This window comes from Drosophila bipectinata, chromosome 3L (assembly GCF_030179905.1).
Source record: "Drosophila bipectinata strain 14024-0381.07 chromosome 3L, DbipHiC1v2, whole genome shotgun sequence".
NCBI lineage: Eukaryota > Metazoa > Arthropoda > Insecta > Diptera > Drosophilidae > Drosophila > Drosophila bipectinata.
This window is the reverse complement of record NC_091738.1, coordinates 20,337,881-20,475,589: the sequence shown is the minus strand read 5'-3', so window position 1 is coordinate 20,475,589 and position 137,709 is coordinate 20,337,881. Positions and strand designations below refer to the sequence as shown.

The 137,709-nt window shown below is 42.4% G+C and overlaps 17 protein-coding genes and 3 long non-coding RNA genes across 25 annotated transcripts; 10 read left to right on the top strand and 10 right to left on the bottom strand.

Moving 5' to 3' along the window:
• The first annotated feature begins 23,613 nt into the window (after positions 1 to 23,613).
• Positions 23,614 to 28,360, top strand: LOC138926404 (uncharacterized). Its single transcript, XR_011442914.1, has 3 exons — positions 23,614 to 23,730; positions 25,473 to 25,599; positions 27,929 to 28,360. It is a non-coding gene; the product is annotated as an uncharacterized lncRNA (long non-coding RNA).
• Positions 28,361 to 36,195: 7,835 nt separating this feature from the next.
• Prat2 (Phosphoribosylamidotransferase 2) lies at positions 36,196 to 39,717 on the bottom strand. Of its 2 annotated transcripts, XM_017239848.3 has the most exons (3): positions 39,465 to 39,717; positions 39,231 to 39,394; positions 36,196 to 37,743 (listed from the first exon to the last, which is right to left on the bottom strand). In XM_017239848.3, the coding sequence occupies exons 1-3, from the start codon at positions 39,505 to 39,507 to the stop codon at positions 36,316 to 36,318; spliced, it is 1,635 nt and encodes a 544-aa protein (XP_017095337.2). In that variant the 5' UTR covers positions 39,508 to 39,717; the 3' UTR covers positions 36,196 to 36,315. The 2 variants fall into 2 exon arrangements, with proteins under 2 accessions (XP_017095337.2, XP_017095338.1); XM_017239849.3 differs by lacking the exons at positions 39,231 to 39,394; positions 39,465 to 39,717 and adding an exon at positions 38,387 to 38,670.
• Positions 39,718 to 58,007: 18,290 nt separating this feature from the next.
• LOC108124253 (zinc carboxypeptidase) lies at positions 58,008 to 60,339 on the top strand. Its single transcript, XM_017239861.3, has 6 exons — positions 58,008 to 58,087; positions 58,170 to 58,347; positions 58,400 to 58,915; positions 59,485 to 59,578; positions 59,641 to 59,937; positions 59,993 to 60,339. Exons 1-6 carry the CDS (start codon positions 58,038 to 58,040, stop codon positions 60,184 to 60,186), a joined length of 1,329 nt encoding a protein of 442 aa, XP_017095350.3. The 5' UTR covers positions 58,008 to 58,037; the 3' UTR covers positions 60,187 to 60,339.
• A 154-nt stretch (positions 60,340 to 60,493) lies between these two features.
• Positions 60,494 to 62,158, top strand: LOC108124254 (zinc carboxypeptidase). The gene is made up of 5 exons (XM_017239862.3): positions 60,494 to 60,654; positions 60,707 to 61,222; positions 61,441 to 61,534; positions 61,602 to 61,898; positions 61,956 to 62,158. The coding sequence occupies exons 1-5, from the start codon at positions 60,505 to 60,507 to the stop codon at positions 62,147 to 62,149; spliced, it is 1,251 nt and encodes a 416-aa protein (XP_017095351.2). The 5' UTR covers positions 60,494 to 60,504; the 3' UTR covers positions 62,150 to 62,158.
• Positions 62,159 to 66,127: 3,969 nt separating this feature from the next.
• On the bottom strand, positions 66,128 to 67,314 carry LOC138926374 (uncharacterized). Its single transcript, XR_011442861.1, has 3 exons — positions 67,215 to 67,314; positions 66,413 to 67,148; positions 66,128 to 66,352 (listed from the first exon to the last, which is right to left on the bottom strand). It is a non-coding gene; the product is annotated as an uncharacterized lncRNA (long non-coding RNA).
• Positions 67,315 to 70,195: 2,881 nt separating this feature from the next.
• Positions 70,196 to 76,402, top strand: tow (target of wingless). 4 transcript variants are annotated; one of them, XM_070280024.1, is made up of 6 exons: positions 70,196 to 70,364; positions 71,701 to 71,997; positions 73,658 to 73,841; positions 73,894 to 73,951; positions 74,265 to 75,191; positions 75,259 to 76,402. In XM_070280024.1, exons 2-6 carry the CDS (start codon positions 71,919 to 71,921, stop codon positions 75,484 to 75,486), a joined length of 1,476 nt encoding a protein of 491 aa, XP_070136125.1. In that variant the 5' UTR covers positions 70,196 to 70,364; positions 71,701 to 71,918; the 3' UTR covers positions 75,487 to 76,402. The 4 variants fall into 4 exon arrangements, with proteins under 4 accessions (XP_070136125.1, XP_070136124.1, XP_070136123.1 ...); XM_070280023.1 differs by having other exon boundaries at positions 70,196 to 70,445; XM_070280022.1 differs by having other exon boundaries at positions 70,196 to 70,482.
• A 411-nt stretch (positions 76,403 to 76,813) lies between these two features.
• Positions 76,814 to 82,545, bottom strand: LOC108124219 (uncharacterized). 2 transcript variants are annotated; one of them, XM_017239805.3, is made up of 4 exons: positions 82,389 to 82,545; positions 80,756 to 82,134; positions 78,294 to 78,472; positions 76,814 to 78,229 (listed from the first exon to the last, which is right to left on the bottom strand). In XM_017239805.3, the coding sequence occupies exons 1-4, from the start codon at positions 82,394 to 82,396 to the stop codon at positions 77,363 to 77,365; spliced, it is 2,433 nt and encodes an 810-aa protein (XP_017095294.1). In that variant the 5' UTR covers positions 82,397 to 82,545; the 3' UTR covers positions 76,814 to 77,362. The 2 variants fall into 2 exon arrangements, with proteins under 2 accessions (XP_017095294.1, XP_070136370.1); XM_070280269.1 differs by lacking the exon at positions 82,389 to 82,545 and having other exon boundaries at positions 80,756 to 82,257.
• Positions 82,546 to 82,731: 186 nt separating this feature from the next.
• On the top strand, positions 82,732 to 84,240 carry LOC108124226 (transcription factor Adf-1). The gene is made up of 2 exons (XM_043212232.2): positions 82,732 to 83,171; positions 83,233 to 84,240. The coding sequence occupies exons 1-2, from the start codon at positions 83,009 to 83,011 to the stop codon at positions 83,727 to 83,729; spliced, it is 660 nt and encodes a 219-aa protein (XP_043068167.1). The 5' UTR covers positions 82,732 to 83,008; the 3' UTR covers positions 83,730 to 84,240.
• Positions 83,725 to 84,867, bottom strand: Uqcc1 (Ubiquinol-cytochrome c reductase complex assembly factor 1). Its single transcript, XM_017239813.3, has 4 exons — positions 84,713 to 84,867; positions 84,424 to 84,612; positions 84,113 to 84,364; positions 83,725 to 84,055 (listed from the first exon to the last, which is right to left on the bottom strand). The coding sequence occupies exons 1-4, from the start codon at positions 84,767 to 84,769 to the stop codon at positions 83,774 to 83,776; spliced, it is 780 nt and encodes a 259-aa protein (XP_017095302.1). The 5' UTR covers positions 84,770 to 84,867; the 3' UTR covers positions 83,725 to 83,773.
• Positions 84,868 to 84,912: 45 nt separating this feature from the next.
• On the top strand, positions 84,913 to 86,156 carry Surf1 (surfeit locus protein 1). The gene is made up of 4 exons (XM_017239811.3): positions 84,913 to 85,208; positions 85,274 to 85,395; positions 85,464 to 85,658; positions 85,715 to 86,156. Exons 1-4 carry the CDS (start codon positions 85,005 to 85,007, stop codon positions 86,097 to 86,099), a joined length of 906 nt encoding a protein of 301 aa, XP_017095300.2. The 5' UTR covers positions 84,913 to 85,004; the 3' UTR covers positions 86,100 to 86,156.
• On the bottom strand, positions 86,120 to 90,652 carry sgl (UDP-glucose 6-dehydrogenase sgl). Its single transcript, XM_017239810.3, has 3 exons — positions 90,282 to 90,652; positions 88,012 to 88,150; positions 86,120 to 87,804 (listed from the first exon to the last, which is right to left on the bottom strand). Exons 1-3 carry the CDS (start codon positions 90,429 to 90,431, stop codon positions 86,663 to 86,665), a joined length of 1,431 nt encoding a protein of 476 aa, XP_017095299.1. The 5' UTR covers positions 90,432 to 90,652; the 3' UTR covers positions 86,120 to 86,662.
• Positions 90,653 to 91,059: 407 nt separating this feature from the next.
• LOC108124208 (cilia- and flagella-associated protein 52) lies at positions 91,060 to 93,701 on the bottom strand. Its single transcript, XM_017239794.3, has 5 exons — positions 93,165 to 93,701; positions 92,403 to 93,107; positions 92,112 to 92,341; positions 91,838 to 92,054; positions 91,060 to 91,781 (listed from the first exon to the last, which is right to left on the bottom strand). The coding sequence occupies exons 1-5, from the start codon at positions 93,587 to 93,589 to the stop codon at positions 91,133 to 91,135; spliced, it is 2,226 nt and encodes a 741-aa protein (XP_017095283.2). The 5' UTR covers positions 93,590 to 93,701; the 3' UTR covers positions 91,060 to 91,132.
• Positions 93,702 to 94,179: 478 nt separating this feature from the next.
• Positions 94,180 to 96,282, top strand: LOC108124250 (putative serine protease F56F10.1). The gene is made up of 4 exons (XM_017239859.3): positions 94,180 to 95,140; positions 95,241 to 95,379; positions 95,461 to 95,932; positions 95,990 to 96,282. Exons 1-4 carry the CDS (start codon positions 94,353 to 94,355, stop codon positions 96,115 to 96,117), a joined length of 1,527 nt encoding a protein of 508 aa, XP_017095348.2. The 5' UTR covers positions 94,180 to 94,352; the 3' UTR covers positions 96,118 to 96,282.
• LOC108124252 (uncharacterized) lies at positions 96,184 to 97,116 on the bottom strand. Its single transcript, XM_017239860.3, has 2 exons — positions 96,980 to 97,116; positions 96,184 to 96,917 (listed from the first exon to the last, which is right to left on the bottom strand). Exons 1-2 carry the CDS (start codon positions 97,044 to 97,046, stop codon positions 96,274 to 96,276), a joined length of 711 nt encoding a protein of 236 aa, XP_017095349.2. The 5' UTR covers positions 97,047 to 97,116; the 3' UTR covers positions 96,184 to 96,273.
• Positions 97,117 to 97,595: 479 nt separating this feature from the next.
• On the bottom strand, positions 97,596 to 104,410 carry Galphai (G protein alpha i subunit). The gene is made up of 5 exons (XM_017239847.3): positions 103,898 to 104,410; positions 98,880 to 99,351; positions 98,720 to 98,814; positions 98,464 to 98,652; positions 97,596 to 98,405 (listed from the first exon to the last, which is right to left on the bottom strand). The coding sequence occupies exons 1-5, from the start codon at positions 104,016 to 104,018 to the stop codon at positions 98,215 to 98,217; spliced, it is 1,068 nt and encodes a 355-aa protein (XP_017095336.1). The 5' UTR covers positions 104,019 to 104,410; the 3' UTR covers positions 97,596 to 98,214.
• A 3,715-nt stretch (positions 104,411 to 108,125) lies between these two features.
• On the bottom strand, positions 108,126 to 108,828 carry LOC108124218 (uncharacterized). The gene is made up of 2 exons (XM_017239804.3): positions 108,512 to 108,828; positions 108,126 to 108,449 (listed from the first exon to the last, which is right to left on the bottom strand). Exon 1 carries the CDS (start codon positions 108,677 to 108,679, stop codon positions 108,512 to 108,514), a length of 168 nt encoding a protein of 55 aa, XP_017095293.2. The 5' UTR covers positions 108,680 to 108,828; the 3' UTR covers positions 108,126 to 108,449.
• Positions 108,697 to 109,466, bottom strand: LOC108124217 (uncharacterized). The gene is made up of 4 exons (XM_070280239.1): positions 109,179 to 109,466; positions 109,074 to 109,124; positions 108,947 to 109,003; positions 108,697 to 108,883 (listed from the first exon to the last, which is right to left on the bottom strand). Exons 1-4 carry the CDS (start codon positions 109,330 to 109,332, stop codon positions 108,849 to 108,851), a joined length of 297 nt encoding a protein of 98 aa, XP_070136340.1. The 5' UTR covers positions 109,333 to 109,466; the 3' UTR covers positions 108,697 to 108,848.
• Positions 109,467 to 116,540: 7,074 nt separating this feature from the next.
• bin (biniou) lies at positions 116,541 to 120,756 on the top strand. The gene is made up of 4 exons (XM_017239796.3): positions 116,541 to 117,708; positions 118,805 to 119,081; positions 119,144 to 119,549; positions 120,282 to 120,756. Exons 1-4 carry the CDS (start codon positions 116,681 to 116,683, stop codon positions 120,584 to 120,586), a joined length of 2,016 nt encoding a protein of 671 aa, XP_017095285.2. The 5' UTR covers positions 116,541 to 116,680; the 3' UTR covers positions 120,587 to 120,756.
• Positions 120,757 to 121,990: 1,234 nt separating this feature from the next.
• LOC108124216 (uncharacterized) lies at positions 121,991 to 123,486 on the top strand. The gene is made up of 3 exons (XR_011442857.1): positions 121,991 to 122,045; positions 122,114 to 122,540; positions 122,621 to 123,486. It is a non-coding gene; the product is annotated as an uncharacterized lncRNA (long non-coding RNA).
• An 11,193-nt stretch (positions 123,487 to 134,679) lies between these two features.
• On the top strand, positions 134,680 to 137,121 carry croc (forkhead box protein crocodile). Its single transcript, XM_017239795.3, has one exon. The coding sequence runs from the start codon at positions 135,006 to 135,008 to the stop codon at positions 136,527 to 136,529; it is 1,524 nt and encodes a 507-aa protein (XP_017095284.1). The 5' UTR covers positions 134,680 to 135,005; the 3' UTR covers positions 136,530 to 137,121.
• Positions 137,122 to 137,709: the final 588 nt, after the last annotated feature.

The following is a 137,709-nucleotide window of genomic DNA, read 5'->3' as shown; positions in this document are numbered from 1 at the left end:
CTGGAATCTTTTGCGACATGTTTCATAACTGTGGCAGCGGAGAAAGACTTTCATTTTTCGGGGGGAAGCACTATGGCAGTAGCAACACAGGCTGCCAGGGATGCAGCATTTTCTATAAGAATTTTGAGTAAAAAATATTAAAACATAACGATCCAAATGCCTTGTTTTTGTAGGGTTGAAGGGTTTTAGTTGATAACTTATATTTTATTTTTTAAGATCTAAGATCTCTAGCTTCAGGGCTAGGGTTAGAAAATGACTCGTATGACTCTCTTTCAAGTTGAACCCCCAAAACTAAACATCCTCTATCCCTGCCTAGTCCAAGACCCCTCGAAATCCATTCCATTTCCCATTCCCATGGTGGGGGCACACGGCATGCTTCGTTGGCCAGGCTAAGAGCTGGGTGGGGCAACAAGGGTATACTGTTGCCAATGGCGTTTATCAATTTGCCAGACTTCCGCTGAGCGAACGAGATGGAGCTAGGAACAGGCCAGGGCGACTTCGGACCAGGCTCGGACCAGGACAGAGCCCACCCACAAAGCAAAAAAGAAGAAAAAAATAATCAAAACACACGCTATTTATTTCCATTGAGCGCCGCCATGGCCCACTCATTAACACGTGTTTACGTAGCCAGTCCTTTCGATCGCAACTCCGACGCCAATAACAACCGATAACTGCCCGATCATGATCCCGCCGAGAGTCTCCAGCGTCCCCCAGGTTCATTCACCATTTAGACTTTGAGTATTATTATTTTCATTGTTAATATTTGTTACACGCCTTTTGTTCTCCTGGCATCTGCATCTCCATCTCAACATCCATCTCCGCATCCAACTCCAACTCCATCTCCATCTCCATTGCCATCTCCATATGCATCCACTCGTTGATTGCCAGCGACGACAACGAAGACAACGTCGAAGATAATGATGATGATGACTCAATGTACGGCTCCCGATCTCGATGGTCAGAGTGCTTATTTAGTGACTGGACGGGATCCGGGATCCCTAAGATGCGCGCCTCGAAACTCGAAACTCAGAACTCGAGACATGAGACACTTCTGGCTGCCGTTTTGGTTGTTTGGGCTGTTTGCTCAGCCACTACAGAACCGAAACCTGGAGCCACAGATTGGGGAATCGGGAATCAAGAATCGAGAGTGGAGAATCGAGAACCGAGAGACTGGGCCCTGAAGTGGCGCAGACAATTCCCGGCTCCACCAAACTCAAGTGCAGGAAGATGACCAAGTTAATTTCGACGACTATGGTTATGGTGCCTTCGGTTATCAATGGGTCTCTGCTCTTTTTTTTTGTTCGTTGAGACTCTAAAAGCAACTGGTATCTGGCAATGGACAACAGGCAACTGGCCACTGGCAACTGGTAGCCCAGTCTAATTGATATGGCTAAATGGCCATCCATGTTGCAGGTTGCAGGTTGCTGGCTGTCAGGTGCGGAGGAGGAGTGGGGAGAGACCTAGAGACATGTTTCATGTCGCCAGCGTGTACGTGGCAATGCGTAGAATTCCATATAAAATAATTAATGAATGTCACAGCAAAATGTTTTGAGCGAGTCTCGAGACTTTGGCCTCATCCTCGGCTGCTGCCATTGCCGGTGATAATGATGATGATGATAATGATGATGAGGCCAGACCAGCCCAGCAAAGGGCAGGCAGGCTTCTTCAGGAAGACTCCTCCAACTCCACCAGATCTTTCCACCTCATCCCGGCCATTCCAGTATCGTTTTGCCAGCATTGCGCGCATTTTTGGCGTCAATATTAAGTGAAACTGATGGATGCTCGAAGACCCTACAGGCCTCCTAAAAACACTGAAAGAAATTTTCAGATTAAATGGAAAATATTCTTTCCTTAAAGCGTATCTCTTCCCCTACTAAAATACATTAGTTGTTGGATAGAATATCCCATATAGCCTCATGGACTTATAAATAGCTTATATGGTCCTTTGTTCGCACTGTATCCCGTCTGGCAGTCATCCAGGTAGGGCCCATCTTAGTCTGCTGGCCCCTGCTACAATGCGAAAAAATAATTTTGAAGCACACTGTGGCATGCAGCAAATGACAGAGAATGAAATCGTGAAAATATTTGCGTGTGTGTCGTATGGTTACTGTGACACTTGCACACACAAAACCCGGACACGGCACTTGGACAGAGCCAGAGACACAGACGGAGCCGGAGATCTGGAGTTGGAGTCCGTCAGCCAGGTAACCCGGCCCAATCGAGTTGCCCTAAATGGATGCAAAAGAGGATGCTGCAACATCGAGAGCAGGACGCAAAAAAAAAGAAAATGCTCCACTCCGGCTGGATTGTCTGTCTGCGTTGTCTGCGTAGCAAATTTGTAAAATTAAACAGTCAACACAGAAAGAGGGAGGGACAATCAACTGAGGGCCAAAGACTGAGCCATACTTCAATTAAACCAACTTCATTAAATTTCAGCTAACAAAGGCGTTGGCTAAAAGGGTCTGGGTCGAGGATTGGGACTGGAATTGGGACTGGGGGGTTGGATTCTGGCAGAGCTCGTCATCGTCAAGGCTGTTGTTGCACGTATATGGCATAGACTGAGTTCGCTTAGATTGGAGCCAAGCAGAGTGCTTGGAAATTGTCAGTAAATTGGCTCAAACAACAGCAATAACAACAACTACAAACAACAGCAAGAACAGCAACAAAGATGCCATCAGCAACCTCAACTAGACGAAGAAAAGGGAAATTCTCGTAGCAACATTTTACTTCGATTTCTGGATGTTTTGTGTTTTGTCAGCAGAAATTTGCTTATGGGGGGATGGGGTGTTGGCAAAGGTGAACCAACAATGAGAACAACACCAGTCCATTTAGGTAAACGCATAGAATGAATGGTCTCTGGTTGAGGAAAGAAGTCTCTGATACAAAGGCATAGAATTAGGTAGATGAGTGTGGCAGAAATGGGAAGTAAATCGAATTAAGTAAGTACCTGTATTAAATTCGGAAAAAATACATTTGATACAGATGTAAATTATAAGTATCAGCAAGGAAAACCAATGAAACCAACCTTAAGAGTCAAACTACCAATCCAACTCCACTACACTTATACTCCGCGTAAGTTGTTCTCTAAAGAAATTAATTGTAGAACATTAATAAAACTATTTCTCCATTTCTTTAAAAACCATTTCAATTAGTTTAACCAAGAACAATATCGTGTCTTAGATGGCATTGGTAGATTTATTTTATGGACATTATGGACCGCACTGCCCCCAGGGTCAATAGTGCTCGGCAGACAATTTCAATTGCCCATCGAACTCCTCCGCCAAAAACCCGAAGCAAGCCCAACAAATTATCCCAGTTACTGCCCCATATCACTCACTTAACACCTAACAGCTTCCAGCTATCAAATATCGAATACCGACCAATCGAAGAGACAAATCACATAAACAGGAACGGGAACTGGGACGGGAAGCCAACCAAAAAGAACCAATTTCGGCAATCGCCGTCCAACGCTCCCCAAGCTCTGTGATTTCCGGGAAAAAAAGGAAACTTTTCCGGGCCAAATTATGCTGTTATCCTCATTAGGCCGACATAAGTGCAGCACAAATGCGCCACCCAAAGGAATTGGCAGAAAAGTATCGATAGGACAGTGAAAATTGTTTATAGAGCACGGAAGGCGAACAATGGTCAAGATATGGGGATGGGCGGGCTGGTTGGGGTCAGCTTGATGTTGTTTTTCTGGCCTTGTTTTTTGTGTTCTTAACGCCTAAAATATCAAGAGTGTCAACGTCCTTATGTGGGGGGCGTTGTGTCCTTCGAGGCAGGAGAAATGGGCAAACCTTCGACGCAGGAGGGAGAGTGCCCGCATACATATGTGCAGTGTCAGCATTTTGGGGATTCTTTGTGTGTGGCTTTGTTGACTCAAAGGAAATCACAGCCATGTTTTATTGGTTGCTGGTGCTTTTAGCTGTAATGCGTATTTGACAAATAAACAGTTGATTTGCCCGGGCCACGATAGCAATCGATAGAGCAGAAGTGGAGCCACCAAGTAGTTAAGTTGTTTGATGCTGGTAAACAAGTAATCGCCGGGAGCGCCCAGCAAATGGCAGACTAAGATCCGATAGCTCCTTATCCGGGGCTAAGCTCTTCACAATGAGCAAACAGGTCAAAGTTGAGTTGTCCATGCATAGTTTTCCCCCCGATTTCAGGGGCGTTTCAGTCCGGCATCTCGGGCATTTTAAATTTACAAATTCCAGGCGAGCACATAAAATCAACAGACAACACTCAGGAATGACAGGACCCAGGATCAGCAAGAAACTACTATATTATATACTTTTATGTGGGATTTCGGCACAGTACAAAAAGGTGTATTTAATAAAACATTCCTGTTAGTTTACTTAAGTTTTTAGATTTGTAGCTTGTATCGAATCTTCCATTAATACATAGGTCAGCCCTTCGTAACCTAATCATTTGCAGGTATGATCTTTGATTATTTGTATAATTTTGTTTCTTATCCTAATTATTTCCTGTGCAATATCAGGACATTCCCGCTCATGTTGGACTATATTCCCTAACCTATAACAAGCTAAAGTCATTCCGCTTCTTCTCCAAACAGGAACATTTTTTTTTTGACTCCGACTGGACCAAAAATCGATTGACTCGATGCCGAAAACTAGCTCTATTCTGTGGGCACCCACTTGGCCGCTCTGTTGACTGGACAGCCAGCCAGGACCAGGACATTAGCATGCAGGACACATCTCGGGGAACGCAGCAACTTATTGATTGACACAACTTCCAGTGCGCTGGCATTTCATTTCGGGGTCTTCACATTTTTTCGCAGAACGCCGGAAGCGATGTTTAAGGTTCTTTTTTTCTTTTTTTGTTTACTTCTCGGTTGTAGTTGCTGGAGTTTTTCAACAATTCGCTTTTCGGGGGTCCAGTGACCGAAAATCTTTTTTCGACTTTGGGTTGTCTGATTGCGGCTCCCAAAACACAGAAAACAAAATATAAAAACAATGAGGCTTCTTTCGGGGCCTGGCTGGTTGTGGCAGATTTAATGAGCATAACGGTAAAGGCTTTTGATGAAACAACACAAACTGAAAGTCTGCATTTAACAAGCAGTCGTAGATCTTATCCGTCCCGTCGTCATATTCGCGGCGACAGTTGAGCCTTTGCCGTCTTTTTGGAACCTCAGAACTTTTCAACTTTAGGCTTTGTGGTCCGCAGACGTCAGCGAAAAAGGTGCAGACCCGGCTCGTCTGGAAGATTGAGGATTGGGATGCCAAGACAGAGTCCTCCCATCTCCCTCCTGCCAGCTCCAAGCCTCAAGCATACATCCCGGCAGGCACATAAATCGTCAGCTGTCAAATGGCGAAAAATGTCTGATCGGGCAATTGGAATGGCGTGCCGGCCAGGATCGGAAGTGCGTAACAGCAGCGAATCCATTGAGCTCCTTATTTTGTCTCTTCAGATCGAGTAGAAGAGTTGGTAGGAGAGGAGAGGCGGTAGTCCAGAAGGGAGCTGCAGGCGAAGACACTTATCTTGGCCATATAATGCTTACACTTAGTCTTCGGTTGGCTCTTTTATTGGCAGCTCTAGGGATGGCAAAGTGAATGATACTTAATCTTAAATTAAGATATATATTAGCAATTAAGTATTTATTTCCCAAAAGACTAAAGACTTAACAAATTTTGAGATCTTAAGGAAATTGTATACTTCTAACCTTCAAAATATCGTAAAAAGTATGCATGATATGAATACTTGAATATAATGTCTTGTATTTTGAAATCGAAAGTTAAGTTTTTTTTTTTTAGGGAAATATACAGAAATTTAAACACAATAATTAGGGAATTTTCTGTATGATACATATTTAAAGGCATGTTTTATTTTTTTATATTTACCGTTTCTTTTAATTTCTTTTAATACTATTTATCCTTAAAATATATGGCTTAAAAAATATACGAATGTTCAATGTACTTTTTGAAAGATAAATATGTTGTGTTTTAGGAACTAACTGCTTAGCTTAAACCTTTAATTTCTATGTATAAATCGTGATTATTAGAAACTCTCCAACAAATAAAGAACTATCAGATAATGATCGTCGTGAGTAATTGAAATCACGATGCCATCCCCAAACTCGATTTAATGCTCCGGCACTTGGTGTCAAGACATGCGCCGCCGCTGGGAGTTACAGCGCGTGATTTAGTCGAATTCACGAACTTAATGAAGCCCTTTAAATCACGCAAACTTTTGCGCCACTTAGAATGCAGGCAAGAGCCTGGCCAAGAGCCCCGAGCCCCGAGCCCAGTGCCCCGACCACAACAGCGATTGAGCCACAACAACTAGTCAGAGTGGTAGGACTTAAGTAAGAGCAAGAGGCATGCGAGATCTCATTAACACCACGCGGGCATAATTAAAGCCGACGGACGGGCTCCCACAAAGCCCCAAAGCCACTGGCCCAATCGCGATTGCAGTTGCAGTTGCAGCAGCAGCTGAAGAAGGCGGCATGCAAAAGCCCAAAGCGTGCACAAGGCCCCAAAAGAGCCCCCAAATACCCACATAACCCCCAAGCCCAAGCCCGAACGAAATCGCCAAGGAGATGCAATCGAGCCAACGACCAACTTTTAGCCGGATAGCTGGCGCTAAGTGTTGGCCTGGCTTATAATGAGCAGGATATGCTCGACTCCCAATAGCAGCCCCTTGTTTTCCTGCAATCTTAATAGCTTATATCAATGTTTGTGGCTACTGCTGCTGCCAGTGGCTCATGGTTTTTGTTGCTGATGATGATCTTGGCCAAAAGGAGAACAATGAGCCACAAGAACTCAAAAATATCCACTGAAAACTTTTCAAACTCGGCATCGAGACCCGGCTTGCCGCATTTGTGGCTGACATTTCTTGACATACGCATTGATTGATCGATGACGGGAACGAAGACCTGAGAAGGAGGGGGATCCGAAGGGAGAAGTCCTCTTTCCAGTTGCCCTTTGTTTGTGGCACTTCCAAAGAATTCCACACTAGCGAAGAACTTTTCAAGTATTAATTTGGTTAAAGCTTTAAATATTTCCGATTCTGGGTAATAGTAAAGCCTCTATCCCAAGTCTCTAATGAAGAGGCAGCTATTCCTTTCAATTAAGGAAGCCACACTCCGCACCTCGAGTGGAATCCCTTTGAGAAATCGTCCCGATAAGACCGTCACATAAACAAGAAATCTGTAACCCCCCTGGAAAGGTTAGCCCCATTGCCCCAACTATTCGTGATAACCTGAACCCTGGAATGCTTAACCAAAGCCAACTACTCGTTGTATCAGTTGGCCATTAATTTCGATTACCACGTGGCAAGACACACGACCTGGCGGAAGTCCTGCTCATCGCCCGGGCAAGCCCCGAAGCCAGGATCCAGGAGTTGGCAGGACCGGCCTGCAGGACCCACTAATAAACGGACATTTGTAGCGCAATCAATTGTTTTCGGAATTGTTGTACACCATTATGCTCATTGTGCCGGGGCTGCTAAATGGTTATGGCCTGTCATAAGTTGGCCAAGGGTGGTGGTGTGGCCCGCACTCCCAACTCCCGGCAATTCCCAAATGAATATGCAAAAGCCAGGAGCCAGTAGCAGGAGCAGGAGCAGGAGCAGGATATCTCATGGCCGTTTCCGTTTGCACAATTATGTTTATTAAGAGAAAAGCAAGCCGAGGGAACAGAGTGGCAGAAGCCCAGAGCCCAGCAATCGTCAAAGATGATTTAGTTACTTCCGTTGGACCCGGGGAGGTTACAACTGAGAGGGCGGGAGGCGTGCCAGGAGCGTGGGCAGAGGCAATAAAAATATATTAGTGCAATTACAGCCAGCCATGGAGATACAGACGCACAGACACAGCGTCTAATTTAGGCGCCCTTCTGACTCTCAGACCTTGATAAGCCGAATTCGCAGGCAATGCTTAGCCAGCAGTGGGGGTGATCACAGTGGATATCCAGTAACCAGTAGTATTATTAAAACAATAATATATAGTATAGCTTACACACAGAAAATTACATTCTGCAGCTTAATAAATACAGCCATATAAATTAATAGCTAATTTAATTACATTTATGATTTGATGGGAAATCACGAATATTTATATGTTTGCTTGAATAAATTAAACTGGATCCTTAATTCTGCCAGTGCACTTGCCTTGGCTAAGGAGTATCACAATTACCATTTCTTTGTTAGCATGTTTCATTTGTTTTTAAGCATTTCAATTTCTCCAGGGGATTAGGCGTAGGCCCTCTGAACTCCCGCCTGGCCTATTGGCCTCTTGTCGATTTCTGCCCGGCTCGGGCTGATTAGGCCTGAAATTTGGCTGTCGATTTACGAGACGTGCTACTTACACTACTTACTTAGTTTAGTTTACAAGTTTTGGGAGCCATTGCCCCTCGACTCCTCGTCCTTATACCCATTCTCGTCCTCGTCTTCGACTTTTCCAAAAACAAACAAAAGGAGCTTAAGAACTGTGGAGAGATGCCTTTTGGGAGATAGACAGGCAGCCGTTCAATTTGCCTAAATTGGCTCGTGTTAATCAGAATCCGGTGGAAAGGACACCCAAGGCGGCAGGACCTTAAAGCGAGGCAGCGAGTTTTAAACTGCTTGGAGGCAGTGAGAACGGACGGGGCACGCAATAACCCCGTCGAACTGCAGACAATCAATCTTACTTTGCGCTTTAATTCAATTTCGATTGTGACATCTGCCTTTGGTCCTTACGCAGGCGGAAGCCGTAGCAGGAGCAGGAGCAGGAGCCGAAGCCGAGGCAAGGAGTGTCCTTGCAGCCTTGTGTGCTCTGCACTTTTGGCAATGCGCTCCGCTCAGGCGTGCCACTTGCAGGATTAACGACTGCGGCTGCAATCCGTTTGCCATGTCCTTTTGTCCCGCCCTCTCCCTGGCGTACTCTTTTGTTGACACTTAAAAAAAATTGTTATTTTGATTAACAATATTTTATAGGTCCGGAAATTTCTAAAGGTATTTATTTTGAATCTGTTGCACGCCCTTTTCTAAGAAATCCCCTAAGTAATTTTAATAAATACCCTTTAAAATATAATTTGTCTCAGTGCAGCCAACTTGCTCTTCTTTTCAGTGACACTTTTTTTGCGCTGTTTTGTCCTGGATATCCTCGGAGTCCTCGGTGTCATGCGTGAGGGCAGCGAATGCTACTCAATTTCGGCGTGGCGGCGCAAAGGCAGCAAAAAATTGACAGTCGCCCAAAGGATATTGTGACAGGCATGCTCGGCATTGCTCCGGTGACAGGCGCAGGACAAAAGGACGAAATGCCAAGCAGAAAAAGGGGTGGCCAGCGAAAGGATTTCAGCTCCTGCTGCTTGGGGGAGCTATGGGTGCTCAGTGTGGCAGTTATTAGAAAGTCCACTAAACGATTTTGCCAATCGAATTTCGCCAATCTCACAAGCTGCCAAACAGGACACAGCTAAACGGGATATGTGACCAGGACACTGTGTGGCTTGTGGTCCCAAAAAGGGGTTCACTTGACCGTAGACAAAGTTAATCGGAAGTTAATACGCTCTGACTTGCCAGATTTGTTTGTGCCGACTCACAATCGAAACTATTCCAGCTGGAATTTTCATTAAAATCAGCTCAATGACCGGGACACTTTCCGGGATCTGGGGGGATTCGTGTAGGTGGTTGGTGGAAATGTTTCCCGGTTTTCCGCTCCCTTGCCAAACTAATGAGAAATTCATAAGTTGTCCGCCAGTCACCCTAAGCGGAAGAGTCCTCCTCCCACCGAAAACACACACACTCTTTGTGATCGATCACAATTTCCGTGTACTTAATAAATAATTGCAAAATAATTATGCACGTTGAGGAGGCGACAAAGGATGGCCAAAAAAATATATATATTTTAGTCCAAGGCGAACTGGCACTAACATCTGTCACAAAAAAGTTGTACAGAAATAAAGGAAGAAGTTTGGGTTTACTATAGGTTATAGAGGGCGAGTTAATACGCTTATTTTTATGTGAAATAAGAGAGCTTCTTTAAAAAACAATAGACCTTATATTGATAATGGTATTCGACCGACTTATGTTTCTAACAAGTTTCTTGTATTATTGAAATAATATTATTAAAATAAATATAATATTCTCCCGAAATAGTAAAACTTTTTTAATGCCCTGTGATTACCACACTCGTCACTGACGCCAAACCCTAATTGCCTTTGAATAATCCCAAAGCATCTGGCCCCTGATTAGTGCCTCCCCTCGTAGTGAGCCATCAGTTTATTGTCATAGCTATCATACCCTGTGGGTAGGGCATAATGAGCCTGCTCCTGCCATTGCAATCCTCTCCACTCGAGCACACACACGGAAACTTGCACAAATTTATTTGATGGCCGGAGGCGAGAAACCCAATGAGACCCGGGAACCTGAGAACAAGCCCAGGATCAGAGGCAGGCACTCCTTGTAATTGCCACACACACACTGTCGAGTGGCAGTGGAAGTGTATAGCCTGCATCTTGGGACAATTGCTGCAGTAGTTTGACAAAATTACCAACACTTTTGGGTCTGGTTGTTGCCGAATTGGTGAATTGCCGAATTTCAATCGTCATCGAGAGCATCTGTGCGGGATTCTTGGCCCGCGGCTATTGGCAGCCAATGAGCCGTGTATCTCTCCTGTTGACAAAAGCCCTTGATGGATTCATATATCCTTGGCTAGTGGCCAGCATCTACGCAATTATGGCCATGAGTACGCCTCTGGATTCTCATTTTGATTCCGATTCCGATTCGGTTTCAGATTCTGGACCTGAATCTGATTCTGATTCCCATTCTGATTATGAGCAGGACCTGGTGGGGCTGGGGCCGGCCATCCACCAACCAGGATTGAATATTTATGAATGGCTATGGAAACAGGACACGAGCTGATTTTGGGGCTACAGCTGTCACTGGTTCGGTGTTCCTGATCAAACGGCAAGTGTAATCAGTCGTTTTCCTCCCGTATTTTTTTTTTTTCGTTGAGAATGGATGGCTGACAGCGGAACGTAGCTTTCCTCCACCGTGGCCCATTTTATTTTCTGCAAAATTCGATTGTCCCTGATCAAAGGCGAACGCACTTAAAAATGCTAAATTGAATTTGCCGCTACGACGCCTCCCACAAAACAGGGACTGTCCTGTCCAACAGCATGTCCTGTTTTTGGCCAGCTTTTACCATGAAATTTGTTGAAAATTTCCACGTCGGTTGCCAGTTTTTCCAGCTCCTCCTGATCCGGCTGTTGATACGGCTGCTTTTTGTGGCTGGTGTGAAAAACGCATTAAGACTCATTTGGGCGTCAAAATGTGCGAAAGATTTCCTGATATCGTGATATTTGCTAAATCCCGCAGGATTTTCAATTTGAAAATGAACAAAAAATATTTGAGAAGGGGTGGCAGTGTAAGAAAATGGGGCTTGAAATTTTTGAAAATACTTTTTCTAACTATTCTCAAAAATTTTTGATTTTAGACCTAATTTTGGTTACTAATTTCATAGAAATAAAAATAGTTTTTTTTTGAGACCCGGGAAGACTTCTGAGACTTTTGAGACTTCTTTTAATATTATACATGTATGTATATTTCATAAACACTGATCTATAACAAAAATTTAATTTATAAAAATATTTACGAGCTTTCCTGATAGTAAGCTTACCAGCAAAACAATATCAATATTTATTTAAATAATAAATTAACATAAATTGCGTAAAGTTATTTTAGTATTGTCTGCTAATTTAAGGTCTGTCTGCTAAATATTGTCTGCACATTTTAAAGAGTATTCTTTTAAATAGTTTCCGCAGTGTATTTGGAGAACTCTACTTTGACATACCGCTGACAAGGCTTGATACTCCAGTGCAGTCGCTGTTGTGCAATTTGTGCTTTTTTCGAAGGGCCGCCACACGAAACTGCGTAACTTATAGCCCCGGGTCAAATTACACACTCACACTTGTGTCGAGGGCCCATTAACAGGTACTTCAGAGCAGGGTCCTGCCGTAATGCAACCCCAGGACACACACACACACACGCACAAGCTCTAAAAAGCAAAACCCTTTGCCGGTCCATGAATGGCAAATACCAGCATTTGGCATGGAACATCTAGAAGATTTAACGCCGCCGTTTTCATTATTAATGATTAATGATAAGCACACCCAGTTTCCGGGGTTTCCCGAGCAACCCTTCTGCTGCCTGCCTCCTGCCTTCCTGGTGACCTGCACGCGCTGAAGCTTTTGGCAAACACTAAGCGCCGCTTTTCGCGCCTTTCCACGTGATTAAAGGCAAACGAGGTACAAGAAGGATACACACGCAGGACGCTATATGGCGACAGCATCCTCTCAAAGCTCACTGCAGCAGTCAGCAGCAAATATCGGCACTTTCACACGCAAATGTACTTCTGTCACAAAGGGGTTAAGCACCGTTCGCAAAAGGCGTTGCCCAAAATATTTTGCTTCGGTGGGTGGCTGGTGCGGCGGTTGGGTGGTAGGGTGGTGGGATGTTTGAGCGGCTCATCTATATTGTTAGATGAATCGAGTTTTGGGTGGTTGGTTGCCAACTGCTTTGTGCTTTGTGCGGTGCGTGTGTTTGGTCCGGTCTGGTTCATTAGAGCGCGATGATTGCCCTCATTTGGGTTAATCAAGTGTTGATATTAGTTTTATTGTATTACTGCAATTGAAAATGAAAGGAATCGGAAGTGTCGAATGGGTAACACCAGAGGAGAGGAAGGATAAAATCAGCAGCTTCTAAATGATAATATTTGTTCCTCTTGCATTGACTTGTTTGAGGAATGTTATTATTGTGTTAAAAGCTCTTTACAAAGTGCATAACATTTTATAGTTTGTTTACTTTAAATTTTTAGAATATATTGTTAATTTAAAATCCTCATTTTAGTTATCGCCATTATCCCCATAATTTAATAAACCTACTTTTTATTTTTAGAAGCAATGTTGAACTAATTTGGCATTTGCATAAATTAGTAAATTATGCTAAGTTTGTTGTTCATAGAGTGTCAAAATTTAATTAATATAAAAAACACATTGAAAAGCAGTGAAATGGAATGAAGCTGTCTATTTTTATATATTACTCAAATTGATATCTAAAGAAAATAGTTATTTTATTTAAACCTTAATTATGGTACTCATGATGCCATTACTACCAAGAAAGGTTTTTAGGATATAATTAAATTAGTTAACTTATTATAGATAATAAAATAAATAGTGAGTTAAAAAAGCCCTAATTAAATATTATAAAATTAAGAAAACAACTTAGGATACTTGACATCCATTTCTTAAGGAACTCTTCCCATCGAATCTCAGAAACCAGCCGTCAAAGAATCGCAATTTCTAGCTCTCGGTACCACTTACGCAGTATTTCATGCCATTAAGACCACCTTGGGCACCGCCCAACCCACGAACCCCTTCGGCCCTCGGCCCAGCCCCTTCTTTTGATCCTGGCACCCCTCGCAGCCGACACGCGCTCTCCTGCGCAACGCCAACTGATAAAAATTGATGCAAAATACGCAAAAAGTCGCGAAAATCCTCGTGGAAAAATTTCAAAATTTTCACAGCTGATTTCTCGCTATAGTGACAGATAGGTAGTGAGTGCGGCCTGGGTGGAGGATTCTGGCTGGTTGCCCCACGTTTTTGCATATGCCTTAAGCCTCCCGCTCCCCACCGCCCTCCGCCGTCTCTGTTACCCCCTCCATCGCCGTGTCCCGATCCAGGATCCCGAGTCCCCCCGGCACTCAATGTGCATGGCATTATGCTCTCCGCTTTGTTTCACTCCCCCCGCCCCCTCGCCGACATCTCTCCTTGTTTGTTTGCATTTGCGTATCATCGACGCATGTCGCGACGCCATCCTTGGTCCTCCGATGTCCTGGTTCTCACATTGTGGCCCGGGGTTCGGGGCTCAGGGTGCTCGGTACTGGGTACTGGGTCCATGGAATCGGGCTCAGGGACTGTCCATTGCGTCGCCCCTGGCTGGTTGTTCGTCGTTGCTCGCTGGATGGCTGGTTGCTGACAACAATAATTCAAGCGAATTGCGTGCTGGATGGAAAATGCCTTTAATCTGTTGGAGTTGCCAACTGTCACGAAGCGAAATGAAATGGAAATCACACGCACTAATGGCAGGGACTCTGTGGCAGTGGCGGAAGAAAGGGGATGGAGGGGGCCGTGTTGGTCTACTCCCCCTTCCCTGGATCACGCCTTCTTTCTGTATTTTCTAGCGGTGGTTCTATCTTTTGGGGTATTTCCTTTTTTACTCTCATAAATGGACCAGATACCAAAAAAAAAAACTAGGAAAAAATGTACAAAATTATTTTTGTATTTACTTTTAGAATAAAAAATAAATTTAAATTTTTTTAAGTGTGAGAACCATCAAACTCATAAAAACTTTTAGATATTGCTTAATTTAACAGAAGAAATAGGAAAAGGATTCAAGCAAAGGAGGAGTAATTCTGTTTACGAATTTGTTAACTTTCAGATGTTGAAAAAATATTTAAAAATACATTAAATAAACGTTATTTAAAATACATACTTAAATATAAAAAATTTAAATTAAAAAAATACATTTACAGATACAAACACCTTTATCTTTTAAAGATTAAGAATACAAAAATATTATGAATAAACTTCGGTAGACGATTAAATTCCTTTTTATTTATTTGATTTTAAAAGACATCTTATTAATACAGAATTCACAGCAAAAATACTTAAATACTTGCTTTTTTAAACCCTAAGCCCTACTTTAATAAACAAAATTGTATATATGTATTTATATATATTTTTTCGATCAAATATCCGTGTCGCAAAATCCGAAACCCTCCCTTTTTTGTTGGAATGACATCAACTTTCACGCAATGTCTAATTCGATTTGTTCTACGCCAACACTTTCATAATTCCGCTGTCTATTATGGATACTAGCTTTGCTGCTCGACCTCAGCTTCGTCCTTATCCTGGCCCTCATCCTGTCCTGTTCTCTGTCCTATCTGCCATCTTTTTACGCTGTTGGTAACCTCAAGCGCTGTGCCCGCCCTCCTTCCTCTGAAGCATCCGAGTGGGTTCCTTTTTTTCATACACCATACTATGTAGTACACTTGCCCTCGCCTGGGCTTTTGGCTTTATCAGTCGCAATCAATCTGGCCCGGGCCGTTCGTATCTCAACTTTTGCGTTTTTCAATCTGAGCATTTTTACTTACAGGGGCTAAGTAAGTTCCAGCGATGGTCGTCGTCCCTTCAGGTCCCAGTTCTCGCACTTCCCAGCTCGATGTCTCTGCGGCGTCGCTGTCACTTTCGCTGGCAACAAGCTTTAAAGGACTGCACTTGGAGAAAATTTTAAGATTCGGATATGGGTTAATATAACCGGCCCAAATAAAAATGATTTTATTGAATAAATTTTTACTACCGATGCTAATATTGTTCAAAGGATGTTACCAGTTTCTCCACAATACCTATCTTTATCATAAAATTTAAAAGTTCCTATACTTAATAAAATGTATTTAATCTGTATTTAAATTTGATGCACTTAAATTTAGAAACAGTATTACAAATGAATTACACATACTGTCGACTGCCTGTCAGCTTTTGTGATTTATTAATTATTTTTAATCGGGGATTAATTAATATGCTATTTTATTGTTCTCCCAAGTTATTTTTCTACAAACTGATCTTTTATATTTTATATTTTGTTTAAAAGTATTTCAGGAAAGGAACATACATTTTTACATTGAGGTCTCAAAACTGGTTACGCTTTCAAATAGTTATTTATTTTATTTCCTATTTTTTCTCCACAATTCTCTTTTCCTTTTTTGTATTTATACATCATATATCCATTTCAATATTAAAGTGATATCCCTAATAAAATCCCAATAAAATAAGTTCTCTCTCTGTAACCAGATCTGAAAATAGTAAAGAACTGTGAGCTGTGAAGAGCAGAACCCCAGAACTGGCCCAGCGGGAGGGCTTTTTTTCCTGATGTCACAAAAGGATTCACTTGATATTCATCAACATCAGTGTCTGTCAAACAGTCAGTCAGAGAGCAGTCATTCAATACCCACCAAAACCGAACCCAAACCCAAACCCAATTCCAAGTCGGGGCCAAAACCCTGCCAAACTTGAATCCGTAGTCCAAACTACAACGTCCGTTACATACCGAAGTGTGCATGTCAAGTTTGGCTGTAGGCTGTGGCTTTTACTGCATGGCATGGAGGGGAGGAGGGGGAGTGGGTGGATCTACCCTACCCCTGGGTTGCGACTTTGTAAGTGGCATGGCTGTGTGGGTGGGTGGCGGCTTGCAATTTGATGCAACAAGAGAATATAGAGGAACGGAACAGAAGAATTATACGAGTACGTATGCATAATGCCATTGGCGTTGGCGATACTAATCTGATTAGTGTCAGAACGGAAAAAAGAGAAAACTTGCAGGCGAAACAGGCATTGACAGGCTTAGGCTAGTCGGATATATATTTATGAGCGATAGAGTTGCTCTCGGAGCTGTCACTGAATGGTGCATAAATTTGTAGAGCTACTACGTACTGCGAGGGTGTACTTGAACTCTATATAATGGATTACAGTTTCTATCAAAATAAATATACCGAAAACTCAATAAATTAAAATTAATATCAATTTCAAATTAAATAACAATCACCAGAACTAAGCTGACCTCCACCTGCATAATAACCCCATGCTGCGTTCAATTAAAAGGCATTCAAATCGAGGATAAGTTCCACCTTTGCGAAATGACTCCCTCACCTCTTGTTGTAGTAATACCCCCGCTGAGCTGCGACACCCCTGCGGCAAGCGTCTGGCCAACTCCCACAACTCATTTCGCTTTGAGCGCCGTTTTAATTTAAAGGTATTTAAGGCGATCCATCATACGTATCAGCGAGAGACAAGCAGGGAGTTCGCCTGCAACCTGATATGAGTGCGGCAATCTGTTGTGCAATCGCACAATCCTCGCCCATCCCACCATACCACCCACCACCCACTAGCACCCCCACCTATCCGGCCCATCACCCCGTGGCGCATTATATTGGCCTGTCACAAGGGAGCAATTCGACGGCTCTGATGCTGCTGCCTTCGCTGCAGTTTTATTCGAATGCCGGTTCCCATTCCGATTTTCCGATGCCCGGACTGAAGCCGAAAAAGAAGCCGAGGCGGACGCATTAGTGGCGGGTCGGTTGCGTTTGACTTCCAACACTTCTGGGCAATTGTCTCGCCGCCGACGGAGAATAGGAAGTGGAACAGGAACAGAAGGCGGAACAAACGCCGGAACATAAAAATGACAGAAGAGGAAAAAGGGATGCTCAAAAGCGCCGGCTATGCCAAGGGGTGGGAGAGTTAGACACTGTGAAAAATACTAGTTAGTACATGAAATATAATAGATATTAATAAAAATATTTCAATAAGTAGCATAGAAAAAATATAGGAAAAAGGTTGAAATTGCTAATAATTCTTAGTAATAAATAAATCCATAGCTTACGAAACTACATATATGTAAGGTTTTTCACATCTTTAATCTGTTTTGTCCTAGATTTAGTATAAGTTATATTAAAGTTTAACCATTTCCTTAGGATATAATATTAAATAAATGGTTGAAATATTTTCAAATAAATATTTTTAGGTTCTATAGGAAAATACTTTATTGAAAAGCATGATATTTTAAGAAAATCTTTCTTTTCCTATTAAAATACATTTTATTAAGTAATATGGTACTAACAATTTATCTCAGTGCAGCGTTGACAAAAAGGCCTTTTCGTTTCATTTAGCAGCACTGGCAGCGAAAAAGTGCGAGCGGGATGTATGTATTTAGAGGAAAAGGACATGCCACCCCTCGCGCTCAGGCGAGCAGTCTCGTGTCGCCTTTTTCTCGCGGTCTTAAAACGATGATTAGGTTGTTATTTTAATTTGCCCATTGATATAGCCCTGTTCCGAGCCGCCAGCCACCGCCGCCTGACTTTGCCCTTTGTGGGGTGGCTGCTGGTGTTGTTGCCCTTGTCTCTGGTTAAGGATGAGGGTGCAGCGGCATTGTCAGCGTATTTAGCAGTCACGCCAAACGAAAACCCGAACCCAAACAGAACAGGATGGCCGGAGAGCACCCGGAGCTCAACTCGTCTCGGGCTCAACTACGCGTAACGTGTCCGCAATTTGTCATCGATTTTGTATTGCCGCATTTTAGGCGTATTTCTCTTTTTTTCTCTAAAGAGGGGGTGCCGTCTAAAGAGGGGTTGCAAATGTTTAAATTATACTAATTAATAAATTGACTTGGCAGTCAAATCATTTGGCACAAATGTTAAAATTATTTGAGCAAGAAACTTTCCGCCGGTCGACCTTGAAGAAGTCCTTTCGTGTGGTCCTGTTGTGCTGCTGAAGCAAAAGTTTTTCGGTTTATGGCACTTTCGTAATCAGCGTAGTTTATTTAAATTTATTTTAATGAGGCAACAACAGACAGCAGTGAATGGAGTCGTGGCTCAGGACTCCTTTCTGTGGGGGGGCTACGCACGCGGAAATTTCATGCCCGAACGAATTAAACGCACCAAAGACACGAAAGGGTTGCAAGGACACGTGAAAAGGATTCGCCCGCTACGGCAGGAGGAACAGCGGTGTTAATGCTCTCGCCGACAAGTGCCCCCAGGAGCCGAGAGTCCTGTGGCCATGGAATGTCTGCGCCGTGAAAAGGAGTAAATTAAATGATTAATACGCTTCGACTGTTGCCGGGACTGTTTAATTACCCCGGCTCCTTTACTTTTTGGCCACGGCATTCGTTACGGTTTTACGCTTATCAAGCACAACTGTCAGCGCCCACCGCTCATTAGAAGATGAGTTCTGGTCCTGGGCCAGGACCATTCAAAAATCAGCCTGGCTTATCTTGTCTCCTGGAGGAAATAGGCAAACAAAAAGCCATTTTTCCGACTGCAAATCAAGAGGGCGCCGACAAACCCCACAAAAACGAAAAATTCCCGTACACAGGAACCGGAAACCGGACCCAGCTGGCCAGCTAGAGTGGGGCTTTTTTGCGGATGACCAATGCAAACGTGGAGACAGCCAGCACAAAAGAGGATTCTGGGCGTAATTTAGTGGAACAAGTTGTTGCCATTGAAATAGCCAACAAAAAGGTGCCAAGTGTCACTGAGAAAGGAACTAGATCATTTCAAAAAGGATTAGGCAGGCTAAGGGATAAAAATATTTAATTTTTTACAGATTTTGTTAACTTTTTCACAGAATTTGAGGTTTTTAAAGAATAATTTAAGATACCATGTTAAAAAGTTTTATTTTAGTTATTTTAAAACGAACATATAATATTGTTAATGTAAAATTTAATATTCCTAATAAAGTGTGGGAATAAAATTGTTTTCTAAATCATACCAAAAATGGTGTGATACTAAAGAGGGATAGGGTTTTCGTTGATAAAATATTATTTTATTATTTAAATATTATTAAGAATATCTTTAGAATTAAGGAATCTTATTGAATAATAACGAGTCTTTATTTCATTTTTTTTTTTCTTTAGTTTTTTATGTATAATGATGTATGCCTTTCTAAATAAATATTAAACTTTCAATAAAATATAAAATGGAATCCTTTAAATGAACTAGTTTCCTTTTCAGTAAAATAAAGTCGGAACAAGCCAGGACATTGAAATCTCACCAGCACCGCAGCTTAAAACAGCATAAAAGGCGAAGCACGAGGCAGGGGCAGGCACGAGCAAAAACAAATACTAAAAATAAGCGAGCTCCACACTCTGTCCTCTCCGCCAGCCAATCCATATGTCTGCTTGTGTGTGTGTATAGGTCCTGGGAGTGGGCGGGCGTGTGTGTATTACAACACTGGCTGTCAATGGCGGATGCTGTCGACTGACGACTGCCGGCTACCAAATACCGAATACCGCTGATGATGACGAGAAGCAAGAAACAGGACCAAAACGAGGACGAGAACGAGAACGAGGACGAAAGCGATCCTCATTTGTATTCCAGACGCGTGTTGCAATGCGAGCGCAGTCCGGAATGCTAACGAAGCCCACACCCCCGCACCACCCCTCTCCCCCTGCCAGATGATGAAAGTGGGTGTAGCTCCATGTATGCAAGTGTATGGGTATGTGTGTATAGGTCGGATATATAGAGGACGTTGCTCGGCAAAGTTTTTGTTTTTGTATACAAAATTAAAGTCTTGGCTAAAAACAGCTTTAAGTGGCAGCTAGGGAAAAAGTTAAGAGTGCACTGAGAAAAACAATCTTTACTTTACGAATCTTAAAAATCTTAAAATTTAATATCCTTATACATACATTAAAAAAAAAAAAACGAATACCCACAGCATGTAATCATTTAACTTTCAATAAAATAAAGAGGGAATATTTTCAATTGTTTAGAAATATTTATCATAATATCTTGATAAAACCCAATTTTAAAATTGTAAAACTCTTTCCCTTATTGCCAAGAACTAAAGCTACGTTTTTTCACCCTGCATATTTTTTTGGGGCCAAAACAAAGGACCCTGGCAAAGAAAAGACACAAGAGCCCTGGCCCCCAAAGGACCTCCAGCTAATTGAAAACAGTTATGTGCGTCATATTTCTTGAAAACCAAAGCGCTCGTTGCCTGCTTTTGACAGCCAAAGACTTTCGCCAAGTTTCAGCGTTTTTTTTCTCCCTTTCTACCTATTTGGCTTCTTCTTTGTTTTGCTACTTTATGGCCAAGACGGCCATTTTGTGATGCCTCCACTTTGAGTCCTGGCAGAGCACTCTAGCCTCTATTGCGAGCCCGCGTTTAAAGTCTTCCGCGCGGAGTCTGCGCAGTCGGAGGGACTTTTATTAGCCTTATCGGGGCGAATGGATCTCCTGAAGCTCGCGCCAAAACAAAAATCAGCTGATTCACAAACACTCATACGCCGGAAGGACCCTTACACTCACACCAATACAAATATACATATACAGTATGTACATAAAGTGAGCAGCTCGTAACTCACATTCAAATGCAAAACTCGTGCGAAAATTTGTGCCACTCTCTGGCGCTGTCCTTGCTGCACATCCTTGCGGGGTGACGTCATCCTCCCCCCTCTCCCTCTATTCCTCCCCCCCGTATGCCCCCCGCACGGCAGTGTCAATGTCGATTTGTAATTCAAAATTTGTTTTCGAATAGATTTGCCACTTCGAGGGGGGCTAGGTGGCAAGTGAAGGGGTGCCGTTGCCGGAATTTCAAATTTGTTTATAACCCATCCCGCTCGTTCGGGCGGCGGATACTTGGTATGTTTATCTCCTTCTCGGGGCTTTCCATTTTTATGCAGCCACAGCAGCCGTAAAAATTCAACAGGGTGCTCCAAAAATAAAAAGAAATCGCTGCCAAACAAAAAAAAAAAACCCTCACACCCACCACCCACATGAGTGGAAGCTGAAACTGTATAGTGTATGTATTATATCCGAAGGAAGGGCAAGGTTACGCGACACGCGATGACGCTGCTCCTCCGACTCATAAACTAATTTATGATTATTACACGAGAGCTGATTTTTTATGCCCCCGACGCACAGTTGGCCCAGAAGAGTTGGCTCCGCCACTTTCCATTTCGCATCCCGCATCTCTCCGGGCGGGTCGACCGGGACCTGTATCCTGCGTTGAGGTAGATCACGAAAAAGTTTTTATTGCGGCACATTTTTCTTTCTTTTTTCGAGCCACTTTGTGCGCCTTCAACTCATTTGTTTTATTTTTCTTCTCACACACTCACTGGCATATACACACTCTCCTTGGCCTTTGTTTATTGTGCAATTTTATGAGCTGGATGCCATAATTTGTTGTTAATATCGGAACATCGGCGGAGGCTCGTCTGCTGTCGCCGGCGCTTCCGCTGGAGAGCTCATCAGTGATGCAGACGAGCATGTGACCCAGTGATACTGAAACTTTTTATGCATTTCGCCGAGCGGGCTTGTGGATGGAGGACATGCAGCCTTGTACTTGACCTTAGACATTTGCATGAAAAGCCGGAAGAACATAAGAAAAATAGGAGGAAACCTATTCAGAAAATAAAACTAATTAGGTCGGTATTGAATTAAAAATAAAAACTTGTTCTTTATGCTGCTGGCCAAAAAAAGAAAAGTAAATCAATGCAATCAGCGAACTTAACAAATTTTCCAACAAACCGCCGCACAACTTTTTCCCAACTATGGAGCGGCTGCTGCTCGCAGGACCTCATCGATCATAATTTCCAACTGGCTGTGATTTGTACCAAGTCCTTGAAGACGGAGAAGGATGAACAGACCCGGGCGCAGAGACAGAGAGAGCGTGAAAAAGGCGACAGCCGCGCCAGCAGCAAAGCGGAAAATGTTAAAATAACGCGCTAACTTGGTTACCAAGTTTGCGCATTTTTCACTCGGTTCGGTTCGCTTCGCCCTCCTCCTCGGCTCGGTTTAAGCTCCAGAGTGCCTGTGATTCGACTCGCATCTCATAGCCACACAGAGCTGGCCGGGGGGAGGGACAGTTTTCCTTGCCCGCCTTCTTTTTGTGCAATGTGGGCAAAAGTTTGCCGCTGCTGCCAGAGCGTTTATGCAAATTAGGTGCAAACGCATGCAGACAGACGGAGCGAAGGAGTGGGGGACTGGGGGAGACTGGGCGGAGACAGAGATAGACAAACGGGCAGACATTATCCTGGCATAACTTTCACTGCCGACAAGGTCTGGCAGAACTCTTTCGTTGTGATTTGTACCGCCAGAAGTGTAGAGATCAGAAAGCGGTGGGTAGATTCGTTCAGACCCTTTAAATGGGATCAACCGCTATCAAATTGTTGGCCATATCAAAGGAATCTATTACCCGTCCTCCATTATTTGTGAGTACTTCAAGCCAAGCCAACCACAAATCAGACGCCTAACTGTAGACGATTGTGGTTAAGACTAAAGTGCTTTCGAAAGATTAAAAATGTAGGTACTTTGAAAAGGTATACTACATAATATGTATACTATTTTAGCCATTTATAATAACCTTAAGAACTAATATTCTGGTAACAACTGTATTTTATATTCCGGTTTTTGTTTGGATGGGTCGATTGCATTGCACTCTCTCTATGTCGCATATCAATTCATCATAAAATGAGATTTATGACAAAAACAAAGGCCTTATCGCAGACAGTATTTATGTAGACAGGTTGCAACGCCCTCGTCAGCACCCCCTCCCTTATCACCCTTGCCCGTGGAGACGTCCTGACAGACAGGCACGCCATTCGCCCAAAATGACAAAACACACACATGCCGGTCGTGGCTCGTTCGATGGCTTTAAAACAGACATTAATCGATAAGAGCTTAAATTTTCAGCATACGCCCGGTGGGCCCGCACAAGCCTTAATTAACTAATAGAAGAAAAGGCAAATTATCAAAAGGAAACTAACTAAGGAGGGATATGGGGTAGGGGAGGCGAATACCTCTGCACCTCTATGGCGAACTAGCAATTATTTATTATTTCGGCGTTGCTTTTGTTTCCACCAAAAACGAACGTGCCCAGGGGCGGCGGAAAATTAGGGGGGAAGCAGTGGGGGGGAGGGCTACACAAACAAGAAAGAAAGGAAAAACTGAGGCGGCAAGTGGTAGGGAGGGGGGGGCGAACAATACGCATGCGTCCGATTTCCTGTTGCTGTGGCAACCCCCACATGGACACACACACTGTCGCACTTATACGGGGAGCACCCAACGCAATATTTGAATATTCACGCATACCATAAACTAAATACAGGAGGTCCTTGGGGCGCCCGGGGAAGGACGGTGGGGGGCCGGGCAAATACGCGCTCGGAGCTCCCTTTTCTGGCAGGACTTCGGTTTGTATTTGTTTGTTATTTGTCGCTATCCACCACAGTGTGTGCGTGTATCTCTGCGTGATTGTCTGTGTGTGCTCCTGTGCTTATGTCCTTTCAACCCCCGAGTCTGGGCTCCCCTTCAGCCCCCACCGCCCGCGTCTTATAAGTGTACCTTTATCTGAGTCCGGGTGAGGTGGCTCCGGCTCTGATGTTGCCATTTTGTGCCGGATTCCTTGGACATTGTCGCCAAATAGAAAAGGCCTGTGCGTGTGCAGGATACACAAATACATACACACTAAAACTAAATGGAAAAAATCTGTTTCCTTGAAATACTTTTAATACTTCTGCCTCGAAAAATTGTATGCTTTTCAAATTTCATTTTCAATTTCAATTCCCATTTCCAAATGCAGTTTTTATTAATTGCCTCTACACTGATTAGAGTATTTGATTTCTTGTTTTTGTCGCCCATCACTCTGGCTGCAAATCTATCCATTTTATTATTTTTTCCTTTTGTGAAGGGGCTCTCGCCACGCATTTTTATCGATTTGCGCAAAAAATGAATCACAAAACATGCAAATACAGTCGATAGATGGGCCACCGGGGAGATCGCCACAGAAGGGTTAGGATTGATGGCAGGACGACAGGACAGCAGCACGGCCCACACAGACAACCCACAGACGGACACGGATAGGCCGAAATGTGTGCAGATTTCTATCTGCATATGTATATTCATATCCAGTGTGTGTGTGCTGTGTGTTTTGTGCAAAATGTGTGATGTGCGGCAATGTTTAAAGAGACAGTGACGGTCGCACAAGGGGGATTTAAAAAATTACGGAGTGAAATATAATATTTTATTAATCCTTTGGGAACTAATAGTAACAAGGTTATGGATTAGGGAGGGAGTTAATTATCTTTCCACTTTTATATTCATAATTCATAATGAGGTGCTAGATGGATGTGTTTTATATTGACCAAAATTTACTAAATCTTAAATCAAGGATTAAGGTATTATTGTATAATAATATTATATTATATAATTATTGTATGATTTAAATATAATAAATTATATCGAAATACAAAAAAATAATAAATGTATGGTATAGTATTAAATGGGCTATTTTTACAAATATTTGCATATGTTTAAATTTTTATTTAAAAAAAATACAAATCCAATGCTTAATTTTTATTAAAAAAATTATCTTCGAACGGATTTGGAATTTAAAACGTAAACTAAATTGAATGTATATTAGGCAGGTTTTATGAAACAAAAAGTATCTACAATTTCAAACTAATTTCTGTCCAGTTAGGTGACGCACCACCCGGAAAGAGCGCGAGGAGTGTACTTTACAGAACACTATTAAGTCGAATTAACACACATTTACCTTATAGTATGGAGGAATTATTTAGGCATATAAATAAAAAATAATACTATTTAAATATATAGTATAAAAATCCTTTGAAAACCCTTTTTTTCCGAAGATATCTACGCCCCTGCTCTTGGCCAATCGCTTATAAACTCGCATATTTCAAGTGCCGGGCATACATAACCACATCAGCACACACGCAATCCATAACCGTTTGCCACCCTCGCCCCACGCCCTGCTACGAACGCCCCCCTATTGACAAAATTCCTCAAGCCCCCCACACGGCCCTTCGTGCTACCTTGTATTTCGTTATCAATAAAGCGAAATTTAGTTTTGATTTCGTGTTTGTTGTTGTTATTAAAATTCATTGAACCAATTTTAATATTTTATTTGTTGCAGCACGCACGCAGGACGCAGGACACAGGACGTAGGACACAGGAATTGCCGGCTGGTGAAAAGTGGGTGGCAGGATGTTTGGGAGGTGGAAGGACACCAACTAACGGCATGTGCAACCCTTTATGTGTGGGTAAGTATTTGCATGCGTATGTTCATTTATGTTTTCCCGTGTATGTGTGGCCTGTGTGTGTGGCTATTTCCGGTGGACGCCATTGTCGTTGCTTTTGTTGCTTCTCACTCTCTCGCTATGCGGATTTTTTTGTTCAGTGTATATGTATTTGGGTGTGTGTGTGTTGTTTCTTGTGGCCTTTGTTTTTGCCCAGTTTCGTTGTTGTTTTTGCGCATCGTAACCAAATTTGAATATTTTTTTGTGCCCTGCAAATGGATTTTTTTCCACAGATTTTCGATGCCTTTTTTCCCAGCTCTTTTCCTTCTTTATCTCTGTGTATGTGTGTGTGTATCGCTTTGTTCGCCCCGCTTATGATACCGTTATGATGTATTTTATTGCCACAGCAAAACCAAAGCAACACCACCCCCTCCCAGTCCGCATTTCCACGCCCCTCGAACGGAAACCGGCGACATTGTAAATTTTCTGTTGCCTTTTCCATTTTTTTTCTGTATTTTTTTTGGTGGCCCGCACTCTTTTTTTTCCTTTTCGGCTGGTGCCGGAGAGCCATTATAGAAATTCTGTTATTCCTATTCGGGTTTTGTATTTTTTCGAGGTCCAAGGTAGAGCCTTTTTTGTAATTTTTGTTGTCTTTGTGATTTGATTTAATGTTGATAACAATAACAGCAACAACAACAGAAACAGCAGGCAAACAAATACATGTATAAATAACCCCAAAACTTTAGGCAACAAAAAGGGGAAAAAATGAAGAAAAATAAAAAAGAGTGAACAAAAAAAAAAAAGAAAAATAGAAAAGACGGAAACGCAAAACTTTCTTTCCAGTTCATTGGGAAAAGTTGCGGGGCCAGAGAATGGAAGGGTTGACTTTTATAGTTCTGTCCTGATTCACTTTGATGGCCCTAATAACCGAATCTTAATGAGCATAACAAGTGGCTTGTCGGCAAGGATTAAGAACCACAAGGACACACTCCCACTGACGTTGGAGCTTGTGTATTTTTCCTAACATTTTTGCGTGCGCTGCGTGTTCGCGGGCCGAGTTGAACATTTTTATTATTTATTATTTGACATTCAAGAGCTCCTAGGTTTTCGTCGTAAACACGCAAATAGTTTGGTTTACAAAGGTAAACAAATCCCATGTCCTGGCTCTAATGAAAGGAAAGCTTTTTCACTGATTTTACCCTTTTTACCCATTCAAAACACTAATTAGATTTAGAATCCAAAAAATAAAGAAATCTTTAATTAAGAAGCAGAATACCAAAGAAATCTATAATTTTTAAACACTATTTGTAAGAAATAAAAAGGATATATGACTTTTTTAAAAAAAACTTTACATAAAACATCATAATTTAAGGCATTGAGCCTTAAAGTACCCACATCCTGCTGCAATGGAGAGGGAGTCTCATTTGTTTCAGTGTTTCGTGGGCTTATGTGTGTGTGTGTGCAACAAAGCAGTAGACAATGCGTAAGGATGCCCGAAAAGGATATGCGAGACTTGCACAGACAGCCCAGAGACAGACACCAACAACAACACACGCACACATACATTTAAAATTATGCAAATTTTATTACGCAAACTGCTGCGTCCGTCGCCGCCCCCACACCGCCCCCATCGCTATAACCGCCCACTCCTGCCTGCCTATCGTCCTTGCTGCAGGAAACTTGTCTTACACTCGCAGTCGGACGGCGCACAAAAAAGGACCTTACACCCGGAGTCAGAATGCAATAAGCAATTGCAGGACACAACAGCATGGCGGGGAGAAGGACGCACAGCCAGGATCAAGGCTTTTGGGTGAGGACGTAGTTGGGGGGGGAGGAGCGGGAGGACAACAAAGCCTGTACCCGTTTTTTCTTTGGCTTTAAATGAAGAGCAAAGCTTTCATTACGGGCAACAATGTTAAAATTATTGAGCACAAGCCAAGTAGAAGAAGAAGTGGAACAAGACGCTGGCCAAAGTGCGGACTTGCCCCCAATACAGAGAGAAAAACCATATACAATATTAAGGAAATTTAATTTTAGTTCTTCATTAACTTCAACTTCATAAAAACTCGAAATTTGCTAGGGTATTGGTTCTACCACCTTGTATTAACTATTTTTAAAAGAAAGCGTAACCAAAAAGTATCTTCAGTTCCAGGGAATAGAAAATATGATTCAAAATCCTTTGCGTTCCTGATTTTTTTCTCTGTGTACCAAACCAGTGCACTTCTTGGTCAAAAGCAACGCAGTCAGCGTGAAAATCGTCAAGGCGGCTGGCCGTTCGTTCCGTTTAGTTTTCCCTCTCTACGCTGTTGTTGTTGTTGTTGGTTTACGTTTTTTATTGTTGGTCTTGTTGCAGTGAAAAATTACCAAGCGGAAATGCGCCTACAAGGCCGGAGTGCCCAAGGAGTTTTCCGATTTTCGCAGCAACGAAAGAGCGCAGCACACCAGCCGAAAAGCGAGTCCTGCGGAGCGGAGCTTCCGACAAACCAACCGACTAACCCAAAATTCAAAACGCCTGGCCAGCGTGCGCCACACGAGAAGAAATTGTGGAAGAAAGAGCCCGCAAGAGAGCCAAACGAGAAGCCGGTGGAGCCCTTGGTGGCGCCACCTATCGGCCGAAGGGGCATGATAGCAGCCATTTTGTTTAGTGCTGTCTTGCTTCCGCAGACACCACCTGTATAGCGTTGTCCCTCTCCTTCCAGTCACCTGATCACTGCGACTGCGCTGCGCTCTGGCAACGCCCACTGGACGGACGGCGGCGCAAAAGGGATGGCCATACTATACCTCGAGCCGGTGTTTCCAGTGGACTGGAAGCCCCAAGAGCACACAGTTCTGGACTCTCTCCCCTTTTCTCGCGGATGGATTTTCAACATTTTTGAAGCTTTTGTGGATGTGTTGGGGTTTTGCATTTAAAAGAAGCGCCAAATAAATATTCTAAAAGGAAATTTTAGGCACGGTTTTTAAAAAATTAGGACTATACTTTAAAATATTATGCCTTAAACGACAAATTTATTACGAGTTTTTGTAAAAAAGTTAGTTTTTGAAAACTTTCTGAAAAGAGCCATAATGTTCCTATAAATAAAATACAAACATAGTTATTATTTAGCAAAGGAATGTTAAAATCAATAAAATTTAAAGGGACATTACCTATTTTTATTAAATATTTTTTATTTAATATATATTCTAAAAGGAAATTTTAGGCATGGTTTTTGAAAAATTAGGACTCTAATTTAAAATATTATGCATTAAAAGACAAATTCATTAAGATTTTCTGTAAAAAGTTCGTTTTTGAATACTTTCTGAAAATAGTCAAAATGTTCCAATAAATAACATACATGTATGTATGTATACTTAGTTATTATTTAGCAAAGTAATGTTAAAATCAATCATGAAATATTATCAATATCATTAAAATCATTAAATATTATCTATTTATTATTTTAAGGTCATATATAAACCATAAAGTATCATTTATTTTCTTATCTACACCAGAAAAAATTTATTTTGAGGAAAGGGTTTTCTAGGAAATACGGGGTTTCCTGTATCTGTTTCCCTAAGGCAAATAATACCTCATAGCACCTAAAAATGGGTTAATCCGCAAGCATAACAAACTTTATCAAATTAGCATGTGTCTGATTTAATGAGCACTTTGCATGCCGTTGAAAAATTATCTAAGCATAACTCAGAAATATACGTACATACATTCATATGTATAAGTATGTAAGTATGTACCACCTATAGATGAATATTTAAAATCAGCTGGTTTGGGGCTCTTTACATCACAAACACTCAGGTGTCGATCGGTGGTACTCTCTCTTTGGTCTCTCCGGAGAACCGCTCGTCTTATGCAAATTGTTTCACTCTCGACCACTGCTTATTATTCATTATTTGTTTGTTTTAATTTAATACATTTTTGCGCGCAATGTTTATATGAAGAAGAAAAGGAAAGAGGCCGGGAAAATTACCATAAAAATGCATGGAGCGACTTTTACTTTCAAGGTGATCATGTCTGAGAAGAGGAAAGAAACAACACCTAAAAGAAACAGCCGCGTCATTCCTTAATTGTAATTACCAGAACCAGAAACAGGAGCAGCGATGGGACCTGAGCGGGGGAAAACGATGGCTAAGGATCCTAGGCAGGTGCAGTTCGTTTGCGGCCGTGTCCTTCGGCAGGGGCATATCAATAAACCACTTAGAGGGCGATCCTTATCTAGGGGATCCTACCCCTGCGATCCGTTACAATTTCAATTTCGCCGACTTGGACGTTACACGCTAATGAAACGCTGTGAACTTGACCGTGGCTATCTTGGGCCGGCGATCTAAGAGTCATTTCGTATCTCCCGCTCTAAGCATGGACACTCGTCCATTAATAAAAGTGCCCCCCGCGTGCCCTTTCCCCTTGCCCCCCTTAAAACGCTCCAGTAAACCTGCACACATTGCATTCGGGGGTTCACGCTCTCCGCTCCAAAGCGATCCGGTTATGATACGCTCCTCTGCATATCCCACTTGCAACCTGCAACTTGCAGCTCCCAGGCGATCTCGACTGGCTGCCACCTAACTGGCGACTTATTGTTCAGTGCAGCGTGCCGTGGATGCCACTCGAAATGGCCCGGACTGAAGAGCCAGGCCAAAAAGCGGCTAATGGACGGATAGAGTTGTGGGCGAGCGGAAAGAATACGAGGCTCGGCAGATAAGGAAAGTAATCCAATTAAAAGTGGGTGGGATTTGTGCCAACTAAGTGGCATGCAGGGTGCTTGACCTCAAACTATATTTTCTTTATTAATACCCAAATAGTTTTTGTAATTTAATTATGTAATGTTTATTATTTTATCATTTAAGATCATATACGAAAAAAATTGTTTAAAATAATCCAAGAAATAGGTTTTTGGCACACATTTTTCCAATGAAAACCCCTTTTTTCCTATCTCTACTCTCTGCGCCAAATTTTTCACTTCCCAAGCAAACACCTTTTGGAAGCAAAAGTCGCAGAATAGTCTTCATAAATTCAGAAAACAGCAGACAAAATCTCATTTTCTAAGAATTATTCACTCAAATCCATTACTCATTTCCCATCCGCAATCTGTCGCTCCGAGTGCAGCCAACTGCAAGACGTGACAGCCGGCTGCCAAAAAGCAGAAAACTCACAAAACTGAAAACAGTAGACTCCTCCGTAGTCGAATCGGAATCCCAATCCAAAACGCACCCACAACCGGGCGGGAATAATGTCGAGAGGCCCGAAAGATCCAACAGCCGAGTGATACCAGGCGGTTCACATTATAATAATCCACAAGACATGTGTGAATTCGCAGCCGTATCAGACCCTGGAGATCTCTTTCTCGGTTTCGGATCCCCATTTTCAGTTCCCCCGCCAAGACCCTGGGACTCCCGCAACAATCCCAATTCAAAGCTCCCTCACCAAGTTTTCCCACAGTCGATCAACATGAAATGAGATATATGATGAGATATTTGACAGTTACGTGATTTCTTTCTCGGTTCACATTTCGGTTTGGCATGTTTGGGGCGATGTTTGGAGCGATGTTGCTACCTTAGTTTCTGGCTTTTTATAATTCATAAGTCGGGGCTAGACTTACTCAGGGTCGCCAGGTGGCGCCACTCACGGCCTTAGTGAGGGCACAAACCCAAAACACAATAAAACGAAACGAGCTCCACTCGCCAAGGACATGCGTGAAAGGGAGTCCTTTCCGGCGGCAATCCGAAAAACATGGAAGCACTTGTGGAGTTTGCCGGAGTTTTTGGATTCAGTAAGCTTCGATGGTTTTCCGGGGGCGGAATAGCGAAGCGCTTGAAATAAGGGATGAAGGGATGTTGCCAAAATGTTCTTAAAAATAATATTTGAATCTAATATTTTTATTCAAATATTAAAGTAATACTAGTCAAATAGACATGCCTTAAAAAAATGAAATATTATTCGACTTTTTAATTTGTTTTGCAAATCTATAGGCATGGACTGTAAATCTTATGAAATATTTACATTTTATGTTAATATTTACATTTATAAGATCTTTATATTCTGAAATTACATTATAAAATATTCGATGAACTTTATCATTAACTTTATTATTATTTAATTGCCATTAATTAAAAGATTATTAATATTTTATGCATGTGTTTAATGGAGCATTTCATTTCGTTTGTTATCATTAATATATCCTATCCGTAAAGCAGTTTTACCACGATTATTAACTCTGCAATAAGTTTACATTAATTAATGAGCTGTAATTAAATTAACCACATCACTGATAAGCCTTTAGGCTATGGATTTAAATAAATTAATTAAAATAATAAATAATCCGTCAGCGAAGACCAACTTTACAACAAAAACAACAACAAAAGTAACCAACAAAAGCAACGGGAAATTGCAATTTACAACAGGCCACCAAAAACAACAACAACATTGAAAATACAAAAAAAAAAATGTGTGTAAAAAAATGGGAAAAAAATAAAACTGCACAAACAATTTTCAGTTGAGCGACCATGTAGAAATTTGCAATGGTGGCCAGACAACTGCGGATGTTGTTGTTTTTGTTGTTATTGTGGTTGTTGTGCTTTTCAGCACACAATGAACAAGAGCAACAACAACAAGAACAACAACTGTTGGCAACATAATGAACTTACACGCAATGGGAACCACAACAGATGCAGTTGCCCAGGTGCTACTGCCCCAACATATCAGTACTAACAACCACAACAAGGAAAAATGAACCAGTAATACAGAAAAAACAAATTAACTGCCTACACCCCAACAATCGTTAAAAAATCCATCCCAGCAATTGAAAATTCCATAAAGAGAGGGTAAACGGTTTTAATTTATTAATTAAGAACCTTGTGATTGCGGAATTGTTAGAGATATTAAATCATTTAAAGAGGGATTTTCAGTTATAAAGGCTCTTTTACCAAAAAGGTTCATATAATTTTTCAAATAATTCTTTTTTTTTATTGGTTTTTTTTTTTTAAATCTTAACCTATCCATCATGCTCTGCCGCTCCCCGTGACAATGATGGCCGGAAGTGCAGCCACCAAAATGGCGACTTCATTCTTACAATTACAATCTGACACACACACTCACACTCATAAACGCACTTGCTGTGAATTATTTTGTTGTTGCATGTCACTCAAATCAGAGATTTGGTTTGCCGCTTGCCTTAATTATCGTTATTATCTTTGCTGGCTCTTCAGAATTGGCCAATGCAGCGGGAAAATCGCCCCCAAGCACGCGATGTCAAATGTAGGCTCCCCTCCAGCCGCCATGGCCGCCACGCCCCCTTCCCCTCTTTGAGTTTCGAGGGAAATTGCATTCTTTGGTGCACAAAAACACACTTCATGCATATTTATTACCTCAACGCGCTTTTGTTGTATTTTCTGGTGTTATTGTTATTGTTACTGTTGTTGTTGTTGGTGTTGTGCACAATAACTAGCATTATATATATAATGCACTTAATTTCCTGCCTGTGTCCGCCCAGAAAGTACACCTCCCTCCGCCACACCGGCACACCGCAAAACCCGAAAATTGTTCAGCCAACGGGCATCCAGGGTCTATGAAGTTGGAGCTCTGCGTGCAAGTCACTAAAATTAAATTATTTTTAGTTCATAATTTTAAATTATAAAATTCAGCTTGTACATGAATTTAGTGGGTGGCGGCGTGGGTGGTACGGGGGACTTTCCACTTTTTCTGATGTTTTTGCTGAGTGAGCTGGGGCACGGAAAGTAAGCTTGGGATCGCCCTGGGGCATCGCCAGCTCGTTGTCAGCCTCGTTAGTGCTCCAAATGCAATTTGGAAATTTTAGAAAATATTTAGAAAATTAACGCAAAGTTGTGGAAATGTTGTTGAGTCTACCCAAGTCCCTGAAAGCGCCCGCAAAAATATTATGCTAATTCTCGAAAAATAGATGGCAGTGCGGCAAGCTGATTAGATTCCACTTTGGGAATAGAAAATTAGCTGGGGAAAAATGTTTTGACTTTAAAATGGCTCCGTTTTGGTTTTAACTAATACATTTTACCTTATTTTCTAGCCACTCTTAACTGGTCAAGGCATATCCTTTAAATCAAATTACCAGCTGAACATAAGGACATCTTGTTGGCCAGTTCAAGGGTTCAAGGAATGCAAATTTTACTGGCCAGGAGTTCTGGACCTTTCGGGTTGTCGGACACATGTCTTGAAACCAAAGACGGAAGTTTGATTTGCTAATGAACTGAAGAAAGGATATTCAGTCGAAAGGCCATCCTGATAGCCACCAGGACGAACAAAGTGTTCTATTGGCCAGAAAATTACATTTGATTCGTTGTCGTTCCTGCCATGGCATGTCTTGCATGCCAGGCACGTTTTGCGTGCCTATCAACCGCAGGGAAAAGTGAGGAAATTCGAAGGACATCCAGCCGACAAGGAGTCCTTTGTTTGCGTGTGGTTTCCCCATCCTCCCCATTCGAATACTTGTTGCATGTGCCAAGTGTCGGCCCAGGGGCATATGCCTGCGATGTTTAAATTAAATTTCTGTGGCGACAATTTAAATGAAGTGTTCGGATAATGGCTTCATAATCGAGATGAGCCACATCCAGCCACTTCTGGCCATTTCATTTGCATGCCAATGCCATAATTTTGGCTCATACATTCGCTCAGCTATTTGACTCAATAATAAGTCCGATTGTTTATACAGGGCGTCCGTCCCACACTCCCCATGAAAGCTTTTTATTAAATTGCAAAAGTGACTGCCAAATTTATTGCAAAAAATAATTTTTTTTGGCCAACCTTTGGGACCCACACCCCACAGGCTTAGAAACCTGCTGTCTGCTTTTGTTTTTTCCAAAATGGGAAACATTGTGAAAGTGCAAGGCAAAAAAAAAGGAACTCAAGGAAGAAATAACATGGGGAACTTAAGTAAACATTAATTTACATAACTTCTGTGCAAATGACGACGTTGGGGCGGGGGGACTGATGGGCGTTGGGCGAATGGGCGGTGGGCTGACGGAGGGGCGGGGCCAGTTGCCGTCATCATTGGGCACGAAAGCCGGATCCCAGGTCCGGACGTGGGCGTCAGCGCTCTTGTAGCCCGGCGTTATTAAAAAATTTAAAGCATGTTTTGCGGCGCAGCGGAGGAGGTTTTCCGGGGTCTTCGGGGCTCTTCCAGAGGGTGTATCTGGGGCCCGGCAATATGGCTTGGCTCTGCTTAGTTGTCACTGTCTGTGGCAGCGGTTGTTTGTGTTTGTGACCGACGTTGCACATAACCGTTCTCGTTCTCGCTCTATATATTTTATTTTTTTCGTGGGCGTCTTGGTCCTTCTTTGATATCCTTGTAGCGGCAAGCGGTGCTGGTGTGTTGGATAGAAGTGCCAGCGTCTGTTTTCAATGTTGCCAGAAGTCGTTTCTTTTATGTAGCCACTTGGTGATGCCTCAGATGGAGTGGCATAGGAGTTACTTCAAAGGCAAACGAGCTCAGCAGACACAAATATACTCTTTAATTTAATAAATAAATTAAAGGTGTTTTTCAAGTTTTTTAAAGAGTTTTTTTAATTAATTAGAAAGCCTTTGTCAAAATCTTTGTCAAATGGGGATCCCCCAAAAATATGGAAAGAATCTATAAATCATCTGTATGAGAAATTATCTTTTATCTTCTTACTGTAGAATAAAGGTTTTATAACACAGATTATGTAAAAATAACTAGAAAATTTCATAATAATCTTACTTCATTTTCTTTTATTTTTTTAATAACAAGTACATCGATTAGATGCAATAAGATGGTTATAATTTAAATCCTGTTTTAATTATCGTTTTTAATATAAAATTTTTATACGCAAATTTTCAAAATCCTAAAAAACTCAGACTAGACCCCGTATATCCTCTACAAGAATTAATCAAGCGAGTTACAATGACAGCGCATATTATTTTCTTCTCGCATGTCCTCAGCACACTTCCGTCCACCCTCTGCTGCTAACATCCCTCCCGAAATCCCCAAACCCAACCCAACACCCAATCCAACCCATTCCACCTCCTTTTGCGACTTTGCCAATGCCGCGCAGCTTAGCGAAATTGTTTGCGAAAATACAACACAATATTCAAGAATAATGATGACATTGTTGACTCCAGTACCCGGCGCGAGTCATAAAAAAAGGAAGAAAAAAAAGTTATATGCACGGGGCCAGAGGCGGAGAGCCCCCTGCATAACCGCAAGGACATCTTCCGCAGGATTAAACGCCCTAAACGCCCCGCTTTAGACACTGCAACGCCCCAATGGGGATAAGGGAGAAGGAACACAAGGATATGGGGGGCAGAACCCAGCCGGAAAGAGACAAGGCGAAAAAAGCAAACATGATTACCATATTGTATGATATGAGGCTATATCTGAGCTTGGCTATAACCGGAAGCCGCCGCCCCATGTCCTCCTCGGCAAACAGAGCTTGGAAATATAAATTGAAATGAATTGAAGTTATGGCATTAGACACTTTTGGAAATAATCAGACGTTGATGTGGTGCCCATTAGCATTTAGAGTATGTGTTCCTCTTTCATCACTCAAAGTCAGGAAGTGCCAGTCCTTGGGAAAGGAAATCCCCCAAAGAAAGATTTGATCTTTTATAAGAAAAATGTTCAGAAGAAATATTACTCAAAGAAGTAAGTAAACCATCAGATAATTCCCTTGCTGATCCATTTTTGTAGAAAATAATATATATTTTATGTACACACTTGAGTTTACAACTACGTTAAGACTACCAGAGAGTTGAAGCGTTAAAAGCTACCAGCTGAGCTCTTCCGGCAGTCCGCCAGGATACTCGCCCGTTAGGCAGGCTGTACAGTATCCGGCCTTCAGGGGATTCACGTGACTTTTGTTCATCTGGACGGCCTTCACCAGTCCCTCCACACTCAGGTAGGCCAGGCTATCGGCTCCCACATGGTCCGCCAGTTGATCGGCGTTCAGTTTGTTGGCTATGAGCTCTTCCCGGGTGGGAATGTTGATGCCCATGTAGCAGGGATACTGCAGGGGCGGACTGGCGATCCTGATGTGCACTTCGGTGGCGCCCGCATCCCGCAGGAGCTTGATGATCGGCCCAATGGTGTTGCCCCTCACGATGGAGTCATCCACCAGCACGATGCGTTTGCCTTCAACATTCTGGGCCAGGGCTCCAAACTTTTTGGCCACTCCGAGCTGCCTCAATCGGTTGGAGGGCTGGATGAATGTGCGGCCCACATAGCGATTCTTGCAGAGGACCTCCCCGAACGGCATGCCGGACTCTCGGGCGTAGCCATGGGCGGCTGCTGTTCCCGATTCGGGCACTGAGCTGACCAGATCCGCATCGAGGGGCGACTCCCTGGCCAACTGGCGACCGCATTGCAGGCGGGCGGAGTACACCATCTGACCCTCGAACATGGAATCGCTGCGGGCGAAATAAACGTACTCAAAGATACAGAACGCCATGCGCTTGTAGTCCGGTCGCTCCACAATGTCCACGGTTCTATAGCCATTCCTAGAGAGCTCTATAATCTCGCCCGGCTCCACCTCCCGGACGTATCGCGCTCCGATGGAGAGGAAGCCGCAACTCTCGCTGCTGACCACCCAACCTTCGGCCACCTGGTCCTCGATATTCGCATGTCCTGCATCCACAGGCACGATCTTTCCCAAGCACAGGGGCCGGTTGCCGTAGGAGTCCCTCACCGCGTAGATCTTGTCCTTGTGCATCACCACCAGGGAGTAGGAGAGCGGAGCCAGGGTCATAAAGTGGCGGATTCTGGCCGGCCAGTTGGGTCCGTCATGCTCGGACACATCCTCGGGGGCGCAGCAAAGGGACTGGGCGATCAGCTCGCTGTCACTGTGGGTGGACAGACCTACTCCTCGTTCCAGGACCTCTCTCCTCAGGGACTCGCAGTTTACCAGCTCCCCGTTATGGGCAATGGCGAGGGCTCCATGGGCCGTGTGCACCACAAAGGGCTGGCAGTTTACCACCTCAGAGGCTGCTGCTGTGGAGTACCGGGTGTGTCCAATGCCGAGGTTGCCCTTCAGCTTCCTAATGGCCTCGTCGTTGAACAGATTGTTGATCATTCCCATGCCCTTATGGACGCTGAAGTTCTTGGAGCACTTTCCCAGACTGGTGACTATTCCTGCGGACTCCTGGCCTCGATGCTGCAGGGCCACCAATCCCAAGCAGATCATTTGAGCAATGTCCAACTGTAAGGAAATAAATAAATAAAAATAATAATTGAAATTATATTTACTATATTATTTACATTATAAAATATTATAAATTTATTTACTATATTTTTTATTATTATGTTTTAATTATTCGTTCAGTTTTAGAAAAATTCTCCTATCTTTTAAATAATACGTTAAATTTCAAAAACCAAAATAAATTCTTTTATAATTTAAATAATTTGTCATTTAAATAGTATTAGGTACTTTATTACTGTGTTCGACAGTCCACGTAGGTGACGAACAGCATCCCTCAGTTTAATATTTATAATCTTCATTAACATCTCTGGGAGAAATCGTTCCAGTGCCACTCAGAACTGGCTCAGATTAATTTCAGATTCTTCAGATTAAATTTTCCCAAAATGTACTTTTTTTTCACTAATAATAAATAAGAAATTATTATTTCAAAGTAAAATTATGCTGGTATTTACAAGTTTTTAAACAATAAACAATAATGGAATATTAAGCGTCTCAAAAAATATTGTAGACGCTTAATGTGGCACTTTGATATATGTGTTTTTGAATAATATATTTATATTCAATCAAAACACTGGTCATTTTAAAAACATCGACCCCCACGGAGGGGTCTAGAGTCTGCTGCTAGAGTTTTCTGGTTGCTTACCGCCGATAACGGGAGTGCTTTCCTGTTATTTTCCATTTCATTACAGTCAGCAATAAAACAGAGAATACACAAAAATATCAGCCGAGATGTCATCGGCTGCGCCACTGATTACAACCGCGAAACGCTCCGATTTCATTGACGTCATCACAGCAACCGCCTTAGAAAAGGGGAGAGGTGGGGGGCGGCTTTGGTGGCTGAGCGGGCCCACCATTGACCCACTTGCAAGCCATTTGCATACGTCTGACGTATGGCCATGTAGCATAGAATCTTGTTAGGTTTCTGATCTGCAGTTGACAGGCTCAATGCTCGCCTTCTGATCTCATTTGAGTGGTAATCGAATACGAAAGTTCAGGTTGTAGGAGGTTATTATTAGACTCTAAAATTTGCCAAGTAATACTTTACATGATAGCTACCGATTGCGATCTGTCTGAAGCAGAGATGACTTACGGTTTTTACGATTATAATTTTTTAATATAAAGGGTACTTGGCACGGACTTTATTTCGACTAATCATTCCACACAATTTTGAAACGTGACATTTTTAAATACAGACTTTAAGAGATTTTCAGACCTTGATTTTAGGGTCCTAAGAAAATACTTCTATGAAGTGTAAGCAAATATTTAAATAGTTTTATAATTTATAAAAGACAGTTTTCCTATTTTCCTAATATCTAATATATCTTTCTATCCTAATATTAAATTCTCATCTTCCCTTCTTATATTAAATAAATGTGCCTGTTTGTGTGCCTAATACTACAGATTCTATAGATTAGATTCTATACTATAGAACACATATTATCAAGAACCCTATCCTGTAAAACTTTGGTAACCCTTAGGACACCCACCTGTGTCGGATAGTCCCCGCAAGCAATGGCTCCAAACACTCCACACTCGCAGGTCATTCCCGTGGCATCCACTCCTTTGGGTTGCTCTGATTTGTAGATCTTGTCCGGAAATACTTTGGGCACTATTTCCTTTGAAACTGTAGTCTTCCTGCAGCACTCGTTGCCTGATTTAGAAAAGTTCACAATTACATACGTTTATCAGTCACTTTTATTATTCAAGAATTTGATCCTTACCATTTCTGAGATTGGCACAGCAGTTTCCCGAATCACTTTCCATGGTGGGTTTCTTGTTGACTTAATTAGCTTTTAAAGATATTTATGGGCTGGCTTTGAGGACCCACTTTTGTGGGAATTCAGTTGAGAAGAATTGAGACACTGAGCACTTTGCACGAGATCGCTGGCACTTGATCACTGGAATTGGAATTGGAATAGGAATCGGAATCGTTCACGTCTGCATTGATTGAATGCCAGCGGAATTATGAATGTTCATGTTACAGCCGCGCCTAATTAAACCTCCGATCATCACATCACATCACCATCATCGGATCGGCGGTACGTACATATATGGCAAACAGTAGCTGATACACTTATCAGTTACGCTGGGGAAGCGATCGCGATGGGGAAATGCAACTGGGCGAGGGGGAAAACCGCATCGGCGAAAATCGAAACTTGAAGCCCCAAGGGCTGGCGGGGTATTCGCCAAATATGCCGAATAAGCGCTGAAATATGATATTCTCACGTTTGGCAATCGGTGGATAGCCGCGAAGAAGCAATGACCGCGTTATGTCCGTCTAGTCTTCAAATCGCACAGCCACATTGGCATTGATCTTAAGTCATGTGAGGCCTCAATCAGTCCCGACTTCTGGCTTATCACTGGGCCGGAATGCGCTGGGCATAGCCGGACTGACTGGCACATGCATTCAAGATCAAAGTTTAATTGTTTATTTAGGGCCCCCCGGCCTGGAGACAGAGTCCTTATGCAAACCACCACTATGCTTGCTTGCATTTTACATTGTTGCCTATCGGGTGGATTGGAAAATGCGTTCATTGACGCACTTTGGATGCGTTTTCCATGCACATTTCGCGTAAACAATAACAGATTTAATTATATTTTTCTTTTTCCGAAGTATTTAAATGGGCTGTGTTATCGCGGCCCCCAACGGAGTGCGGTCCAGCGAGGGTTGATCGATAGCCCATCGTCCAATCACACGATTGCCGATCGAAAACAATAAACAAATTTCAGCTTAGTCGCTAACTAATCACTTGGGCTAATAATAGTTTATAAACAACTTGTTTATAGGCACGGACAAGTTGAGCCATGTGATCAACTGCCTTTCGATGAACCGATTGGGGAGCTGATTCTGGATGTGCACCTCTCATCTGATGCAATCCGGACAACCGCAGGCATAAGCGTCTGCTGCGGTCTCGTCTACCTGATAACTTGGGTCTATAAATCCGGACTGAGGTGTCCAGACGAGTCCCCGCCGCTTCCATGAACGCATTGTGTAAGATCCCCGTGGCCAGAAAAACACTAAAATTGCACGGGCCAGACATTTAAATAGAAATTAACATTCGAAATAATGTGGAAAATTACAAAATTTACGCAGCGAACCGCAGTGAGAGTGCCAAACACTTCTTAATTGATTAGCTATTTTGAATAATCATCACGGAGCATCCCCACGAACATGGCTTTATCGGAACTTAAAGTTTCCATTTGGAATGTGACTGCCCTCCGGCTAGGCGATAACCCACATATAGGTAGACCCCCAACCCATCATTACCTTTTATTATCAGCATTTTTCGGCAAAAACAACAAAGAATCAAACAAACAAACGAAACACAAAAGAAACTAAGCAAACAAACAGCCAAACGGAGATAATCAGATGCGGCATATATAGTAATGTGGAAATGAGAATGATTTGGCAACTGGGCTGGGGGTCAACCCAGAAAAAATATAACTGGGGGTGTCCAAGAAAAATGACCAAACCGAAATATGCCCGGGGTTTTGGAGGATGAGGAGGTGGGTTGCGAGCCCGGATGAGGACAGCGAGACATGTGTAACCACTTGAATTTCATTTGGCGAAAAGCTTTATCGAAAATTATGCGAATGCTGGTTGACTTTTGGCCAAGCGCCACCAAGCAGGCCGGTCAGGCAGCTCCGCGGGATACTCCAAGCGCCATCATCAAAAAACTTCCCAGAAAAATAGGAGTAGATCTTGGATTTAACACAGGAAAAAACTTTAAGTGTTTTCAAAGCTAATCAAAATAAGAATTATAAAACAAATACAAACTTTTACAATCTGTTACTTAGTGTTCTGCAATTTATAAATATTTTTTAAATTACAGTACACATTTTTAAATATTTGTTAACTTCAAGTCAATTTAAAAATAAGTTTTACCATGTATATTTGCTAATGTCAAATATCTCATATTTAAGCTTTAAAGAAATGTTTTTATTTATATGGTTGACTACATGTTTTAATAAGATAATATAAAATAGTTTAATATATATAATAAAATGCATTTATTATGATATTAAGTTACTGTAAAATATTGAAAATATTAAACTTTGATATATTTTAAATAAACCCAAGAAGCTTTTATGTTTATAACAAACAAAGTCTGTCATATCATTTTACAATTAAGTTTAATTTATAAATTATTATTTATTATTTTTTATAATTTATTAACAATATAGTCTTTGTTAAGTTTAGCTCCTCTGTTTTTCGCTTAGTGTACCCTGGCCAACTGCTTAGAAGGCTGATAAAAATCCAGCACACTCGCCCATTGCTAAGCAAACAGATAATAAAGAGGAAAATGATGCTTCAGCGTTGAATGGGATGAAAGGGGAAGGAGCCGGGGGTGGCCTGGAGGGGCTGGGCGCATATGTGAGTGCCACACCCCCCGCTGGCGCTGACTGGGCCGCTCCTTGAACCGCTTTCGCCTCCGGAACGGCGTCCAGTTTTCTGCTCCTGGGCGATGGACACTGGACCGTATTCCGTGGATCACGGACCACGGACCATGGACCGTCTGCCTCATGCATAATTCAGCAGAATTCTGAATGATTATTCTTTATGGGACTGTTTATTTCTTTTGACCATTTATTTCAAGTTGCTATCGCTCCTGCACTGGACTCTTCTCCCTCTACCGTCTCTCTCTGCTACTATCTATCCGTCTTTTTCGTTATTTTTATACAGTTTCCAGTTGCTTGCGCTCGAAATGATTTTGACCAACGGTGACGCAAAAATCATCAAATGGTCCACGCAGGACCCCACGAGGACCACGAGTGGTCTGCGTATCTATTGAACCAAAAACGTTATACCAACCCCACACCCCCCTCGAATGTGTGTGTGTATGAAATCCTACCCCCTTTGGCAGCCACACACGATTGGGCCCCGCCCATTTTATTTTATTTTTTTTTGGAGGAAAGTAGCCAAGAGCTCTGCGTTTGCTTTCAACGCATCATTTCATTTTATTTTATGCTGACCAGAAAAATGACCAAAAAAATTACCAAATTCTGGGGAAAATAAATTTTATTTGTTTTTCTCCATTGGCCGCCGCAATTGAATAAAATGTTTCTTTTATTCCATTTGAAAAAGGGGTGGCCAAAAATTGCAAGAACCTCTGGAATAACTTTATTCAGGCCAATAAAATCTTGTGATTCAATATGATTAAATATGATTAAATATGATTAAATACCTCTAAGCACCACAACTCTTTTCCATTCAAATTCCATCATTAAGAATGGCAGAAACTTTAATTAAAAACGATGGCAATTCCAATTAAAACTAATTGAAAGCCGCACAAACTTGGTCCAAGTAAACAATACCAGAGACAAGTCACCCAAAGCAGCCTCCGAAAAATATCGAAAGGACGGCTTCAGAGCTTCAGGTCCTTCCTACCAATCTTTTGCTTTTGGCCGACGTTTTTAATTCGTTTACGTTTATTATTTATTCCAAAGAAGCGAGGGATAAGGCCAAAAAAAGCTGAAGAAATCCCTCGTTTAAATTTGTTGTCCCGGCATGTTATTTGTCTTTTCTGGCATTTCTTTATATACCATTTGCATTTGCTTTATGTATTTACTATATAGCTCAAAAATGTTCATTTCTGCCTTTTGTTTTCCCGCTATTATTTCAGTTCTTTTTTTTTTCCTTTGGATTTTGTCAGCAAAATTTGCATAACGAAGCAGTCACAACAACAAACAGTTCCCGCAGAAAAGTGGGCGTGTAGACCTGGACGACTGGCGACTGGACCAGCTCTGGTGGCTTTCAAGTTTACTTAGTTGCCAATTTGAGGAGCGTTGAAATTGTCCAGCGAAGTGTACCGCCACACGCCCCCGCCACCGCGGCTCTAATTAGTTTTCCAATTGGAAGTACCTCCGCCAGATGTCTGGGCATCTTTAAGAATTAGACCAAAATCTGTTCGCTGGCGCTGTTTTAAAGTCAAGATCTGCATTCGTAATGAGCGATTTCAAACTACTGATTGATGTCCGTCTATCCAAAGGGGAGCGGAACGTGCTCACAGTGGCCCCGGCTTCATGAAACCTTAATGACTTTCAATTTGTGGCACATTAGGCCGGGAGACGACCGGAGAAACAACGCCAGAACATGTGTAACACCCAAAAATAACCATAGAGCTTCTTGGCCGGGTTAATTAGCATTTCGGAAACGTAAAGTGAATTACCAACTCGGACTGTAACCGAGAACTGAGACACCAAACTGCTCCAGTTACGCGTGAGAATTTCAGGCCATTTCTCGTCTTTTTCTGAAAGGGAGGACTTGTGCGCATAAAATTTCAATTTCCCAATGGGGAATGGGAACTGCAGACTGGCGACACTAGCGATTCCCAAGGCAAGCTGCTCAATTGCAGGCCAATAATCATAAAATTTAATAAACACATTTTCTGCTCACTGCTGGCCTCTGGTCACTGCCGACCGTTACCTCCACCTAGTCACCCCCGAGCCGGGTTCGGGCAACAGTGGGTTAATGTATGCAAAACGCATTCAAATTTTATGTATCGCCCCGCAACGATCTCTCGGATACCTAGCACCTCCTGCCCTGCCCCCAAGTCGCCGTACAACATAATTCGCCTGAGACTGGCTTTTTGGTGTCTGGCGGGCTTAGTTTATTTTATTTTCTACAGTCTGGAGTCTCCAGTAGTTCCGCTCTTATCTTCCACGGTCTATTGGCCTTCGTGGGTTCTATCTCCGAGGGGCTTCTGTGCATGTAAATTGCATGGTTTCGGACACTTTGGGTCACCTAATGAGGGCGACTCGTCGTCGTCTTCCACCTCATAGCCTGGATCAGTATCTCCATCTGCGGCTGCGTTCGGCATGGGAAATGAGCAGAACTCCGTGGAAGATAGACAACAGTAGGACATTTCTTTTTGCAGTGACACAATTCCATTTGGAGAAGGGAAGATCTGATCGAAGAAGGTAATTCGATCTAGTTTTAGGAGAAGCTAATTTGATCTAGTTATGGGAGTTTAGGATCTTTCTACTTGAAAGAATGATCGGACACAAAAATTAACTTATAATCAAACACTATTAAAATAGTAGAAAATTCTCAAAAATGTTCTACAAAGTTCAAAAGACATAGAATATATAGAATAGAATAATTAAATAGAATAAATAAATAAACGAAAAGGAACCAAAATCATTTTAAAAAGTATCTTATTTTACCTATAAATGAAATATTTTCGGCTCCGTAACTGATATTAATCATTTGAAGCTTACCTTATTTGCTTTGCTTTAAATTTGTATGTTAAACTTCGTATTTTCAATCAATGTTTTCAGTAAATTCTATAATCTAGATTTTAGAACATTCTTTATCAAGTAACAATTAACGATTGCTTCCTTAAGGATCACAAAAAATATTCTCCCATATGTGCTAAAAGCATTTGTCTTGCCTCGCTTTTGTCAAGTTTACGGGCAATTGCACTTCATGAACCGCAAATCGCATCAATTATATGATGAACTCTCTCCTCTTGAAACTTTTCACAACTTAGCAAACAACTTGAGGCTCAAGTTCGGCCAATAAATCAAATTTGCTGCAAGCTATAAAAATGCCAAACATTAGCACAACAAAAAGGACCCAGAAAGGATCCTGGAATGCGGAACCATCCCCAAGCGGAGATGTCGTAAATCTCGGAATCACTTGTCGCGATTGGAGAAGAGTGAACCACAGGCTCTTGTTTGCCGAGTGAAACCTCAGGATGGTGCATTAAATTTTACGCATTATTAGGGGGCCGCCAGTGAGAAGGACATTCAGACAGCCGGAGGACAACAGTAACAAAGGATAACAACGAAAAATTAGGCACATTTGCGGTTAGGGGAGGATGAGCTGGATGGGAACTGGGAATGGGAATGGGACGTTTAACGCTCTTCGCATCATTCCACTTCATTGGCGACTTTTGCAACATTTGTTTGTGACGTTAATTTATACAATAATTGTGACAAGGACCAAGCCGACCACAAATGCTACTGACAACGGCCACTGAAAGAAGTCCTGCCAAAGACTGTAGCTCCCTGCCCCACGTATTCGCATTTTCATATGTAAAAATTGTGCTCGTCTTTTTAATGGAATTTTAATGTATTTGCGTAGTCTTTTTCTGGACTCGGCTGTGGCAAATACTCCTTTTTATTTATTCTTAATTATATTCATACAAATGTTAAAAGTTTCCCAACCACATTTACATCCCACACTCCGCCACACTCACACACGTCAGCCACGGAGGGGCATGAATATTGAAAATGTTGCCGGGCCCAACTTTCATTACGAAACGCATTCTCTGACATATGGAAAAAGTTTGCAGCACTCACCCCACATTCTGCTGTTAGGAATATGAGTGTTAAAAGCCGGGCCCTGCATATATTAATATCCCAAAAGTGTGACTGTGGCCCGAGAATGTCAGGTGCGAGGAATCATAGCTGGGAGGGAAGTCAGTACGAAAAAAAAGCAAAACACATTAAAATTTTCATGAAAAATGTCATCAACAAAAGTTTGAAATGCAAATAATTTGCAAGTTGCTGTGCTGCTGCCCCTGCTGCCGAGTATTCCTGAGTGCTCTCGAGGGCCAGACAAAGATATTCGCAGGACATGGACGGGACATGTGACACACCATTTTATATGCTCGACAGAAGCGACTCACCCGTTTCCATAGCCCGCTTTTTGGGGCTGTCCCGCATTAGAATGCATTTAAAAAGGCATTTATCACGGCCCAAAGGATTCAGGACAATCATCATCAGGCAAATCCCGGCTGATCGATTATGATTGATGTGTGTTCTCAGGGAAGGACATGGATTGGATAAAAAAGCTATTCGGCGGGCAATTAAAATTCAAATATCAAACGGAAAGCATACATTTATTCAGGGCGTGGCCAAATTGGAATCTGGACGTGATTTCATTAACAAAAAGAAATCAAAGCCAAAATGGTTGTGCTCTCCTTGCGTTATCCTTGAGGTCCTGGGTGGGGGTTTGCGCCTGCACTCGAGTGTCGCGACGTTCGCCATTAAAACATTTGCCACGCTCACTTGGCAACATGGACAAAGCCAGAACAGAGCCAGGACCATCGCACCAGCGCCAGAATCCGAACCAGAATCACAAGTGGCTGAGAGTCCTTCGAGTGGAGGCAGAAACCAAAGGACAATTGGGATAAAAATGGCGTCTTAAGTCGCCCCCCAGCAGCGCCTGGAAGTCATTAACTCAGCTCAAGGGCTTTTATCTCGCCACTTGAGCGCATCTCAGCACCAGGACCTCCGAGTCCTTCCCTCAGCCTCCACTGGAGGATTTTTTTTGCCGTCCTCCCATTGGCAGCGCCATTTTCCTCGCAGCTCTTGTTAATTTCTATACGACAATTACACACGCAACTGATAAGCGGCGAAACCCACTCAGTCCCAGCTGGAAAAGATTAAAAAGCCAGGCCGGAAAAAGTTTACGACTCCGACCAAGCGGAGCCGACATAAAACTTAAGCTGTTAGCCAGCCAGCAGAAATCAGAAATTATCAGAAATTAATCTCAGAGAAGATGGTTTCAAAAGTAAATCTAATGAATATGTGGTTTAGTTTGACACAAAAATAATGTTTTCTTTTTAAGTATGGGCATAAAATAAATTTCAAACTTACTGATATAACCATTTTTTCTAAAAGGATACAAAATATTGCAAAAATAAGCAATTGATTGCATTTATTTACATTAAATAAACAGAAATGCTTAACATAGCAATTGGAAGTATTTTAAAATTAATCCTAAATATTTGTTTAACCAAAAAGAAAAGCCAAATATCCAAAAATTTACCACAATATTGTGTTTACAAAAATATTCGTTTATAACACATTTTAAAGAAATTATTTAACGCTTCTAAAACTAATCTTTAAAACCCCAAAAGCTAAATGTTATAATCACAGTTTCTAGCGCATCCACAAGTCGACACTTGATGTTTTTCCTAAGGACTCGGAAGTTTTATTTTCCATCGACTTCCCTGCTCATATCATTAGTCTTGAAATTAATTGCTGAGTTGTCAACAAATTTGGCAAGCATTTTACGAGCGCCCATAAACTATTACAACTACCCCTGACGATAAATTTTAGAGAACTCCCCCAAAAATCCAGAAGCAAAAAGCCAGAACATTGAAATCTATTAACTAATTAAGAGGGACAATCGGGGGAGTCGTCAAATTAAATCACACACACACGCTCCGATGCCCAATGGACAGCTATCAATTAAATTGGTGTAAAGGCGTTGTTCGAACAAGCGTATCAATTATTTTAATGACACAGAGGCGGAGGATGGGGGTGCGATGGTCACTGGCCACTGGTCGCATTAGAATGCACCCCTCTTGGGCAAGGTGGCGGTCACTTCGGCCATCGGGGTGTGCAATGAACCATAGAGGTGGTGCAATTTTAAACAATTTGAACAATTTGTAGGGCGATTTGCGGTTGATTTGTCGGCCACGCGACAAACGAAAACAATAAATTTGTTGGCCAAGGCAATTAAATGGTGTTGTCTTTAATGACAGCCACATATGCTGGAATGGGAGGGCTGGGAGGCTACACTCCATCGCCGATCAAGTTTTAATTGCTTATTAAAACTGCAGAAAGCAGGGCGTGCATCCTGCGCATCCTGTGCATCCTGCGCATTGCTTAGCATATAAATTGAAAATTCTGCAACAATGCAAATTGGCAAGAGCTCATACCTTTTGGTTTAACGGCCAAAAGGAGAACTTTAAGAGACGGGGGTATGGGTCCCCTCCCCCAGCAGCCGAAAGCAGCTTAAGACTGGACAAAAGCCTTTCCCAAAAATAAATGCACTTTTATCTCTCCAGCTCAGTCGATTTGCATAATCGCTGTCAACTCGCCGACAACAAAACCAAAAATCCAAAACTCCTTCCCACACGAAGGAGGAAGGATATGCGGTGGCATTCATGCAATTGACACACATCATTTCACGCCCTGGCGCCTTTCAATAAACCAAAATTTATCACCAGCGAACAATCTAAAGGCCAAGGGCCCCAGGACCGAAGGGAGTCAACAACAATTTAAAATCCTTCATATCCTTCCCAGCATATTGAGCCGTGTACACAAAACAGATACAAGTGTAATCAGTCAAGCGTTTTGTCAGCCACCGAATGACATCATCATCGCTCCTTTTTTTCCGTAGTTCCTCGCCCAGAATCTGCATATCAAAAAAAAAATTCGAAAATAAAATAAAACCCAACCCAATTTCGAGAAGAGCCGGAGCCGGAGAGCTGTAGTACAAAAGGGTTGCTGATTAGGGCCCGGTTCAGAGTTCACGGTTTTCTGAACCGTGAATGAACGGCTTCGCTCTGCGGTCGTTCCATCATTTCATCGTTTATCAAGCCATCGGCACGGAAAGGTGTGAGTGAGAGCCACCCACAGGAGCCCGGTTTTAAGCCCACCGAACCCCATTAAAGGGAAACCCAAATCCGTTCCCACCATGGAAATCATCTGAACTAATTCCGAACGAGCCCAACGAGACATTTGTAAATCTCGACGCGTTCTGTTGATGTTTTTAATTAATTTTTGCTTTTTCAGAGGGTTGCTTCGGCTTTTTTGAGAGGGTTCACTTTACAAGGTCGGATCTTCCCCTTTTTCCCCTACTCTGTATCCCTTCTGATATGATAAACATGTTGAGGTGTTGATTTGTGATCCGAATTAATTTGTCAATCACAAGTCGTGCGTTGCAAATGAAAAAAGAAGTTGGATTATTTTTGATTTTGAGGATACTATGAATATATTAGGGAGATATCGTCATGCAGCCATGAAATTAAAAATTAGCTAACCAGTTCTCAACAACTTGGTCTGTGAATATGGAACTTAATGTTCCTATTTGTGGAACCGTATCACCTATTTGAAAAAGAATCTCAAATCATTACTGACAGAGTCTGTCAGAGTCGCGTAGCAATATCAATCGATTGGCTAATAAGGGAAACACATCGGCAGCTGCACTTGTGCCACATAACTGGCCCCAAGCTCGACTCAATCAACATTGCATTGATTCATAAGTCTCATTACAACACCAGGCTACACATATTTATGCTCGTACTCATGCTTGTTGTGGCAACTATGTATCCTTCGCTTCCTGGGATGTTTTCATCAGGCGGCGGGGCATTGTTTTTGCCATTCTGCACATTCACAAAATTGATTTCATTCACAACATGCCACGTTTGCCTCATTAAATCATCACTCAGCAACTATCAATGTTCGATTGGGCGCTCATGTAAAACTCAGTTGGAGTGCCCAGAAAAATGCTGGTGGACCGGTCGACTCAGACTGGGCAGCTCACAGAACAGATCAAATTAATTATGAATCAGAAAACAATGTAATTACATGAAATCCGATCGGTGTATAAAGAAACGGGCGAAACCCAGAAACAGCGATACTACGATACTTCGTTTCTCCGGTACACAGGCCCAAACAAACAAATGTTGGACAGAAAAAACAGCAGAAAATGCAATTGGCATTTTTACAACGTAGTGTTCGGGCCAAGAACAGCAGGGAAAGTTCGTTTTCAGCCAGATAAACATGACAAATATCTGTGACAATCGACTGATTGTTGTTGGGTGCTCCCAGCTTGCATTCATCCTGTTTGCCCCTCCCGATCCGAGTCCCCTTCCCCGAAAGAAACCATCCCATAACCCGTTTGCGCACGCGTGAATGCCACTGAGCCAGCGGGAATTGTCTGATGGCGCTAAACGGCCTGTTGGGCCATCTCGGGAGCCGTTTCTGGCCCCCGGGTCTGACTTATGTGCTAATAGTCAAAGCTATCGATCGCAGCGGGTAGCTAGGACTCTGGATGTCGTGGGGTTAGCCCAAAAAAGGGGCGGCAAACCCCAAACCGACAAGCCAGCAGCTCCGCCTTTTCCGCATTAGTTGGAAAATGGAAAAAAAAACTTGCAAGGCAAAAAATTGTTCATGAAAGGAAAAAGACCTTTAAATTAGGGTTTTAAGAAATAAACTTTAAGCATTTAAATAAATAGCGTTTTTAACTAATTTCAAAGTAAGGAGTGGATGTTAAATGGCTTTATTATTTTACTGGTTGTTTAATGGATTTATTTAGGATTTAAGCCTTTTTTTTGGAACCGGGTTTTTTTTATTACAACTTAAAAGTCACGGACTGGTTATTATTACAGTTATTAAAGATTTTTTTGAAAACCCAAGTAAATAAAATATATAAAATAGGTGCTCCCAATACGAGTAGATGCTTTTGCGTAATAGAATCCTTAATTCCTCCTTAAAATTTCTCCCTAATTTAATTCTTATTATCTTCTAATGAATTTTAAAACTTAAATATCATCAACAAAATATTAAAAAACCTGTCATTTTTATAATTTGCATAATTTCTTTAAATAACGCAACCAAAATTACTCTTATACTGTTGGAAAACTGATAAATTTTTCAACTTTTTAAATATTATAAATTTGAAAACACTACTTGCGGCTTAAATTTTAGTTTTCATTTACATTCCAATAAATTTTTGTTAGTTTCCCTTTAATATTTTTTTTTTGGTTATCACTTCGGACTGCGCATGGAAAGTTTTTCTGAGCTCCTCCTATTTTCAGCTCGCGAATGGCGAATCGCACACCAACCACACACACACACTTAAACAGGGAAAGCTCAGGCGCGTAAACACACACACATACTCTGACAATAATAAGCGTAGGCGCCTCTCACATACGGCAGCCGGGCAAGAAGAAGCAGCTGAAACAGCAGCTTCGTCTGTTTTCGTAGCATACTTTTAGGTGGTGGCTGCATCTTCGTTCGCAAATATATAAAAGGCGACAGTCGCCTCGCCTTCTCCTATGTACTCAACTATACTTATATAAATATATGTATATAGATATCCGCTTTTTATTTACCCAACTGTCACTGCAGTACCACGCCCCCCGAACCTCTAGAGCGCCTCCACAGCCAACCAACCACCCACCCACCTGCTCTCTGCGTAGATTTCAATTTGTCTGCAGCTCGAAATTGCTTTTTTGTGCATTTTGTCAAATGAATTTTCCACGTCGCTCACAGGAATTATTTGGAATTTGTTTGCAGCTGCCGTTGTGGCTGCTTTTTTCCTTTATTTCGTTGATTTATAAGCATTACGCATTAGGGATGTGTATAAAGCACCTAGAGAATGTTATATAGAATTCTTAAAAAGTCCCGATCTTAGATATTTTATATTGGAAAGATATTGAACACAAAAAAATCTAATTTATTTATGCTACATATAATATGGATTTATTAATAAATGCTTTCACCCCTTTTCGTTGTCCCGCTATAATAAAATTATTATTAATTTATACTTATGATTTTTTTCTAAGTGCATTTTCCTGAAAGCACTAAAATTCTTATCTCGTCGCCAACTAATTTTGTGATTGCATGCTGCGTCTGCCGAGGAGCTTCTGCCGAGGAAGAGAAAGAGAAAATGCTCTGAATTTAAATTGGATTTTTGCGCACATTAAAATGCATTTTCCATCGGGTTAGTTATGAATGCATATGAGGGGACTGACTGCAGCACCACTCGGTTCTGGATGGGGGATGTGAATTTTAGAGGGGGTCCCAGAGACTCCATGGACTGGGCGAACCTATGCTTCGGCTACACTAAATGTTTACGTTTCCTGAGCGTCAAGTTAACATGGCAAACATTTAGCATTGTTTTTCCAGCATTTCGGAAATAATTGCTGACATTTCAGGCCGAATGGAGCCATAAAAAGCCAAAGCCCCTCTGCCCAGTTCACTTGACGTGACGGTTGGCCACAGAAGCAGCGAAAACCCCGATAAAAATACCCCGGGGAGAGACTGGACAACAAAAGCAAAAAAAAATAAATATAAAATGTAACGAAATACTCGCTACGCGACCAGAACATAGAACATGGCTAATTCTTGCATGACAATTTCACATTCATAACCCTTTTGTCGGCCCTGTCCGTTGGTCGGCACGGTTGCCAGTCTTCCGTCTCATAATTATGCTCTATGTTTCAGGTTTTATTAAGGGTAGATTAACTATTTTCTTCATCATAATAGACTACTCAAGAATTGATTTTCTTTTCCAAAATACACCATTCTCCACCATCAAGGATTTATTCCTTATAGTTGGGAATATTTTTTTTTTGAAGCAAAAGAGTATCTGCTAAGGTTTTCACTCCTAAATTTTTTATGATTTTGGTCCCCATTTCCCCTCTGTGACACGCCATTTTTTTCAATTTTTATCATGGCATTTCCACGGCTATTTTGTAAGCCGCGATTTGCGATTGTTCGCTGCCAGAGCTCTCTGTTAATTGTTAATTTTTATGGTCTGGCAATTGCCACAACAACAAGAACAGCCAGATAAAAACGGGTCGGACTAAAAAAAACCAGGCCCATAACACTGGGGAAATAGAGAAATTAAAGTGGCCCGGAAGAAGAGCTTCTGGCTGGCCTGAAAGAGCCTATAAAAACAATTTAGCAAGCAATAAAAATTCCGAAAATAGCTTCAAATTGAATTTCAACAGGCATGCAATGCTCTAAGCCGTATTGATGTGTCGAGGTATAGAGAAATGGCCCAAAACTCTATCCTAAATCTATTGATGTGCGGTTGGGGGGGGGGGCCAATTGCCTGCCAACACCCACGGCTCAGGAAACATCAAAAAGCGAGGCCATTAAAGGCTTCTTTCCCACACACTTTCTTTTTTTATCGACCATCCGCCAACCCTTTCACGCACTTACGCATCTTGAACAAACAGGGAGAGTCTAAGGGGCCGGAGGTTTCAATTTTAAAGTAAATATTTGCCTCCAGGGGGCTTTAGATATTTATTACCTTTCGAAAGCAAGCGAACAGATCTCCGGTCAGCAAATAGTCAGGACATTAGCCTCGAGTGGTGACCAGCCAAAAGCAATTTGCTACTTCTGCTAATGGTCCGTGGGGTCCGGCAATAAATTTGCGACTTTCAAGTGATGACTATTGGCCTGTCAATGGACGGGCTGGATCTCACCCGTTAATTCAAACAAATTACAATTATGCCTCCCACTGGAGGGGAGTGGGGAGCGGAAAACCCAAAAACCCCACCCGATGGCAGAAAAGTCACAACAGACAGCTGACAAATGACTGAAAGGCCAAGGCAGGGCGACATTAAGCGATTAACTCGTTCGGGCCTAGGCTGGAAGTATACCGCCTGACTTAGGCCAACTTAACATATTGTTAACGTGGGCCAACGGCATGTTCCGCAGCAATCCCCCAATGTCTTAAGGGGATTTCAGTGTCCTTGCCTGATGATGCGTTCCACTCTGCGGTCCAATGACATGCAAATGTATGCAGATCTGCGCCTTTTGTCATGTCAACGCAGGCAAATCGACAACCGAACCGAAAAATGTTTCTAACCAACTCAACTCGTTGGCTTTGCCTTTCTTTTTTGTGATTTTTGCTGAAATCTGCGCGCATGTTTTGTGTGGTAAATAAAAAATGCAAAATAAATGCGTAAATCTCTAACAGGGAGATGGGGCAGCGGCAAAGGGTCCAAATGTGTCTGCAAAGTTTTTTTGCAGGTGCCATGGCTTTGTGTGTTGTGTGTGCGTCTGCCCGATTTTCAGACGGGGACAGCTCCGCAGCGACAGTTCATCAACTTGACTTGTGATTTCCGGTTTGCCTTGTACATTTTCTACTCTGTTACTTACTTTAAAAGCGGATTAGGCGGAGACAAACGCCCACGGTGGCATCAGCATATCCACATCCACATCCAGGTCCACATTGAGGTGAAGGGCTTAGTTAGCATGTCTGAGTTCGTTGATGTGGGTTCTTGTTCTTAGTTGCAAACCAAAAGAATGTCAAGGTGGAATCAAACTCCATGATGTTGCAGAACAGAGAGGAATAGGGTTAGGTGCCTTGTGATAAATGGTTGCCAACAAGATAACTATATAAGAAGCGGGGAGAAAGGCGCAGCACAGAGGTATTCATATTTCCAAAGTTCATTTCTTAATGTGATATTTGGAATATGGTCTATAATCCAATCCCAATTAAGTTACATAGAGTTAAGTCCTTAAGTTAAGAGTTAAGGAAAAAGGATCCTTGTGGTTCGTTTAAAAAGCATTGCCATGAAGAAGCCTATTCGAAAAGAGCAGGGAAAGTCTGCATTCCGAATCAATAATGTTTGAAAAATGTACTGATAGCTAGACCTACTGAAAGGACTCAGTATAAGTTTCTCCTTTATCTAGACTCTAGAGCTAGTTTCATTCTCTTCTTAAATTCTTAAATTTTAAATTCCTAATTCAATTTAAAATTTGGAAATTTTTTTTATTTGTATCCGCTCTGTCTTGATGCTCAACAGCTGGCACAGCTTGTTTGGAATTCACACATCGACAACGAAGCTTAGAAGGCAGCTACCTCACCACCAAAGACACCAACGACGGTGTGCCAAAAAATCCCAACCACGGCAACCTGAGGCTATTCCTGCCCCAGAACCCACTCCCAATTTTCTCACCGTGCGCGCCATGCGGCATTGCGGCAAAAAACCATTTTTCGAGAGTAGAAAAAATAAAGCGAAAATGTTTTAACGCTCCGACGCATAACGACAACAAACAAATCGCTTCATTTAACAATAAATAGCTGGCAGCAACGACGTTTAAAAAACAAACACGTGAAATGAAAACAATTCGATGTTCGAGTCGGGCGAAGAAAGGTTCAACTGAAAAAATAATCGCTTACTGAACACGGCACATTGGCAATGCTGTGGCATGTGGCACGCCCCCTGCCAAAAGTCAATACAAGTGGCACTTGTTGAGGTCGGTGGATGGTATTCTGATATAGAGTCTTTATTATAGACCATATAATGGAGGGGGCAACATCAGAATCGAACTCGGAAAAGAGCTGATCACACGAGCGTGCCCATTTGCACCACCTTCCTTACGGCTTAATTATTCCTCTGTTTCCGCATAATTCCTCCGCTCCAGTTGGGCGTGTCGACGCATGTTACCACTTGGACGCAATTGCTCCTGGAATGTTCCACCTGGAAATGAAGTCAAATTAACAATAAGGTAGCTGCTCATGATGGAGAATCATAATTGCTATGATAGCGATCTGAAGATCGGACTCGCAGATGTTCTACCATAATGGCCGGGAAACATGCGGCATAGATTCGGGTGAGAAGAGGTTTTATCATTTTTAATTGAGATAAGATGCCGTCATAAATAAGAAAAGTGGGGTGGAGCAGTCGCATATTTGTACTTGTTTAGCAGATATCTCAGGGTTATCTAGCTGTTTGTAATACTCCGTTATGATGCAAGGGTCTTGGTCTTGGACCTAATCCTGTCAACGTTTCCCAACCCATACCAAAAGTACATGAGCTGTCCAAAAATGTGGCTAAAACCAGCAAATTGAACTTGAGGCCAAACATGCAACTTCCTTCCTCGACCAGGACGACTTCCTTGGCTTATCCTGACCCTCGGGTCAAATGTGGCGAGGACACTTGCCATGTGGCATGCCAGGTTGCCATTTTCCGGGGACATTTTGAGGCTAATTAAATCCATCGCGGACAAAGAAAAAGCGAATGCTAAACGTTTTCCGGCATTGACATTTTTTTTTCGCCAGCGCCAGCGAGTGCAAAATATTAAGCATACGACATGTCCTCCCGGCAAACTTACGAGATTAATGTTACGTCCGCCTGATTTTTTTTAGAAAAGCAGCCCCAGTACACAATTAAAAGTACTTGCCACGAGCAAAAAATGTCGGAAAGGAAATGTTTGCACCGCGATATTTATGACACTTTAAAGGCGGCTTTAAGCGATTCTGCTTTGCCACGAACGCGGCAAGGACTCCCAAGGACTTTGGCAATTAAAAATGCGGTGCTGGCTTATCGCACGCGCCACGACAAGTGTTGTGTTCTCCCTTTGGTTACAAAGTTTTTCCGCAATTTCCATGCCCCGCTTGGCCCCTTGGAAGGTGTTGAAAGTTTCGGTGGAAGTTTTCGCCGCAGGCTGGGTAATCCTGCGGTGGCTTTAATCCTGCTTGGCTCGCCTTTATGGCGGCTGATAAGAAATAAGTGTTCACAAATTTATTTGGCGAGGTGGCAGGGACAAGGTAATTAGCTGGCTAATCAAATAATCCGCTGCTAATTGTTGAAAGGAGTTGCCGGAAAGGAGATACCTTTACGCGTTTCGTTGGATCTTTGCAGGCTGTAGAATTCAACAAATGATTCTTGGATCAATGTAGGAAACTCTCTTTTCCAGAACTTCCAAAAACCATATTCTATGGAGTTTTACGAAGGCACTTTTAAGGTTATGCTTTTATGTAACGAAATGGTAAAGAAACGACCGGACCGAAATAAATACTTTATTGTTTTTAAAAAAGTGTTAAAAATATTCCTTGTTTGTAGGTCTATTCTTAGTTTAGATTTATTATTGAATATTTTCAATTTCAATTGTTTATCGGCTAAACTGTGATACAACTTTAATAATATGTTCAATAAAACACCCATAAAGTAAGGTTTTTTTAAAATGGGTTATAAAAATAAAATAAAAATACTACCAACGTTATGGTTAAAGAATGGGCGGTAGTCGTAAACTTAAATGAAAGGTAACATTTGTACCAGTTAAATAAAGGCATTTCAAAGGTAAAATCATAACAAAAAAATAACTCTCTTGTAATCCTTTGTGATGTATTTTATACTTTATGGCTGAACATTGTGAATTGCTGTTAAATCCCTGATTTAATATGCCTGTAAATTCTTCACCCTTCAGTGAAAACTTAAGCAGATTGAATGCCACCGAAAGTTTTGCATTTTCCGTCAATATTTCACACAGCTATTAACATTTTTGCGAAATATTTTCGAGCCACTTCCAACCACTTTGATGCGCCTTTCGTGTCCAGGACAAGGACTTTAGCAAATCCTCACACTCTTCTCGGCACAGGACACACGTTGACGCACCTCATGCGGCGACAACGAGCCAGTCGTGTTTCCCTAATACCCGCGCAGAAATATGACCAAAGCCCAGAACGAACAAAGTCCTTTAAGCACTCGCCACAGGACATAAAAAGATAGAAAAAAATAAAAGAGGAACTAGAGGCCTAAACAAAATGTTCGCACTAAGCTTGGAAAGTCAAACAGAAGACAGAATACAGCGTACCAGCGGAGAAATCTCCTCGAGTTCGAGGAAAATTTATGTGCCTCGGGGCGGTAACTTCATTATGCAATGACCCACAATGAAATGGGCTGCCGTTGCACAAAATTTATGTGTAAAGTTGAGAGACAGCCTAAGTACCAAGTGCTCAGCTCGCCAGTCGGCAGACAACTCGAACTGCTTGAAATGTTTCCCTTTGATTCTCCCCCGGAATGGCTTTCCCCAGTATACCTGATAATAAGGCCGAAAAATGCACTCAAGAGTAAGCTCCATGGGCAGTCGCGAAAAGCGATAAGTCCGTAGAAATAGAGTCTATTAGTCAGTAATTCTTCCAACTGCGACAGTTCCCGACAGACTTTACGAGCGAGCGGTATGTGGTCTAGAATTCTATTTTTCGTAGGACTCTTTAGTCTAGCTCTGGGCCTCGAGCAAGTGCGTTATGATAACTACAAGGTCTACAATGTAAGGATCGACGATGTGGAGCACTACCAGTTGCTGAGTGGTCAGGAAAAGGCCTTCGAAGTAAGTTTGGTCTTTAATTGTAATTTAATTTATCACCAAATCCCACCGAAAGCTCAACAGTTGGCGCGAGGCTCGTCATCCGGGAGATTCCTCGGACGTGATGCTACCCCCGCAGTACCAGGAGGCCTTTGAGGATCTTTTGAACAAATACAACTTTACGTATAAGCTCAAGATCGATGATGTCCAGCCCCACATCGATGCCCAGAGACCCAAAAAGCGAACTGGGTATATGGAATGGACTCAGTTTCATACCCTGGAAGAAATCTACACCTGGCTGGATTTGATAGAACAACGCTATTCGGATATAGTCACACCCTTCACCATTGGAAACTCGTACGAAGGAAGACCAATAAGGGGTATCAAAATCTCATTTAAAGAAGGAAATCCCGCCGTGTTCATTGAGTCCAATATTCATGCCCGCGAATGGATTACCTCTTCGACGATCACATACTTCATTGATGAGCTCCTGGTACCCCGCAATCCTGGAGTCAGGGATATTGCCCAAAATGTAGACTGGTACATTATTCCGGTTCTGAATGTCGATGGCTTCTCGTACTCACACGAAGTGGTAAGTTTACTGTCTAGCCAAAAACTAAAAACTATTTATAAAAAACAATGATTGGCTTAAAGTGCTACAATGGTCTGGCGATTAGATTTGCGATGAGATATAAAAGATTTCTATACACTTGCAGAGAGAATAATAGATCAGTAGAACGCGCTAAATAGTTTTCTTTATCCTAAGGGCTTATACATCTCTTACAATAGATCAATAAAATGTTTAAGATTTTAAAACTAAATAGTGAGAAATACTTACAGGAAAAAAGTTCTCAACAAAATTCGTTAAGAATCATTAAAGATAGGAACAAGAAGGGTATATTAACTTCGGATCTTCTTAAAATAAGATAACTTTCTTGTTATATAACTATTTAATGAATGGAAATGAAAGTGCTAAAATAGTCTAGCGATTAGATTTGCGATGAGATCAAATACGTGCCGATCACATTATTGAACAGCCTATCTTATCGCCTATCTTGTACTACTGTATGTTGGTTTACTATCTAAGTATACTATCTTGAATACTATAGCAATCAATTAGCTATATTAATGTCAGATAATCTTTGTTTGGATGACCGACAGGCCCGCCTCTGGCGCAAGTCGCGATTGCCCTCGGATCCCACTGGAGAATGCATTGGAACCGATCTGAATCGCAACTTTGACTTTCTATGGATGTGTAAGAATCAATTAATGAATTTTAATATACTTGAATATATTAAGTTCTGTACTTCACCGTAGTGACTGGCGCCAGTGACGATCCATGTTCTGAAACATATGCCGGGCCTTCAGCAGAATCTGATCCAGAAATCCATCAACTCACTTCGTACCTCAACAACTCGATTCCAGAAGGTACTATCAAGATCTACATATCTCTGCACTCCTATGGACAGTATGTTCTCTCCCCATGGGGTCACACCGCTGAGGAATTCCCGGAGCACTATCCCCAAATGATGCATGTGGCCAAGGGCTTTTCCGATGCTCTTTACAGGAGATATGGCACCGTCTTTACCTATGGATCAAGTGCCACAACTTTATGTAAGTACCTCTATAATTCTTAAAAAATACATTACATTTAAAAATTTGATTTCAGATGAAGTTTCTGGTTCGGGTAAGGAGTGGGCATACGCTGTAAAAGGAATTAAAATTCCCTACACCATCGAACTGAGGGACAAAGGCCAATTAGGCTTTGTTCTGCCACCCGAGGATATTATTCCTGTGGCCCGCGAGGTGACCGAGGGATTTGTTGGCATGATAGCTGCTGCCCGGGAAGTAGATATTCTATAGATTGAATATACAGCAATAACTATAAAGTTTTTGATTTTTTGTTTCCCGAAAATCCAGAATCTGAAACACTTAAAGAAAAATGAATTTTAAAATGTTATATTTCATGTAATTCTCAAGATACTCCATAATAAAACTAGTATTGACCATTTTAAATACCTGTATTTTATATTAAACAAAACTCCCTAATATTTCTACTGTAATTGTTTTAAATTATGATATTCAGTCCCCAAAAGCGATAAGTAACGTAGAACCAGAGGCTAATCAGCCAAAAATTTTGTGAAACGCTTCAGTTCCCTAGTGACTCTGCGATTGAAAGGTATGTGGTCTAGAATTCTGGTCTTCGTAGGGCTCTTTAGTCTAGTCTTGGGACTCGAGCAAGTGCGGTATGACAACTACAAGGTCTACAATATAAGGATCGACGATGTCGAGCATTACCAGTTGCTGAGTAGTCAGGAAAACGCCTTTAAAGTAAGTTTGACTTTGTAACCTTGTTGATTTTTAATACCAAATATCATAAAAGCTCAACAGTTGGCGCGAGGCTCGTCATCCGGGAGATACCTCGGACGTAATGCTACCCCCGCAGTACCAGGAGTCCTTCGAGGGTCTTTTGAACAAATACAACTTCACATACAAGCTCAAGATTGACAATGTGCAGACCCTCATCGATGCCCAGAGACCCAAAAAGCGAACTGGCTATATGGAATGGACGCAGTACCATACACTGGAAGAAATCTACGCATGGCTGGATTTGATCGAACAACGCTATTCGGACATAGTGACACCTTTCACTATCGGAAATTCCTACGAAGGAAGACCCATTCGAGGCATTAAAATCTCTTTTAAAGAGGGAAACCCCGCGGTGTTTATTGAATCCAATATTCATGCTCGGGAGTGGATTACTTCTTCGACGATCACATACTTCATTGATGAGCTCCTGGTTCCCCGGAATCCAGGCGTCCGAGATTTAGCCCAAAATGTGGACTGGTACATTATTCCTGTGCTTAATGTCGATGGCTTCTCTTACTCGCATGAAGTGGTGAGTTAAGCTATTAAATTCAGTGTTAAACTATAAACATTTACATAATAATGTAATTAGTTGAAACGAAAGTGCTAGCGTCGTCTGGCGATAAGATGAAATAAGTGCCGGCCTCTTTAGGGCACAGCCTATCTTATCGCTTATCTTGAACTAATCTTGTAACAAGTAATCAATTAGCTATATTAATGTGAGATAATCATTGTTTGTATGACCGACAGGAACGTCTTTGGCGAAAGTCGCGCTTGCCTTCGGATCCCACTGGAGAATGCATTGGAACTGATCTAAATCGGAACTTCGACTATTTGTGGATGTGTAAGCTCAACTCACTTTTATTTTTTTTTAATTTTTATTAGCTATAAATTCAATTTATTCACTTAAGTAATTGGCGCCAGTGACGATCCGTGCTCTGAATTTTATGCTGGACCTTCAGCAGAATCTGATCCAGAAATCCATCAACTCACTTCGTATATCAACAACTCGATTCCAGAGGGAACTATCAAGATCTACATATCGCTGCATTCATATGGACAGTATGTTCTCTCCCCATGGGGACACACCGCTGAGGAATTCCCGGAGCACTATCCACAAATGATGCATGTGGCCAAGGGCTTCTCAGATGCTCTTTATAGAAGATATGGCACTGTCTTCACGTACGGATCCAGTGCCACAACGTTATGTGAGTTTTAATTAAACTCAAAAAACTACAGATTTCATTTTTAATATTGTTTTCTAGATGAGGTTTCCGGTTCGGGCAAGGAGTGGGCCTATGCTGTAAAGGGAATTAAAATACCCTACACTATCGAACTGAGGGACACAGGAGAGTTGGGTTTTGTCCTGCCACCAGAGGACATATTACCTGTGGCCCGCGAGGTGACCGAAGGATTTGTGGGCATGATAGCTGCTGCCAGGGAAATAGATATATTATAGATTCATATATTAAATGCCCTACTTGCAAAAATAATTAAGCAACAATAAAATAGAGCATAATACATTTAATTAAATAACTCAATTAAATAATTGATTGCTTCCCCAACCCAAATTTTTATTAAAAGTTTTAAAAAGCGGGACACATTTAGCTTTATTATTGTAATAAAGTTAAACAATTCCAATGTCAGAATTTGATGAAATATATAACTAAAAGTTGCCCTAAAATTGCTCCCGCAAAGATTTTAAGTTTGAAAATTATTGTTTTAATAACGAATAATAAAATTTTTGAGTATTAAACGAGGCAGTCCATATTTCGTAAAACAAAAATAAAGCGAGACCCCTTTTTGGGTTAAAAAATGCTCCCCCATTTGGTGGCGCCACTGCGTGGCAAGCTTTTGCTCCGCCCCAAAGCCGAGCCGGGTGCCGAAGCTTCCAATCAGCGACGTCGCATTGCTTTTTGGGGGAAAGCGGCAGAGCCGGGAAAACGGGCAGAGTGGGGGCAGAGCGAGGCGAGTGTGTGCGAGGACTGCCGAACGAAGCGAGTCCTTGGATAAGGAGCCCGGGTTGCATTCCGGTCTTTCTTTTCCTTTTTTCTCCCGGACCGCTTGCTCCTCGCAGCCTCAAGTGTTGGTTGGGCAGAGAGTCTCCGCCTCTTTTCAACGCGCGCACAGCATCCTGTCGGACAAGGACGAGGCTCTGCTCCACCGTTGGGCGGCAGGACTATATTACTATATTCATGCATATACATATTCACATCCAGATCCTACACGTATGCGCGCGTCAGGGAAATGTCGGAAAAGCAATCGCAACGAATGGCAGACGACCAGGGAAATTCTTCAGACTTCCAGCAACATGGCGTCAGTCTCCTTGTTATATAGGGAGTACATAACCTGGATTTATATTATGTGTATCCTTATATAGGAACCTCCACTTGGCTCCTTTTTGTTGTTATTGTTGTGTACGCTTGCACTTATTTTTTTCAATTTGTCTAATGAAATTGCGTTTTCCACTTGCGTCGCTGGCAAAAAAATACAAAAAAAAACTGACAGCAGCTAGATAGGAAATAAAATGGCACGAAAAATCTTGGAAAATTCGAGAAAATATAACGTTGACACTTTTTGCGCTGCAAGCTCCTTGAACGTGTGCCCTCTATGGGTGTGTGAGTGTGCAAGTCCTTGTCCCATGTCCTGTGTCCTGTGTCTGCCTTTTCACTCACTGTTCTCTCTGCATATAAATTGAAATTTACTAACCTCGCCCTGTCCGCACTTTTCCTCCTGCCACTTTTCCTGTTGTCAGTTGCACCTTTATGACAATTTTCCTGCCACTGCCACTGCCACTTCTTTTTTCCGGATTTTCTTTGCCTTTTCTCTATTTTTCGGTTTTTTTTAGGTTGAAGTAGTAGGTGTATGTTGCGCATATTGTGGTGATGAATTTTTCTCTTTGAGTTATTTGGAAGGAATGCTGCAGAGTCCAAGGAAATGGGAAGTTGAAACGGTGGCAATAAAAACTTACTTAGCCAAATTGCAATAAGCCCCGGGAGTTAGGGGCATCAAAAAGAAATATCTAATTTGTATAATAAGATTTACAGCAAACGTTTGTTATTCATAGGATAGGTAGCCACTTTAAGGTTTTAATGTAGACCCAATTATTAACCCAAAATCCCCCATGACTCATTGACTTAAGCTCTAAACTCCCCTTGGAATAGAAACTATTTATCAAAACACCTCTAATTTGATAATTCAATTATGCATTTCAATTCCCCCGACAGCCAATCAAGAAATCAAATCAAAGTAGATTGATTTTGGTCACATGGAGCCAAGCCCCAAAAAAATCGATTTAATTGCTGCCAAGGCAATAAACTTCAACGGCAATTGACGCTTGACACTTTGAGAACAGCGCTTGAGAACGCTCCGGCCAGCTAGCCAGCTGGCCAACTGGCTTAGATGGCCAACCGAAGCCATTGGAATGAAAAGGCACATGGTCTGGGAGCAGGGAAAGTATGACGGTACTTTGTGGATTGGTTTGGTTCGGGATTGGATTGGATATTCCCAACGCGCGTCATGAAGCTGCGGCGTCTGCGCCTTTTTTGGACGTTTGGCAATGTGAAATGGCTGGGAATCGGGGGGTTAAGGAGGCAGATGATCATCGCATAGTGCTCCGGCCTGATGGCGCTCAGATGGCCAGGAGATCCCTGGTACGCCTACCAGGAGTTATGACAGGCCGCAGAGCTGCGATCCTTAAATGGCAAAGACCCAGCCTCCGTTTATGGACTGACGACAAAGAGACGACGACGCTGGCGTGTTGACAATGATGTGCCTTTGGAGTTGGATGATTGGTGTTTTGTGCCCATTTCGCAGGAAAGCCAAGGGTTCCCGTTTTCCTGAGAATAAGACAGTCCAGTACACAGGAAGAAAATAGTTAGAGCTTGCGATAACTAATACAAAAAAAGGCTTAAAAATCGTAGATTTAAATAAATCGTTTGTTAAAATCTAAGTAGAAATCTAAACACTATATTTTTGTATAAACAAATATTATATTAAAATTTTCTCTGTGAAGGCCATGGAGACATGTGGGCTCTCTGCATCGCATCGCGTCGGCCCAAGTCCCGATTCTACAGTCTTCTGGCTACAGGCTCTCGGTGCGTCGCCGTTGCCTTATAAGCCATGTCTAGACAGGCTGGAAAAAATCACAGCAGCCCAGGCAACCGCAGCAGCATCAGAATCATTCAGGTAATACCAAGTTTGGTGCGGAGGCCTTCCTTCAATGATTGCCCCATGAATGAATGAATCCAACTCCGCGGTCGCCGGTCGGAGCAATTAGTATGCGGAGATTGCGATCACTCGGAAGTAATGCTAATTTTCGTTGTCTACCCGGTTACTCAAATAGGAAAGGGTATATACAAGTAGGATAAAATGTCTGGTTGAGCTATGAATACCCTTAGTGGTATATATAATATTTTGAAGTAGTTTTGTAAATTATTATTTCAATTATTAAGTAACAAATTATTTTATTTAGGGAAGAAAGTAAATTTTTTAATAATCTAGAGTATTAAAAAAACGATCTCTAAAAAGTCAATCTTTTTCTAGGCTCACCTCGTTCTTCATCTAGTTCTGTTTCCCTATGAAGTGCTTCTGAAGCCACTGAGCTAGTTTTTCTAAGGTCCCGCCAACCCGCTCAACATGGCCTGATGCATTGGCCCAGGAGATGTCATTAACATTAGATGGAGCAGGTGAATGAATGCAGCTGACAGATGAAGACAGTTGGGGATCGGAAAGTACAACGAAAACGAAAAAAAAACAGTGGGAAGGTATCTGAAGGAGGACGTGGTGGCGAACTCCATTATGCAGGCAGCTTGTCTGTGCCATTAAGAGCGTTAACAGGAGGACATTAGTATCCTGTAGGCAACACCTGACGCAGCAACAACTTCAACTCGACGACGAAGACGAGGTCAACTTCAGACAAAGGCATGCAAATGCGATTTAGTTGGGGAAAGGGAAGAGAGTCCAGGCCCAGGATGCAGGGGGCAACTTGGGTCGCCTTGGAAAATAAGAAAACAACTTTTTGCGCTAAGCAGATGAAGGACATTTGCATAGGCGCCCTGCTTGGGACGGCAGGCAGCGCCAAATCAAAATCTTTTTAAAGGATATTCTATATAATTTCACGCTTAAAAGCCTGGAAGACAGGCAGCAGAAGTCCAGTGCCCGAATCCAGGACAGGCCGACGTTCCGTGTTTGCTTAGTGTCCTGGGGAAATTGAAAAAGAAAGAAGGTGCACCCCTGGCTGGAACAGCCGTTGCTTTACCCACGTGCCAAGCGGCTTAAAAAAGCGATTCGAAAGGCGGCATCCTTATCCTTCGTCGTCGCGGGACATTTGCATGCGACTTTTAAATCAATTATTGTTAAATATTTATTTCTTGGCAGTCCATTTCGGGAGTGGCGAGGGAGAGTTGTCTGTTGGCGGGCATATTATCCTAACATAAATTACATGATTGATTTCATTCGAAGGGCAACAATGGAAGACAGGCCGGAATAGAATGGCGCACACACTTTATCCTTGGAAGACATTGGGGAAAAAAGTAAACAAAATGCAAATTCTCCGAGGGGTTCTGGGGTTCTGGCTTGATTAAAAAGCTTAGAAATTAGCATATCATTTGTGGAGCTATTTGCTGGCGTTTATAAATATATTGATTCGCTGTCCGGGGAACTAAGAAGAAGGACAGCATATTCATATTGAAAATTGCTACAGCTTTTCAAGAGTTCCTACTTGCGTTTTAAATTCCCAAAGTTGAGCACTTTGTGGGGGCATATCTGGGGGTAACTTTTACCCAACTATACACCTTGGCTACCTTGATGGAAGGCAACATCTTTGCCTTATTTATTTATTTTTTATATATCTTTTCACATTTTATTTTTTACGCTCCTTGGAGCTCCTCTTCGAGGCTGCAGCGTCGTGTGTTTTGCTCAGTGGCGCGTTGACATCGCCATCAAAATGCTTTGACGTGGTTTTTGATTGACAGGAAACTCATAAATAATTCATGTCATTAAATCATGTTACATTTTTTCTTCTCCCAGCTCAGCTCAACTCGGCTCGACCCAGGTCCTCTGCTTTCGGTCCTCTTCTTGTGCAGCGGCAGCAGCAGTTCCAACATCTTCAGGACCGGCCATTGAAACAAGTTTCTCCAACTGGAGTGGCGGACATTTGGGCAGCTCTTCTCGGTTTCTCAACTGAGTCTCCCCCGCCTCGATTCTCCAGGCCCCCAGCCCAGTTCTCTAGCAATTAAATGTCAAAAACTGTTTCTCTTCTCGCCTTCTTCTCCAAAGATGTAACTCAATTCAGCTCTCAGATTTCTCAGATTTCTTTTTTTTCGAGCAATTTTCCTTCCCTTTTTTCATCATATTTTTCCTGCAGCGGAAAACTTGAAGAAAATAAGTTTTCAATGAATATAATTATGCAAAGCAGCCGGCAAGTCGCACTCCACTTGGCTGGACCTTAAGAGGCTCTGGAAAAAAGGACATTAAAATTATATAAAAGCAGCTTGGCGAAATTTAAATATTTCAGCGCCTACTCCCCGGCTCATTTCCAAGCTGTCATAATATTTTATTATTGCTTGTTTTAATTCCTTGTTTCATCATTTCACGATTTCTGCTGTTTTATTTTGTCTTTTTTTTTCATCTTTTTTTGCCATCCTCGGAAAATTGTCCTTCGGCCAAGGGAAAGTTTTTAATTTTTATCAAAAGATTTCTTGTGCTGCTGTTTTTAATGAAATTTTTTCACTGTCCTGTAAAGGATTGTGCGCAACCGAAAATTTGCATAATTTTTGTCAGCCATTTTTAATTTCTGATTTTGGTGCAGTAAGGAGAGATCCTTAAAAAGTTTTCTAGGAGCTGTAGGCCTTTCATTAAAGTAATAGGTTTTACATATATAATTTTTGAAGAAAAGATTCAACAAGCTACCTTTGATAAGTCATGTCCATACTATCAATTTCTTTTATTAGGCTTATTAGGCTCCTTTTTGGCAGCCTTTTTAATTAAAGAATAGTCAGTATTTAACAAGTCATAGGCCTCTCTATGTGTCTTCTTACGAAAGACCTGCGGTTTTCCCTCATTGATCCATTACCAGTTAGCCGTATTTACTGGCTGACTTGATTCTGGTAAATCATTTTAATTGTCCTGCCGCACTTGGGCGGCATATAACCCTCCCACCACACTCGCATCCTTGAGCCTTTGTTGTTGGCGATTGTGTGCGGCGATAATAATTACACGTCACGCTGCCACGCAATCAAAACATTATTTGTGCAAAATCACGGAGCTGAACTGAAGCGGAAGTGATGAAGGACTTATTGGCTGCACGCGTCTCTGGAAAAAGTTTAAAAAATATTTGGCTGGCAGGCACCCCATTTGCATTGCACCCAAGTCTCTGGCTGATCCTTTGGTCCTTCCGTTCCGTGTAAAATTCAACGCAACGCGTGCGGTCACGTGTCTGGCGGACACGCCCACTTTCATGATAGTCACAATCGACATCCGAGATTTAAACAAAACGCTGCCACCGCATCAGCAGTCACTCACAGCCGGATCGACTACTTCCTACTCCTTGTCATCCATCGGGAATAATCGACACCGTCGCTCCAGGACCGCTGGGAAAATCAGGAAGGAGCTGCGGAAAATCGCTGAAAATTATGTAAATTGTTTTTGGGGAAACACAGAAGAAAGGAGTGCGAAAATTTGCCTAAATGCTGGCAGGACGCCCCAACTGGTTGTGCCTCAAACTGTTGCAGCCTGCGGGAAAAATGCCAAACAATGTGACAGAAACATATGTTGCCATTATCAGCAGTTACCGAAAGGACAAGCCTTTGACAGGACTCTCCGCGATTCGCAATGGATGTCAATACTTGGGGAAAGCTTGGACTAGGGATGATGTATTTAATTACTAAATAAGAGTAAATTGATTTTATTTTGGTGTGTAAATCAAGCTTTTGCTGAATACCTTTGAAATAAAACTCTGTCCGCCCACCACCTATATTCTTTTTAGAAAGGATCCCACAAACACACCCCCTTTCAGCCCACCCGACGTATCAATGGGAAGATATCATTTCGCATTTGTTGTTATTACTTCCTGGCCGCCATACCCCCATATACATTTCATATTTTTCCCACCAGTACGAGATGTCCACCCCCCTGCACTGCTATACTTTTGATTCCTGCCCTCTAAAGACACACGTCCGTGGCAATAAATGCGCAAACGTTTCAATTCCGTTGCGGCTGACAAATGCAAGGAAAAAATGGCAACGATTCTGCCCCAAAAATATATTATAATGATAAAAAAAATCGAGTGAATAACAGCGGACAAAAGTTTATCTCGATGCTGTCGAGTGTTTTGATTTGTAACGTTTCTCACTTCATTATTATGCAATAAATAATGCCATCTACATGTGCCATCTAATATAATGCATAAGGGTGAAGTCGCGAGGGTTGTTGGCAGGCTTTGGCTTTTGGTCCTTTGGACGCGACTGGTCCTTTGGCCAGCGGAAGTAGAGCGGAGCGATGGTCAGAAATCACTGTTGTGGAAATTAATGAGGCCTAACATGACAAGTAGAAATTTTTTACCACTATCATTTTTGATACAAATCATAAAGATAAATATTTTTATTATTAAATATTTAAACACCAAGGTTACCTCAAATATACTATATTTCAAATATATACCTAAATAAAACACCTCTTTTATTTTTAAATTATTTATTTATTTCTGTCAGTTCTCTATACAAATACCAAAGTAACGTTCTTATTAAAGTTTGCATTTAAAAAAAAAAATTCTTAAAATAAAAATGTTACTGTCAAATACCTCTTACCTTTATAATTCTTTTCTATTTAATATTTTTCAAATTTTAACTACTCCAATTCCTTTCCTAAAAAAGGCATCAGTACTACTGATTCAGTAGCGATATTTCAAATAGTTTTCATTAAGTTTTAAGTTTTTAAAGGATTTACATTTAGAATTTTGAATGGTTTTTTCCACCTGAATTTCTTTAGTAGGAGATGTAGGCTATAATATATATTTTTTTTAATTACTAAAATGAAAAACAAAGTTTATAGCAAGAAAGAGTCGAGGAGCAGAGTATTAGGTATCATATAGTCAAAAAAACTGCCTTACAGATTTATACTTTTTTTGCCTCAATATTAAGCATAGGTACACTTAATTAAACAATATCCAAAAAAAGATTTAATTAACAATTTGCCAATTTATTAAAAGTATTTTCCGCTTTATTATAAAGTGTTTTTACTAAAAAACTAAAAATATTACGATCCAAAATATTTATGTGTTCCACTGTGGCCAACCCTTTGGAAGCTTTTGAAAACTTTGGAGAAAGTTCATGGACAAAACTTTCGCCATGGTGTTGCCAATTGCCTTAAAAATACACATTTCTCCATTCTTAGGGGTAGCTTTTGATTTTTATTCTGGCAACATTGTTTTGCAGTGCTGGAAAACGATGCGGAAAGTTTGAAAGCGTTTCGAAAAATCGCGGCGGAAAACCACCCCTGATCAGTTGTGTGTGTTGGTATGCTCCGCCATGCCGCCGCTCTCCCACGAGAGCGCGAAAGCACAGAAGTCGCTGTGTGACACAAAGAGGAGTGTCAGGCAGCATAAATTTCAGCATACAAAATTCCACACACCGTCGCAGATACTTTTCGGCAAGTTCTCCGGAGAAAACTCGAGTGTAAATAATTTCAAAAAAAAAACCTGAAAAGTTCCTTATAGTGTTTAGCCGATGGATTTGTGTAAATAAATTCGTTTAGCGGTAAATACTGCAAGTGCGCAAAATTCGGCCCAAACGGGTACGTCTTTTATTTGCGGGTGTTTATTCGGGCCAAATGTGCCCAAGTGGCCAATGAGATAAATCAAACAAGTTTCAAGCAAAGAAAGGAAGAAAGAACGGCCGCGGCTGGCGGGAGTGGAAATTTATATGAAATCGTGAAATCATAAATAAAACATAAATTATGTTTAGCTGGCAGTTGGCGGCAACAAAAATAAAACCATCAAAAGCAACACACACACGAAAAAAAAAAAGATGCGAGCCAAGCGGATATATTTTGATTTTTTTTTATAAATAGAAAAATCAATTTCGCACGCAGAGAGCCCGAAGCTCTCCCCCACACACACATGCGCATGTGTGTGTGTCTATTATAAGTCCAGTGAGCGGAGCGGAAGAGGGAGCCAGCGAGCCAGCCAGCGAGTGGCCGCGGCCACTTTCTCAGAATCTCAGAATAATTGAATATAATTCAAGTGTTTTTGTTGCACTATTTGTTGTGCTTATTATTGTTATTATTTGTTTAAATTATCCCAACAACAAAGCGCGCGCGCCATTTCCTTACCTTACCTTATAAAAAAAAAAAATTGAAAAAAAAAACCGCCCACAGTGGGCACAACAACAACAACCACAACAAGAGAAGAGAGACGACAAGGAGCTTACAAGCTCAAGGAGAGCAAGCTGCGATTTAGTGCAGCCCTGGTCGCAAGAACCCTTTTATGGGTTTGTCCTGTTTACAAATTGACGGTGCAAATTCAATTTATAGCACGGCAGAAACAAGTGGTTGAGTGCCAGCCAGGGACCAATTTAATTTCCGTTCCTGTCCCCAAAGAAAGAAAACAAATAAATGCGAATAGGGGGGAGGGAAATGTCTCAACAGTCGGAATTCCATAACAAGAACTGGCAGTGATTCCAAATTCTTTTCTTTAATGTTTTAGATTGTGGGTGAATATTTACACTTTTTCTTTAAAAATATTTGAAATTCGGCTAGACTAGGGAAAGTCCACTGTATTTGGTTTGAACTGGAAATAGGTGGCTGGCCGAGTGGGTGGCTTTTGGGGGTGGTTGAATGGTATTTTCCTCGAGAATTCACGCACAAATGTTGGAAGAACATTTGTTGCTGCTACTGCTACTGCTGCTGCTGCGGAATCTTTCGAAATTGACAACAGCAGCAGCGGACGCAGCATCGAAGCGGTACAACAACCACAACAACATCAAATCAAATAAATTAAATTTACACACATAGTTAAATTAGTGAAAATTGAATAAAAACAGAAGAATAGACGACTAGAGCGACTACAAGAGAGGAACGAGAACGTGTCGAGCAACAAATTAATAATAAAAAAAATAACGAAAAAAGAAAAAAAAAATAGAAATACAAATTGAAAACAACAACAAAGCAGCAGCGGCAGAAGCAGCAGCACCGACTGCGGATTTTAGGGGCAACGGCGGCACATTGAAAAGATGGGCTGTGGACAAAGCAAGATACATTTGTATCCCAGGAAATCGAAGAGTAAAGCCAACGGCAAGAAAGGAGGACATGGTGAGTACAGTGAGAGAAATCGCCAATTCTCCTAAAGGTCATTAATTATCCAAGATCAAAGAATCGGGCATCCCAAATATTTGTGAAGAAACGGAATTAAAATCAAAAGTATATAGAAATCGCATCGAAATCCTCCTATATAGAGTAATGATCTTTTAATAGCAAATTAAGTGTGATATTTATGTGTATGGAAGGGAGGAGAAGGAAAGTGGTGTGGTCGGTGGTGGGTGGCAGTAGGAGGGGCTGTATAGCCTCGCACAACAAAAGCTTACACGCATGACGACATCAATTTGCCTCCAGCTGTGTACGTATACTCTGCGCCAGTGTGTGTGAGCCACCTGTTTCAACACAATGAGGACATCATTGATTAATATGTCGCCAGGAGGGAGAAGAGGAGCATGGGGGCGAGAGCCAGGTTTTAAGGCCATGCATTCATCAAACTAATCAAATTTAAATCAATAATTTCATTTAAAAGTTGTTCTATGAATTAATGTTAAGGAAATCCTTTTTAAAAGTAACCTTGGGTGATACTTTATTATATGTTATAATACAGTGAATTATATAATAATATTTACGTACATGTAAAGATATTTAAGATTTTTAAGATTATTTTCCATAAGGTCTCTTAGTTTTTGATGTAGGATTTTATTTTTAAAAGAATATTTATGGATATCCTTCAAAGTAACCTCTGTGTATATGAACTTTTAAAATATCTATGATTTAAAATATTTCTATAAACAGTCTAGTATGTAGGGTATGTAGGGTTAAAGTTTCTACTGTTCTCTACAATAGAGTCTATATTTACAAAACACATACACTTTTTATCTAAAGTGTTTTGCCGTGTTTGCTCTTAAGTTTATAAAAATGTACAAGCCTAGCCTACATTGGAAACTTTTGACTATGCTCGGTTCCCGCCACCTCGCCACCCACACTCACCATTACACCCACCCGCTCTTTTGTCTGTGCGTCCCTGTGTGTGTATAATTAACTGCTAAAAAGGCAACTTGTTGTTGCAGCGGGCACCGCTACAAGGGGTGTGGCCGGCCTCCTTCTAGCCGACCCCCAGCCCCGAGGGGCTTGCCTGCCTCTTTCTGAGTTTGTCTGTGTGGAAAAGGGTTAAAGCTAAAAAAAAGTATAGCATACACAAAGGCGCCATTGTGCCATAAACGACCCAAATTTTTCGGAGACGCCTAAGCTTTAGTCGCACAGTCCTAGATTAATTATTCATAATACTCGGCTCGCTTTTTGAATTTGCATTAAAATGCATAACGGTTTTTAATTAAATTTATGGGTAGCAAGGCCACTTCAAAGAGAGGCCCAAGGAAATATTAAGTATACGCCGGTTAGGCCGAAAGCGACCCAAGATGGATTAGCAAAGAAAGCAACAAGGAAATGAATACAGTTTACAATTTTAGAATTTTAACTTGAGAAATAAATGTTAAATAATGTTACAAAAATAAGGATTATTTTTCCAAGTGATTATATATGTACTTGCATGTCGTACAATAATTTCAAGAAGAGCTTTCTAAGCAACCCCCCTCGAAGTTGAACCACTAGCTTTATTGCAAAACTTTTTGCCACTTTGCGGCACTCGCGAAATTGCCCACTCATCTTGACTAATGCTCGAAACTCTTGCCTGGCATTGTCCATTTGTTTTCAGCCGACTCAGACGCCGAAACGGACGAGGACGAAGGCCACATCGAGGACGCCGAGAAGGCACAGCAACGCGACCGCGAGAAGCACGACGAGAGCGATGAGTCAAGCAATAAGGATGTTCCGGATAGTGACGACGACGTGGCCGTCTCGCTGCTGCGCGCCAAGAATCTATCCTTGCTCCAAAGCCAGTAAGACATCCACCCCACCAACTAACCGAAAATAAACACCTCACCTTTCCAGGGAAATATCATCTAGCCAGCAGAACTTCTTCCGCATGCTGGACAAGAAGATTGATGAGGTGAGTGCATCTTCGATAGGATTACTCCTATTGACGCCTTCAAAGACCAATCAAAATATAATTAAAATACATCAAAAGGGGATTTCGGAATAATTATTCGATCATTATAATCTTTAACTTTTAGTCTTAAATAGCATGTTTAAAAACAACAAGCCATAAATAATGAATTTATTTTGACGCGCCAAAAACAAATTAAAGAAGCGACAGAATCATAAAATTCTATAGGAATGTTATGGCTTGAGAGATTTTTGGGGCCAGCGACACGTTTTTATACGCATCTATAAAATCATATTAAAATCGTTGATCTTTCCAGGGTCCCGACTACGACTCGGCCAGCGAGACGGAGATCGCCCTGGAGGAGGCCCGACTGAACGCCCTGCGCCAGCACTGGGAATCCGCCAGCCTGACGGCCTCCATCTGCTCCTCGGCCAGCCGGTCGCTGCAGACCACGCCCATCCGACAAGTGCAGGTGCCTCTGAAGCAGCCGCCTCGTGGCGCTGGCCTGCTGCTCCAACCCTCCAGTGCCGCCGCCGTCTCATCCGCGATGGTCAGTATCCCTGCGACGGAGTATCTACCTCAGCATGTGATGGCGGGGCGACAGCTGGCGGGGCAGCAGCAGCAGCAACAGCAAGTGCAAGTGCAACAAGTGCAACAGGTGCAGCAGCAACAGGCGGCGGTGCTCTACCAGCAGCAGCAGCAGCTGATCCTGCTGCCCCAGCTGGACGGGAGTGTCGTCAACACGTCCACGGCGGCAGCGGCCCAGCTCGCCCAACTGCAGCAGCAGCAACTCAGCCAGCAACAGCAACTCTATCAGCAGCAACAGCAGTATCTGTTGTCCCTACCCGCCGGTGCCAAGCCGCAGAGCGTCAGCCCCAAGCGCCTGCTGTACGGCAGTACCGTGGCCGGCGCCGTGCCGCCCGGCACATCCGCCTGCCCCCAGCCGGCGGCCCCTCCTTCCGTTCAGTATATCGCCGCTGGATCGCAAATGATGCAGCCGGGGGCCAGCGGTGGCTTTGTCAATGGCGCCGGCGCCATTTCCGGGATCGCAGCGGGCCGAGGACCCCTGCAGCTGGCTTACTATGGCGCTGCACCCCCGAGCACTGCCCCCCCGCTGGCGACGTCCGCTCCAATGGCCCCCGAAACATATGAACCGCCAACCGCTCCACACAGCCAAACTCAGCAGCAGCAGCAACAGCCGCCGCCGGGCGCCTACTACGGTGAGATGATGCACGGCGTCCAGGTGGGTTTTTGGAATACTTTTATTCTTTATGGTAAAATGTATAATTAAACACAATCCTTCCTTGCAGCCTGCCCCGGCGGTGGAGTACAAGTTCCCGCCGGCCATCAGTGTGCAACGGTTGGCGCCGCAGGTGCAGCGGCAGCTGCGAGAGACGCAGGAACTCATAAAAGACTCGTGCCCGCAACTGTATGCGGCGGGCTATGGCAGCCCAGGACCACCGATACGCAACCCCAACAGGAACCCCACTAGAACTAGACCCACCCTGGAGACTCAGTTCTCGCAGGAACTCTCGTGATATCTATATATGTAAACAGCCCAGCCAGCAGACACATTCAAGCACACACTCACCCCCAGCCAGTTGAAGAAACTGCAGCCAAAGAACAAGCAGGAACTTAACCAAAATTAGAAAAAAAGAAACCCTTAACAAAAAAAAGCAAGAAAAAAGCAAAAAAAAAAGATTCAAATCGAAGAAAATCAATTATAAAAATTGTAAAACTGCACTCAATGTTTCAGAACCCTCAAGAACCCCGCGGGCGAATTAGGCCCCCAAATATGCGTACTACTTACAAGAGCCAGATGAAGAGGAAGCCAGAACAACAACTACTACTAAACCTATGCGGAGCAACAAAAAAAGTTAAAAATAAATGAAATTATTAAAACTAAAGTAATTACTCAAGAGGCAGCCAAAGAGGAGGAGGAGGACGAGTAGGATAGGAAGGTAGCATGTTGGATCCGGATCCGAATCCGAAAGCGCAAGGTACATAGTGTTAGGAATCGAGTATAACGTTATAAAGCGATATATATGCAAATGCCACAAATAGGAAGGGAGCATAGAGGTGCAGAGACCCCCGCCCGAACAAAGCAAACACAAATCATACAAAGTAAATAATAATATAAAGTGTAACAAATACAAATGACTTCTACATTCTCACGCAATTTTGTTAGTCATAAATCTCGTGGTGTAATTTTTTAACAAATATTTTCCGTCAAATTCTCGAAATGGTGTAATAACGTTGACGTTTGAATATGAAGGACGATGGGATGTTCGTTGGATATGCAATTAAACGGATGACGCTGTCTAGTAATATTTGTATAATTTAGTTCTATTTATTATTATGATAATTTTGGATGTATAATAGTTTTTCTTATATGAATATATTTATATATATTTAAAATGAAAATAAAAGCAAATCAATTAAGTTTACGAAATTCGAAATTTAATCTGGAAGGGGGGGGGAGAAGCTGAAAATCAAAAGAAGAAACAACACCGTTTAACGTCTAATTAATTCCTTTATTTATATCTTGTGATCAATTCATACTCATGGGTTGACATAAAATGGAATCGCATTTTATATTTCTGAAAGTATTAAGTTGCTTTGTAGTTTGTAGCATGTTTAATTCTGTTATTGTTTGAAAATATCCAGCTAAGCAATTCATTAGACTAGTCACATAATATGGTTTAAGATGACATTATAATACGCATTTGATTCTAAGAAATTGACATGGTTTCTTATGTGTACGTGTGTCCGATAGTGTGAAAGTTATCATAACATAGCTTTCTTATATGTTATATGTATATGTAGTTATCCGATTTGTATCTCTAATCTCGTTTGGCTTGGGTGGTTTTTGTTTTTGTTTGTTGTTTGTTTTAGGAGCATTGCAAACACCTATTTTGCAACAATTGTAGGAATAGATTGGTACAATATTCGAGAATTGTATAAAGAAATCAAATACGCCCAGGGCCTTTGGAAAGATAAATGCCAACAACATCGATGATCGGCACTCGAATGCCCTAACAATTTGACTAAACCAAAGTCTTATTAACTAAATTGGGAGTACCTAGGTTCGTGGGAGGTTAAACAAAGAGATTTATCAAATTAAAAGCGTATTTGATTCCAGATTAAACCATATTACATAGCTACGGTGTGGGCGGAGGAGATCTACACAGAACGTACGAACGCTATCGACGACGCTCATCCAACATCTTCCCTATCAAGTCTGAAATGGTGATCGTTGTCGTGATTCGTGTACATGATGTGTATATGCATACTGGATGTGCGTATAATGGATGTGGTGTTTGGTGTATGGTGTGTAGTGTTTAGTGTGTGGTGTGTGGGGAAAGGAAATTACAGTAGAGTCGAATCTACGAATTTGGTATGCTAATGAAGCCTCTAGTTCTGCACGGGCAGCGGAGGCGGCGGGTAAGCGAAGACGTCCGCCGGCGTCGGCACTGCATACTGAGCTCGGTAAGAATAAGGCACCGCCACTCCTCCGCCGTTCAGCGACACGGTGGCCATGCTGGAGGACATTGACGAATACTGGCCGTACGGCAAAGCTCCTCCGGCCGCTAAAGCTGCGGCCGCCGGTTGAGCCTGATGCGCTTGGTGAGCTGGGTGGCCCTGATGGGCTTGGTGAGCTTGCGGAGTCGGGTGCTGCTGGGGCTGGTTCAGTGCCGGCGCCGGCATGTTGCCAAAGTTCATGTTGTACGGCGAGAAACGGGAACGCTTCTGGTCAATACCGTAGGCAGCATCAGTCACAAGATGTTGCTGTGCAGCCTGGGCCTGGGCCTGAGCCTGGGCTTGTGGCTGCTGATGCTGCTGGTGCTGGTGTTGGGCCTGCTGGGGAATAACTCCCGGTGCGTTCTGTGTCTTCGGCTCGAAACAGGCGGCATTCGGATTGAAGCGCGAGAATTGCACTCCGCCATTCTGCTGCTGCTGCTGTTGCTGGCCCTGGTAGCCACCGGCTCCCTGATTACCCTGGCCGCGATAGCCTCCGTTGCCGCCATGATTCGGGGGCGAGGTGCGTGGCTTTTGGTCGAAGCGTGGCGGTCCGCCAGCACCTCCTCCATTGAAACCATTGCGATTGCCTCCGGCGCCGTTGTTGTTGTTACGGTAGTCGCGGCCACCATTGTAGCCGCCGCCCATCTGCTGGTTGCGTCCCTGGTAGCCGTTGCCGCCACGGTAGCCGCCGCCCATACCGCCTCCGCGCTTGTTGTAGCCCCCGCTCATGGCCATGTTCATCAGTTTGGGACTAATGGTCTAGGTAATAAAACAAAATCAGTGTTTACTTTTGTAAGGAGACCAATCGATTAGGATCACTCACCTGGTTGGCCTCGCGCAGCACCTGGATCAGATCATTTGCCTTGTTGGCGTTGGAATGCGTGAACAGGGTGTAGGCCGTGCCCCTGTTGTTGGAGCGTCCGGTGCGCCCGATGCGATGCACATAGTCCTCCGAGTTGGAAGGATAATCGTAGTTGATCACAAACTTGACATCGTCAACGTCTGTTTCATTTGATTTATGTTTTTATTTTGAGTTTGGAGTTTGGAAATTGAAGAAGTGTGAAAAGAAATGTTAAAAATATCGAATCGATGCAAGGGGACAAGTCAGAATAGGAATCTTTATCTCAAAAGTTACTCAAAAAACTATCAACAAAAATGAAAACTTATTTTTGTGTGTGTGTGTAGGTAATTAGGTGTTTATGTGGTCGGTTCTGTCGGGGTGTCTGGTGTTTGGTGCGATTGTTTGTTTGTTTAGTTAGGTTTGTTAATTGAACTTAAAAGTATACTCGATCGAATCGTTGAATGGAACAGTCGGAGTCGGTTTTCGGTAATTCGGTTTGTATTCTTATTTTTGTTTGTTTTGTACTTTGAACAAAAATTTCGCCATCAATACTATTAGCGTATATTAATAACTATACATCTTTGGCAAATAGATATATGTTCTTTCTATACTGCAGAAATGTGGACCTCGACCTTTTCTTCTCATCATATCATACTTTCTCAATACACAAATCGTAATATAATGTTCTTAAAGCTTAATGCATACAAGAGACGGCTTGATTGATAATTAAGGTTACAACTAGTAGAGTATAGGTCTATGATTATGCGATGCACGATGTAAGCTAATGATGTTGGGTGCTGGGATTACGAGGAGAGGAGTTTCGGTTAGTCGGCTCGATGGGAGGTCGGTCGGGAGGAGGGTGCGGATCATATTACTATGACAAGATATGGAAAAATTAAATTAGCCTAGTACTTACCCAGACTGCATTGGTTAGCTACAAATAACAGTTAGGCTTACGCTCAAGAGTCCCTGAAGATCCTGTCCTCGCAACAATCCCAGGGCTGTGGCGATTGAGATCTCCTTCGGAAACCTATTAACTTATAACTCAACCCTCAACTTGTATATATAGCTTTTATCTTTAACTGCTTTGTGTATACAACTTTGAAACTTTAACTTTTAACTTTCTTTTTTAACTTTTTTCTTAAAACTTTTGCCATTGGAAAAATCGAAGTCCATTTCATAAAGTGCTGATGATATTTTTGTTCACACACAAATTTAGGTTTTATACATAGAGTAAGGATCGACGTAATATAATATAGAATACTTTATGTTACATAAATAAGCTACGAAAAATTAGCATCAGTCAAAAAATTCTTGGGCCGCAAAATGCTATAATTACTCAACACATTAGTTAGTTCATATGATACGTAATAAAAAGAATATTTAAAAAATAAGATATATTTTTAAGGCACAGGATTATTGAACTGCCTTGGTTTTAAGGGTTGTTATTTTGAGGTGCACCGAGATTATTTACTTTAATTTTAGTATATTTTGCTTGGCCATCGACTCCTTGACTGACAGTAAGTGGCATTATATGGTAAGGTTACTCAAAATGTGATTGACGAGACACAACTAAAGGCTATGAGCAAGAGAGCAACAAACAAACTAAAAGTAAGTAACATTATATAACCAGCAATGCATGGAGAACAAACACATTCCCCTCATTATTATTTAGCCCACACCATTTCTTCGTATTTGGAGTATATTTCGGGAGAAACTAAAAGGGGGTCTATGGGTGCACAGTGGTCGCACCACTTCAAAGTCCGTAATCCCCAAAAGGCAGTCCCGCAAAATAATAATAATGGGATAGGTAAAGGCCTCTCCCTAACGGAGGCTGCAAACAGAGATTTGAACATGCAGAATTGAGATGATGGGGTCCTTTTCCGGCTTCCACTACCCCTGTTTCACTTAGCCCCTTAGCTGCCTTAAAAAAAAAAGGATTTAAATGTTACTTTTGGGACTTTGAATTAAAAGTCCATGCAATCCAAAACGTTTGTGGCTAAAATATAAGTTACTTCAAGATGCAGCCAGGCGCTTAGATTCTTACAAATAATTAACACTACGGTACCAATTGAGTTTATGGAAAAAAAATATATAATAATCTAAGGAATAAACTTAGACTACCCCTTCGAACATTAATTGTCAAGTGAAATCCGGAAGAGACCCGAACCAAACCAAAACGAAAAGCACCTACAAAAATCCGGAAAAGACAGAGCGGAAGGAGGCGAAGAGGCTGGGCGGTGTTGGTCGATTCATCGCTGACGGGTCGCTGAGACCAGACGAACCAGGAGGCGTCGACCGCCGACCGTCGACGACGAATCACAAAATAATTAATGAAACCCCACGGGATGCTGATTGATCCACAGGCAAAAATTGCTTGGTTATGGAGAGAGAAACGTAGGGCGAACGTGTCGCCGGTCCAAGACGGGGATACGTTTACTCACCCAGTCCGCGAGCAGCCACGTCCGTGGCCACCAAAATCGAGTGACGGCCGTTGCGGAAACTCGAAAGAACAAAGTCGCGTTCCTGCTGCGACTTGTCGCCGTGGATGGCGCAAGCGCGCCAGCCCTGGCGGGAGATATTGCGGGTGATCTCATCGACCCGCTTCTTGGTCTCCACGAAAATGATGGTCTTTGTCTCGCTCTCCGCCGAGATGTCCGTCAGCAGCTTGACCAGCTTCATAAGCTTCTCGTTCTCGTCGCAGACGTCGACGATCTGCAGAATGTTGTGGTTGGCGCTAAGCGACAGCGACCCAATGTTCACCTGGATGTAGTTGTTCAGGAACTCCTCGGCCAGCTGGCGGACCTCTTTGGGCCAGGTGGCGGACCACATGAGAACCTGGCGATCCGGACGGATCTGCTGCATAATCTTCCTGATTTGAGGTTCGAAGCCCATGTCCAGCATGCGATCGGCCTCGTCGAGCACCAGGTAGGTGCATCGCTTCAGCGAGGTGGTGCCTCGCTCGAGGAAGTCGATCAACCTGCCGGGCGTTGCAATGACGATCTCAACGCCGCGCTCCAAATCTCTAGCCTGCTGGCCCTTGGGTGCTCCGCCGAAAATGCAGGTATTGCGCACATGAGTGTTGCTTCCAAACTCGATAGCCACTTGCTGGATCTGCTGCGCCAGCTCGCGAGTGGGTGCCAGAACCAGAGCAATGGGTCCATCGCCGCGCTCCAGGCGCGGTTGGTTGTTGATGTGGACAACAGCTGGCAGCACATAGGCCAGGGTCTTGCCCGATCCTGTCTGGGCCACACCCACTAGATCCCTGCCGCTCATCGCGATGGGCCATCCCTGAGCCTGGATAGCTGTGGGCTTGGCAAAGCCTTGCTTGCGGATCTCGTTCATCACGTAGTCTGGGAAGCCACCCTCCTCGAACTCAATGCTCGGAGTGGGCACCTGGTCGCCCTTTATGGTGATCTCATTGTTGGCGAGGAAGGTCTCGGTTTCGCCTTGTGTGCGGGCCAGCACCGAGTCGCAGGGCTTGTAGAAGTTTTTGCGGAAGGGGGTTAGGTTCACCTCCGACCAGACGATCTTTGGGAGGTGAGCACCGTGGTTCGATGACCGCTGGCCACCGAATCCTCCGTCGTTGCGTGGGACACCGCCCCCTCCGCCGCCGCCGCCATTCATGCGTCTTTGGCCGCCGTTAACTGGTCCATGTCCATGACCATTGAATCCCGGGTACGGTGCAGAGCGATTACGCTGGAACATAGCGCCGCCGCCGGGAGCTCCGCCGCCCATGCGGGGATTAACATTGGCATTGGGATTGGGCAGCATGCCGCCTCCACCGCCACCGCCACCGAAGGCGTTCACCTGTCCGTTGTACCTGAAACGAGGATCGGGGTTCAGTGCCATGAATTTGAATTTTGAGCGTTTTTTAACCAAAAAGCCAAAATAATAAAATTTTCAGCGCGAGCGTTCGAATAAATTTATGTAATTTTCATTTTTTACTGTCACTACCCAAGTGCCAAAGTGCCATTTTGAATTTATTGATTTTCTACCCTCGGCTCCCCCGCCGCATGACCCACTGAAAATCGGCAGAAAAACGCAAGGACGTGTGACAAAACAACTTCTACTTACATGTTCATTGTTGGGATGATGCAAGTGGTAAGATTGCTGGCCAAATTAACGTTGTGGGGGGCACTTTTTTAATTTTTTCACTTCACAATTTTCCAGCTCCTACGTCGTCAATAAAAGCAGTGTGACCGGGTGTGACCGCTACCTTTCCTACCTGGCAAGTGCTGGAAAGTTCTGTGTCGGTGAGTGCTGCAAAAGGGTTGTTTCTGTCTCTTTGGTCACATTAAGGCTTCTACAGTAGGCACATCCAGAGAACAATAAGAAAATGTTACAGAAATACTTTTTACAAAACTACATAAACAGATATTTTTGTGTGAGTGACACTTTCAACTAGGGGTGCAGGAAAATCGAGTGACACATCGATACTATCGGTGTTTCCAAAAAAATTTAGAAAACGGTTTTGTTTTAAAACATTTTTTAACATTCAAAGTTAATTTAAATTTTTTAATATTCAAAATTTTAGCTTATAATAAAAAACAACATTCCGCATTAAAAATAATTATTATTAAAAAAAACCATTTGCATCATATTTGATGCCCACTGTACTTCTTTAGCAAACAAATACGGCCATATCGGCCATACTTATCAACGATATACATAGTTCATAGAACATTTAATAAACAATGCGTACAAGCTATAAGAAGAACCGACCATTTGATTTTAAACTAATAGACCTGGTAGAACCCAATCCTGTGCTGTACCAGCGCTCAGGACTATCCAATTATGAGGCTATGAAAGCCAAAACCGATATCTGGACCAGAATTGCTGAGAACATGGGTTGTGATGGTTAGTTATTTTATTTATATTGTCTTTAACAACATTAAACAATTTAATTCCTTATCCTTAGTGGATTTCTGTTTAATGCGCTGGAACAACCTTCACTATCAGTTTCGGAAAGAGTTCCGAAGAGCCGACAGCAGCGGGTCCACTTGGCCATATTTGGAACGCCTGCGTTTCTTGGCCCATAATCCTCAGCGACCGAGAAACAAGAACAAAAGTAAGGACAAGGATTCGCCGGATAAAAGGGAGTCGGTGAGTCATGAAGCAACGCTTTGGGAGGCCTACGAAGATGGGGAAACCATAGGCCAGCCCGGAACTTTCATAATCGAGGAAATCATCGAAGAGAATGATCAAATCATCCAGGAAGAAATCATTTACGAAGAAGTGGACTCAGATTCAGCTGAGACACTATCTCCCAGCAGCAGCTTTCTCCAAGTAGACCGGATGCTCGCTCAGCTAAGGGAGCCCCATCGAAGGCGAGCAGAACGAAGGATAACCGCCTTTCTGCTCAAGTGTCAGTTGCGTTCCCTGAGTAATCAGTCCGTGGAAGACCTGATCATTTAGCTTTACACAATTTCAACTTTATTTAACAGAAAAAATAACTAATATTACACCTTGCACTTGTCCAAGTCCAGCCAGGCCACCTTGGGCTTGGTAATAAACTGATCGCGCGACAAACTGTCCAGCATGACCGCCTGCTGGCGGACATACTTTACCAGTCGCTCGATTTGGACATAGTCGTCGCAGTTCATCTCGAAGAAGCGACGCCACAGGGCGCCGGCTAAGACTATATCGTCAGACATGATTCCTTCGTCGTAGGCAATCAATGCTGCCTGGAACTGCTCGGACAACGTCTCGATCTGTTGCCGCGTGCGCGACGGGTTGTTAGCCTGCAAGGAAACATAAGAATGAGCAGAGGTTTTGGATGAAGTTCAGTCTTAACTCACTCCAAGCTTTTTCGCGCGAGTGTTGACGTCTCCCCACATAGCCTCCACGATGCAGTTGCGCAGGAAACGACCATCCTCGCCTGTTTCCGAGCCCTCGGCCATAGCTCGCATCAGTAGGAGCCACACATGCAGTTCTGTGACCAGGAACCAGGAGTTGAAGGTGTTGGGAAGTTTGAAGTCGTTGAAGAAGGCCACATAGTTGATCTTGTCGGCCACACTCTCGTATAGCATATGGCTGGTGACTTTAAGGCGCTGTTAATAAATGAATATCACTAAATATTTTTAAAATCTTGAATATTTCTTTTCCATACCGCTTTTGTGTTTGGCGTAAAGCCCACTTTGGTCAGTACTCTCTTCAAGATTCCGCCTTCTGAGGAGGCTGCAGGGCTGGGCTTTGCTTTATTTGCGGCATCTACGACGCCGGTGTTTGAACACAGGCGGCAGGACTGTTCGAAAACAACAGATAACGCCGCAGTCTGTTTAAAATGTTGTTGTGCTACCTGCCGGGAATAAAAATTATAGTCGCGTTTATATAAGACTTTAAATGCAGCGCAGCGGTAAGTTGAATTAAACAGGAAATGTCTTATTTCCTAACCATACCCATGGGTTCCTCGCTATACCCCCGGCCAGTCGTGCAGCTGCCCGCGTGCAGAGCATTTTAAAAGTTCCTAAATTCACTAAAACAAAGTTATTTAAAAAAACTTATTGCACGCGACAACAGACCAAAACAGCAGTGTGACCAATATTTCATAGAGTAAAATACCAAGACAGAACTAACAGAGCTCTGTTAAGTCGCAATTAACATGTGTGACCGGATTCTTACAGAAGTCTTCGTAATGGAATTGTAAATAAATAAAAGTAAATAGGAATTAAGTAAAAAAACTCACAAAAAATGCTGCGTTTTGGTACACAATTGTGGCGGCAAGTCCCTTGCACTAAGCTGAGGGTGTCTGGAATGCCGGTCTTCAGAAATACACTTCAATTGGTGACCAGGAAGATGACACAACAGCGGCCACCGGTGGATTTCACGACAAGTATTCGCACAAAATCGGCCAAGGATAGTGAGAAGATCACGGCCCTTGGTTGGTTCCTGCTGGTAACCCACAACTTAACCCCTTTTCTATGATCTGGCCTAATCCTTATGCTTCCGGTTCCTTCTAGCTTATTCCCACCACCACTTTTGGCCTGGGCTGTTGGCAAGTGAAGCGCAAGATCTGGAAGGAGCAACTGATAGAGGAACTAAATGACCAGTTAAGTCAACCACCAACACCTCTTCCTGAAGAGTAAGTATTAAGGAACATATACTCCCTCCCTTATAATATTATAATGTACAAACGGATTATTGTTGCAGCCTCAGCGACCTGTCTCATATGGAGTACCGTCTAGTCAAGATTCGTGGTCGCTTTCTTCACGATAAGGAAATGCGCATGGGTCCTCGATCACTCATACGCCCCGATGGCGTGGAGACGCAGGGAGGCCTCTTCTCCCAAAGGGATTCCGGCAATGGCTACCTAATAGTTACCCCCTTTCAGCTGTCGGATAGAGAGTGAGTCCGTCCGTCCAAAATCGGGGCTATAAACTAAACACCTTGCGTTTCCCCAGCGACATCGTTCTAATCAACCGAGGATGGGTTTCCCGAAAACAAGTGGAGCCAGAAACTCGAGCCTTGGGTCAACCCAAAGAGGAGTTGGAACTCACAGCTGTTGTGCGCAAAGGAGAAGCTCGTCCCCAGTTCACTCCCGACCACAAGGATGGCAAAGTGTTCCTCTATCGCGACCTGAGTCGTATGTGCGCTGCGTCGGGAGCTGCCCCCGTCTTCTTAGATGCCACCTACGACGCCAAGTCGGCGCAGAACGGGCCCATTGGAGGGCAGACGCGGGTCACCCTGCGCAATGACCACCTCTCGTATCTCATCACCTGGTTCAGCTTGTCGGCAGCCACATCCTTCCTCTGGTACAGGCAGATAGTCAAGAGGATACCTTTTTAGAGGATAATTGAAACGCACCGTTGTTATTTTTATAAAATTTACATGCTCTCGTGTAAATGCTTGTTTTATTGAGCCCCGCAGGTGAGGATTGTCCTGCGGTGGTATATATTGCCACACGGTAATAGATATAGGAATACAAATACGGTTTCGGGGACTCCCCTCGGACTTGCCAAGCGGAATACTTTAACTATATATGAACACACACACTTTAGAATGGCTCGACTTTTAGAAAGATACGAAATTAATGGAATTATTCCTTAAAACTTTTACAAATTCGTCCTTTAAGTTAATTGTTTATGAAATGTATATGCAATTTTCCAATAATATTATAATTAAGTTATAGATACAAGGGTTTCAAGTAGTGATGATTCAAAATTCACAGGAAAACTAAACTAAAAATTTAGAATTGCACTCCAAAATTAGGAAATTCTTGGTCTAGAACTCGTGCCCTCGAGCCACTCTTACACACACTCAGATACGGATATTTACAATTTAGTCTCGCAAATACTGGAAATTTCGCCAACTTTAAGTGTAAATGCCACCACCGCCGCCCCCCTCTGCGCCTAAAGCTGCGGCACAATGCCCCAGGACCTCAGCAGTCCGGCGCGTTGGTACTTCTTGCCGATGGTCTGGACGTGGAAGCCGATCTGCTGCAGTCTCTCGTGGTCGAGGATCTTGCGACCGTCGAAGATGTAGGCCGGCTTCATCATCGACTGGTAGATGCGTTTGAAGTCCAGGTCCACAAACTCGTCCCACTCCGTGCAGATGACCAGAGCATGGGTGGCTCTCACCGCACTGTACGGATCGCTGTGGATCTGGACGGCCTCCTTCACGTACTCCGGCGACTCCGTGACCGAAGGATGGGTAAGGTCATCGATAATCTGTTCGGGCTCCACCTTGGGATCGTAGATGTCCAACTTGGCTCCCTCCTCCAACAGGGTTTGGCACACAGTTATGGCAGCCGTTTCACGGGTATCGCCCGTATTCTTCTTGAAGGCAAAGCCCAGGATGGCTATCCGCTTGTCGGACACCGTGTTGAACAAGCTCTCGATGATCTTCTGCGAGAATCGGCGTTTTTGGTATTCGTTCATGTCGATCACCTGCTGCCAGTAGGCAGCCACCTCCGGCAGATTCAGGTTCTCGCAAATGTAAATCAGATTCAGGATATCCTTCTGGAAGCAGCTGCCCCCGAAGCCGACCGACGCCTGCAGGAACTTGGATCCGATGCGGGAGTCCAAGCCCACGGCTCGAGCCACTTCGGAGACATCTGCTCCGGTTGCCTCGCAGACCGCCGACAGGGAATTGATGCTGGAGATGCGCTGGGCCAGGAAGGCGTTCGCCGCCAGCTTGGACAGTTCACTGCTCCACGTATTGGTGGTCAGGATGTGCTGCTTGGGTATCCAGTGCTCGTAGATCCACGACAGCTTCTCCACGGCCTTGTGTCCCTCGGGTGTCTCCTCCCCACCGATGAGAACGCGATCGGCATTCAGGAGGTCGTTGATGGCCGTGCCCTCGGCCAGAAACTCCGGATTGGACAGGATGTCGTAGTGGATGCCTGGCTTCTGGTTGGCCCGGAGTATGTGCATGATGCTCTCCGCCGCACGTACCGGCACCGTGCTCTTCTCCACCACAATCTTGTTGGACTGGGCGATCTCGGCAATCATTCGCGCTGCACTCTCCACATACTTGAGGTCCGCCGCGCGACCTGAAGTGAAGGAAGGGGATTACTTCAAGAAGCTACATTATGGCAGTATGTGCCCCAACTTCTACCATGTTCCTAAGCCTTAAATGCTCGTCAAATCAATTACAACTTGTCAACAAACATTTATCAGGTAGAAGCTAATGGAACACAACAGCCTTGTCTTTAATCTTCTAATGGCACCTCTTTCGTCATTTTAGGAGATATACTAACCCTTGCCACTGCCGCAGGTTTTGGTGGGCGTGTTCACGGAGATGAAGATGAGATCGGCCTCCTTGATGGCCGTCTCGATGTCCGTGGAGAAGAACAGGTTCACATTGCGACACTTCTTGACCACATCATCCAGGCCGGGCTAGAAGCACCAAGAAGTTAATTAAAATATCTGTCAAGTTTTCACAAAGTGCTGTCCTAGTTTTCTATTCTCTTGGCATGCCGATCACGACCCACTCCTCAAACCACGCCAAGCTCTTGGTGACGCCTCCATATGGCTCGCCCAGATAAGATTATTCCGCTCTAAGTATTTTTGTATTTCTGTACGTGGACCTTATCCGATTCCGTTTCCTAAGAAAAGTATCTTCCAATTAGCCCCGCATTCGTTCTGTTTACGTGCTTAAGTTGCTACTTTAAACGTTGTGATTAAAAAATTATAGGACAGGTTCTTCCCGTGACTCAAGGTAGTGATACTTATACAATATTCATATTGCACTTTACAAGCCGTCCATTCATCGATTCGGCCAGACTTCCGAGTGGGATCTGATTTGAATGTTCATTGAACTCGATTGGCACACAGCCAGAATTTGCATACGTATTTATGCGGATTTCTCGGAGGCAGGTGTTAATAATTGTCTGTTTTTTTCCAAAGAAATCGGAGTAAACTTGAGATTCCATCTATTTTTGAAGTTAATTCATTAGCGGAGCGAAAGAAAGTTTCAGAGTGTATGGAGTGATGTCGCAAACGACATTGATAAGTTTTCGCGATCATTGCATAATGGGAACAGACACTAATGAGTTCTCCGCGGGGAGTCGGAGCTCCCGACAACAACAGAGCCAATGGGCCAATTGTGCAAATGCGAAAAAATAGTGGCGGATGGTGTTGACAAGGCCACTGTGATATTTCCAGCAAATTGCATCCGAGCACTCCAATATATGACCATTGTTTGCCAACGATGATGCAATCTGGCCAGGTGGATATCAATAAAAAGAATTGGCTGCCTCAGCCTCAGTCAGGGAGTAGTTCAAGGCAATATCTGATGGTGTGATTTGCCATTAAAATAAGAAAACTAATTAGCTTTAGGCCTTAAAAAGAATTAATCAATCATGTAGAAAATTGCGACCGATATTTGAGTCATTTGAACGGGTGTACTGTATGGGTGTATTTATTTTTCGCGTTTTTCCCCCACAGAGATATGCGAGCGGGTGTAGGTTTGTCGAGAATGTGGGTAATTGGACAATTTCCAACTAATGTGCCCGCCTGGCTGGCTAACCCCCAGAACACCCGGACCCTGTACGCGCTGCTTATCGGCTCCCCAGACGCTGATTTGGTGCAGACCCGATAAGAGACCCACTACGAGTATTATAATAATACTACGTAGCGGCAAAGAATGGGGGCAGGCGGAAGCCAGGGCGGAAATGCGACAGTAAAAATGGCACAGTGACGAGCCACAAAAAATAACTCGAAAAGCTGCTTATACCTTATGGCTTCTTTGGGGTATTGGGTTGTTCTACACTCTGCATCTGAAGTCGAAGCTCTAGCTCCATGGTCGCGCAGTCTGGAAAGTAAAATCGATTCCCACGCTTGTTTTCCGACTCCAATAATCACTTTTCTGCCTATGACTGGGTAACCTGCCTATGACTGGGTGGTGTGTGAGCATTTAATAGTTTGTTTGGCCGACAATTATGTTTATGAATAACGAATGGCCATAAGAAGAGGGCTGGCTGACCATTGGCCTTGTTGTAAGCCAGGTTTGAAGCTTCAAAAAAGCACTTCAGAGTTTAGAAAAATGCGAGACACGCATGGATTTATAAAAAAGACACTGAGACTAATAATCTCAGATATTCATCTTTCTTTTCATATTTTCTCGTTAATTTTATTTAAATCACAGAAAATAAGATCAAGACACTTTTTAAAAAATAGAATTAATTTTTTATTTTATTTAAGAGAAGAGAAATTTCTCCCAGTGTACCCAAACTGGTTTCTTTGGGACGGAGGGAGCGTGAGGCCTGTCCACTTGAGCATGAGCGGTCAACGACGTTTCGAGTTCTTCTCGATGGATCTCCAGCTTGATTGATGTTCTGTTTGTTTAGGATTAGTGTGGAAATGGAAAGCCCCGAAAAGAAATTGCAAGGCCAAGGCGTGAGCCCACACACACTCTCCCGCCGCTTCCCAATAAACATACAAACACCGCACCGAGTCATCCCTACACTGAGAACTTCCTATGTACATACACATTTGCGGGACGAGGCCAATTTGAAAAGAAACCAACCTCGTAGATGGGCAATTTATCGGAATTCCACTGGGCAATGCGCTCGGAGCTCTTGTCCACCAGGGTTATCACGATGTCCGGGCATTTTAGCGCCATGACCGCACAGGTCGGACCGCCGACATATCCAGCGCCAATGCAGCAGACCTTCATTGCACTTTAGTTCCGATTTTGGTTTGTTTACGTTAGAAATCCCACTATGGTTGTGTGGTTCTTGGGTCCCTTTCCTGCGAGCCGTCGCGGTCTTTCCGTGTTTTTCGATTTGTATTTTCGCGGAGCGGTGCGAAGCAGCAGCGGTAACAGCGCGAGTAACAGTAACTACCACCCACAAGTAACAGTAACTCCCACCCGAGACCCGAACGCGGTAATTTGGTAGAGATGTTGAAAATATACAATTACATATCGATATTTTCATCGAGGTTTCCAGCACTATTTCGACTTATCGAGCTGTACAACACTGTAACGACAGGGCGGGAAGGACTAAAAATTCATTTCAATTAAGCTTAACTGAAATAACGTAAATAAAAAACTTAAGAACTAAGCGGCAGGGCGGCTTGACTAAAAATAAATTTAAACGCTAAACAGAAAATAAATAAACCATACAAAACTTAGAAACATCATCATGCATTTTATTATTAACTTAAGAATTTAAAGAAATAAAATAAAAGTACCAAAAATTACACGTATAACTCAATATTAGCTTGGAAAAAAGAGGAATCAATATGAAACAAAATTCTTAATTAATTAAAAAGATTTAATACGAATTATTATTTAAAGAAGATTTCTAACTTAATAGAACTATTAAAAATAGCATTTATTTCCCACGTTTTAAGGATAATTTAAACGAAAAAATCTCAACACTTCCTCACATCCGGCACAATTCCACACTCGGCATACGGATCCTTCTTGTCCTCCTTTTTGGCGCAGGGAGGGCATTCTACGCAGCACAGATCGTCCTTGGGCGTGGCCTTCAATAGCCCGTCGATGTTTTCGCCCTTCACCGATTTCAGATTTGTTCCGGAATTGACTCTCGAAGGCACTTCGCTGAACTTGTTCTTGGATGTGGCCTTGGGAAGCGAGTATCTGGGCCCTTCTGGAGGATTAGGTCGGCCCCAGAATTCTCGGGGCACATCCCAAATGATGAGGGATCCGTCCGTGCTTCCAGTTACGAACATGCTCATGCAGGGACTGTAGGCGCAGCTGATCACAGAGGAGGCGTGCTCGGAGCCCAGACCGACCACGGCTCCACTGTTGTAGTTCCAGAGCTTCACCTGGAGATCACTGCCCACGCTGATGAAGTAGTCACCAGTGTCATTGATGGCCAAGCAATTCACAGACGATTTCTTGGAGGCAGTAAGTTCACGGATCAGAGCTCCATTATAAACCATCCAGTAGATGATCCGCCCGTCTGAGCCGCACGTGATCACCTGGACTCCAGTGGGGAAAAATGCGGCAGTCATGAACTGTGTGTTGGCGGTAACCACTTGTTTGCGGGTCATTCGCCTGCCAAGCATTTTTTAATGATTTTAATTCCTTAGGAAGTTAATTCTACAACTTACTTGATATCCCATATCACACAGGAGCCATCGGTGCAGGCGGATATTACTTCCGTGTCCAGATAGTTGATATCCAACGAGGTAATGGGCCCTGAGTGATCCTTAAGGACACCTAACAGGGCCTGGCGGTAAGGCTCGATCTTCCACACACGCACTTGACCTTCAATTCCACCCGTTACAATCAGGCGGCCAGTGGAAGCCACTGCCAGGGCGCTACATCCTGGAAATGGTTTAGAGATCTATCATCAACCTGGTAAGAGGACCATGGGATACCAACCTTTGTTGTGAGAATTCGGAATGGCATAAATAAGTCTTCCTGTGATTGGGGTGAACGCGCGAATGATTCCATCATTCCAAACAGAGACGATGCTGGTTCCGTCGTGGGTGAAGCGAACACAGGCACAGTTGAAGTTGTAGACCATTATACGGAGCAGTTCCTGTTTCCTCCCAGAGGACCAAATACGGATGCTCTCCTCTCCCGCCGTGGCGAACACGGCAGAGTAATTTCTGGACAAACAGAATTTAAGATTAAAAGCGCTCCAGAGGTGGCATAAACATAAACACTTACTTGGGGAACGTAATACAAAAGACAGACTTGGTGTGGCAGGTTCGCAGGAGCTTCAGTACCCAGGTGGTAATTTTTAGGCCGTAGATTTCGTTAGTATCCGTGCATATGTAAAACATGTCCGTAGTGGAGCGCACGAACGAAGAAATCCTGCCGGACACATGAGTCTTTTTCAAAGTGCGAAGATACGGCCATGTTGGGCCTGGATACTCCCGGAAATTAATCAACGGAACGTCTGTTCGCTCCTCCACCAGCTCTATGTCCCCGTTGCCCGCCCCAATCAACAGACGTCCTCCCTCGAGGATGTACAGGGCCCGTACCCCATTGACAAAACGATTGCAATCCTTGCCAGATGGCTTTCGGGGATTGTGTGTGCCAAAGGCACCTAGGATGCAGCTGGTGGAGCCTGGTCTGCTTACATGATCCTTGTCGCAGCAGTTGAGCACGATCTTCACGATGTCGCCCGTGCCCGTGCCCAGATAGGCAAACTCATCCGTTTTGTTGATGCGAGCGCAGTAGAACACACGAGTCTTGCTGGCCATCAGCACATCCTGGACGTACAGTTTCTTCTGCTCGCGGAGGATACTCCAGAGCCGCAAGTGGCGATCACCGGCAGTCACAAAGAAGTACGGATTGTTGTGCAGCGGTCGGACAGTCAGAGCGTTTCCAGAAATGGCCCGCGAGGCAGGTGTTTGGCAAATGGGAGAGCTAAAGCGTGAATCAGGATATAGTTATGGCAGAAGAAGCCCCTTCCATAATACTCACAATGTTTCCATGTCAAAGACGATGACAGAGCCGTCATCTACTCCTCCAATGGACACCACGCAACGGTCCTCGGCGGTGAAGCAGATGGCCTGGACCGACACCTTGTGCAGGTCATGCCGGGCTATCTCCTTGCGGCTGTCGTAGTCCCAGATGATCACATATCCCCGAAATCCCATGTGGTTGATCTGGCCGGAGGCCAAGTACTTGCCGCTCTTGCTCAGATCCAGGCAGGATATGGTGTTGGTGTGTCCTGCCACAAACTCCTGCGTGTTCTTCTTGTAGTCGGCGATACCGATCTTGTTCCCCAAAGCAAAGATAATGGACCCCGTGCGCGGATGCTGGCGCACTCCATTCTCCACCTTCCCGTTGATACCAAAGATTGCGCGCGGAAGGAGCTGCCTGCAGGCATCCTGGGCTTCGGCCATTGTTATTTGACTTTAGTAAAATATACGAATCGATGTTGTATCATAAGACGGGGTTTGTGTCGGGGCTGGATCGAATTATTTGAAGGTTTCCAGCCGGCTTGTTTTCTGTTTGAAAACAATGCCTATTCGGTTTCGGATAGCGACCGTTGCCCGGTTGCCGTTGCTAATGTTAATGTTTTCTATTTAAAATTAAACTTGCAGTTTTGAATTGAGTCTAAACACATTCTACACGAATCTACACTCTCTGCAGGCATATACACAACGTACATATATGAGACAAATTGAATTGGATCAGTGGACTATATCTTAAAGCTATCTTAGTTATATTTTCAAAAAGCTTTCTTTTTCGAATACTTTCTACAAAAAAGCGATTAAATTCTTAAATTCTTAATTATAAATAATTTTATTTGCTTTTCTATTAGTATTTCAAAAGTATTGGACATTTTTTAACCTATACATTTAGTTTCCTATCTTTAAGTTTGAATTTCCCGCCCATTAAAAAATCAGCTGATTGGTGCCACGATAGTTGGCAACGCGATGTTTTTGTTTTGCTTATTTTGCAATTTTCCTCGCCGTTTCTTTGACCGGCGTACCGAAAAGAGAGAGCCAATAATCTGAGCAAGAACATAACATATAGCGGTGCCTATATATAGAGCTCCCTCTTGGTTGCAGTACTAACAGTTCAGCGGCGAGCGGCGTTCGAGCTAATCAAATAATCAGAATTTGCAAGTGACCAAGGCAAACAAAGGAGAACTCCAGACAAATGGTTTCAATGGTGGGCGTTTTGCCGCCCCTGGGACTGGCGCTTGTTCTTCTGGGACTCGTGTCTCCTATCACTGGAGTATGGTTCCGGCGTGGTCGGTTAAGCAATGGATTCCTGGGAGAACCCAGCAAAGTGGCCACGCTCCAGAGATCCCTGGAGTCTGAGGATCTGTGGTTCCAGCAGCGTCTGGATCACTTCAAGCCCAGCGACACGCGAACCTGGAAGCAGAGATACTACCTTAATGCAGATCACTACCGAAATGACAGCACTGCCCCTATATTCCTGATGATCGGCGGCGAAGGCGAAGCCACGGCCAAGTGGATGCGGGAGGGGGCCTGGGTGCACTACGCCGAGCACTTTGGAGCCCTGTGTTTCCAGCTGGAGCACCGCTTCTACGGCAAGAGTCATCCTACAGCCGATCTGTCCACCGCAAACTTGGCATATCTGAGTTCCGAACAGGCTCTGGCGGATCTGGCCAATTTTGTGTCCGCCATGAAGGTGAAGTTCAACCTGGCGGAGACTCAGAAGTGGGTCGCTTTCGGCGGCTCATATCCGGGATCATTGGCCGCCTGGGCTAGGGAGAAGTACCCTCATCTCATCTACGGGTCCATCAGTTCCAGTGGCCCCTTGTTGGCCGAGGTGGACTTTAAAGAGTACTTCGAGGTGGTCAAGGCTTCTCTGGCTTCCTTCAAACCCGAGTGTGTGGAGGCAGTTACCCGGAGCTTTGCCCAGGTGGAGATTCTACTGAAGCACATGATTGGCCAGCGCAATCTGGATGAAAAGTTCAAGTGGGTACAGAAAGAGAACTAGGGCAATCATATTGTTTATTTGAGACTAAGGTTATATGAAGGAGACACTATCACTTACAAGTATTCTCTAATCTCTCAGAACTTGCACCCCCATCAAGGACTCGATTGAGAACACCCTGGACATTGCCAACTTCTTTGAGAATCTGGCTGGCAACTTTGCAGGCGTGGTCCAGTACAACAAGGACAACAGTCCACATGCCACCATAACCATTGATGATGTACGATTCTCATATAAAAATATCAGATATACCGACCCTATACCGAGATGTACTGACTAATAACCCTCTTAAAACCCACAGATCTGCGATGTGATGCTCAACACCACGATTGGACCCCCAGTGACCCGCCTGGGCGTGGTAAATGGAATGCTACTAAAGGAATCCAACACCACCTGCTTGGACTACAAGTACGACAAGATGGTGGCAGACATGAAGAATGTCTCCTGGGACTCGGAGGCCGCCGAGGGAATGCGTCAGTGGACCTACCAGACCTGCAATGAATTCGGCTTCTATCAGACATCCGAGAACAAGAGCGACACCTTCGGTGACCGCTTCGGGGTCGACTTCTTTATTCGCCAATGCATGGATGTGTTCTCCGAGAGCATGGACGCCAAATACTTGCGGGAAGTGGTTGACCAGACGAACAAACACTACGGCGCCCTGAAGCCGGAGACCACAAACGTGCTCTACGTGCACGGTTCCATAGATCCCTGGCATGCCTTGGGACTGTTCAAGTCACCTAACTCGGCCACTCCCACAATCTATATAGATGGTGAGACAGATGATTAAATTCCAGAAATAATATTAACCTCCCCATCCTCCTCTTTAGGAACTGCCCATTGTGCCAATATGTATGAGCCAGCGAAATCGGATCCCCCGCAGCTGGTGGCAGCCCGGAATAAAATAACCAAATACCTGGCCAAGCTTCTGGAGGGCTACACCTCAACCCCGAATTGAATGTGAAACCCCAGACGGGTGGAGGAACAGAAGGCGGACCAGTCAGCGTGGTCTATCACGTGAAAATTTGAGATTCGTCAGCGAGTTTATTTGATTTCTTTTCGTATTCGCCTTAGCTTGCATGTTACTTTACAAATACATCGCTGGAATAAAAAATCAATCCTTTTTGGCCTGTTCCATCTTCTCGTGGAATCGCTTCCAGTAGTGCTGGACCGTTTGGTTTCGAATGACATTTTGTTCGAAGAAGTGCAATAGCCAGGTGCCAGTTAGATAAGTTAGGTCGTATATGAAGGCCACCACGCGGAAGAAGTACTTCTCGGTCTGCTGCTTGCTGGGCAGGTTGGCCACGATCTCCGACAGTTGCTTGGCGGCCGCGTCCTTGGCGGCGGAAGCCTTCTTTTGGGCATCGCTTTTCCCATCGTCCTCCGATGGTCCTGATCCAGACGCACGAGACTCGGACTTGCTGCGAAGTGTGGTGTCTTCTAAGGGCTCCGATCCATCTATCTTTCCGGCCCCTGTCACCACAGTTCCGAATACTTTTGGAGCCTCAACGTCCGTGGACGCAAATCCCTTGGTTGTGGTGCCCTCCTGATCTTTCCCTAAGGAGCGGTCGCTTCCCAAAACGTTGGGGCTTATGGTCTTAATTTCGGAGCTAACCGACTCACTGAAGCCCTTCACTTCGGTTGTGGTATACCCGGGCGGAGTATTCTTCGGCTTGTCTCCTCCCGATGTTCCAAAGGGTTTGTAGCAAGTGTGGGACGGAACCATAGCTTGTACCTTGCAATGCCACTTGGTGCAATCTTCGGAATTCGTGGTGTTTCATTTTCAAAGAATTCCAACTACAAAGCATGTGCTTACTTACCCCTGACAATGGCCACCGGTCGGAACATCCCAAGCTGAGATCTGGCCACTAAGGCAGCGCGAATCATGGTCGATTGGACGATTTTTATTACAAAATCCACGCAAAAAGAATACTCGCACTTGATTAAGTGACAATTTGAGTGATCAAAAATATTCCGAAAAGGCGACAGCTTCTAAGAAGAACGACCAAGCGGAAACAGAAGGAGAAACGCCAACTTCACTTGCCACACAAGCAGTGTTGAAAGTTTCCTTAAAAAAAAATTACCAATACCTTTTTCAAAAGTGGTAGCTGATTTTTAGAAATGAATAACATGAAATTCTAAGATTATAATCAATAAGAACTAAAATATTGCTTAATTAATTACTTTACGTAAAAAAATTATTAGGAAAATTTCCTACGTATGTGGGTATCTTTTCCCGGCATGTAGAGATTGGCAGCACTGGCCAAGAAAAAAAGTGAAGCCAATCAGCTAGAATACCAACACTTTTGATAATGTTGCTGAATATAAAACTTAAATTAAATATAATATAATAGAAACATTCATGAAAATGTCCTACTTCCGTTGATATCTTTTGCTGGCCTATATAGTTGCCCATAGAAAAGTGAAGCCCATCAATTATTTATAATTTGTCTTTATTTAGTCTATTACTAAACATATTAGTAAGTTTACTAGTTACACATAAGGGCTTACAAGCGATCGCATATAATTCCAGGCCTAGGATCTCAGGCTGTCAAGCTCTTGGCAAAAAATTAAAAGCTGCTGGCGCTGGCCAATGGCGGTGCCCAAAAGGGCATCTCTACACGATGCGACACGCACACGAAAGTGCCCTTTTTCGGTAGCGCCATTAGCTCGCTGATAACGGCAAAACACTTAAATAAACCGCAATACGTAGCCAATGGAAATGGAGGTTAGGATGTACACCCATGGCTGTGCTTTGCTGTCTTTACACTTTTAGGCTACTTTTTAAATTAGTTAACTTAATAATGCAATTTAAGGGACTAAATTGCAGATTGTTTGTTCCGCGACTACTGGCAAAAATCCGGTTATTAAAATTACGTGTGTTAGGCATGTAAAGCATTTCAAACATATGAATATGAGCATACAGTTCCTTCCGTATGTGATATAGATCGTACATCGTGTGGAATTCTTAGTGTTTAATGGAAATGTTTCTGCGCGTTTTCCTTTAATACTACGACGCGAGATAAATGAAGATGATCCCTTAACCGACGCCCCTCTAGAATAAGCCGATCTGTTTCAGGTTGTTTTTGATGATCACATCGGTGACGGCATCGAAGACGAACTTGACGTTGTTCGTGTCCGTGGCACAGGTGAGATGCGTGTAGATCTCCTTTTGGTCTTTTCGCTTGTTCAGGTTTTCGAACTTCATGCGAATGTAGCTGGCCGCCTCCTCGAAGGTGTTGGTACCTAAGGATGGTATATATTTTTGAGAATAGTATAGGCTTCAGGGGATGGGATGTCCTACCTGTGTACTCTGGGAAGCATATCGTCAGAGGAGATCGCTTGATTTTCTCCTCGAACAGATCCTTCTTGTTGAGGAAGAGTATGATGGAGGTCTCCACGAACCACTTGGAGTTGCAGATGGAGTCGAAGAGCTTCAGAGACTCGATCATTCGATTCATTTCCTCATCCTCAGCCAAGACCAAGTCGTAGCCTGAAGAATACATCATTTGGTTAATAAAGGAGTTCTATTAGAGGGTTTGTTGGGTTAGAGGTCCTACCTGATAGCGCCACGCAGAAGATAATGGCAGTGACACCTTCGAAGCAATGGATCCACTTCTTGCGCTCCGATCTCTGGCCACCAACGTCAAACAGCCTGGAATGAAAGGAAATAACTATGAATATTTAAGCCCCAAAGGATGGATTAGTCCACCAACTCACTTAAAGTGCAACTGCTTGCAGGAGAAGTGTGTTTCGATGATGCCGGTGGTCTTCACTCGAGTGCGTAGCACATCCTGCTGGGTGGGTATGTAGTTGGGCTGCGCGATGCGGTCCAGCGAGTTGAGGTAGTAGCCGGCCGAGTCGTTCAGCTGATATTCGCGGGAGCGGGCAAAGGACTGCTGTACGCCACCGTCCGCCCAGAGCTTCTTCATCAGCAGGACGATCTCCGGCAGCAGGATGCCCTCGTCGGCGGCGGAGGCGTGTGTGAAGAACTGGCGGGCGATGTCGGTCTTGCCGGGATCGGCGAACTCAATTTTGAGGCGGCCCATGGCCCGAATGATCACCATCAAGCTCTGCACTGTGTTGCTGTAGACGACGCGGCGGTACTCCTCGCACTCCTCCTGCGAGTAGCCCGCATCGTGGATGATCTTCATTTGTTTAACGATTGTCGACTTGCCCGACTCGCCGGCACCTTCAAGAAACAATAATAAACATAATTAAAAACGGAAAATGGCAAAAAATGTGCAATTTTTCTGTTCTTCGGAAGTGCTTTGAAAGGCAAGTCGCGCCAGTGAGCTCATGCCAAAAGCTGGCCGAGTGGGCGTGACCGCGCCGCAAGCTTGTGAATGCCACGTTCGGAGCGCAAAAGTGAATGAATCAATAGAATCAACGGGAGCAGCAACTTGTGAATGAATATTCCAGATATGCCTCACCCCGTTGCTCAATTGGCTGGTTCAAGAGGCCAAAAAGCTGCCGGTTTACGCTTAATTGCGCTGGTCATGTTGCAAGTGAATGGATATTGTTTTGGATATACAGTAGTATAGTACCCTGTACTATAGTAGGGAATTTCCTAGTTTTAGTAAAGTTTTCATTGAACCTCACCCTTGGGCTGTAAAGTCAGGCCCTTGAGTTCAATGAACCTCCCTCAGGAATTTATAAAATTTATCAAAAGCAGCACTCGACACAATTTAATACAAGTACAGGGCACAGTGTACACTGTAGAGACATACATATAAGGAAAGCTTTCAATTGGAAAACGAGACCTGACCCATGAACGATCATAAACAAACAAAAACTGTAGTCTAGCTGACCACACGGGTTTATTATCTGCTCGGAGTGATGTGACAAAAAAAAGAAATATTACAGATAATCGTATTACGTGTTTGCCAGTTTCCCTTTTCGATGAAGACAACCGGCCGTTAAGAAAAACGCTGCAAAAAATTGGCAACTCTTTGTCATTGAGCCTAGGTTTTATTTTATTTTATTATCTAGCCATGAGCTATAGGAGATGTTTGGGGTGTTGCAACAATGGGGCATTAAGCCGACTTTTTGCTGCAGTTGGCTCCATTCCCTAGCCCTCGCGGATCAGCCTCCGGATGATTAGGTAATTGCCGAAGCTCTCGGGCTTGCAGGCATGAGAGTACTTTCACTTTTTTCTACTTTTGGGGCTTGGTACTATTAGTTACTGGCTTTAGGTTAATATTATAGTTTTTTTTTTAATTGTTCTTCAATAACTATAGGCATGTAGGACCTTCCAGTGATATTATAATATGGATAACCTTATTTTGTATTTGGTTTGATTTTCAGTCTCATCCAGTGTTGTAAGGTGATTAGAGAAACAAATTATTGAATATATTTAACCCTTACTGTGTGTGGAAAATAAAAATAACTTTTTTTTTAATTTTTTAAATTTTTAAATTTAATTTATGAATAATAGTGAAGCAACAAAGCCTGGCTTTGGTATATAATACAAGATAACATAGATAATAATTCAATTTTTTAAGCTGATATACCCTAGAATATGGGTACATGGTACCTATATGGTATATATAGTGTGTACCATATATACCGGTACAGTATATACTTATATACCCTATACCAAAAACAGAAAACTGTCTAAAACAGCGAATACTTTCGAATTTAAGATATTTAAAAACATAATTATGAAGAAACACTACGAATAACACTGTTTTTAGTACAGGAGGCAAACTTAAACCCTAGTAACCGTTTAAGGGTTAAAAACACATTCGTTATTCAACACTGTTTCACTATCTTATCCCTTCTGCACTTCACCAACTGTGACTGCCATATATTTTAGCAAATAAACCATTAAGAGGCTTTTAATTTTAGATAATCCCAACAATGCGCACTAATTTTGCAATAAAAAGCATCACTTTTGGATGGGTTATAGGGGGGAGATGGAGTAGAGGGGAGTGGAAAACAAAACCCCAATCGTTCACCTCACAATAATGAAGATGAAGACGAGCAGAGACAGTGGCAGAGGCAGAGGCCCTTGCCAATTTGAATAATCTGAATGGGCATTAGGCGATGCTCAGACCTGCCACCGTATTATGAAAAGGCCAGCAACAAAGTCCACAGATGGTCGGCTGGAAAAAGGTCAATTTAATAATCATAATAACGAAGATGCAGCGGTGTGTGTGAGGGGGGTCTGCCAATGCACCGTTAGCTGTGCCATAACAAGGGAGAAAGAGCCAGAGAGCGAACAAAGGGAAATCGCTGGAAGAAACGAGACGGGTTAGAACAACGGCCGAGCGGTGGCTCCTAAGCCGCGTTTACAAGCTCATTATCGTCGCGATCATGATGAGCGAACGGTATTATAATTAACATCATTAAGCAGTGGACATGGGCCTGAAGAATCTCTACAAATATGAAGAGAGCTTAGGCAGATTAGTTCCTGAGATTAGTTATCGAATGCCTACTGTAATTGGGGGCTGTAATTAATAAGAGCAGGAGAGGGAGTCACCATTAGAAGCGATGACTAAAGGCCGGAGAAGATTTGTAGGGCCATGAGTAATCGCGTTAAATGGCGCCTGCTCCCCGGTGGCTATCGAAGTGGGAAATGTGTTAATCAGCGGCGAGGGTAAGCTACGGAGACCCACTAAAAAGTAAACAATTAAATCGGATGAAATGGGATCCATGGAACGGAAACCCTCACCCATCCCATCAATGGCTTTCCCGCAATTCTCGCTTATCACGAAATTTCCTCGACTTTCTTATATAAATTACGGTTCTAGCAATTATTTAATGCTATATGTATGTATATATGTTGGAGTGTTTTTATGTCTTGAAATTGACGTATAAGGTCACTTAGCGATAATTTTGATAAGAAAAATGATACTTTTCATGTGTGTTTCTGTTTCATTTTTTTTGTTTTATTTGTTTGTATACGAGTTCTTAAAAATATTGTAGATTAAGTTACTGGGTGGAAAGGCTGGGGCTTCGATTGGTGTGTCGCGCCGCCTGACATTCTTGTTGTTTATACAGATATCCCCCAGCTATAGCGGGCCAGCTTACTCATGCCCCAAAAGCGGTTTTTAAACTCTCCGTCATTCTCTCCATGCAAATATCATTAAATTAAATATAATTCGCTTTTTTTTCGCAGAGTGTTGGTAAAAAACTGCAGACATGAAAAAGAAATTCAACCGAAAGTTGTAGTTTCAATTGAATGGCGTTGCCCCCAAAGGGAAGAGAGGGGAGGGAGAGTCGGCACTGAATTGAGTGTCGGTGGAGGAGCTTTTTATTAAATCCACACAATAAAGGGGGGCTCTCAGTTCCGATTCCAATTTAAACATCACTGAGAGAAGAGTCGAGTCACTTTTGAGACTAAAGCGATCTTTTTGGATTAATCTCTAATTATACCCCTAATTATAGTTTATATTCCAACAAACTATAACTCTTAAGAACTGTTGAATTTCTCTCTGTGTATCCACAGCAGCTGCACTTGGTGGCGGGGCCATTTATTTGCGCTAATATCGTTCACCCCACTTGAAATGTCGGCAGCGGGGCGACAACAATGGCCAATTACTCAGCATCCCGAGTGGGAGGGGCGGGCAGCGAGAGAGAGCGGCTGTTGTGAAGAGAGAGCGCAGCCGCAAAGATCAGAGACACAACTGGTGCAAGGTGTTTGTCTACACTGGCATTTAAGGAAGAAGAAGCAGCCACAACAGCTGAGAAAATGTCTCCAAACTCTATACAGTTTAGGGATGAAAACTCCCAAAGATTACGTGACTTTTAAACAAAAAAAAACCGGTTTCTAGGAAATCTATTCCTAATTTTAAAATTTAAACTGCAATGGAAAAACAAACATGCTCAGCTCTCTACTAAGGCATTTCACCTGCCAGCCAGCCCGTCTTAGTCATCGTGGCTCGCTTCATTAGCGAATCACTGGCAGTCTCGAGAGAAAAACTTCACTGCATTGTTTTCGAAAATGAATGGCAATGAAAATGAAAACTATTCCCACATCGTACATATGTGTGTGTGTTTGGAAACTTGATTACAGAAGGTTAAGACGCATCGGGGCATTTAATTTCAGTGCATTTGGCACAGAGGTCGGGTCAAAAATGCGATATGGCGCCTCTGCGCTTCAATGGTTTTCCTAACTAAGCGAAAACCGCCGCTGCTGCAACAGTCGCACCACCACCAACTTATCAAAGAGCCACAAACATGATGCCAGTGCGGCGCCCCACTTGTTGGACGCAAACGATCCAAGCGATCGAAAAGATCCAAAAGTGCGTGCCACAAGAAACAGAACCGAGGACTGTGACTCGACATTTGGTTTCAATTTACGTTCAATTCCCTTATCGCATTGTAATTATTGGACGCAGAGATTGCATAATGCATGCCTCATGTACAGTAGGCATACGCTAAGACAGATGGACATTTCTTTTATGATTTCTCAAAATAAAAAAACTATAAAATATTAGTCTTTTTAAGTACCACTTAAGGGAGAACAAGAGAGTTCTTCCCTCTTAGAGAAGCCTCACTGTAGCGTTTTTAGATCCCAGGCATCGAATTTCCCAAAGGGCCTGCCGGCAAAAGTCCTAGGCCCGAAAAACTCACCACACAACCGAAAGTAAAACCCACCCCGCCCGAATAATGAGGTCAGAGCGCGAATTTCAGCACATTTCCTCCCAGAAAGCCTTTAACAAATTCGCACGGGGGAATACCGGTTAAAAAAATAAAGAATAAGTGGTAAAAAAAAGCTGAAAGAGACGCACCCAACAGCAGCAGTTTCACCTCCGAGGCGGCCCTCTCGCCCTCCGCCCTCAGCGCCCGATCGATGTTCTTGGAGCGTTCGATGGCCTCTTTATCGCGTGCTGTACTCACGGCACAACCCATTTTTTTCGCTTTTCTTTATCGCGTTGCTAAGCTAAGGGTCTTAAACCGGGAAGATTGGCACTTTCCCGGCGATTTGCGCACTTTTCCGTTCGGATATTTCGAGATGCGTCTGCGCGTCGGCTGTACACTTTTCGGTTTCTGGTGTCTCCACCTCTCCTCCTTTCACACGCACACACCACCACCGCACACAGGCGCACACGCGCAGGGTAAGCAGACGCTAAATTTCGGCCTATAAAAATAGTTCGCGGCGTCTGGAAATGCACCGCTAATTTTATTTTAATATTTCTGGCAGCGGCCGAGTCGTTTAATTCTTTTGTAGACGATCTTTTTTTCGGATGGATTCGCGATCTTCTTAGAGTTGGGATGTAGCAGAGACTAATTTCTATCGAAACATCGATACTTGATTTGAATTTGTAAATCGTACAATTTTTTTATAGTCAAATATCGTATATCGATCTTGGATATTTTCAGTTGGTCACACTAAAACCAAAGGCAGGATTTTCCAACACTAAAATACAAACCCTTCCGCGCATAAAAGTTTCAATATATGTATAATTTAATAATACTCATAATAATTAAAGCTTACTATGTATTTATATAAAAATCATATTTTTTCATCGTCTAGATTTATTTTACATTTGTATTGTTAGTTAGTTGAGTGTTGTGGGTGGATTATATACCATATATGTATGTATGGGTGGATTAGTTACATATGGATTTACTCGGTAAAACTTCATAAGCTTTTCAATTATTTAGTAATTCATTTTAGGAATATTTATTATAGTAGGAATAATTTCAGCATTTATTTTATTATTATTTATACATTGTCAATTCAGTTGTGCAACACTAAAAATAGGGGTATGCCAACTGGTTTTGTTGGCGGTCAATTTAAAATTATACTAAAATTTGTGAAAGAAAGAATTAAATGCACTAAATTTTGTCATTTTCATTTTAAGCTTATTGGGGAACTCCAGTAATCTTATTCTGTGTGGTCAACCTCATTATCGCCATAATTCCATTATTCCCAACTTGCCCTTAGCCTGGCCTTTGTTTGTTGTGATAGCGCCTTAGGTATAAACAAACATGACCGAAAATATGTTTCTGTTCAGAAATGCAGGCAACCTCTTTCACCCCGCCTTTCTCCGTCTCAATATGTATACAAGCCGGAAAAAAGTTCTCAGGGCCCTGGCATAAATAATATTTTCTTTTGGGACAATACAATTTTGAGTTTGATTCCAAATGTTTGCAGTTGCAGCGGTGCAGGAACTGAAGGATATATTCTACTACATCAGTTTAGTGGTTTTTAAATTAAATTTTAAAAGATTGATGGAAAATTTTCCAAAATTACAGGGTTTTTTGGAGTTATCAAATTCCAAAGCAAATAAATTGGTTATTATGGTTATTACCATCTTTAGACCCTTTTCAGCATTACTCGACAGTATTCCTAAATCTATGACATTAAAAGAACATTTTTGGGATGGAGGCACCAACACCAGCTTTCCTCAGCTAATTTATCTAAACAAAACGATCCACAGGCACGAGCGGAAAGTATGGGGTCGCAGTGCAAAAGTTTTGCTGCCACCACCGCCACCGGAGGACGTCACATGCGTCCTCCCTGCCACCCGGAACCACTCCCGCGGCCGCCTGCGCTCGTCTGTAGGTGGAGGCCATCAACGGGTCATGATTTACACATGTTTACACGAAATGTACGGCATTTTGAAGAGGGGGGTGAATGGGGGAATCGGGGTCGTGACATCGCTGCCGTATGAATGAATAATTGCTTCTTCTTCCTCATCGCCCTATAGCTACATTGCTGCTGTAATTTATCGTAAAAAGCCCAGGCTAGAGAAATATGGATATCTTGCGGTTATTCCAGGGTATTCCGGGAGATGTCAGGGGATTCGAAAGGCGGCGCTTTGGGTGGTCTCGTCGCCTTGTGTCTCCTTCTTCACTCCTCCGCCTGCGGCGCATGCTGGCAGTCGTGTTATTGTTGTTGCTGCTGCTGTAGTCGTAGTAGGAATCCCAATCTGTTTGCTGATGCCAACAAATTTGACGAACGACGTCGTCGGCATCTCATCCAAAACTTCAATCGGCGTGCGCACAAGAAGCTGGATGAAAAAACACAACAATATGCCAAGCAAACATCAGCTAGAGCCGAGTAGAGGCAGCAGCAGGCCAGCGGATCAGCGGCAGCAATTACAAGGATGGGCAGGGCCTTGAAATAGATATACGGCAACTAACGGTAACAACTGCACAGCAAGAAAACAGAATATACATAATTATTTGAATTTTACTAGGACATTTAAAATAGATATAATTTGTCCAGGCCGAAGGACTTAGTATCTAGCGCCTTACTAACATTAACTTTAGTATTAAATACTAGATTTAATATGTTAAAATAAAAATAAATACATATAATTTGTAAAAATTTCTACATTTTTGTTAGATATTTATCTGGTTTTTTCTATTTAATTTTATTTTACTTTGAGATATATGAAAACAACTTTGCTAATTCCAAAATATGTACTTTTGACTTGTTTATGCACATTATAGTAATACAATTTAATTTAATCACTTTTCTAAACATATTTATATACCATCAAAAGTGCCATTTCGTGAACAGTCTTTTAAGTGGTGCCTTACATAATTGTCATTTTTAAGTTTTTTGCTTTTTCCAAGGAAAATATTTATATTTTATAACAAAATATATAATGGATATTTAGATTTTTCAGATCTTTTAATTCAGATCTAATAAATATGTATGTTTATCAAATAAAATGTGTTAAATATTATTGTAATACTGTATAAAAAGCCGAAAATCAGAAGTATTATTGTATAATAAAATATTGACTCTGTAAAAATTCTTATAATCTTCTTTATAATGTACATACCTTAAATAATAAAGTGTTATATAATATGTATATAATATAATATGTACATATAATAACACAAATAATATCTACCAATAATCATCCTCACAATATAGAGTTTTTCTTTCAAGTGTATAGAGTTTGGCACATGTGTTATAGCACCAGGCCAACTACAGATGAGAAGATTAATTTCCCCGATAATTCGGGAAGCGGGAAAACTCATTTTTGGCTGGAAACTTGTGCCGGCCGTTGAAAGGTGGAACAGACAGGCTGTAATGCGCCCCGCCTCCCCACTCCCCATAAAGTCTAAAATCCCGGGAGTCAAGTGAAGTTCCAGACACGAAGCGTTTAAAGAGTATTGATGGATTCTCGAGGCGTCGATCGTCTGAAGATGCGATTGATTTTCGGCACTTTTTCAAAAGGCGTCAAGAGCCGACAAGTAGAGAAAATAAAACGCTGAAGGAAGTTTAAGATTTAAGTTTAAGTTTAAGGGGCGGCTGTTTGGCTTTTTTAGGAAACTGAACTTGAGAAGAAATTTAAGAATAAATCCTAATAGGTCAATAAAAGTCCACATCTAACCAACCCCATTTACCATTTAATTTCCATCGATTCGCCAAACAAATTGGGGCCACAAACCGTAAAAACAAAGCGAATAATCTCTTTAACTAAAATTAGCCGCCCCGTTTGTTTACATGGCCATAAAGTAATAATTACCCAGAAGGAAAAAAACCGAGTTCCTCACATATTCCTTATATATTACAACGATCAATCGCAATCCAAGGCAACAAGACAACCGAAAATATAAAAATAAAAGAATCGAGCTGGATCAGAAGTATTTCAACTATTGGGTTATAGCCCGATAATAGCCTGCTGGGAAGGGGTACTCCGATTTTCGGTTCTTTGTTTACATCGGGCCAAAGGAAAACCCAAAAATATAGATCTTACACGGCCATACGGTGGCAACCTGCCCCCGAAAGAGCCATATGTGGCAGGAAACAAAAATCGCTGGCAGTGCAATTGAATTGCCATAAAATCGGGAAGAACCGAAATATCGGGGGAGAATCGAAGGAACCATTTAGTTACCCGCCCACTCTTAAATTTATTCAATTCCCCCGTGGTTAATCTTTGTCGTTTCTGTGCAGTTCAAAGATTGCAATTTGCATGCGGGGGCTCCTAAGCACCTGCCAGCTGATAGAGTGCAGTTTCCCTCGAAATAATACCCCAAAAGTAATGCCTGTTATTATTCAAAATTCTTTGCATTTCTTCGATGTTTTCGCCTAAAATTTTGATACACCTCCCTGGTCAGTGTGGCCTATCCCAGGCCGACGTCGCGACTGGAGGGTTGTCCAGCGTAAACTGGCAATGGAAATTTTGTTTTATCACTCGTTCTTCTATAGCTATTTTTGCCGGATTTTAGTTGCTGCTTTATGGCTTTATAATGTCTGTACGCGTTCAGTTTTATGATCTGTCCGTAAAATGGACCCCATTCATGTTAGGCCCCCGGCAACAATATGGTAATTTTCCTCCATTACGCGCAGTCTTTATCGGGCTCTTTGGTTTTCTGAGAGAAAAACAATTACTTAGCAACGTTTTTTTCTTCTTCTAGAAATGGTAAAGCCTTACCTAAGAACGCTTCTGTTCCTCCTCCTCAGCCACCTCGGATTTTTCCTCTTTTCCGCGGAGTGAGCACTTGTCCAGCAGCTTGCTAAATAGTCCAACCTCGTTTTTCACGGTGGTTTCATGGCGAAGGATCAACAAAGTCCTACGGCCCTGCAGCAAAAGACGTGACATTTTTCAACTGTAGTCGATCGAACGGAGTGGGATACTAAAAATTTCGACACGACTTTCAATGAAAGTATTTCTCAAGGCCTTCATTGATTTGAAAATTTCCTTTTGATGTGAAAATGTCTTAAAATTAACACCTTGTTTTATCTTTCGTTTTTGAAGTCAAAGCAGCTGCTTATGAATCGCATTTGGGTCCCGTGGGTTCAGTGCCTTTGTACAGAGAATAAGGGAATTATTTACCATATTTATAGTGGAAAATATAATAAAACTTACTTCTTCCACACTCATCGGACGTACTTTTCTTTTTCTTTTTAGAGTCACCCGACTTACCTACACAAAATAACCATAAAAAATTGTTTATTAAAGTCCAATATAATGGAAATCTATTAGTAATATTTACCGTCTTTACCATCACCATCCTTTTTGCAGCGGGGTCCCGTCGGAGCCACCTCTTAAATTACAATTCAGTAATGGAAATCAGCTTATAAATTGGAAAGAATCTTACCTCTTCCACAGATATCAAACTGTGTCTTTTTCTTTTTGGTGGAATCTTTGTTGGTGGCATCACCTTTGTTCACTGATCCTGACAAGAGTCGAGGACTGACTAGTCCCAGCTTGTTGCGAAGTCCAAGAAAAGCTTGGGTCCTCAACTTGTTCATGGTTACTACTAGTTCACGTAGGTCTAAATTAACCTAGAAATTTTGTTTGTGGGTATTTGAAAACCCTTATCCCATAAAAGGTTTTTGAAAAACTCAATTAATGCTAAACACAAAAGTTGCTGAGATTCAAAGCAGCTCAATCTATCTTTGATTTGGAAAAGAAACTCCTTTTAATAGCCTTTTTTTACAAAATACAGATTTGGTATTGTATAAAAGTTATTTTTTATTAAATAGCAATTTAGATTGTCTAATTGGGCATGCATCAGTGGGTATGTATTTAGGACAAGTTAGAAAAACCAACCCAGCCAGCCGTTTTTTCGTTGACACCGGCACTGATCGCATCGGCAAAATATCGTTTTTCTGCGGGAATTTTGTTTCCGATGTCTGGGGTATTGACAGGCTCCTCCGGTTTTGCTCGGATTCCAACAGCTCCTCGGATGGCAGAACTCCTCTTTAGTGGCTTGCTCGTGAAAGCAGCCCAGCTGACAGGAGTCCTGCTGGCAGAAGTTGATCTGGTGGGATTCCAGGCACGGATTTTGATTCGAATGGGTCCTCTGAGTCGATATCAGGATACCGTTTAACTTCACTATCTTCATGGCGGTTTTCAATCGATTCATCCTGATCTTGAGCAACCAAACGACTTTTCGTCAAAAGGATTTGTAACCTCAACTTTAACCAGAGATATGTAAAAATGTCAAACATTTCCAGAGGTCGATTTTCAATTGCTGTGCTGCTTTGTTTGCATTTCCCCCGCTTTTCTCGTTTTCTAGTTTTGGGTTTCGGTTTCAATTACAAGCCGAGTTTCCAGTTCCCCGTGGCTACCGCTTCCAAAATCGGTCTCAAGTGCCGACCACACATTAGCCTCGGACTCCGCGGCAGGGGCGGGGGCCTTGGCAGAACGTCGAGGCGGCGCCACGTCAAAATATTTGTCACCAGCGGCTCAATTGGTTCGATTTATGGTGTGGATAATTAGGCGACTGCTGCGTCAGGATGTCGCCGTCGATTAAACTGGAGGAGGTTTACATTTAGTTTCAGGGTTTCCCTTTTTCTGCTACCGATGAAAACCACTTGAACACAGATTTTGCCTGACTTTCAACTAATTATCTGGTGATGATGGGATGTCAAAAAATCGTTAAACGAGTTCTAGGGGGTCGGAGATGTAGTTCTAAACTTTATACATTTTTCTTGGAGAAACTATCTTACTTTGAAAGATTAGGAAATACCTGCAATATTTGTATCTATTTATATTTTGTAGAAACAATCAAAAATTTTAAACTTACATTAAACTAATGAGATTATAAATCGAATGAGTCAGAATGTGGTTATTCGATCTAATGTTGCTTTCGAATCCAAACTAATATTATTATAGATATTTCTTACCTTAAAATATAGATTGTTACTTTTTTTTACCTCGACATAGGATATTGCTCTTTAGCGACTAGAAGGGAAATTTAAAAATATTCTTTTTAAATAATTTCCATCAGAATAATTCTTTCTTGTTTTTATTTATTGAAAAGTTTGAATTGGCTTTCTATTTTATACCTGAGAACAAAATCAATCCACTCTTTCGGCATTCGACTGTCGGGGTGTGTAACTTTGGACCACAACCCATGACATTTCAATGTTGAGCAAGCATTTTCACCCCATCTGGGTATTTTTAGGCCCCACAGGTGCGCTGCCCTCGAAGGCCAAAGACCAAGACCCGTAAAAAATCGATCTGGCAGGCGGAGGGACTACAAAAGTCAGAGAAGAACAAAGCAAACGACACGATGGCATTGGTGGCAGGGGGCACGTGGTACGTGGCGTGGCCAGGGGCAGTCGTGCCACAACCAATGACGACAATGAGCGTCAATTGAAATGAAACAGATGCCATCCCATGGAGGCAAGTGGATGAAGATAAAAGATACAAGATCGCAGACTGCAGGAGAGTACTATAGAATCGAACGATTCTGGAGATTGTAGATCGTAGGTCGTTATGTGTGTGATCAGCCATTTTGGCAAAAGTGCTTAAACCGAGAGATTAATTACTGCCTACGTTGCGGAACCGTTCCGCTGATGAAAACCAAGTAAATCTTCCCCAATCAGAATTTCCTGTTTTTGGTTAAAACACAGAAAAAAATACAATTCTTTCTTAAGCAGTATTATAACCCAAAACGTATTAAAGACCCTATAATCTTAAGATTTTATACTTAATATATTTTTAATCTAATTTAAAAAAAAATTCAAATCTTTCTTAATATTTTTTTTAGTGCATCGAATTGGCCAGTTTTGTGTGAGTCAACGCATTTTTAAGTACCAGCTATTAAACTAAAAGCTAAACAACAAAAGCCCAAGTGGAGATCGCATCGGATGCGATCGGGAATTTGTGGATCCCTGAAGTCCGAAGTGCCCCCGGCTGGCCCGGTTGATTCTTTGGGTCTTTTTCAAAGTATTTTGTACATCGCCGCCTCCGTTCTCTGTGCCCCGTTTTTTGTTCAGTCTTTTTTCTTAATTTTTGTACATTTGGCGCAATTATTGCGCACCAAATGGATCGCAAGTCTATAAATTGTTCGATTTTATTGCGCCAGCTTCGACAGTTGAATGGCGCACAGCGCCGATGGGTGATCTGGGAGGAGGTGTCGGGTCGGGAAGAAGACGCCTCTGGTGTCTGGCCATAGTTTGCATAGTTTGGCAATGGCACCGACAAACTAACGGCAGATTCTTGGCCATCTTGCGCAAGGCGGCCATCTTGGAAAAACATGGCTGTGCGCAAAGGTGTTTATGGCCAAATAAAGTGCCAAAGTGTGGCAATCGTTGGTAACAGCAGGAGGTCGGGTAACAGCACTAAAGACTTTTCAGAAATTTCGTTTTCAAGTTCAAAAGCTGGTCAAATATCTTTCGAAAATTAAATCAAAAGATTATCCATTTCCGTTGCGAAATTCCTGCAACCGTTTACCAAAAGCATCTGTTTAATATTTAAACGTTTTCATTAAGTGTCTGCAAGTACCACCTCCCCGACAAGTACCCCAGAATGTTTACCTTTTGAACTTTCATCCCGTGTTTATACTACCGTAAGTTTGTCAACCGCATTAGTCCAAACAAGATCGAATCCACTTAACCAGAAATGCTAGCATTTAATGGGAAATAAAGCGCGGAAATTCATAAATATTTACAAACACATAATTAAAGTCGTGGGAAAACACAATAACAACTTAACCAGCCACGCCGCGCCGGCCTAAGAACCAGAACACAAAATTATATTCTGTTTGTGTATTTCATTTTGGTTTTTGGCCACAACACGTGATCCTAATCAAAACTGTGATAAACAAAACCGGGCCATGTCGAATGGGATCAGATCGGAATCGGCATCGGCGTATAGTGTTTAGTGTGGGATCTAAGCAGCGAATTGCACACACCAGAGAGTAAATATTTAAACAAAGTCTTGGCCAGAACAGGCCGCGGGTCAGGGGATCGGCGGAGGGCCAGTGAAGTTTAACTAGACGGCATAATTTTCGGGCCGAAAACTCTGGGTAAATATTGATTATTTATTGTCCGCAATCGGGAGAGGCGGGAAACTGTTTAATAAGCGGGGGCGTGGTCGATGGAGGATAGCCGGTTTAGGTGCAATTGTTTGCTTTTACCAGTTGTTGTAGGTCAGTGTGCAAAAACAAATCCGATTGCGGCTTCTTCTTGTATACAAAGGAACAAGTCGGTGGCCGGTGGTTCGTGTGTTTAGAGTACCGCGTTTAATTGTTAAATGTTTATTAAAACTACAGTTTAAACAATGGAGGAGCCCAATGGAGGAGCACGCCTCTCCAGGATGGCAGAGAGTGGCCATCAATGGGATCAGTTGGGATAGAATCGGACCGGCTGAGTGCGGCTCAACGCGGCGTATACATAATTTTGTTTACAAACATGCATAATAGTAAACAATTTTCGGCCATTTAATAACATTAACATTAAAATTAAAAGCAAAACAAAGACGTTCGGCCACCACCTCCGTCTATGCCAACCTATCTTTATTATGATTATCTGAACTTGAAAGTGGGAACAACAATGTGGAATGATGGACCGATGATGACGGCTTTTGTTTGGGAATTCCCTTCTCTATGTATGTTTATTATGGCTATGGATGGCTATGGTTATGTCTATAAGAGCAGCTCACTCGCGGATCACCGCAAACACGGCCAGTTGGCTGCGAAAATGGCCGGCATCTGGGGGGGCGGAACTTCTGACCCAGTTGGGATGACGCACACCGGGCATCGCTGTGTGTGGGCCACTGGCCGGTGCATCTCGGTCGGACACTGGTCGGGCTATAAATAGTCCTCCATAACGACAAGATGTCGTACCGGGAAATGCAAAAATAAAACCTCTCTGAACTGCCGCGGGAAAGAAAAATTCAAAAATCGTTCTTGCCAAACATTTTTAATGAAACGGAAACTGTCAAAATGTGGCCTGGAAGTCTTTGATCCATTTTCCAATAAATATTCCGATTTTACTATTTGGTGGTAAGTCTGCATAAATCACACTGGGGGAAGGAAATGTTTGTCGTTTATGTAGGAAATTTTTTACAACTGATTTATAGCACATGGAATAGTGATAAATGGATCAATACATGTGTACAGATGTAGAGAATAATCTTTAATCAATTATTTTATTGGAACCATCTTTGAGTATTTAATAAAATCCCCGATATCTCAGGGTCGGTGAGCTATGGTCGGGGTCTGTTTAATTTATTCCTCACTCGCAGAAAAATTCCTGAATGTGCAGAAAACAAAAGCCAAAAGCAGCAGGCAGAAAAAAGGCAAGAAACCAATAAGGAGAAGTAATAATAATCAAAAGTAAAATTAATTTATGGCCTCCAAGCCACAGAAGCCACAAGAAAAATGGCCAAAAGTGAAAAATATGTCTGAATGCTGAATGCGATTGAAAATTACTAAAGAGCGCGGAATTTTGGCAATTTGGAAAACCCGAATGGCTTTGGGAAATTCGCTGGAAAATGGCGAGAGGCTTGATATATGGACAACAACAAAACGGCAGCGAATAAAATTAAAATATCTTTCGGGCCGCGTCCGCAAGGCAGCCAGAAAATAAAAGTATGTAGGCTTCCTAGCCACCAACCAGCCACCCAGCGGAATTTTCTGTTCTTCTTCGATTTTCTCAATCATTGCCCCGACGGCGTCGACAAATAGAATTTCGTGAAATGTAAACAAAACTCCGCCTCCGTGTGTCGCTCCCACCGCCGGCACCACAAAATGTATCTGTATCTTTGTGCGTGCCCGTGTGTATCTTGTTTCGCTTTTGGGGGAAACGGATTGAAACGTTGCCCCAAGCCACCGCTGATGCACGACAGGGAAAGGGCAGGCGAAAGAGAAAGGGCGATGCACGGAACCGAGAGTGGCGTCGCCATCGTCTCCATCCATGGGCGTAGGTGGAATTTTTTTTCCAAATCAATTTTATTATTTCATTAAAATTTATTTAATAAACTAGAGTAAAAAGGATTTTAATATTTAAATAATAGAAAGAATAATAGGAATAAGACTAAATATTTATTTTAATTATTATTTTATTAATGAGCTTGGGTAACTACTCTAAAGAAATATGGGAAAACTTTCTTTTAACTTCAGGTTTTACAAATATACATCCTATATTGTGGATTTTTTTATGAAAAGAATTTTTAACCATATTAAAAAAAAAGAGATTAATTCTTAATGTATTTAAGAATTTGAAGAATTTAAAACTTTTTATATTGTCTCTTTTTTTATTTCCATTTAAAATGACATTTTTGGACGGTACATTTTCCTAAATGGATATTGCTATCTCCTCTGAAGATTCTTAGTATAAAAATAAAACAAATTTTAACAATAATATATTAAAAATTTTTATTAACTGTAAAAGAAAAAGTCTTAAAAACATTATTCTTTTCACCCAACTCGTGTTACCCCCTCTTAACTAAGCCCATGTTGGCGACGTCGTTGCCGTCACGGTCGCCTTGCTGCCAACGAGTCGGCGGATTTCTGACAGCAATGGCGGCACTCAGGGGCTGCTGCTGCATGGACCTCTCACCGACCTGGTCCCGTACCCGTACTAGTACCCGTACCCGGGGTAACTTGGTCCGGATCCGTGCCAGGCAACGGCTAAATCAATTAACAGCTCATTTCGAAAATCGAATGCCGCCTCCAGCAACGGCAGCTTCCTTTCTTCCACAGAAACGGTAATTCATTCCCGCTAATTGCGGGGATCGCATCTCGAGAGGATCTCTTTGGTATTTTTGACTATTTATTAACTGTTGACTGGCCAGGGGCAGTATTATTCTCCCCCCTGGTCCAGGGTAGGGGGTCTTAGGTCTAGTGAATTTTGGAACGAAAACAATAATCCCAATGAGTCACTGAATCTAAACACGATTTGTTCAAATCAATATTCTACCATTATGTTTACAAATAAAATATTCAAATAAGACAACAAGGCACAATTTCAAAACTATATTAAAGTATTATAATCAGCTGTCTTTGGCCTGGATTGTTTGTGGTTTTAACAGATTTCCAATTGGTATTTTTTAACTAATTATTTTCAGATTAAGTAAACTATTAAAGGGATTAAGAAAAATAAACCATTGCCATTGAAGTACCAGAGAAGAAAAGAACCGATTTAATCCTTTTTTAAATCGTATTGAATATTTTTGAACAAATATCTGTTTGTATTTGTATCTGATATTTGTATGATCTGACAAGCAGGCTAAAGTCTGATCAGTTTTCGATCCTATTTTAGATCTGTAAAGCATATCTTTTAAAAAAGAATTGTATTTCCAACTTGATTATCTTGTAGCCCTATCCCCCTGGCTTTCCCTTAACTAATATCATTTGAAACCAGGCTCGACTTTCCGCCGTTTCCCATTTACGTTCTCCAGATACCTTGCATACCTCAGATCGGTTCCTCAGCCTAGACACGCTCCGATAGCCAAAGTCCAAGTATCTGATGCCCAAGGCATCGGGAATTCTGTTTCATTTGCATTCCCTAGGAGTGGAGAGAAAAGGAAAACCCAGCGAGGAGCCAATTGGAGGAGAGAAAACCCAGAGAAGACCCGAGAGAAGAGAGAGATTTGCGTAAGGCGTAGGCGTACTAAAAAAAGAATTCTCGGCCGATGGCAACTTAAGTGGATCGTGGCATCGGCTGGGATCGTGGCCTGCTCCAGAAATGATCAGCGATCAGTTGAGCGAGAATAACCAAGCGGTACGGTCATCCAACGGATACAAAAAATAATACTATTTTCCGGCGGATAAAACGCGCGTTCCAAAAAAAAAAACATCTCTAGAGAATTAATTGAAACTTTTGGTGGAAAACTGTGTTCTAAAAAATATATCAAGTGAAGATGATTAAGAGTGAAGAGGTATCAGATCGCTCGGCCATGTCTGTGGATCACCTGGGAGGTGGTGGTAGCTACTATCACCACGCCCACCCGCCTTTCGGCCACCCCATTTCACATCCCTCGCACACCCACACCCACCCGCACAGTGGACACTTGTACCGATCGGGGAATTTGTTATCCGGAGGCAATTACCAGACCATGGGTGGCGGAGACTCGCCCACGGATATGGTGGACGAGAAGCCGAGCATTGGCTACATGGAACTGAAGCACTACATGGAAGGTCCGTCCTCCGCCACGCCCGTTTCCGCCGCCCAGCACTATAGCCTGAGTGCGCTGCACAGCATGGGCACTCCGCCGGCATCCTCGAGTCCAATTCCGCCCTACGGCTCTCTCATGACCCACTCAGCGGGATCCGCCTCACCGCAGTCCAACTCAAAGACCCCGACGGATCTGCCCCAGGACATGCAGTACGTGACCTCCACCTCCAAGCCACTTCAAGTGCAGCTCCAGCCCATGAACCACCAGTATGCCTCGACCATCATGTACTGCTCCAACAACACCATCCTCAAGGCCAATGACTACCAGTTGCTGACCAGCCACGAGGTGGAGCAGCAGTCGCCACAGCAGCAGCACTCGCAGCAACAGGGGCAGCAGCAGCACACGCAGCAGCTGCAACACTCCCCAGGGGCCTACCTGCCGCGGATATCCGAGTCCCCCACCCAAGTAATCAGCAATGCCCACGGGATGTCCTCGGTGCTCAACTACTCCAGCTCCAACTCCTCGCCCGCCAAGTCACTCAACGGATCCGACTGTTCCCCTCCAACCCAGAGCGTCCAGACCCCAAAGACCCCAAGTGGTGGGGGATCTGGCAACCAGGACGCGGTCAGCACTCCGGACACCACCAAGAAGTCGGGTACTAGGCGGCCGGAAAAACCTGCCCTCAGCTACATCAATATGATCGGCCATGCCATCAAGGAGTCACCCTCCGGAAAACTGACTCTCTCCGAGATCTACGCTCATCTGCAAAAGAGGTAAGAATCTTGGATGGATTTGATATATGATTCAAATAATATATATGTATAGTATATAGGTTCCAAAAAGTAAATAGTTAACCCAGATTTCGGGATTCTATTTTCTGGTATTAGTCCTTAAAAGTTACTCTAATTTTCAAGGAAATTTAGAATATATTGTCCACTTTAAAACCCTGTATTTTTCTATATTTTGAGAAAGTCTATAGTTGATAAATGATCTAAAAATAGAGTTTATTTGGATTTTATTCCAATTCCATATTAAAATTTCGTTTTCTTCTTAGTAAAGTTTTTAAAAGTCCCCTCTCCCCCTTTAATTACTTTAAATAATTTACGAAAAATTGGTTAGAAAAAGCTAACAAACCTAATGTTTATTTGGCTTTGGTTATAAATTATTTATAGAAGTTAAAGCCCTAACTTTGGTAAACCTCATTAAGATTGCTTACCCAAGCCCAACTACAATTACGATTCCCCCTCGAATCCGATATGAAAAGTTTCGGAGGCATCTTGGCTTGGAACGGGACAGGCGGAGCCAATTGGCGATATCGACACCCGGACACGACTTGAGGCCCAACGGGTTTATTTACTTGCATCCGATTTTATTTAGTCAACTCGACTCCCAGTCCCACAACCCTACCCCGTTCCGAAAGGGCAGGCGCATCCTTCAGATAGCTCATATTTCGCGACGTTTGTTTGGATTTCGATTTCGGCGACGAGACGGAAATCCACTTGAGCTTTGGCTCCAGAAGAAGACTCCAGGGGCGCACTAGGGGGATCTGGGGATGCGTGAGAGGCTTTTAAGCTGACATGGTTTGTTGTTTGTCGCCAGGCACCCCCTCGAAAAATTCCCAAAAAAATAAAATTTTAATTTCGTTTTGCAAGCGCAGCAAAGTAAATAAAAGCTGGATTGTCAATTATTGTCTTTCGGTTAATGGAGTTCGGGAAATTAAATGGAAAAACCTAATTTTAATGATTTAAATAGTTTAGGAAGAGTGTAAGATCATTGTGGTTAGTGTGGGCACAAGATTGTACTGCAGGAACTGATGTAAACTTTAAAATATTTAACAAATCTTGAATAATAATTGCATTTTTTCAACAGCTATGAATTCTTTCGAGGACCCTATGTGGGCTGGAAAAACTCTGTTCGGCATAATCTCAGCCTGAACGAGTGCTTCAAGAAACTGCCCAAGGGCATGGGCGTGGGCAAGCCGGGAAAGGGTAACTACTGGACCATCGACGAGAACTCGGCGCACCTCTTCGAGGACGAGGGCAGCCTGAGGCGTCGACCCCGAGGATATCGATCCAAGATCAAGGGGAAGGCATACGGAGGACATAGCACAGCATTCTACACTGGAAGCTACGCCGATGCGGGAATGGTGAGTCAGGAGCTCCCTTAAAAAACGCAATATCTTAATAACTAAGTATTTCTCCTCATCAGGACAATGCCAACTTTTATGCCTCTCCAGCCTATGCCAGCTATGATTATGGTAGTTCCGGACCAAATGGTGTCTCCACGGGTGGACCTCAGGGATTCGGAGATGCCTGGAATGTCCATGCCGCTCACAGTGGCGCTCCCTCGGGTGGTGTGGGAGTGGGCGTGGGTGTGGCGTCCCTGCCCCAGTACTCGAATATTTCCTGCCTGACTGCAGGCGGCGGCAGCCTCAACGGCACCGCATCCACACCCCCTCTGGCCCACTCCACCCTGGGCATGGGTCACAGTGCAGTGGGCTCCTCGAGCTCTCCACTCGGGTCTGCGGCGGCGCTTCAAAGCGATTATGCGCCAACCGCCAGCCTCGTGGCCGCGGGCTATTCCTATGCAACAAGTGGCGGCAGTCTGGACAACGGTAAGTGAGCGGCTCTGGGAAAGGGATGAGGCACACTGCTGCACAGAGAGAAATGGGGAGTCAGTTGGGAGTGAAATTTTCATAATCATTTAATGGATACAAATAGTATCTAGTAAAGTCTAGTTGTCGAGTGTATATTTCAGTCCAGGCTAGGGAAGAATATATTTATATATATATTTATAGTTAACTACTAAATTAATTAATTAAAGGACAACCGTATTTAAGGTCAAAACAGAGAATAGGGCTTATTTGAGGGATAACTTTTAGGGGAGTTTGGGAACTAATTTTAAATCAGTCTTGAAAATAGGGAGTTCAAAAACCTCTTCCAGTTTAAAAAAACTTTTTTTTTAAATATGAAAGCTTCGTAAACTAATAAAACTATTAAATGATATATCTTCTTCATTTAATTTTAAAATAAATTCAATTTTTTGTTCAGTCTAATGCACTTGAAGGGTGCCGGGTAGATCTTTGAAGGGGGATCGGAATGTTCTTGGGTGTTCGCGTCAATCAGGGTAATTTAATTGCTGACGGCTCACAGCTCGGATTACCGAGAGAAGTGGTGGGGGTAGGGGGCAGGAGAACATATGGTAATCTATGCCGCACTCGATCGACTCGACTCCCTTTTTTATAGTTTGCCGCCACAAAGGCGGCGCGGCGCGGCGTGTAGTGTGAATTTTAACGCTTTGGCCATAAAACCAAGACTGCAATTTTAATCGGTTTCCCATCTCCCAGGTCTCCGCTCGTTGTCGCTGCAGCAACTGCCCGGGTTGTCCACCATCCAGCAGCAGCACCACCACCACCACCATCAGCACCACCAGCAGCATCAGCAGCACCCGCACCAGCACCACCATCAGAACCACACCTCCATGACCCCACCGCCATCGCAGTCGGGCGGCAGCCATGTGATCGACCATTCGCCCATTGACCGGAAACCGGTTTACCTGCCGCCCATCACGCCGCCACCTCCCTCCTCGGTGGTGGCTCTCAATGGCGGCGGCGGCGGCGGCTACTACGAGCCACTGAAGTTCTCCAATTAGCCGCCGCGTAGTTCCGATTGGGCCGATCGTTTATACCTCAAAGGATAATCAAGTTGAATTAGTCTTAATTAGTGGCAGACCAATACAATCTCTTATTAGTGATTAGCGGGGAATCTAACCATAAACATATTGTAGCAATAAAGCAATAAAAAGAAATTATTTATAAACAAGACAAGCATTGCTCCCAAATTTCAAGCAATATAATTAAAAAGCTATTTAACTAAAAAACTATTTAACTTAAATCATTTTTCATTTTTTTGGGATTGTGAGAGAAACTATTTTATTTTTATACCCTTGAAATTGACATCTCCGACCTTGTAGGGTATTTCATATATAGTCTTGATCTTGATCACCTTCTGAAAAGACCGTCTGTCTGTTTCTTCCGGACTAGCCGGAATTGGAGCACTATATCCTATAGCTACGTTATGACTGAACTATCAAAAATTACCCAACTTTGGTATATATAAGATAGAAGCTTTGGCCTTTTTTAAAAATTTTTAAGTCTAAGAAATTGGGTTTTTACTCAAATTCTCATACAGATCCGCCAACTACATCCGTTATTTTTTATTTATATAAACAATCTTAAAACATTCCGATCTTAACTTCATGGGTATATAATACACGCTGAACTGCGTTCTTACAAACATTTTCCCATTTTTCTCTTAAACCTTGAATTGTCGAGGGTTCGACGCCGATTAGTTCGAATTGCCGCGTGGTTTTGTTTAATAGCTGATTTGTTGCTTCGAATTACCGAGAGTATAAAAATGTATTGAAAAAGTTCGAAATATCAAGAGAAATATCAATGTATGGGGGCGCCACTGTATGTATTTGAACTAAAGCTTGAAAAAAAAGCTTTGCAAAGTGAGACTGTTAAATGCTAATTGCTACCAAATTATAAAATGATTATTTTAAACATATTTTGAAAATGTTCCTCAATAAAATTAGTTTCAAATAAATATATAAAACCAATAATACGTCTTGTAGACCGAAGAAATAGTGAGACACCGGATATTGCAATTATGATAAGATTTTGCGATTAAATTGTCGATTAGATAATTCTTGATTAGATAAGTCTTAATAATTGTTTAAACTGATAACCAGAAGTTCTATCAGTTAAACAGTCTTAAGCAGCAAAATAGGAAATAATAAACCGCTTACATAAAAAGTAATTATAACTAACAATATTTTGTATACTTACATACATAAATGCAGTAAGTTTTAAGTTTTAACTATTCACGGTTTCCAAAGACTTCATACAGCAAAAGAGCTAAATAAATTCTTATGTAGCTTAAAGGTTTAACATTTTTTTTTTTATTAATGAATCCTTACTACTATTTTTCTAGCCTTAATTGTAACACCTAGAAATTTAATTTTTTCCATTAAAAATGATTCAGTTTGGTTTTGAACGTCTGCGACTTCGGAGTATATACCAGAGATAAAAAATGAATTTGGATTCCTGGTAAATATTTGTATATCCCAATTTTTAATAATATATGCATATTATGGATAACCTATTACATATTTCAGGAAAAATCGGGGAGCTGAAATGCTTAAGACTGGTCTCTTTTGCGATATTTTTATTCTTGTTGAGGACGTAAAATTTCCTTGTCACCGATTTATGCTGGCCCGTGCTTCAGAATTTTTTGAAAAAATGTTTCAAAGAGATGGTATAGACACGGGAGTAGTGCGTTTGGAGGACACGACCTCTACAGTGTTTCAAATTATTCGGAATTTTATTTACACAGAGAAGACGGAGCTCTTGACCGGCCTTGATTATAAAACATTAGTAAAAGTTCTGCAGAACGCGAATATGTGGCTAATAAGTGAAGTTGAAGAAATTTGCATAGACCTTCTTAGAAAAGAAGCACAAAAAATGAAACCGGAAATCTTGGTAGAAATGTATGCTATATTTTACCTACTAAATAACAAGAGTTTTTTGAATGAGATTATTAAGGTAAATCATCTTAGCCTCGTAATAGAAACTTAGCTCAGCACTTTTGTCTTGAAATGTATTGTTTTTAAATTTATTTTTAGCTCCTTGAAAAGCAATCGGTTTCTGACGCAACTTCATTAAAGGTCTTCGAACTAGACTATAATTGCTTCAACGAATTCGTTCGGAGCACTTCGCACATTTTCTCCGAAAGTAAACGCTTTGCAATGGTTGAATGTTGGATTTTAAAAAACGGGGATTTTCAATATAGTTCCATGAAAGATTATCAGTCCATGTTAAGTACCATTGATTTAATGAAAATGACAATTCAAGAGTTTCGGGACGGACCAGGAAAATCAAATCTCTTGGCTGATAAAGAAAAGTACGAAATAATTTCTGAAATCGCAATTAGAAGCACCAATAAATTTTACGATGCATCGAGCCGGGGGTTAATAGTGAAAAAAGCGGATTTCTTTTTAAACGAGAATTTGGGACCAATTATGCCTTGGTCGTGCATAATTGTTGCAACAGACTGTACACGTGTATTATATCGACGTGAACAAGTAAGCCCACGGATAGCGTCAATGGTAGGTACTGTAAACGATACGGATTTATTAAAGTTATGTAAGAAAATATTAACACCGAATATGAGTTGTATCCCATATTCCCATGGAAAATTTTTCATAGAAAAATCACTACATACTATTATTATTTTTGAACTTAGCAATTCTAATATTATTGAAAAAATCAATAATGTAATATTCCCAAATATTCAGAACAATTCTTATAACCACGAAAGCAAAATTCGTATTCAAAAGTTCTCAAATTATTTGAAGGACCTTAATTTTTAGAAGATAGAATTATAAGATAAACTGAATTGAAAAAAGGATATAGTCAATCTAAACTTACAGGATTTCTTTTGTTTTAAGACATTCCTGATTCAGGTGTGGGTCGCGTTCAATGTCATGGTCGCAAGCGGTTCTCACTCTGGAAATTAAATGTTTGAAGTCATAATAATCTGGAGATATTAAGCTTTAGATTTAATTCTTTGAGTATAATAAAATTGCATACATTCATAGTATTAATTGATAACTTGTAATTAAAATTAAAAATGCATAAAATTAAAAAAAAAAAAAAATGTATTTTATTAAATGTATTTAAAAGCACTAAAAAAATGGATTTTATTGTATACTTCCAAACATTTTCAGTGTGACTCACAATGAATAATCATTTTGCTTTTGCAAGCCTCTAAATCCGCACTAAAACATTGAAAATATAATAGGATTCAAGTCTTGGTAAATATTTGTCATGTAGTATTTTTCTTAATTTCAAGATTATAACGGGTAACCTGGGTTCTGATATTCTCTTCGAGGACTTCAAATCGCCACCGATTTATGCTAGCCCGTGCGTCAGAGTTTTTTAAACAAATGTTTCAACAAGAAGGACTACACTCGGGAGAAGAGTGATTGGACAACACTATATACAAAAATGGAGGAGCTACCTAAGGTAAGTTCTATTAGAAATATTGTAATAAAATAAAGCTCTATCTGTTATCTGTTAACTTATATTTTTTTCAGTACTTTCAAATGGAATCGGTTTCTGTCCCAACTTCATGTTTTGGTACTAGGCGCAACGTGTGGTAAAAATTATCAATACGAAGCCAAAATTAGGGGCCAAAATTAGAAAGGATCAAATTATGTAAACTTGGTTATTTAGCAATTTTGTCAACTTTGAGTTGAATCGCTCCGCACGAAAACATCTTCGTGAAGTAATTTCAACAAATTTCGACTTTGTCGATGAGCCGTACAAGTATATATCGAACTATATACATATGTACGAATTTGTGCATATTAAAGGTGAAAACCCGTCATTTGTGCTGACTTATGCTGTGTTTTAAATTTTTACAAGTGTCCTTCAGGCATTATTTTTTCCTCTTTTCTGAGCCAACGATCAGAGTTCGTTCAAAGGCGACAGGGCCACTTATGTTTTCAGGCAAAAGCTGAAATCAAGTTCCAATCACGCCAGATTCTGTATGTTGCTACTCTTTATACCCTTGCTGAGGGTATTATAATTTTTCTCAAAAGTGTGCAACGCACTGAAAGAGTTATCTTGGACCCTATATATATATTCTTCATCAGGATCACCTGCTGAGTTAATATGAGCATGTCTGTCTGTCTGTTTCTACGCAAACCAGACTCTCAGTTTGAGTTTGAGTTGATATAGCCATTTCTGTCTGTCCTTTTGGCCGTCTATCTGGATCTCACTATCTCATAAGAAATAGAACAAGCCGATTTGTAACTTGAACTCATATGTTATCGCAGATCAAGTTTGTCTAAAAATCTCATTGTAGCGCCAGTTAGCTTATGTTTTTTTAAAATGTTTTGATGGCAACTGCTAATCTACATCCACAAATCAAAATGCAGCGAAATCGAATAATTTTTAGATGAATTATAGACTTTTTAGTCTGCTACCCTACTGAACCGGTAGTATGGCCGTAGGTGGTAGTAGGGGGGCTGAATTTGTTTTTTTTTTTCAACCGTAAAAGTGATATGAAACAAAAATTTGTTTCTGACAATCCATACCGTTGAAGTTTTAACTTTAAAGCCGTGATCGTTAGGGCCCTATTCCTGGGGCATAGGAAATTTCTTTGCTCGAGCTCCGAACACACACTGTATATTCTTTATTAATACTAAGGCATTAAAATCATATCAATGTATTAAGTTCCGACCACTCGGATTTGTATATATGTATATATATATCGATATGTATATCGCTCATCATTTGGCCGATCCCGAGCGGCCTTAATCCTGAAATAAATTTATAAATCTATTTCTTATAACACAGGAAATATATACGAAAGAGGAAAATTTAATTTTACTTTTAGTATAGTGGTATTATATACTTTTAATTTGAAAAAGTTTTCAAATTTTGGCACGCAGATGGCGCCTCAAAAGTTCGTTCCCAGGAAGATGTTTCAACTTTTTTAGACAGATGGCGCTAAAAATTTAGTAATAATTGAGAAAAAAAATTTCTTAAGGTGGCTACTCTCCGACGGATGGCGCTTTAGTCTGGTAATTTTCTCATTAGCAACTATCGATAAGGCGGGAATTTCAAAAAAATAATCTATTATTGGTAATGATAAATGTAATATAATTTTACTTCATATATTGTAAATACAGCGATGGAAAAAATAAAAGAAGCGAATATTTCTATTTCACTTAAAGTCTTTTTTTTAAGTTTAACCATGTGTTAGTTACATGGATAACGATACTTGGTCACGATCTTCTTTTTGAACGCTTTTCGTACGCAATTTAGGTTTTTCCATGGAAATTGGTCAGAAGACTCGTGTTTGGGTTGGGAAAAATAATAGAAACGCGATCGTATTTTGTCAAAATCTGTGGTTATTATTCGTTTAAATTAAAATAAGATGTATTGTTTTGAATATTTTTATTACAAGGAGTGTTTTTATAGCAATTTTGTGTACAAATTATCATTTAATTTTGTTAAAAGCTTCAAAATGGGTACTGGAGCACATTGCACCGAAGTAGAGAGGAATCTAACCCTCACATTAAAAGCAGAAGTCCAATCCTTGGGACAAATTGTCAAACTATTGGAATGCTATACAGATAAACAGGAAAAACGTGGCAGAAAGGGAGAAACTCCCACAAAATTTGACACCACCCTTATAAGGAAGTACATATACATACATACATATACAAACAATTAAGAAATAACTTTTTTTATTAACTCCTTAAACGATAAAAACAATGTCATTAAAGTCTCATACATTCTACAAATCACAAATATTTGAGACGAAACCACGATCCATATCCAAATCCATAGAAAACGTAATCAGCTTAAAGGATGACCCATCAAGCCTCAAATTTGTGGCACAAGCCCAGACTCATTGTCCGCAAGATCAACAATCCAATTATTCTGTTAATTGTCTCACCTTTATGAACAAATTAAAATCCTGCCCAGAGTCAAATGCAGGAAAGTCTTTTGGCTGCCAACCGACATGCCAACCGAAACTGGCCATTGTCCTGCGAGGCCGAAAAGGCAGCAGCAATCTCATCAAGAAGTCGTCGCCGCCTGATCATTATCTCGCAGGACGAGGCTCTGGACAATCCGGATATACTCGGCGAGGATACGGGGACGGGACAAAGCTGGCAAAAGGGACTCTGGTCTCGGCCGAAAAGCCAAAGACAAACACAAGGCGCAAATCGAAATCTCTGGCTGGAAAGGAAGTTTTGAGTGAAAAATTTTACAGTCAAAGGATAATCGGGATTAAATCTTCTTGAAAAGTTAATGTTTACACACGCACCTACCGTTGGCGATGAGCGAAAAAAAGATGCAAAAATTATGAAAATATTGTCACAAGTGCACAGCAGCAACTGGCAACTGGTAACTGGTAACCGCAAGGATCGCAAGGACGAGGCAGGTCCGAGGCAATGCGATGCGCTGCCGAACAGGACAATTGCAGGCGGCAATCAAAACAACCAATTGTCCGTTTCGTTCCGCCTCGAATCGAACTGTAAGCGAAACGAAAACCGAAAAAAGGACGAAGGACACTGGACGCTGGACAGAGGACAGAGGCTCTGAGGCCGAACCGTCGTAAGAGGATTTGCGCGTCAAGTAAACACACGAACTGTTCTACAGAAGCCTGAATCTGAATCCTGGCGATAGAGACGCAGGACACAGTCATATCCAGGCCCACAGTCACTGTCACTGCCTGCAGGACGAAACGAAAAACGAATGAAAAACCAAATCGAAGATGCACAGCCTGCATAAATAAATAAATAAATAAAATGATTTGAACAATTTTATTTTCGCATTGCAAAAACGAAATGCAGACACACATTTTTCTTTGAGTTAAAATAAACAATTTTTTAAAAACCGTTTGTTGCACTTTTATTTACTTTAAATTTATGCGAAAATTAAAAACGTTTTTCGCAAGGATTTCCAGCTGCCGAATGTTTTCATAGACGAGCCATACCGACATCCGAAATTGTTCGGACACCGAAGCGGAGCGAACAAAAATATAGATTTCCCCATAAACATTAGTCGCTGCCATTCAAAGGAGTTTTCCATTTTCCGTTTGCGGAAAATCTCTCCCACATCCCCAGTACTTTCAAATTTTATCATCAAAAAAAAAAGAAGAAAACTCTTTTTTCCCCACCAGAGGGCTATCCCTTGAACGTCTCGAGTATGTCGCGCGTATTTCCCATACAAATAAACAAAAGTCTTGTTGCAATAACATGGCATGGAATATTTATTAAATAAACATTAGACCAGCAGCCGGAGCAACAGATACGAGCCAAGTTACTATACAACTCGCTATCTGAATGGAGGAGGCGGCCTGGAAGGTGTTTTATGAATGAATTTAACCGCTGCCCGGGCCCGGGCCGGGGCCGGGGGATGGAAATGCCAGGCTAAGTGTTTTCCCAGCTCGTTATGTTATTTTCGCGGCGAATCAGGTACTGAAATGTAGGCTGCGATTTCTGGCCCTTCTCGGAGCTCGTGGGTGTTTCAAGACGGTATGATGACTTTATTCCGATTGAATTTGGTTGGAATGATTTCCATATCTGTTTCAATTTAAGGAAGGTTTTTGGATGTTTTAAGATGAAAATCAGAGTAAAGCCATTCACGTGTCATTAAAAATTAAACTAACATCCTGAAAAACTCACTTATTGATAAGTTGCAAGCTTATTTTAGAAGAATTTTCAATTCAAGAGCTTATAAAAGTATCAAATAAAATACTTCGAGAAAACATAAATAATTTTTTTAAACTATTTAACTACTCTACTTCTCTACTCTACTCTAACTACTTAAAAATAGTAACATTCCCTCTATGGAAAATTATCATATAAAAGTTTATAATGGTATAATAAAATTAGCCCCATAAACATACATAACATACATTATTTAAACATACATAATCAGTTTAAATATAAAAAAAAAAGGTTTTTTAAATATTTTTGAAAAAGTTTGAATTTTTTATAATTATTTTTGAAAGAGAGTTGGAAAACATGAAGTTTTAAGCTTAATTTACCACAAACTTAAGTTTAAACTTTAGTTTATTAAGTTATGTCATGTTTTGTTAAGTTTAAAAATATAATTAAAATATTATGTAATTTAATATCTTATTACGAATTATTACCAATTACCACACAATGCAACAAGGATCATTCGCAAGACAATAAATACTGAAAATTCGTTTGAAATATATTGATTTTAATATAAAAATAGACCTCATTTACAAAGATAATACTCAAATTTTAAATATATCTTCAAATGGTATAAATGACTTCTTTGAGAATGATATAATCAACTAACTTGCCAAAACTAGCACTTAAAATGGACCACCCATCCCAGCTTGAAGTCCTCCTTCATTAACTATCCCTAGGGGTCACTTCCTGGAAAACTCCATGGTGGCTCATCATTTAGCAAACGGTCCACACCTTGGGCACGCTCCCAACTCATCTCGATCCATCCCATCCCATCCAGGCTTTAGGGAAGCAGTGGTAGCCAGAAACACCCACTTCCCAGCGGGTCGGAGGTCACCGTGTCGAGTCTAGTCCCTGCCATAAAAACTGTAAACCGCAAATAAGCCACAGAAACCGCAGGACACGCGTGGAATCATCATCATCATAATCATCATTACGGGAACTGATGGGGGAAAACCGGACACATTGAGAAGCGGGCCAGGTAGCCGCTGGACGGCGGACGAGCTAAATCTGAGGCATCTGAAATGCGGGGGGAAAACCCGGCAGAACCTCGAGATTTCATTAAGAATTCCCGCGGCACGCATTAAAGTCTAAACATGCCTAAAAAGTTTTCCGTTCCGGCTTTCCGATGATCGATCCGGCTAAGCATCGATGATTAGCATCCGGGGGCCGATGGTCGCTGGCCACTGGACGCGGTTGGCTAGGAATCCAGGTAGGAATCCGGACTTAGCGCCGTCTCCAGAATTTCCGCTGCTTATGACCGGAAGATTTTCACCATGATTACGATTATGATTAAGCTAATGGCGGATATTTCCCAACCCCTTGCCCTAAACCGCAAATGCTCATGGATGTGCAAGAGTATGTGTATGGGTGTATCTGTGTGTGTGTCTGCAACTAATCTGCTAAATTGTCTGGCCCAAAAAGAGAAGCAGAAAAAGTATAGAATATACATGCATAATAAGCTCCGAACCGTATACAAATCATAAATTTTAATGAGTGGCCCAATAGAGTCCCTACCCTACAGCCCCCATATATAGCCCACCCCTCCTCCTCCCCCCACCACTAATGTGGCCAGGAAACCACCCCGAAAGCTTAACCCAAACCAGAAAGTATCTACGAAACTATGGAACTGCAGCGAGCGAGAGGGGGCTAGTAAGTACGCCATCGCTGCATCTCGCTCGGCTCTGGGCCTGGCCACGCCCCCCTCTCATAGCTGCGCAGTCGTTCTGTAGGTGTGTGTGAGTGGCCCGCTTCATATTGGCAGAGAACGATGCATATTCATGAGAGAGCCGTCGCGGATGTGAGTGTGTGCGAGTATCTGAAAGATTGCCAGGCCGTATCTGTGTGCAAGACTCGTCGGTGCGCTTGTGTGTGTGTGTGCTCGTGCGCATATTTCGAAGATTTAAAACCGCTTTATCAGCATTTTTACGATTCCAGCAGCAGCAACGGCAGAGGCAGCATATTTTCTTGCGCATTTCCTTTCCTTTTTCGCCTTTTCGACGCAAGGAAAAAAACTGTATTTTTGTTGCCGCTTAAATCCTTGGTTCAAGTGTCTGATTAGGTGCACTCCCCTGCACTTTAAAATCAATATTATTCTTAGATTATTCTCCTCCCGAAAACGGAGACAACGAAAAATCTGCCCAACAAAAAGGGAATTGCTAAAATTTAATAAAGGGCAATGAGTTGCCACATGTTCAGGATCAGCCTGGATGCGGCATGTGGTCTCTGCTCTGGGCTCTGGGTTCCTTTTTAATGTTTTAAATTCCAGACCCCACTTTTCGGTTTAAAGCCCTGTCAACGTTCCGCCGACTGCCTTTAATTGAGCGTGGCGAATGGGCGAGACAGCCCCCGAGTTCCCCACATCCCACTTTCAAACTTGATTGCGGCATGTCATTTGAATATTTTCGCCAAATTGACATGTTTTTTGGGTGAAGGAAGCATGTCCAAAATTGGCATCTATCAAGGTCTCGAGTTCATAGAACTCTACATTATTTTGGGGCAATTTAAAGAATTACATATGTATGTTTTTAATTGCAGGAGTAGGTTTAGGAATACGTTAAAGACCCTATTAAATTTTTGATATTATGGAAGAAAAAATGGTGCATTTATAGTAAAACGTTTTAAGTTGAAATCTACTAAATATTTTAATTTGTTCCACTTTTTTTTTAAGTTTTAGGCTTCCATTCCTTAAACTAATTCCTTAAATTTCTTAAACCTTCTCAAACCGTGGTTTCAACCAAAACATAACTCTTGTTTATAGTCTCTGGTTTTAGCTAAAGAATGTTACAAAATAGTAGTTTAAGGATGTAGTCTCATGTTCCGGCCTACTTTTTAGAGGTTATTTCAAAAATTTTTTTTTTTAATAAAAAATAATGCGATCGTTCCAATTTTATTTTATTATAGGCATCAGGCATCAATTTATAGGCATCATAAACTAATATTTTGTTTAATTTATTCTTGTGTAGTTTAATACACTTTATAGCATGCCAAAGTATGCATATAAAAAAAAAGGTAGGTCCCTGGCGCAGGTGATTTCGACTGCTAGAGTCATCCGAAACAAAAAATTAGAATAGATTATTGTTTTGTAAGCTTATGGCTCTGTCCCGTACTAGAATGAAATATTTTCATAAATAAACAACAAAATGGCAAACTCACAAAAAAAAAAATTTTAAAAAATTTAAAAAATTTATCTTAAATTAATAATAAAAAAAAAAATAATCATTAAAAATAAATGATTCTAGTACGGGACAGAGGTGTTACTTTTAAGAACAACATATCCAAATTTCAGCTAGATCGGTACCATAGAATTTTGTGAATCACCTGCGCCGCACACAAAAATGTCGTTCCGAGAAAAACGCGTTTAAAGTTTAGACGCTACCGAGAAACTCATACTTTTCGGTGTAGGCGCGCTCTCGATTATGGGCTGTATCTCTGTCATTATTTAATATTTTTATTTGAAACTTTAACAGTACATTCTTAATAAACATTACTATCGAAATGTGTTGAAAAAAAAAATCGATTTTTTCAACCTCACACATGAGACTACATCCTTAACTTACAAAAATAAGCCAAAATTTCTAAAGTAATATTCCTTTAATTGGCCATAAGGTAAAATACAATTTTATTAAAATCTAAACTGTAATACTCTATTAAAGGTTTTCTCAAATATGTAATTATATTCAATATCAATTAAAGATTCTGAATGTTGCTTAACAAAATTTAATTTTCCTTAACGGATTTAAAATTGTATATACATTGTATATTGAATAATAAAAAATCCTTTAAAAAAGGCATCAGATACAAAGATTTTCACCTTTTCCTAACCGAAATTTTTAGAGAAAATGTTAAGATGCAGTTTTGGGAAACTAAAACAATATTTTGATAGGTCAACTGCAGTGGACTGGCTGCAGATACAGATACAGATACGAGTTGAAATGGATGGTATCCGTTGGATGCGACATCTGTGTGTGGGATGGGGGGGGCAAGGAAATCGAGAATCGGTGACGGGACAGACAGGCAATGGCAACTCCGTAAAAATAACATGAACTGTGCAAAAATGCACAGAGATCTGTATACCCCAGACAGTAACTCACAAAAAATCGTTCACACCCACACTCGTACACTCATACACTCATACAGTCGAACAATCGCAATCACGGCGCCGATGTCGAAGACAAAAATTTGTTAAATCAGCAGCTACGATGGCGACATCCTGAAATTCACAAAAAAAAAGAAGAGATGGAGGGCGGGGGAGACGAAATGAAATGCGCAAAATGGAGCTCTTGGAGCCGGAGCCAGCTCATTCGAATTTCAAATGCAGGACACGCTTCACATCCTTGGAAGGACGTGGGATAACTGGACACACGCATGGCGATGATTCATTTCGCATTTCGTTCAGACAGATCGCATACGAAAAATTATGTTAAAACAATAAAAATATTTGTCAAAATAATGCGATTGCGTTAATAGAGCCAAATATTATTCTTGTATCAATTACCCAGACGGCGTGGGCAGCCGAAGGGAGGCGGCTTGTTTGTGGGATGAAAGTGGGAGTTCATTTGCAAAATGGTTTTTCCAGGCCACTCTAATGGAAATTGGCTATAAAAATTGCATGCATATTTAAAAATTATTCAATTTTAAAAATGAATTTGTTTGCTTTTGGAGTATCTAATAACCAGACAAACACGCCGAGTATCTCATTCTGGACGAGTATCTCACGCACTCACTCGCACGCACACCCTTGCCCTTGCCCAAATAAACATATGAAATTTACTTTAAAGCTGACAAAATCAATAAAAAATATTGTTTCAATAAGCAAGAAAAAAAAAGAGAGGCGAAATGAAGTTGGCAAAAAACGAGGCAATCAAAAACAAGGCAAAGGATAAGGGAACGATGTTTGAAAAGGATTTTTTAAACATATATTTTTAATACAAATATGTAGGTTAATAAATCAAAGAGTAATGTCTAAAAGAGGAAGAGATTTAATGCAGAAAGAATTTAAGTTATATTAAGGAAATTAATGGCTATTTATTTATTTACTTATTTCCGCCAACGGATAAATCCTTACATGGCTACAGAATAACAACTAACCAACTAATACGTAATAATAAAATACTATTACAAACTTAATAGGTGCCAGATTTACAAGCATTTGAAGACAACCTTATCAGAATTCGGAGGCTAGGTGGCAAAGAGTTAAAATATGAAAAAGCCCGCTCAATCGGCTCATTTAAAAGATAATTGGCCCTGTGGCACTTGATCCGAAAGGGGGCAAAGGTACGAGGATCCCTTTGAGGAAGCCTTTTAATGAGCCCCAGTAAAAAAGGGCAATCAATTTTATCAGCGAAATTATAAGGTTAAGGTTAAGTGTAACATTTTAATAAGGATGCTTCAACTAATGTGATCTTAACTTTTAAAAGGCTGAAAGAAATTTAATTATTTTACTTTAAGTAAGAGCTATAATCAACTCTTTTAAGACAATTATAAGTAATAATAATTTAAGCATCCTTAATTTTTTGATTATAAAGAACTTTGTACCTCTATCTTAATAGGGGAAATCTTAAAAAGTCCCCTTTTTAACCAAACTCAACTATCTCTTCTTAGAACCCTCCAATTTATAAATTAATGAAAAACTTTTTCTACTTTTCCTTGCAGACGTCGAACTTTAAGCTGAAATGGAAAAAAGTTTGCTCACTAATTTATGCCAACACAACAGTAAGATGGATGAAAGTTTGCAGCCTGCCGGAGAAGCCATCAGAGCCCCAAACCACCAAGCCAGAGAGCCACCCAACCGCACAACCACCCACTTGTACTGTTAGCTTTCCCAGGTGCCCCAACTATGTGTGTGCCGTGCGCCGTCTCTGTCCCGCCTGCGCCATGTGCGGCGGGTTGGAGCGAGAGAGCCGGCTGCCTAGGCCGTATTTTAAGCATTAGTTTGAACAACAAAAACACACAGGTTGAAAGAGGGTGACAGGGGGAGGGGGACGGCTAATGGGAGGAGGAGGTCCTAGGACGAACGAAAGGACAACGGGGCAACTATTTGCACAGTGCAGAGTTTCCCAGCAGAGGGCGGGAGAGCAAGAGAAAAAATCATGAATGGCGTCCGGTGCTGAGGGTTTCTCGGCTCTCTCTCCCTCCCCGAGATACTTTGCACGCCTGAGTGTGTGTGCGTGTATCTGTATCTGTGAGGTGGTGTATCTATGGCTGAGTGTGCGGGGCTCTTCACTTACTGACTGCGAGTGCCAGCCATCGTTGGTTGGCCACCGCAGCTGCACGTTCAGATACACGCACACACACACGCGCCAGATACAGATACATTTTGGTGCGGGTGTTGGCGCTGCCAGCGTCGCTGCCTCGGCGGACGCTGCTGCCGCCTCGGCCGCCGTGTGCGTCGCTTCGATCCGAGCTGTGTGTTATTTCAGTTACACAGATTCAGTATCCGACGTGTTACTATACCGAACGGTTCTGCGATCTCCGCTCGCTCTGCGGTGTGATTTTTGCTTCGAAAAATAAAAAAAACCAAAAAGAAAGCTACAAAAACACAGATACGTACATATATCGGTGCAGCGACACAAGTGCAGATACATATGTACAGATATAGTTGTACTTGAGCAAATATTATCAGAGGAAATAATAAGAAGCGAGGTGTTGTGATTGAACCAAAGCAAATATAAAATCAAGACCCGAACCAAGTAAGAAAGAAGCCACCCGGCGGCATCAGTGGAATTTCGAAGCGTTCCAGAAATCCGCCGGATTCGCCGCCATGCACACGCTCTTCAGCGACCAGAACTCCTTCACCCGCCACTACGCCCAGACGGCCGCCGGCTACGGATCGGCCTCGGCAGTGGCGGCGGCCAGCTCCGCTTCCGCAGCAGCGGCGGCACATTACGCATACGACCAGTACTCCCGCTACCCGTACTCGGCCAGCGCCTACGGCCTGGGCGCCCCCCACCAGAACAAGGAGATCGTCAAGCCGCCGTACTCCTACATCGCCCTCATCGCCATGGCGATCCAGAATGCGGCGGACAAGAAGGTGACGCTCAACGGGATCTACCAGTACATCATGGAGCGGTTCCCCTACTACCGGGACAACAAGCAGGGCTGGCAGAACTCCATCCGGCACAACCTCAGCCTGAACGAGTGCTTCGTGAAGGTGGCCCGCGACGACAAGAAGCCCGGCAAGGGCTCCTACTGGACCCTGGACCCCGACTCGTACAACATGTTTGACAACGGCTCGTTCCTGCGGCGGCGTCGTCGCTTCAAGAAGAAGGACGTGATGCGGGAGAAGGAGGAGGCCATCAAGCGGCAGGCCATGATGAACGAGAAGCTGGCCGAGATGAAGCCCCTCAAGCTGATGACCAACGGGATTCTGGAGGCCAAGCACATGGCCGCCCATGCGGCGCACTTCAAGAAGGAGCCTCTGATGGACCTGGGCTGTCTGAGCGGCAAGGACGTCTCACACGCCGCCATGCTCAACTCCTGCCACGACAGCCTGGCCCAGATGAACCACCTGGCCGGCGGGGGAGTGGAGCACGCCGGCTTCACGGTCGACTCGCTGATGAACGTTTACAACCCGCGTATCCATCACAGCGCCTATCCCTACCACTTGAACGACGACAACCTGGCCAGCGTGGCCAGCAGTCAGATGCATCACGCCCACCATGCGGCCGCCGCCCACCATGCCCAGCAGCTGCAGCGCCATGTGGCGCACGTTGCTCACCCCCTGACACCCGGCAGCCACGGAGGTGGTGGTGGCGGAGCCGGACCGGGTGGCGTCCAGTCATCGGGTCACTCGCCCACCACGATCTCAACGCCCCACGGACCGGCCCACGGCGGATGGTACACCCCGGAGACCCCTCCCTCAGAGCCCATACCCAACAACGGGCAGCAGGGCACGCCCACTCATCCGGGCAACAACAACAACGGAACTATTTTGAACAACAACGTGGGCGGCGGGAGCGGAGGACCTGGTAGCTCGGTGCTGACCAGCAGTCCCACCTCGGCCCTGGGCTTCCGGGACATGATCTTCGAGCAGAACCAGTCCTGCCAACTTGACACGGGCAGCCCCACCGGCAGCCTCCAGAGCGCCAGCCCCCCTGCCTCCGCCAGCGTGGCAGCGGCCTCGGCGGCGGCAGCGGCGGCGGTGATCAGCAGCCACCACCACCACCACCATCACCATGCGGCGCTGAGCGGGAACCTGGGACAACTGGGCCAGCTGAGCAACCTGAGTCACTACCGGCCGCACGTGGGCCACTACCAGGAGTACGGCATCAAGTACGGGGTTTAAGTGGCACACCACCATGCACCATGCCAATAACAATCCCGCCAATCAAAGCTGGGCTCTCTTGTATATTCCTGTAAATATATGGCCAAGAACGAACCGCAGCACGGAAGAATCTTTAGAATACGCATCTTGCATCTCTTGTATCTCAAAGCGAGTTTGTTTTCGATTCTATCTCGTTTTACGATTGTTTTCCACGCTCCACCCCCCCTCCCAAATGGTATACGAAGCGAATGAGTTTAGTTTTTAAGGAACTCAGCCTAATTGTATTATTATTATTATTGTATTGTATTAACTGTATCTGGTAATTGTAGCCCGTAATTGTTATCAACTTTAGGCTTAGTCCCAATTGTCTGCTACGCAATTTGTGATGAGAGATTTTGCTACACAGAATATAAACTTAAATTTAAAAATTAGCGCATTTTGTCAATAACTAAACCACTATTGAACACACGGATTTATCGCTTAGTACTCTAGCCTAGCCTACGTAAGCAATAATAAATTATACAAATAAATCATAACTCTAACTATAATTATCGAAACAAGAAAATGCAAAAACTAGCCTACAACCAATATGAACCGAGCAAAAAAGTGTATTGAAAAAATATGTTAAAATATCTCAAATTCTGTCTTTTATTTCCTTTTTTTTTTAATTTTTCAATTTCCAGTGCATTAGCCTGGCCCGAAGCAAACGTGCCATACCATATGGCCGTATTGTGGCTTTGGCAAAACATATTTTTTCCCCCGAAACTGGATAGCGCACACGCCGAATTCCTAGATAAATAATTATTCAAGCCGTTTCCATTTCGGGCTCTGATCGATTGAGTCATCCGAGCAATAGCCTCTGGGAGATGGCTTTCCTGGTAACAGTGTCATATCATGTGCAATTGGAAGTTCAGGTGGCAACAGATATATTGAATCTTAAGGCAAAACGATTTTTAATAGATGTAATGAGTGGAGTATCGTACACAATCTTAAGATAGAGCCAGAAGAAGAAGCTTTACTAAATGGGGTTTCTAAGAAAGGGGTTCTAGAAAGTCTCTAGTCTAAGCCCCAATATAAAACCTCTCTAACGGCTTAGTTTCAAGACATAAATAATAATAAAGTTTAATTTTTTTATGACTATTTAAAAAAAAAAACTTAGCTTTCACTGAGACTACCAACCAACAATGGTCGACAAATTATA

Bases quoted from the DNA above. Each gene is read 5' to 3' on its own strand.
- bin (XM_017239796.3), top strand. From the start codon at position 116,681: ATGATTAAGAGTGAAGAGGTATCAGATCGCTCGGCCATGTCTGTGGAT. The intron at 117,709-118,804 runs GTAAGAATCTTG...TTTTTTCAACAG, and splicing joins TACGCTCATCTGCAAAAGAG to CTATGAATTCTTTCGAGGAC. The intron at 119,550-120,281 runs GTAAGTGAGCGG...CCCATCTCCCAG, and splicing joins TGGCGGCAGTCTGGACAACG to GTCTCCGCTCGTTGTCGCTG.
- tow (XM_070280024.1), top strand. From the start codon at position 71,919: ATGGGCTGTGGACAAAGCAAGATACATTTGTATCCCAGGAAATCGAAG. The intron at 73,842-73,893 runs GTAAGACATCCA...TCACCTTTCCAG, and splicing joins CTATCCTTGCTCCAAAGCCA to GGAAATATCATCTAGCCAGC. The intron at 75,192-75,258 runs GTGGGTTTTTGG...CCTTCCTTGCAG, and splicing joins AGATGATGCACGGCGTCCAG to CCTGCCCCGGCGGTGGAGTA.
- Uqcc1 (XM_017239813.3), bottom strand. From the start codon at position 84,769: ATGCTCTGCACGCGGGCAGCTGCACGACTGGCCGGGGGTATAGCGAGG. The intron at 84,613-84,712 runs GTATGGTTAGGA...TATTCCCGGCAG, and splicing joins GTATAGCGAGGAACCCATGG to GTAGCACAACAACATTTTAA. The intron at 84,365-84,423 runs GTATGGAAAAGA...ATTTATTAACAG, and splicing joins TTACGCCAAACACAAAAGCG to CGCCTTAAAGTCACCAGCCA.
- Surf1 (XM_017239811.3), top strand. From the start codon at position 85,005: ATGCTGCGTTTTGGTACACAATTGTGGCGGCAAGTCCCTTGCACTAAG. The intron at 85,209-85,273 runs GTAACCCACAAC...GGTTCCTTCTAG, and splicing joins CCCTTGGTTGGTTCCTGCTG to CTTATTCCCACCACCACTTT. The intron at 85,659-85,714 runs GTGAGTCCGTCC...GCGTTTCCCCAG, and splicing joins TTTCAGCTGTCGGATAGAGA to CGACATCGTTCTAATCAACC.
- croc (XM_017239795.3), top strand. From the start codon at position 135,006: ATGCACACGCTCTTCAGCGACCAGAACTCCTTCACCCGCCACTACGCC.
- LOC108124254 (XM_017239862.3), top strand. From the start codon at position 60,505: ATGTGGTCTAGAATTCTGGTCTTCGTAGGGCTCTTTAGTCTAGTCTTG. The intron at 61,535-61,601 runs GTAAGCTCAACT...TATTCACTTAAG, and splicing joins CTTCGACTATTTGTGGATGT to TAATTGGCGCCAGTGACGAT. The intron at 61,899-61,955 runs GTGAGTTTTAAT...ATTGTTTTCTAG, and splicing joins ATCCAGTGCCACAACGTTAT to ATGAGGTTTCCGGTTCGGGC.
- LOC108124219 (XM_070280269.1), bottom strand. From the start codon at position 82,163: ATGGCACTGAACCCCGATCCTCGTTTCAGGTACAACGGACAGGTGAAC. The intron at 78,473-80,755 runs GTGAGTAAACGT...CAAATGAAACAG, and splicing joins CGTGGCTGCTCGCGGACTGG to ACGTTGACGATGTCAAGTTT. The intron at 78,230-78,293 runs GTGAGTGATCCT...TTTATTACCTAG, and splicing joins TGCTGCGCGAGGCCAACCAG to ACCATTAGTCCCAAACTGAT.
- Galphai (XM_017239847.3), bottom strand. From the start codon at position 104,018: ATGGGTTGTGCCGTGAGTACAGCACGCGATAAAGAGGCCATCGAACGC. The intron at 99,352-103,897 runs GTGCGTCTCTTT...TGTTTCTTGAAG, and splicing joins GGTGAAACTGCTGCTGTTGG to GTGCCGGCGAGTCGGGCAAG. The intron at 98,815-98,879 runs GTGAGTTGGTGG...CTTTCATTCCAG, and splicing joins TGCAAGCAGTTGCACTTTAA to GCTGTTTGACGTTGGTGGCC.
- LOC108124250 (XM_017239859.3), top strand. From the start codon at position 94,353: ATGGTTTCAATGGTGGGCGTTTTGCCGCCCCTGGGACTGGCGCTTGTT. The intron at 95,141-95,240 runs GTGGGTACAGAA...CTAATCTCTCAG, and splicing joins AATCTGGATGAAAAGTTCAA to AACTTGCACCCCCATCAAGG. The intron at 95,380-95,460 runs GTACGATTCTCA...TAAAACCCACAG, and splicing joins CCACCATAACCATTGATGAT to ATCTGCGATGTGATGCTCAA.
- LOC108124217 (XM_070280239.1), bottom strand. From the start codon at position 109,332: ATGAACAAGTTGAGGACCCAAGCTTTTCTTGGACTTCGCAACAAGCTG. The intron at 109,125-109,178 runs GTAAGATTCTTT...TTGTAATTTAAG, and splicing joins GTTTGATATCTGTGGAAGAG to AGGTGGCTCCGACGGGACCC. The intron at 109,004-109,073 runs GTAAATATTACT...TATTTTGTGTAG, and splicing joins GGATGGTGATGGTAAAGACG to GTAAGTCGGGTGACTCTAAA.
- LOC108124226 (XM_043212232.2), top strand. From the start codon at position 83,009: ATGCGTACAAGCTATAAGAAGAACCGACCATTTGATTTTAAACTAATA. The intron at 83,172-83,232 runs GTTAGTTATTTT...CCTTATCCTTAG, and splicing joins TGAGAACATGGGTTGTGATG to TGGATTTCTGTTTAATGCGC.
- LOC108124253 (XM_017239861.3), top strand. From the start codon at position 58,038: ATGGCTTTCCCCAGTATACCTGATAATAAGGCCGAAAAATGCACTCAA. The intron at 58,088-58,169 runs GTAAGCTCCATG...CAACTGCGACAG, and splicing joins GCCGAAAAATGCACTCAAGA to TTCCCGACAGACTTTACGAG. The intron at 58,348-58,399 runs GTAAGTTTGGTC...TCCCACCGAAAG, and splicing joins GTCAGGAAAAGGCCTTCGAA to CTCAACAGTTGGCGCGAGGC.
- LOC108124208 (XM_017239794.3), bottom strand. From the start codon at position 93,589: ATGGCCGAAGCCCAGGATGCCTGCAGGCAGCTCCTTCCGCGCGCAATC. The intron at 93,108-93,164 runs GTGAGTATTATG...TTCACGCTTTAG, and splicing joins GTCTTTGACATGGAAACATT to CTCTCCCATTTGCCAAACAC. The intron at 92,342-92,402 runs GTAAGTGTTTAT...CTGTTTGTCCAG, and splicing joins TTTTGTATTACGTTCCCCAA to AAATTACTCTGCCGTGTTCG.
- Prat2 (XM_017239848.3), bottom strand. From the start codon at position 39,507: ATGGAAAGTGATTCGGGAAACTGCTGTGCCAATCTCAGAAATG. The intron at 39,395-39,464 runs GTAAGGATCAAA...TTTCTAAATCAG, and splicing joins CTGTGCCAATCTCAGAAATG to GCAACGAGTGCTGCAGGAAG. The intron at 37,744-39,230 runs GTGGGTGTCCTA...ATTTCCTTACAG, and splicing joins GCGGGGACTATCCGACACAG to TTGGACATTGCTCAAATGAT.
- LOC108124252 (XM_017239860.3), bottom strand. From the start codon at position 97,046: ATGATTCGCGCTGCCTTAGTGGCCAGATCTCAGCTTGGGATGTTCCGA. The intron at 96,918-96,979 runs GTAAGTAAGCAC...CGAATTCCGAAG, and splicing joins ACCGGTGGCCATTGTCAGGG to ATTGCACCAAGTGGCATTGC.
- LOC108124218 (XM_017239804.3), bottom strand. From the start codon at position 108,679: ATGTCACGTCTTTTGCTGCAGGGCCGTAGGACTTTGTTGATCCTTCGC.
- sgl (XM_017239810.3), bottom strand. From the start codon at position 90,431: ATGAAGGTCTGCTGCATTGGCGCTGGATATGTCGGCGGTCCGACCTGT. The intron at 88,151-90,281 runs GTTGGTTTCTTT...TGGTGCTTCTAG, and splicing joins ATAAATTGCCCATCTACGAG to CCCGGCCTGGATGATGTGGT. The intron at 87,805-88,011 runs GTTAGTATATCT...CCTTCACTTCAG, and splicing joins AACCTGCGGCAGTGGCAAGG to GTCGCGCGGCGGACCTCAAG.